This window comes from Dipteris shenzhenensis, chromosome 29, assembly GCF_047967505.1.
Source record: "Dipteris shenzhenensis isolate YYH24624 ecotype China chromosome 29, Dip_SZ_1.0, whole genome shotgun sequence".
Lineage (NCBI taxonomy): Eukaryota > Viridiplantae > Streptophyta > Polypodiopsida > Gleicheniales > Dipteridaceae > Dipteris > Dipteris shenzhenensis.
In genome coordinates, this window is record NC_141624.1 from 24,899,651 (window position 1) to 25,023,973 (window position 124,323).

The 124,323-nt window shown below is 44.2% G+C and overlaps 1 protein-coding gene across 3 annotated transcripts; it reads left to right on the forward strand.

The window, feature by feature from the left end:
• The first annotated feature begins 14,976 nt into the window (after positions 1 to 14,976).
• LOC147882622 (Insulinase (Peptidase family M16) protein) lies at positions 14,977 to 74,961 on the forward strand. 3 transcript variants are annotated; one of them, XM_087400356.1, is made up of 23 exons: positions 14,977 to 15,152; positions 15,338 to 15,749; positions 41,982 to 42,228; positions 42,320 to 42,445; positions 42,530 to 42,667; positions 42,843 to 42,986; positions 43,130 to 43,387; positions 43,663 to 43,800; positions 47,074 to 47,143; positions 47,223 to 47,436; positions 48,299 to 48,404; positions 50,527 to 50,760; positions 51,034 to 51,198; positions 51,306 to 51,455; positions 51,584 to 51,675; positions 51,965 to 52,046; positions 52,290 to 52,373; positions 52,497 to 52,613; positions 52,718 to 52,828; positions 53,204 to 53,284; positions 64,517 to 64,711; positions 74,230 to 74,318; positions 74,356 to 74,961. In XM_087400356.1, exons 2-22 carry the CDS (start codon positions 15,556 to 15,558, stop codon positions 74,296 to 74,298), a joined length of 3,015 nt encoding a protein of 1,004 aa, XP_087256482.1. In that variant the 5' UTR covers positions 14,977 to 15,152; positions 15,338 to 15,555; the 3' UTR covers positions 74,299 to 74,318; positions 74,356 to 74,961. The 3 variants fall into 3 exon arrangements, with proteins under 3 accessions (XP_087256482.1, XP_087256481.1, XP_087256483.1); XM_087400355.1 differs by having other exon boundaries at positions 74,230 to 74,961; XM_087400357.1 differs by having other exon boundaries at positions 51,965 to 52,043; positions 74,230 to 74,961.
• Positions 74,962 to 124,323: the final 49,362 nt, after the last annotated feature.

Consider the following 124,323-nt stretch of genomic DNA (forward strand, 5'->3'; position numbering starts at 1 on the left):
CATTCCACCAGCAGCACGTAAGGTTGCTGCAATTGTGGCACAGAGAACTACGACTAGCAATAGTAGCACGTAAGGCTCCTAACAATGGTGGATAATAATGCAAGCCTGAGCTCAAAACCAAATGTAGTAGGTTTCACGCTCGTTGCCACCATTCCAAGTTTCTACATTCTGTCCTATCTTGCATCTATTACGTGGGCATGGAGTGTGAAGAGAATCTATGAATAGCGACTTACCTTAGGTAGCTCCACTGCTTGAGTCCTCAGTGCCTTGGGTTGCTGCAGCGCGATAAGTATGTCACCAGGGGATCCATTCCCATGAAGGAAGCTAGTTCCTAGCTTGCATTCGAGGTGGCCATTCACATACAGGAGGCAAAGTGGGATATAGAATTGTGAGAGGCAACCATTGATAATTTCCATACTATCTATGGCTCTACCTTCGAGTGGTTTGTTTCCAAAGTGAGGGCTCCCCTAAATCGCATCTTCCTTGTTTCAAGCTCTTGAATACCATGTCAGGGTATCTTTTCCTCGACTTTTGTTCCACTCAACTTTGTATTTAAGTGGGCAATAGTGGACCACATATCCCATTTCATAGAGCGCCAAAGTAGAGTCCATTAATATGACATTACCCTCATGAATGCTCTAGCATAGTCCTTCTAAAGTACATCCAACTGAAGTGGAGTATACCCAAGGTATTGGTACTCTGCAAGAAGTTTAACCTCCCGCTCAAGAGGAGCATTTCAACAAAATACAAACAAAGTTAGTGAGCACTATTGGGATGAGGGAGTGTAAGGCATCATCAAGAAGTGTGAGACTAAGATAATCTAGATTTCAATCTAATCCTTCTCTAACAATTAATAAAGTAGGGACCAAATGGTCTCTTTATTTCTTTTATATCCCTTATTGGTCCACTATGTGAAGTTGGTCCTAATGAAGCATACTAGTGGGTTTACTAGGGTAAGTTAGGAGATTCTCTTAGATCTCCTAGAGTATATTACATATATCTTGGTCCAATATGGATAGGCATAATTCATTTTAGGGGTCTTATCCCATTAAATAGTATTAGAGCCCCTTCACAATATGGTGGTCTCTATGGTAATTCTCTATTGTGGTCCCGACCAAATATTTGTATAGCGAGGGGGAAGGAGATGTACCCCCCAATGTAATCACACTAGGCCATATTTCTTTATAAGGGGATGGGACAAATGGGACACGTAATATATGAATGCTCTTCCTTCGAGATAAATGAAACAAATCAAGTGAACAATCCCCAATAATATACCCCTAGAGATCAAAGGTCCCCAATGTGTGTGTGTGTGTGTGTGTGTGTGAAGACTCAACAAAACCTTCTTTCATAGTCGAATTAAAACAACTTTGGTACTAGATATAAAGGAAAAATTTTCATGACACATTCCAAAAGAAACCAGAGGTGTACAATTTGCAAGAGGTTTGTAAAGTGCATGACTACACAAATATACAAACAAGTATTGCTTTGATAAGTCGTACCAAGCATCATTTTTATTGAAGAGGGGAGTCTGCATTCATGCCACCATCCAACTAAAAAACATGGTGAGAACTTGCTTGAGCTTAGTTGGGAAGACACGTGTCATAAACACCCCTCCCGTTTTATCAGGGTCACAATAAAAAATACTATACAAAATTACGAAAAGAGTAAAGGGGGAAAGAGGGGGCGGGGAAGTTAATGTGATTTTAGAAGGAAATTTGATGTGGAGGGAAATAAATAATGGGAAGGAACAATGAAAAAGAATAATGGATTAGCAATGTATTTGTAACGGGAGAGAGTATGTTAAGAGGAGAAAAAGAAATAAATTATAAGTAAAAAAAGTAAAGTAAAAAATGAATATGACTTTTAAGAAAGAAGAAAGAATTATAAGAAATTCAAAGGAAATTAAAGAAATAATTTTAAGAATTAAAAGAAAGATTTTTATGAAATTTTAAAGAAGTAAGAATTTTAAAGAAAGAATATTTCTTGTAAAGGAATTTTTGAAGGAGAAAAGGGGGGTGAACAATTAAAAATGTAGGGAAAGAATTTTAAGAGTTTTTAAGCAAATACTTTTAAAGAAAGAATTTCAAAGAAAGAAAAAATAAATTTTTAAGGAAAGGACAGGGGGGATTATTTGAAAGGGAAGGGAGGGGTTCAAAAAGGGAATTTTAAGAAATTGGGATTAAGAAAAAAATTAATAATGGCCAAACTAAGGATTACTAACAAATAGTAGGAAAAACATAATTAAAAGGAGGGAAGTATTAAAAAAGGAAAGAAAATAAGAAGAAAAAAGAGGAGAAAGGACTTGTGAGTCCATGGAGACATAGGTTGGACAAAGTGGCATTGAGTTTCAAGGAAAGGATGACCAAGGTACAAGCTGTGCAGGCGGGGTCATCAAAGGACGGTGACTTCAAGGCGCAGGTGAGAGAGAGGGGGCACGAGAGTGGAGACATTGGCCATATCTTGTATAAAGCTAGCCATGACTCCACAATTAAATGTGGCTCTCTTTGAATTGATGTGTTCCACATGAAAATGTTGTCCGTATGACCATAACACACTACACTTTTTGTACTACCCAAAAAAATAATTAAAACAATGAGGTTGCATGGTATAGCGACTGTGGTCATGATTAACTTAAGTAAATCAAAAAGTAAGAACCTTACATATGTAGATCACATCCTCGTGCAAACTCCCACTTGCAACTGATTACTAATCCATCTCCTTCAACTTTATGAAGAGCTTGTTGTAGCCAATTGGGTCTAAGCACGATAGGGTATAGTAAGCGGTGAAGAATCCTCAGCAAAAAGCTTCACATTCACATCCATATGCATAAGCACAAGCTAATAGTCCATCATCCTACTTTGAGAATCTCCCTACCATACTTTGAAATGAAGACTTTACTTAAGCCTTGCCAAACATTGATCCCCAAATAAAATGCATAAGAGCCAAGTTTTTCATCTCAAATTTGTCGCTCAGCATATCCATTACTTTACATTGTTACCTATGATGTTTAAGTCAACTGCAAACAAGAAAAGCAATAAAAACTTGCCTTACCTTCTTAGAATATACAAAACATGCCAGTCTTTATCAGTATAGCCTAGGCAACTATTGCCCTAATATTCATCATGCAAGCAAAGTCAAAACCTACTCTTGTGAAAATTCCTAATGCAACCAACCTAGCTTTATATTTTTCAAGTGAACTACTAGCCTTATACTTAGTCTTCCAAATGCGTTTAGTACCAGCTACCCTTCTATTTGGCAGTCTAGCAACTAGCTCCAAAATGCTATTCTTTATATGGTATCATACTTGGGCTGCATCCATACTTTTCACTTTGGATGTGCTCATGCTTCATCCAAGGTGGATGGCTCCTTCACCGTTCCCATTATCTCAACAATCAAGGCCATGTTGAGTGACAATGAGATCAGATGCCCCCCTATGCTCGTCCATTCTCCTTGATTTGTGCGGTTCATCTACCAAAGATTGTAGAATTTCATGTACTAGATTGTGCTCATCATCAAAGAACCATTGCAACATCTATGATCAATGATAGAGTGGATGGAGCTCCTTCCTTGGTCGTTCTATAAATACCACATCTCACTAAGCCTTTGGATCATCTCACTTAGTCGTTCTACAAATACCACATCTCACTTAGCCTTTGGATCATAGAGCCAATATGACTTTGATCTAGTAACTGTATCTAAGAAAGGTACACGTCTTACTTTTAACATCTAGCTTTGTCATGGATGAATCTAATATACATACATATAACATTCAAAACCAAATGTCATAAAATGATAAACTAAGGGTTTCTACTAGAGTAGGCCTCTTAAGGTGTAACACAATTGAGCATCTTTATGTAGTTTTAATTGAGGGTATAAACTATTGTGTCGGCAGGTTTAACCCAAAATGTATTGGGCAGACCCTTTGCATGCATCAAACCATCTCCATGATACATGGATTATAGCATTCTACAACACCATTTTGTTTAGTTGTGTGAATAGTGGTGAGTTGGCACTTGATAGCTATCAATTTCCATTAATAATTACAAAACTTCTTCACCTTCATTAGTCTCATTTTTCATGAGCTTATGCGTACCAAAACAAAAGAAATAAGCTAAAATCTCCTATTATAATCGTGGATATTTCGCATAAGGTAAGAAGATCCCCCAAATGCAGTAGTAGACTTTTTACCAGAGAGATCACTATACTAGCTCTAGATGATCCTTTGACTGATTTTTGCTCTCCTATGGAGATGCCTTGCAATGTTGCTTACCGATCATTCAAGCCTCACATGCTTCTTGCAATTCAGCGAATGTAGTCAAATGAGCTACCATACCCTTTTATGGATCTCTTTCAATAGTGCATATCTGATGTGTGTTAAAGCCTGTTGGTGGTCTTCTTTGTAGTCATTGTAAGGGCACTCAGCTTGTATAGATCATTGAGTCTTATCCTTTGCCAATTACATCTAGAATTTATTCTTTAAGCATACTCCCTCGATATGTCATCACAACAGTTAATAGTAGGTTTCTCTTCATTTGAGCTACATAGAGCACATTTAATAGCTTCTTTTCTGGACATGTAGTTGCAAAAACAGTGATGGTTCCATACCCTTCAACTGGATGTTTACCATTGTTTCCACCATAGCATTGATGGGTTCTTGTAGAGGCTTCCAAGAACTATACCAACCCCTTTCACTAGTCATGTGTTGGTTGTTTCAATATCCGAAATCCATGAATCATCAACAATTTGAGCTTGAACGCATGAGCATACCTCGTTATGGAAACCCAAAGTTTTAGCTTGGTCTTGGCATTGTTGACTGATTCTTTTCCCTTCGATGAATACTTTAGAAGGCCCTTTAAGATTACTTCTTTCTATAGTCTTTGATAGCAAGCCCCCCGTCTTTATCACAATAATAGCAACTACCATGCCTTTGCCTTTAGTGTTGGCAAAAATTGCACCATCACTACCATTGCGGATCTTCATTCTCATCTTCTCCCTAAGCAATAAAGCACTAAATTCTTAAATAATAGCGGTGGTACTCTAATCTCATTATTTAGTCTTGCAACCAAGCAATCATACTTTTGCTCAAGAATTTGGAGGCACCTCTAGTCTCAATTTCCTTTGTAATCTCCCTAGTAGCGATTTGATTGCTCACATTTTTTATCCTTGTGATAAAGCAATAAACTTCTCAACAAAAGGATGATTCTCTTGGTTTTGAACTATGGTCTAATTTTGCATCTTATATTGTTACCGGACCTACATCACAACCTTGACTACCTCTATCCCACTTAGTAGTGAGCTAAGTCTTTATAATCCATCTCCTAACTATCAACGGTCACAACATGACCCCTTTGACATCTAAGCCAATGTTCCTACCAAAGTCACGTGTACCAATGACTACTCCTTGTAATGGGGGGCTCGCAAGTGTGCATAATACACCAATGGTAGATACTAAGAGGAGGGCATTGAGAGTGCATACTAATAAGGAGACTGATACGGGTCCCCAAACCTCGAGGGCTTCTCTCTACTAGTCCACCTAGCCATGGATTCTCTCTGGAGCCCCCTCTACGTCTCAAGGTCCTCTGTTTCCCCCCAAAACCTCCTTTGTTTTTTGGCTCCCTCTTACAAAATATGAAGAGGGGAGAGGAGAAGAGTGGAGATGAGGAGAGAGGGCACAGCTAGAGAGCACACCACAAATGACTAACTGTACACTAGAATTAGTTGAAAAAATAGAATATATACAAACCCTGTTAGGGTTAGGGTTAGGGGATCTAACCCTTTCCTTTATAGCACTCTATAAGGTTAGTGCTATGCACATATGATCACGTGATGGTGCTATGCACACATGATCACATGATGTTGAGCATGAACTCTCAACACCTTCCCTCAAGATCAACATCATGAAGTAGGCCTTCCCTCAAGATGATGATTCTGGGGAATCGAAGAATGACTGAGCATTACATTCCATCACACCCCTTTAATGGGAATGTCCTTTCTATGTGTCGAACCAAGAGCTAGTTGGTGTTTCTCGAATAGCTCTTTACCGAGTGGTTTGGTAAAGATGTCTGCAACATTCTCTTTGCTATCACAATGCTGCAGTGTGATGTCACCAAGTAACACTCTTTCTCTGATGAAGTGCTCTCTGACATCAATGTGCTTTGTCCTGGAGTGATATACTGGATTTTTGGCCAATGCTTGAGCCGATTGATTATCACAGTATATTGTTGTTGGCTTTGACTCATCAAAGTAATCTGTTTCTGACAATATTCTTATGAGCCATATAGCCTCACATGCACCTGTAGTGAGTGCTCTATATTCTGCTTCAGTCGAAGACAAAGAAACAGTTGGCTGTTTGTTTGACAACCATGATATAGCACCTTGACCAAGGAAAAATGCATATCCCTGTGTCGATCTCCTGGTCTCATGATCTCCGGCATAGTCACTATCACAGTATCCATGCAACCGTGGATGACTTCCTCTGTATTCTATCCCAAACTGTCTTGTACCTCTGATGTATCTCAAGACTCTTTTGGCTGCATTCCAGTGAGACTGTTTTGGATTTGCCATAAACTGTGCTAGTGAGCTTACTGCATAACAAATATCTGGGCGTGTGATTGTCAGATATATAAGAGATCCAATGAGTTGCCTGTAGTATCTGTCATTGACTGTAGGCTTTTCTGAATCTTTAGTAAGTTTCAAACTCTGTTCCATGGGAGTGGCTGCAATCTTGCAATCTGTCATATGAAACTTCTTCAGGAGACTGTCAACATACTTGAGCTGACTCATGAATGTGCTATCTGAATCTTTTCAGAACTCAATTCCAAGACAATAGTGCATAAGTCCAAGATCTTTCATGTCGAACTCTGCAGATAAGTCTTGTTTTAGTTTTCTGATGAAGCTATCCTTGCTTCCTGTCACAATCAGATCATCTACGTACAAAAGTGCAATATTAATGTCGTCCCCTTGAACTTTGTAGTAGAGAGTATGATCTGCATTGGACTTCATGTATCCCAGATCAGCAAAATACTTGTCAATTCTGCTGTACCAACTTCTGGGTGCTTGCTTTAAGCCATAGAGACTTTTCTTGAGATGGCAAACCTTGTTCTCCTTTCCTGGTTCAACATAACCGGCTGGTTGTTGCATGTAGACTTCCTCGTCTAGATAACCATTGAGAAATGCATTCTTGACATCGAGCTGATACACATTCCATTTGCTGAGTGTCGCTAGTGATATGAGGAACCGTATGGAATCCATCTTTGCTACTGGAGCATAAGTCTCATCATAATCTTGGCCATATTGTTGTGCAAATCCTTTTGCAACTAATCTGGCTTTGTATCTCTGAATACTGCCATCTGGATTGTACTTCACTTTGTATACCCATTTGTTGGCTATGGCCTTCTTTCATGGTGGAAGGTCGCATAATTCCCAAGTGTTATTTTTATACAAAGCATCCATTTCTTCATTCATAGCAGTTTGCCATTCGGGCTTGTCTACTACGTCTTCGAAGTACACTGGCTCTTCTGTAGCCATGATGGTAGTCATAAGAACATAGTTGGTGGTTTCTACCTGAATTGCTTTGCCTTTCTGAGCATATGTCAATCTGGCTGGTGGTCTGCTTTCCCTAGTAGACTGTCTGAGCTGCTGTGGCGCTGCTTGGGGTGTTGCTGGCAATTCTTGCTCTTCTTCATCAACGTGTTCTGTAGATGACTGTGAAGTTGATGCTTCTATCTCCTGTGTAGGTGAGGTTTTCCATTCTGATTCCTCATCAAAGATTACATCTCTGGAGATAATTACTTTGCGGTTGATGGGATCATACAATATGTATGCTTTGCTTTCTTCACTGTAGCCAACCATGATGCATTTGCATGACTTTGCATTCAATTTCCTGCGATGATCATCATGTATGTGGGCATATGCTATGCAACCAAATATGCGGAGATGCCCAATGCGTGGCTTGTGTCCAGTGAATGCTTCCTAAGGAGTCATACCTTGTATCGGTTCGGTAGGAAGCCGATTAAGCAAATAGTTAGTTGTAGCTATTGCTTCTGCCCAATACTGATTCGGAAGATGCTTTTCACTAAGCATTGCTCTAGCACTGTCTGCTAAAGTCCCATTCTTCCTTTCAGCTCTTGCATTTTGCTGAGGAGTATCTGCACATGTGAATTGTCTTCAAATGCCGTGATTTTTGCAAAAGTTCATGAATGCTGAAGACATGTATTCACCTCCTCTGGCTGATCTCATGACCTTGATCTTTCTGCTTGTTTGGTTTTCTACCATGGCTTTGAATTCTTGAAATCTGGCAAACACTTCAGATTTCTCTTTCAGAAAGTAGACCCAACAATATCTGCTGTAGTCGTCGATAAAGGTCAAGTAATAAAGTGAACCATTGATGCTGCGGGTCTGGGCATAACCCCATACATCTGTATGAATCAAATCAAGAATACCTCGTGCACGAGAGGTACTTCTGACAAAGTTGGTTCGCTTTTGTTTGCCGAAACAGCATGCTTCGCAAACTTTTCCAAGAAACTGTAGCTTCGGAATCCCAATTGCCATATTCTGATTCCTTAGGTCTAACAAGTACTTGAGGTTGACATGACCATATCTCTTGTGCCATTTTGCAGATAGTGGCATCTGTTGCATTTGAGCTGACATGGCATGCTTATCTGGTACTGTAGCTAGCATCCTGTATAAGCGTCCTTCCTTGACACCTTTTGCTACTAGCTGACCTCTTTTGGATTTGTCTCTGATAGTGCATTCATCACCGTCGAAGATGACTTTGTAGTTGTGTTCCGTCATTTGACCTACTGACAAAAGGTTCTTGCTGAGCTTCAGAACATAGAGCACATCTTTGACTAATCCTTTTGAACCAGTGAAATTGTTCATAGGGATAACACCTGTCCCTTGAACCGGATTCAGTGTATTGTCTGCTGTGTAGATGACATTGTTTTGACCTTCTAATGGCTTCATTTCTGTGAACCATTCCTGATGATTTGTCATATGAGATGATGCACCGCTGTCGATGTACCAAGGATCCTGTTCCACTTGGTCGACTTGATAGCTGAAATCCTCTTTGGGATTGAAATCAGTGTCTAGGTGCATTGTATCAGTCTGATGCAATTCCTCACTTGCAAGAAACATATTGCCATGTTCATTTGCAAAATGACTGTGACTAGAATGTCCACCACGATGATTTCCTCTTCCTCGGGAATTCCCTGCTGGATTGACCGCCTTGGTCATACTGCTTCTTGCGGCAATCGCTTTCATAGTGTCCAATGCAGTAATTGCACTGGATGTTTGACACATTGGTGGATGCATTCCCTCGTCCTTGGAATCTTCCTCGGTTGGAATGATTTCCTCTTTGCTGATTTTGATGTTGCTGAGGATGATGCTGATGCTGATGCTGATTCTGACTTTGATTTTGTTGATGATGACCACTTTTCTGATATGATCTACCTCTGTTTCTGCCTTTGCCTCTACTTCTATCTGAAGCTGTGAATGCCTGATCATTAGAATGACCTTTACGTGCTTGAATGGCCTGAGTCCTGAGTTCTTCACCAAGTAGAATTGACTGAAGTTCTTCCAGTGTTGGAATTTGCCGTTGGATGGCAATACTCTGGACTAGATTCTCATATCCTTCTCCTAGTCCATTCAGGATTACTTGAACCATTTCTGCGGGATTCATAGTCTCTCCTGCTGCTGCAAGTTGATTGTTGTAGTCTTTGATGCGGAGTACATAAGCATGACCGGTTTCACTGCTATTGCGGAAACTCTGGTTGATCTGGTTTCTCAGGGTGAGAATCCTAGATGTGTTCTTGGACTCGTAGAGAGCTGCGAACATATCCCATGCTTCTTTTGATGTCTTAACTGTGTTGAGCTGTCCTAGCATGACATCTTGCACAATCTGCTTGATCAGGTGATAGGCATACTTGTCTTTCTTATCCCATTCTGCTTGAGCTCGGGCAATGGTAGGATCTGCTACTGGTGCGGAAACTGTTTGTGTAGATGTAGATCCTGTTGCTGGTGCTATTACAACAGATGGAGTAGAGCTACTGGTGGCTGGATCAGCCAATGGTCTAGGTATAGATCCATCGACATACTCCCATTTGTCCTGAAGCACAAGAATGGTCTCCATTCGGTATTTCCATGTACCGTAATTGGAGTTGTCTAACTTAGCAGATGCCTCCAGATTGAGGTTGCTAGTCGACATGGTGCAAACAATGTACTCAAAAGTGTGCTAAAAAAACTCTGTATGAATCAACTGCAAATACACTGAAGATGCCAAGTGAAATCTCTGTACCGTCGGTGAAGATAGAACTGCAGTATATAAGATCTGATCTGTGTTACAAGGCTTGTGGCAATGATGCCGGGAATAGCCAAGAGGCTTTACAAGGCTGAAAATGATGTGCACAATGCCGTGAGATAGCTGAATAGGCTTTACAATGGTGGCATGTGTGTGTGAAATCAAGTGCTATCTGCCCACTGAATCAATCTGCAATGCCTCTGAACTCTGAAGTCTGCTCACTGAACTGATGAACGTAGGGTTTCAGGTAATGTAATCATGTGAAATCGGATGTGAGCATATGGATTGACTCCGAGTAGGTACTAGTCGGGAATTTCGGGCATGGCTTAGATTGGCAACTTGGGGAATTCAAAGCGTCCCCTCTATGGCGATCTAGTCTACTCTGATCTAGATCTAAACCAACCGTCGATCGATGAAAGAGCAGCAAATAATTCCTTTTCTTTCGTTCTTTTTAAGTGCTGGGTCAGATGTGTCGATGTAGAGGCAAATGTGCGTGAAGGAAGTGGTTTTGTCGGCGAGGCACAAATGTGAGTGTAACTTGCACCGAAGTGTGCGCGTGATGTGACGAGCGCGTAGAGCACAAAAAAACGAGCGACTTTCCTTTTTGGAGCACCCTCAAATTCTTCCTAGATCAAGAGATACGACTTGATCTAAGTGGAGGGGCAAAAGGAGTGCAAATGGTGCTCAATGATGATGTGTCACTATGAGTCACATGCAGTAATGATGTGGCACTGTGCTTAGCAAGAGGTGTGCCAGTGAAGCTCTGTGCTGAGGTGGCAGGAGTGTGCACATGCAGTGTGTGCACAGTGTGCCTGGCAAGGATCTGTGCCTGCAGGGGTCAGTGCTGAGGTGGCACTGCTGATGTGGCAGAGGTGACGTGGCAGTGATGACATGGCCTGGTGACGTGGCCTGGTGACATGGCCTGATGACGTGGCACAAGTGACGTGTGCTGACGTGGCCTGCTGATGTGGCAAAGTGACGTGGCAGTCGGTGATGACGTGGCCTGATGACATGGATTGCTGACGTGTCAGTGTGGATAGGCTGATGACGTGGCAACCGGTTGCCACGTGTCAGATAAGATTACGTGGCACTTGGAGATGAGGTGCCACGTGTCCAACTGTGGGTCAGCTAGTTAACCCAAGGTGATCTTCACCGGACCGTGGTTCTATCCTATCTGCCACGTGTCGACCAATGGTGCACCGGAATCTATCCAAGATTCTGATGGAATCTTGGAGATTCCGTCGTCTTCTCCGTCGATAGAGGTGGCCGGGCACTAGTCGTTGACGATTCGGAGGCTGTTGGCCGAAAGAGGGATGACGCTTAGGCTAGGCGGTCGATGGAGAGCTGAGCGTTTAGAAGGCGATGGTCGTTGGGCGCTGGAGATAGAGGTCGCTGTAGCCACATGGGGCGGTGACGGGCGTGTTTGCCACACGGGGCGTAGAGCATCCGCCGCGAGCTATAGTGTCGATGAAGTAGTTGTAGCTGCTATAGGGGTCGCCCGGGATCCATAGCGTCTGATGGCTTGTTGAGGGAGGCGACTCGCTGTTTGGAGAGGCTGCCTTCAGAGAGGCTACGTCGAAAATGGCGATGGAGGTAGCCCGTGAGCTCGCGATGAGCCCGATGCTTCAATGGAGGGGCGCTTCGTTGGAGAGGCCGTATGGCTTTAGAGGTTGTTGGCGGTTGAAGACGGTGGAGCAGACCGTGAAGGAGCACGTTGCTCGTTGGAGAGGTTGCGTGCTCTTTGGGTTGCTAGTGATGGCGCTTCTTTGTCATGGGAAAAAGGGCGAGTCGTACTTTTGTAAAGTTGCAGGAAAGTACGCTGTGCAAAAGTACCTCGCAGAAATAGAGGTTGGCGAGGAGCTATTGTGGGGAGCCGCTCACTGCTCTTTTGTTGCAGTCGTTGAGTCGATCGTTGCATGAAGTAACATTGTAGATGACTACACTGCTGCAAAGAGTTCGTGGTGCTTCAAGTAGTTGATGGAGGTCACCGAATCCGGTTGGTGGCTCAAGGAGCACAAGGAGAGCTTGTTTCTCCCTCAAAGGCTCACTAGTACTCAAGGAAAGTAGACCTCTCTTTGTCTTGACAATGGGATTTCTCACAAAGCTCTCTTCCTCACAAGATCTCACAATCACTCAAAAGAGATGAACTCCTCTTCACAAAATACGGACGGAAATTCTCTCCATGGACGGAATTTTCTCTCAACGGAAGTGAAGGGAAGGATCTCACAATCACTCAAGAGAACTCTCAATCTCACAATCTCTCTCACACTCTCAAGAAACTCAATGTCTCAGCGGAAGACAAGGAAGCTCTGATACCATGACAAAATATGAAGAGGGGAGAGGAGAAGAGTGGAGATGAGGAGAGAGGGCACAGCTAGAGAGCACACCACAAATGACTAACTGTACACTAGAATTAGTTGAAAAAATAGAATATATACAAACCCTTTTAGGGTTAGGGTTAGGGGATCTAACCCTTTCCTTTATAGCACTCTATAAGGTTAGTGCTATGCACATATGATCACGTGATGGTGCTATGCACACATGATCACATGATATTGAGCGTGAACTCTCAACACCCTCTAGAATCCTCCCTCCTAGCCCACTGCATGCCATGTGGACTTCTAGATGCCAAGTGTCCTTCTAGGGGACCTTAGTCTTTACCTCTTCTTAGCATCCCTCTCTAATGCTAGGCCTCGCTTGTTCCTAGCCACACTTAATTACATCCATCGTTGTAGTGTCAAGCCCTCTTGGTTTCCTGCCTCACAATAATCGCACCAGTCGACTCTGGGATTATGGCTGACGTAACATTCCCTTCCCCTTAAGAATAGTTTACGTCCTCGAAAACAAAATTGGGAAACCTCCTCTGGAAACTGCTTACCCTTTCCCATGTTGAACTCTCTTTAGATCTATCTTTCCACTTAACCAAACATTCTTTCCATATAGTATGTCGCGTTCTTTTTTCTTGTGTATCTAAAATTCTTTCTGGTTCATGTGGTAAAGATGCGGGTTCAATGAGTTCAACTAGGACTTCATTTCCAATGAGATTATCATCATCTCCTAATTTTCTTTTTAGCCTGCTAACATGAAAAACTGGATGTACTCTACATTCCTCAGGTAAGGCTATTTTGTAAGCAAGTTCTCCAATCCTCTTAAGTATTGTGAATGGTCCACAATACCTAGGAGACAACTTCAGACATTTACCTAGGAAGGCTTGTTCAAACGCAGTCCAATATCTAGGAATTCTATCACTCTCCCTGAGGCTCATCCACCATTTATAGGCTTTATTTCCAAGGGAAAGACTTGCTTCCACGACTTGATTTTCAGGAGGTGTTTTCTTGAGTCGGTAGAAGTCTTGCCACTTTTGCAAGAAAGTATTAATCGAATCTTTATTACGCTCCTTTTCTTCCCCATTGAAAATTGGCGGTTTTAAGTCCTTAAGAATGTTCGATGTTTCTCTAAGTCGAGAGGTAGCCCTCTTAACTTGATTAGGAGGAATCGGTGATTTCTCAGTAATAGATACCGATCGAGAATCAGCTATCTTAGTTATAGCTTCAGCTAGGGTTTTTAATGTTTCACTAATAACCCCTAACTATGTTTCTATATTTTGTGTTCGAGTTTCAAACATTAAATCAGTGAAAGGAGATTTATACTTTTTAACATTATTAAAAACAGCATTACTTCTTTCCGATGCAGAAGACATAAAATCATCAATAAAAGTAAGTTCACAAAAATATACCTCGCATTCTTCTTGGTATAGTAGTCGTTCCAATTCCATCGAACAAATAAGAGGAGAGTTAGGCACATCGTGTTCTCCTTGAATCTGAAAGACTCTACTCTCTTTTTCAAACATAATGGAGTTATTAAGATAACTCCTCTATAAGCTATGCCCAAGACTATATAGCCATTCCCGACCAAGCACTACATCTGTTCGGTCGAGATGCATGATTTGGAAATCCAAGGCATCTTGATAACCGAGCTGCCCTTGGGGCTTGAACTCATGACTTGCCCCCACAGGTTTTCGCCCCTTGGTCTAAATTGGCAATAACAAAAACTTTTTGAGTGGCACTTTCAATTTCAGTACAATGCCAAAAAAAAAAAAACCTTATTGAATGGCCTTTTAACGACTGCCTCGTGGAAGTACTCCCCTACTGAGAGCCATGGGAGGATGTTTGTCAATCCTACCCCCTTTTTTTTTGGCTTGCCCACGAGGAGGCCTAAGTGAAGGCAACACTTAATAGATACCAAAATACATGTTTATTTAATTCATTTTGGCCAGGGACGTTGATTGGTGCATGCCCCTACATTTTTAGCCCCTCTCTCTCTCTCTCTCTCTCTTTGTCTCCCTCATCCCTTTCAATTCACCCTCTCTCTCTCTCTCACACACACATTGCTTTCAATTCATCATCTCCGCCCTCTTTAGCTATTTGGATCTAGGGCAAGCCTTATGAGTGATTTATTATCATTCACCTTGTTTTTGGATAAATGTCAACGGTGCCGCATAGGGGGGTGACCTCTGAGCGGCTCTTGGGGCTTGAACGTAGGCCGGCGCACGCACACAGACGGTGTTCACCAATCCTACGTGTGTGTTAAGGGAATTGCTAAACAACAACAACAACAACTAAAACTTGTTACTACGGTAGCGGTGGGGCGGTGTTGTGAGGAAGAAAGGGGTTTTCGTTTTTGTTGTTGTTGTTGCAGTGTGCAGCACTTGAAGCACATTCCTTGCCACAATTTTTTGGCAATTCAATCTGCATCGAATTCACGCCCTTTTTCCTGTTGCCGCAATCCGCGCTTGAGATTGATCTGCTTCGGCACACAATCACAATCGCGATTGCAATCCGACAAGGAAGAGGTTGGTTCAAGAATCGACGCACAAATTTTCCATCAAGTTCTGTTGCTGCTGCTGCTTTTCCTGCACCTGGTTTCATCATCGGAAGCTCCGCAAAGATTAACCTCTTCATCTCTCGAAGCTCTTCAATCTCATGCGCGTCTTTCATGGCACTCTCCTGTCCCTGATTGGAAGCATTCTCTGTGCAGTGCTGCCATCCCGCTCCGGTTTTCCAGAAACGCGTATTGTTCCACATTCAGTGCTCTAGCCTCCTCTTCGAGTCTGAAGGATTCGGGTTTTGCTCAAAAAAGAAGTTGTGGAGAAAACTTTCGAGTTGCAGCTCTGCTTAGAAGCAAAGAGCCAAGTTGGCGAAACCTAAAGTTTCAACGATTGTAGTACTCCATACGTGCCACGCTGGACTGGAGGTATGGAGCTCTTGCCCCCGCAACCGGCTCAGGGGTTCAAATCCCTCAAGTTGCTCCAGGTGCAGCTTCAAGACCCGCTGCCGCGGGATCCTGTCGGCGTCGATTATGGGGTTTTGCGCAATGGCATCCGGTACTACGTTCGATGTAATCCCAAACCTCGCCTTCGCGCTGCTCTTGCTCTTGGCGTCAGAGTGGGGTAGGTTTTTTTCCAATCTTTTTCGGCTGATATTTTTCACAGTCTTTACATTTTTAGTGGGTAGTTTTCTGACACTCTTCACGTCCAAGTCACGTTCCAATGGCTTGTTTACGGTGAAATGACTGTTTTCTGTCACATTCAAGTCCTTGAAATCCCACGGAGTCTATTCTTTTCTAACAAATGCACTATACGCTTTCACATTTTAATTCCACGATTTGAGGAACTTGTTGAGCCAGTCAATTTGTGCCTAGCACTTTTCAAAGTCCTATCTATAGTCAAATGGAGGGTTTGTGACATCGAAATTTCTCATAACATTAAAAGACTGGAGAACACAAAACATACTTCGCGATGGCATCTACAAAGGAAAGAGTACATTGAAAGCTCAAACTTTACTTAAGGCAAGGCTTTTTTGACAAAGGAAAGATTGCCTTGCCAAAATATGCCATCCATTTATAGGTACTAGGGTGTTTGCTCACCTTCAATCAATCATTTAAACAACATAGCCTATGGAGGAGAAAGGAGATGCTATGTTTTGCTTGCAAGTCTCAGTCAAACAGAACTTTTGTTGACCGTCTGCCAATCTTTTCCATCTTTGCTTTTCCGTGGGCGAATTCTGTTTGCAAGAGGTTCTAAATTCTCAAAGCTTCTAGACTCGGGTGAATCACCAACTCATATTGACACTAACAGACGTGTTTGTTCAATCAAGTGACACCCAATAACTGATTTGCTGCATGCAACAGGCATAGATTTTTGATGTCATATATTTTTATGAGCGGTAAAGCTGGCAGCAAACGGACAGGTATAGAGAAAGGGGAGAAGATAGAAAGTGGAAGAGACAAAGGGGGGATAGCAAGGGCCCGAGAGAGAGAGAGAGAGAGAGAGAGAGAGAGAGAGAGAGAGAGGGTTTACTAACATCTGCAGTGTTGGAATGGTCACCTCCCCATCTGTAAGCCCCCAAATGAGGAGAGCGTGGGGGAGGGAGACCTAGGGCAGAAGATGCCCAGAGAAGAGAAAGGGATGGGGACTGCCACATGGGCAGCACCTCACACAAAGCAAGAAGGGTACCTGGCAAGTCATGGAGCTCCTGATGTACAGGGCAGACACGTGGACCTCAGGGACCTGCAGCAGCCTGATTGCACAGGGATTTCCAGCAAGGACAGATGGCGCAGCAGTATGGAAGGGTACGGTATGCATACGTGGCTGTACGGGGCTGGTGAAGGCCTGGCAGGAGGCAAGGATGCTGCAGCAGGAAGGCGCCTCCATGAAGAAAGATACGGGGCAGATGGCAGAGGCTATGGGCAGGAGTACAGCCTGCAATAGGGTCTCCAGCAGCAGCAAAGGGCAGCCTAGCAGCAGCCCAAAAGGGCCTGGCTAGGGCCCTTATATAGGCTGGGCCCTTGCCTTGATTGGAGGGCCAAAAGCCCTAGAAGTGTGGGCCAAAGGGCCCTAGTTTTGTGAGCCCTTAAAGGGCTGGTTGGGCCAGCCAACCTGGTCGGTCCAGTCGGCCCAGATTGGGACAGACTGGTCGGGTTTCTCAGGAGGCCTTAGGGCCTATATAAGGAGAGGCTCTTGGCCTCATTTCTATCCAACATCCAGCAGAAAGTGGAGCAGACAGGAGTAGCTTGAAGGCATTTCCTTTGGCCTCATCTTGGAGGTAAAGGAGAGTTGAAGGAGTGCTGCAGACTGAGTTCTCTAAGGGCTGGGACCTTGGCTGTCTTCTGGGGCAGCAAGGTGTTGTGATCATCATACCTTCTGGAGCAGCCATTTACAAGCAGGTTGGAGCAGTGGAACAGGGACCTGTGTGCTGCAGACAAAGCTTGGCAGGGGCTGCCCACCTAGGCTGATTCACAGGCAGTAAGGTGGAGAAGAACACACTGGACGGAAAGTCTACAGACGCCCGAGGTGGAGCACGCGGACTCAAGTCTAGAGATAGCCAGTAGATAGGAGAAGGACCTTGTGGTAAGATCAGAGGACCACATCATTGGTGGGACTCTGGATCTATCTATTTTGTATTGTGTCCATAGTTTTGGACGGAAATATATATTTTGGTGGTTTCTCTATCTGGCTGGTTCATTGTCTATTGATGAGTCTGCACATCTATTGAATGCACATAAGTAAAGAAGTTTGTGATTCCACACACCCACACCACACTGTGTGAGCTCCTGGGCATTACTATAAGTCTTCCGCTGCGTGTACCCTCTGTTGGGTATTTTCTAACATGCAGAAGGCCAAAAAACCTATAGAGTCCAAAGTTGAAATCATCACGTGAGCACACCTCCTTGGTGGGAACTACAGTGATATCATATATATTTCTGGGCTGTAAAACTGCCGGAAAAGGGGAGAAGAGAGCAGGGGAAGGGAGTAGAAGGGGCCAGAGAGAGAGAGAGAGAGAGAGTAACATCCATGGGAGGCCTCGCGGGCCTATGGAACAAAGTACAAAGAAAGAGAACTCATACAAGCCTCAGTGGGCTGAAGCAAAGGGCACGGTAGGACCCTTGCTGAGTTCTAATCTATGCTAACAAAGTCATAATCATAGAAATAGTCACCTCCTCTGCATAGTGGGCCAGATCAATCTATAAAGTATCAGGAACAGACTGAAAACAAGTCAGCATCGGCGCTGGGACTCAGAAACAGGATCAGAAACTGAAGTCTGGTACAGTGATGGCTCTTTGGTAGGCTCGAAGATGTCTCGTATCTATCTGTTGAGCTGTCTCGCGCTGCGGTGGGGGACGCGGTCTCCTCACTCTTTGGACTCTCTGGGCTATGTCTAGAGTGACCCTAGACTTTCCGTCCAAAGATCCAAACACCTTGCTGCCCTAGAAGACAGCCAAGGTCCAGCCCTAGATGAACTGTCTGCAGCAACTCCTAGTCTCCTCTGCCTCATGGATGTAGGCCTGAGGGTGTGAGTATACTGCTCCTGCTGCTCCTCTGATGGCTGATCTGTTGGATGATGAATGAGGCCAAGGGCCTCTCCTTTTATAGGCCTAAGGCCTGCTGTAAAAATCGACCAGGGGAGGGGCAAAATAGCCGATTTAGTCAGCCCCTCCTTGGCCGACTTGGTCTGTCAAAACCGCCCCCTTGGGGCCCTTAAAAGCAGGGCTTTTTGTCCTTATTTCTATGCAGGGGCCCAGCCCCTTATGCAGGCCGACTTGGCCAGTCTGACCAGCCCTAACCGCCCGACCTTGTGGTCCAGCTCTCCTGCCCTATATAAGGTCCATTGTGGTCCTCTTTGCAGGCGCCTTTGCCCTGCCATGCTGCGCCATGTGCCAGCTCTTTTCCCGCCTCTTGTGCGTCTTTATGAGGGGCCTGTTCCAGCCCACACATCCATGACATGCTGCGCCTCTGCCAGGCTACTATGTGCTGCCTACATGGCAGCCCTTAAGCCTTTTTCCCTGTGAGGTGCTGCCCATGTGGCAGCCCTCTCTCCACCATGAGTCTTCTGCCCACATGACAGCCAAGATGCTGTCCATGTGGCAGGCCATTCCATCTCCAGTCCTCCCCCCCGATGGACTCCTCATTTGGGGGGCTTACAGATGGGGAGGTGACCATTCCAACACCTCCTCTCACTAATACATCCAGGTCCAATGCCAACACGTCGATGACGATGCTCCAGTAACTCCCTGGTCGTAGTTCTCTGGAACATTTTGATGTTGAAATGTTTTCTTGGCTTTTCATCCAGTGGCTCTTGCTCCACCAGGTTTGGCTCCGCTTCCACACACCATTCTAGTACTCTGGTAGCACCTCTTGGCACCACCACCTTCTTCAGTCACGTTCCCGCCTTCGAACTTGAGCAATCCAGCCGCCACGATCTTCCAGTTGTCCCCCTCATAATGAGTGAACACCCTGGGCACCATGTTTTGAGGGTCTGTCTCAACCCATCCTTCCTTTGGCAAGGTCCGCAACAAATGAATATCTCCAGAATACTTGGACCACGAACTCTCACTGAGCTCTCAAGCAGGTACTCTTGTGGCTTCAGTACACCTTGTCCATCACCTTCCAGCAATCTGTGTCCGAGATTTGAAGAATCTGCACTCGAAGAAGGCCAATTCCTCGCATTACATGAGACAAATGAAGAGCAGAGTCTCTCCACAGCATGCTATAAAGGCTCAAATGAAGAACATCAAGTACATACGAGATCGTCGTACTACCGGTGTGCTTTCTCTGAAAGCAAACCATGCACCTCATCAAGGCACATACCAATAGCCTGCGTAATCCTGTACAGTCCCCTTCTAAAGTATAGCATCCATCTGAACATGAGACCCCATGGCACTCTATGGTGACTCCTTGTCGACCCACATCTCAATGTCAAACATCATCACTGTGGTTTCTAGGTCGGCATATATGACCTCAGTAACACGGAGATATCACCAAGAACAACTCTTCGATTACCACATTTGCTTTGGCTTTTGTGTTACCCTCTGAATTTGAGTCGGACTCCATCTTGTTTTTCTGATCCGCCTTCTTCTTTCTGCAGTCTTCGCAAAATGACCTGGCGTGTCGCAATAGAAGCACTTCTTCTTCTGCTTCCTCTTGGAAGTGTCCTCATTATCAGAGTCGTCTTTCTTGGACTTGCCACCGTTAGGCTTGTCCTTTCCTTTGCTAGCGTAATCCTTTGCCAACAACACCTTGTCATCTTTGTCGTTATTGTAGAGCTTCTCCGTAGCTTCTTCCTGTAGCAATAATGGGCCAAACTTCTCAAAGTCAGAGGTTTGGTCCTTTGTCCTGTTGTCACAGTCGTAACAAAGCTTTTGAAACTCCGAGGAAGCCTCCTCAGTACCATCAAGGCCAAATGGCACGAGTCCAAACCTTTGACCAAGGTTGTAGAGCTGATGCTGAAGAAGCTAGATCCGGGATGTGTTGTCTATCTCGTACATATCCTTTAGAACGATCCACGCCTCTTTTGCCCTATATAAGGGCCTTTGTGGTTCTCTTTGCAGGTGCCTTTGCCCCTCCATGCTGCGCCATGTGCCAGCTCTTTTTTCACCTCCTGTACGCCTTTATGAGGGGCCTGTTCCAGCCCGCACATCCACGACATGCTGCGCCTCTGCCAGGCTACTGTGTGTTGCCCATGTGGCAGCCCCCTCTCCACCATGAGTCTCCTGCCCACATGACTGCCAAGATGCTGTCCATGTGGCAGGCCATTCCATCTCTAGTCCACCCCCCCGATGCACTCCTCATTTGGGGGCTCACAGATGGGGAGGTGACCATTCCAACAGATAGCTAAACTATCAAAATTCGTGGTGATGGCAACCTCGACATCATGCCCAATGGAAAAGGAGAGATGCACTTCTCTCGAGTTCTGTTCGTTCCTTCTCTTGGGTTCAATCTGTTGTCTGTCTATGAGACTTGCCGCCTTGGAACCACAGTATTGTTTGATGATTTTTTTTTTGGAAAATCACATCAGTCATCAAGGAGATCTCTGGCATTTTCGGTTTGGTCACTTGAATGTTGATGCTCTCCGGTGTGCTGCTCGAGAACAAATGGTCCTTGGACTACCGGATGTGGGCAAGAGAGTTGTTACGCTCTAGCCGAGGTAGCATGACCTCGGAAGAATCAGTCGACATTTCCCTTATAGGATCTATCTTTGTAATATATGTGTTTGCGCTTTATGTAAATGATCGGGAGGGATTAATGTCAAGGTCCTAGGTGAGGGCTGATAGCACCGGACTAGATAGATCTGAGACCAGGGGCCTAGTGCAAAGAATGTGCCTAGGGGCAAGGAATTAAATGCATCCCAAGAGAGGGGTGAAATGTTGCATTAGAAAGGCCCTATATGGATGACATGTGGCATCTAGATCTATCTAGGGAATTGGGGTCTGTCAAGGCTTGTGAGAGAATGAAGAATTGGGATTTACGTGATTTCGCAACAGTTCTCTCTCTCATGCTTGAAGTTTGGCAGTTTGGCTGGGTGGACAAGAGAGGTGCTACTCCCGTGATCTGCAGTAGTGGTTAGGATAGAGATTTATGCTAACATTTGGTATCAGAGCGACGGGTTGTGTAGGGGTAAGACCTGGGAGCAGCGCAAATTAACGGGCTGAAGCGTGGTGACGGAGCAGGGGCCGTGGGAAGGCCTGTCGTCAATCGCCTGCCAGCAAGTAGTCTTAGCCTGGATGTTCCGTAGGTGGTGATTCGGCGACGCATGGAGGTGTGGGCTGGTCGACGTGCAGTAATGGGATTCACCTGAAGGGTTGCGTGAGCTCGTGAACGACCTGTGTGCACGTAGTCCAGGGATTGGTGGTTTGGGAGCGCTGGTGGCGAATCACAAGAGGGTGATGACGAGAAGACTGCCGACGAGATCCGTGAGGAACGGCGCTCACGTGGAAGGTTGTGACGTGCTGCGGTGAATCGACGCAGACAGTCCGTAGGTTGGCGTGGGCAGCGCAATCTGGAGGATGCGCGACACCAAATAAGGCTTTTATTCACAGGCAGACAGAGCGTGGAGGTTGCAGGAATTGAAGACTCGAACTGCTTGGAAGAAAAGGGTGTGGCTGTTCGTGGATGACCAGGAAGCTCTCTTCAACCCCCTTAGTTTCATGTTTTTTTCCCCTCCTTGATTTAGTCTGGTGAGGCTACATTGTTTTTGTAGATAGGACCTCGTGAGTAATCAGCCTGTATGAGGCTTTAATGCTGTAGTAAGGACAGATTATGCTTGAGGATATGCCTGTGGGCTTCAGTCAGAGTAAAATGCAGTAGTTTCCCTAGTATAGGGAAAGGCGGGATTGAATATATATGCCTGTGTCAAATACGTAATTAGTGTGCATGTCAGATTGCAGGAGTTCCCTAGTATAGGGAATTGTGTTCGGAGTGTCAGTACCCTGAATTGTGTCAGCTTGTGATTACGGTGTTCTAGGGGTGTTTTAAAAAAAAAAAAAAAAAAAAAAAAAAAAAGCCCCAAACCAAAACACCTGCTGAACTAAATGGAAGCAGAAGAAGGAGCTTCCAGGAGGGACCCTGGTGAATCAGGAGTCCGGCCGACCCAGCAGGGATCGCGCCCAGTAGCTCACACTTTATCTGGCAGGATTGCATTGTTGGAGGATGCCTTGCAACAGTTGTTAGCGCAGCAATTACAAGCCAATGCAGGGCAGTCCGAACTTAGGAGAGTACTACAGAGTATGTCTGCCAGACCTTCTCGAGAGGAGAAGGGAAAGGCTCCAATGGAACCGGAGTCTAGTGTCCATACGGTCGAGCCTAGGAAGGCTAAAGTGCCAAATATTGCAAATTACAGACCGGAAAAGTATTCTGGTCGGATGAACGACCGTAGCTCCGATGTCATTGAGACATGGTTACACAAATGGGACGAGGCGTTCGCCATTTGTGAGATCAGAAATGACATCAAAAAGATCCGCGAGGCCACCCATATATTTAGTGAGGCAGCGGATCGGTGGTGGATTAAACAACAAAAAGACGGGATAGCATCCACTACCTGGGAGGGGTTTAAAAGAGAGTTCAGGAAACACTTCTTACCTCCTGACGAGGCATCCCGAGCTTGGGATCAATATAGGAACCTGCGTCAGAGAAATTTATCAGTGGCAGAATACACTGATAAGTTTCGAGAGAGTGTAATGAAGGTTGACGAACCCCTGCCTTAATCAATCCAAGTGAAAGATTTCATATTTGGATTGAATGACCGAATAAAAATGGAAGTTCGGGCTAAGTACGCGAACACGCTAGATGATGCAATAGCTATAGCCTTGAACTACGAGGATGCCAAGGGCAGCAAGCCAAGTGGGTTTGCACAGGTTGGAACCCAGTATGGGTATCCAAAGAAATCTGGGTTTAAGAAGAAGTGGACTAGTAAAGGGAGTGGTTCGCAGCCGAGTGGTCAAGCCAAGCAGGCGAGACCGGCTGAAACTCCTAAACCAAGTACCACCATTGGAGTGAAGAGAAAAGTAACTCCAATGGCAGCCCGGGCTTGGTCTAAGTCTCCCTTGAACCCGGAACAAAGGGAAAAAGCGAGGAGAGAAGGCTTATGCTTTGGTTGCCTTCAACCTCATCAGTGGAGAGATTGTCCACGTAATAAAGATCGTCGGATGGCGGAGATGGTGATCTCAGAGTGCGACGTGGAGATGCAGGGAAGTCCCAGAGCAGAAGAGATGCAGATTCAGCTAGCGGGATCTTCTCAGAGGTTAGTACCTTGTTTGTTCTGTGTGTCTGTTACTAAGTTAGTGACGAGTGCACCTGATAACATCCTATCTAAGCCCGCAGCAACGGGGTATACAGCCTTCAATGATACGGAGTTAATCAAAATGAAAGGGCAAGTGGCGAATCATGATGTCATTGTGTTGTTTGACTCAGCGTCAACTCACAATGTGATTAACTCCAAGCTCGTGAAGAGGCTGAAATTAAAGACAAGTCCATCTGACTACGCGTATACAGTCAGGATGGCTGATGGAAGTTCAACTGAAGTATGGGACCAAAGGGTTACCCAGTTGGAGCTTCGGATTCAGGACTATGCTGAGAAGCTTGATTTTGAAATAACCAAGCTTGCTCATGCGGATATAGCCCTGGGAATGGCGTGGCATTCTAGGAAGAATCCAGCCATTGATTGGAAAAAGCACGTATATCAATTCAAGATGAATGATGTGCTTTATGTCTTGCGAGGTGAAAGAGATATACCTCAGGGACCGTTGGTTTCCGTGATGGAAATCAGAAAGGCTCAAGTAGAGTCTTTATACCTTTGCACAGCATCGGTAGAGTCGGTGGATGAGTCTTTGGCTAGCACTGATGTTATGCAAAGTGATGAGATGGCCAAGCTGGCTAATCTTATAACAGAGGAGTTCTCTGAATGTTTTAGGGATGAACTACCTTATGGGTTACCTCCAGAACGGAAAGTTCAGCATAAGATTGAACTGATCCCGGGGGCAGAACCTGTAAATAGACCTCCCTATAGAATGAGCTTTACTGAAGAAGCGGAGGTGCGTAGGCAACTGGAAGAATACCTCAAGTTGGGGCAGATTCAACCAAGTTTCTCACCTTTTGCTTCACCAGTGATATTAAAGGGGAAAAAGGATGATACGTTTCGCCTCTGTATAGATTACAGAGCATTGAATAATATCACTGTTAAGCACAGGTATCCGATGGCTCGGATTGATGATTTGCTAGATGCATTACATGGAGCCGTGATTTTCAGCAAGATAGATCTTAAGTGCGGCTATCATCAGATCCGGATTAGAGCCGAGGATGTGCATAAAACCGCTTTTAGAAGCAGGTTTGGTCATTATGAGTTTTTGGTAATGCCCTTCGGACTTACCAATGCTCCAGCGACCTTCGTCATGCTTATGAACGACTTACTACGACCGTATATCGGAAAGTTCGTAGTACATTTTATTGACGACATTTTGATATTCAGTAAAAGTTTTACTGAACATCGTGAACACTTAAGGATAGTGTTCAGTACTTTGAGGAAAGCCAGTCTTTATGTGAATAAAAAGAAAACTATACTGTGTATGGTTAGGCTTGAGTATCTAGGGTTCATAATTACTCCACAGGGGGTAGAAATGGATCCGAAGAAAGTGGCTGCGATACTAACTTGGCCAATCCCTCAGAGTCTGACTGCATTGCGATCATTCTTGGGATTTGTCCAGTTTTATAGAAGGCATATCAAAGGATATTCCGGAATAGTATCGCCATTGACTGATCTGACCTCAGATAAAGTACCTTTTATTTGGGGACAGAATCAACAAGAAAGTTTTAACACCATAAAACAAGCTGTGGTCTTAGGACCGGTGTTAAAGATAGTTGATCCCCAGAAACCGTTGTTCCTAGAAACCGATGCAAGTGGCATTGCGGTAGGAGCAGTCCTCCTTCAAGAGGGAAGGCCAGTAGCCTTTGAAAGCAAGAAGCTTTCTCCCTCTCAAAGGAATTGGCCAACTCATGAATTGGAGTTGTATGCAGTTATCCATGCTTTGAAAACATGGAGGCATTATCTGTATGGTTCAGAGTTTTATGTGGATGTGGATCATGATACTCTGAAACATTTCTGTAAACAGCCTGACTTGAGGGGCCGCCAAGCTAGGTGGGCAGAGCTCATGCAGGAGTTTAATCTAACGATTCGGTACCGAAGAGGAAAAGACAACAAGGTAGCTGATGCGTTGTCTCGCATTAGGCACAACCTGAGTTTCACGGTATTAGAGAGTGCTCTAATGACCGAGATCAGAGAAACTCAGAAGGTGGACGAGTTTGTCTAGAGCTTATGGCCTAAGGCTCATGTGTTAAAACCCGGGGAAAATGAAAAGGATGACCTGGCATCCAGAAAAGGCCAAACTTATGCAAGATATACCATAAGGGATGGTATGCTAGTTAGAAAAGGCAAGGTTGTAGTACCTGGTCAGAATGATCTCAGGCAGAGAGTCATTCGACAATGCCATGATAGCCCGTGTGCGGGACATCCAGGTGTCGAGAAGACATATGATCTCGTGAAGCGAGACTTCTTTTGGCCAAAGATGAAAAAGCATATTCATGAATATGTGACACGGTGTTTCTCGTGTCAGGTAAGTAAGGCCGAGCGGGTGAAGCCACCCGGACTTTTACAGCCCTTGGAAATACCACTAAGTAAGTGGGAGAGCATTTCCATGGATTTTATTGTAGGACTACTTGCAACACAAGGAGGGTATAATTCTATCCTTGTGGTGGTTGATCGTCTAACCAAGATGGCTCACTTCATTCCGACTAGAGAGTCTATTAGTGCCCCGCAAGTAGCGGAGTTGTTTATTAGACATATATTTCGTCTGCATGGATTGCCTAGATCCATAGTGTCAGATAGAGATGTCAGGTTTACCGGTCATTTTTGGACAGCGGTATTTGAGACACTAAGGACTGAGTTGGGAATGAGTAGTGGGGATCATCCTGAGACGGATGGTCAGACGGAGAGAGTCAACCAGACTTTAGAGGATATGCTGAGGGCATATGTGTCATTGAGGCAACATACATGGGACAAGTGGTTGCCATTGTTGGAGTTTGCCTACAATGACTGGAAACATTCATCTACTGGGTTCAGTCCGTTTGAGCTGAACTATGGTTATAGGCCAGCCAATCCAACTATAGTTGGAGTACCTCAGAAAGTGCCTAGTGCCGCGAACTTTGTAGTTCAGATGCGGGAGATGCTAGCACTTGCGAGAGCTAATATCCGCCAGGCTATGGATAGAGCCAAGGTGTATGCGGATGAAAATCGGTCTATAAGAGTATTTGAAGAAGGAGAAAAAGTTTTTCTCAGAATTCCTTCGCACTCGAAGTCGTTGACTTCAGGAGAGTGTGCTAAGTTATCACCTCGATACTGTGGGCCGTGGTTAATTCTAAAGAGAATAGGCAGTGTAGCCTATAAATTAGAATTGCCACAGGGGTGTAAGGTGCACCCGGTTTTTCATGTTTCACGTTTAAAGAAATTTTTACATACTGGTGACTCAGTAATCGAAGGTGTGGTTTTGTTTCAGGAGATAGAGGACATTGCAAGGCGCAAACCAACAAGAATCCTGGACCGAGGAACAATGCAAATACGAAATCGGAAGATACCCACGGTGTTGGTTGCATGGCATGGTCAGCCTCTATCCGAAGCTACCTGGGAGTCCGTATATCAGTTGCGGAGAGTGTTCCCAGACTTTATCATCGAGGACGCTGATGTCTGAAGAGGGAAGGAATGTTACGCTCTAGCCGAGGTAGCATGACCTCGGAAGAATCAATCGACATTTCCCTTATAGGATCTATCTTTGTAATATATGTGTTTGCGCTTTATGTAAATGATCGGGAGGGATTAATGTCAAGGTCCTAGGTGAGGGCTGATAGCACCGGACTAGATAGATCTGAGACCAGGGGCCTAGTGCAAAGAATGTGCCTAGGGGCAAGGAATTAAATGCATCCCAAGAGAGGGGTGATATGTTGCATTAGAAAGGCCCTATATGGATGACATGTGGCATCTAGATCTATCTAGGGAATTGGGGTCTGTCAAGGCTTGTGAGAGAATGAAGAATTGGGATTTACGTGATTTCGCAACAGTTCTCTCTCTCATGCTTGAAGTTTGGCAGTTTGGCTGGGTGGACAAGAGAGCTGCTACTCCCGTGATCTGCAGTAGTGGTTAGGATAGAGATTTATGCTAACAAGAGTGGTAAAAATCCCATTGCTAAAAATAGCTTCATGGACAACGTTTGACACGGTGGCTTGGGAAGCAAGCAGATTAGTCGAAATTCACTTGGAGGCAGCTTGCTGGACCAGAGAGAGGCAAGTCACAGGCTGGGAAAGTGCATTCTCACAAATCACCTTGCTGATTTTTTACTACCAGAGCAGTCCGCCGGCTGTTTGAGAGATGCCAGCGCTGCTAGAAGCTTCAAAACGAATTTGCCTACAACGAGGTTGCCTCCAGAAGAATTTGCCTATTGCGAGGAGCCTCCATAATTGAATTGCCTACTTACTAGGGAGCCTCTAGAAGAATTTGCCTATTGCCAGGAGCCTCTAGAATTAAATCGCCTACAGCTAGGAGCCTCAAAGAATTCGCCTACTACTAGGAGCTGAATTGCCTTCAATTAAGGAGCCACCATATGAATTCGCCTTCAACCAGGAGCAGCCTGATTGACTTGCATGCCTGCCAAGAACCTCCAAATTGATTTGTTTTCTTGCCGTAGCCCTGAAATATGAGGTTACAAAAGGGAACAGACCAAGTGGGTTTGTGCAGGTTGGGACTCAGTATTAGCACCCAAAGAAAACTGGGTTTAAGAAGAAGTGGATTAGCAAAGGGAGTGCCTCACAGCCTAGTGGTCAAGCCAAGTAGGCGAAACCAGTAGAGACTCCTAAATCAAGTACCACCATTGGACTGAAAAGAAAAGTAACACCAATGGCAGCTCGGGCTTGGTCGAAGTCTTCTTTGAACCGAGAGCAAAGGGAAAAAGCAAGGAGAGAAGGCTTGTGTTTTGGATGCCTTCAGCCTCATCAGTGGAAAGATTGTCCACGAAACAAAGATCGTCGAATGGCTGAGATGGTGGTCTTAGAATGCGACGTGGAAATGGAGGGAAGTCCTAGAGCCGAACAGATGCAGATTCAGCTAGCGGGATCTCTGATAATGTCCTGTCAAAGCCCGCAACAACGGGGTATACAGCCTTTAATGATACGGAGTTAATTAAGATGAAAGGGCAAGTAGCTAATCATGATGTCATCGTGTTGTTTGACTCAGCATCAACGCACAATGTAATTAACTCCAAGCTTATAAAGGGGCTGAAACTAAAGACTAGCCTATTTGACTATGCATATACAGTCAGAATGGCAGATGGAAGTTCAACTGAAGTATGGGACCAAAGGGTTACCCAGTTGGAGCTTCGAATTCATGACTATGCTGAGAAGCTTGATTTTGAAATGACAAAGCTCGCTCATGCAGACATAGCCCTGGGTAAGGCTTGGCATTCTAGGAAGAATCCAGCCATAGATTGGAAAAAGCACATTTATCAATTCAAGATGAATGATGTGCTGCATGTCTTACGAGGTGAAAAAGATATACCTCAAGGACCGTTGGTTTCCGTAATGGAAATTCGAAAAGCTCAAGAAGAGTTTTTGTTTCTTTGTATAGCATCGGTAGAGCCGATTGATGATTCTTTGGCTAGCACTGATGTTGCCCAAAATGGAGAGATGGCCAAGGTGGCTGATCAAATAACATAAGAGTTCTCTGATTGTTTTAGGGCTGAGCTACCTTATGGGTTATCTCCAGAGCGGAATGTTCAGCATAAGATTGAACTAATCCCAAGGGCAGAACGTGTAAATAGACCTCCATATAGGTTGAGTTTTACCGAAGAAGCGGAGGTATGAAGACAACTGGAAGAATACCTCAAGTTGGGGCATATTCAACCAAGTTTCTCACCTTTTGCTTCGCCAGTGATATTAAAGAAGAAGAAAGATAATACTTTTCGCCTCCGTATAGATTACAGAGCATTGAATAATATCATTACTAAGCACAGGTATCCGATGGCTTAGATCGATGATTTGCTAGATGCATTACATGGGGCCGTAATTTTTAGTAAGATAGATCTTAAATGTGGCTACCATTAGATCCGTATTAGAGCCGAGGATGTGCATAAAACCGCTTTTAGAAGCAGGTTTGGACATTATGAGTTTTTGGTAATGCCCTTTGGACTTACCAATGCTCCAGCTACATTCGTCATGCTTATGAACGATTTACTACGTCCGTATATCGAAAAGTTTGTAGTACACTTTATTGACGATATTCTAGTATTCAGTAAAAGTATTATTGAGCATCACGAACACTTAAGAATAGTATTCAGTACTTTGAGGAAAGCCAGTCTTTATGTAAATAAAAAGAAAACTATACTGTGTATGATAAGACTTGAATATTTAGGATTTATAATTACTCTTGAGGGGGTAGAAATGGATCCAAAGAAAGTGGCTGCGATACCAACTTGGCCAATCCCTCAGAGTTTGATCGCTTTGCGATCATTATTAGGATTTGTCTAATTTTATCAAAGGCATATCAAAGGATATTTCGAAATAGTATCGCCATTGACTGATCTGACCTTAGATAAAGTACCTTTTATATGGGGACAGAATCAACAGGAAAGTTTTAACACCATAAAACAAGCTGTGGTCTCAGGACTGGTGTTAAAAATAGTTGATTATCAGAAACCGTTTTTCCTTGAAACCGATGCAAGTGGCATTGCAGTAGGAGCAGCTCTCCTCCAAGAGGGAAGGCCAGTAGCCTTTGAAAGCAAGAAGCTTTCTCCCTCTCAACGAAATTTGCCAACTCATGAATTAGAGTTGTATGCTATTGTCCATGCTCTGAAAACATGGAGACATTATTTGTATGGGTCAGAGGTTTATGTTGATGTTGATCATGATACTCTGAAACATTTTTGTAAACAACCTGACCTGAGAGGCCGCCAAGCTAGGTGGGCAGAACTCATGCAGGAGTTTAACTTGACGATTCGGTACCGAAGAGGGAAGGATAATAAAGTTATTGATGAGTTGTCACACATTATGCATAATATGAGTTTCACGGTATTAGAGAGTGCTCTAATGACCGAGATTAGAGAAACTCAGAAGGTGGACGAGTTCGTCCAGAGCCTTTGGCCTAAGGCTCATGTGTTCAAACCCGGGGAAAAGGATGACCTGGCATCCAGAAAAGGCCAAACTTATGCAAGATATGCCATAAGGGATAGTATGCTGAAAAGAAATGGCAAGGTAGTAGTTACCTAATCAGAATGATCTCAGGCAAAGAGTCATTCAACAACGCCATGATAGCCCATGTGCGGGACATCCAGGAGTCGAGAAGACATGATCTCGTGAGACGAGATTTCTTTTGGCCAAAGATGAAAAAGCATATTCATGAATATGTGACATGTTGTTTTTCGTGTCAGGTAAGTAAGGCAGAGCGGGTGAAGCCACCCGGACTTTTACAGCCCTTGGAAATACCACTAGGTAGATGGGAGAGCATTTCCATGGACTTTATTGTAGGTCTGCTTACGACACAAGGTGGATATGATTCTATCCTTGTGGTGGTTGATCGTCTTACCAAGATGGCTCACTTCATTCCAACTAGAGAGTCTGTTAGTGCCCCGCAAGTGGCGGATTTGTTTATTAGACATATATTTTGTTTGCATGGAGTACCCTAATCCATAGTGTCAGATAGGGATGTCAAATTTACCGGTCATTTTTGGATTGCGGTGTTTGAGACACTAAGGACTAAGTTGGGAATGAGTAGTGGGGATCATCCAGAAACGGATGGTCAGACGGAAAGGATCAACCAAATTTTAGAGGATATACTTAGAGCATATGTGTCATTGAGGCAACATACATGGGACAAGTAGTTGCCATTGTTAGAATTTGCCTACAATGATAGAAAACATTCCTCTACAGGGTTCAGTTCGTTTGAGCTGAACTATGGTTATAGACCAGCGAATCGAACTACAGTTGGAGTATCTCAGAAGTGCCTAGTGCTGCGAACTTTGTGGTTCAGATGCGGGAGATGCTAGCACTTGCGAGAGCTAACATCCGCCAAGCTATGGATAGAGCTAAGGTGTATGCAGATGAAAACAGATCCGTTAGAGAATTTAAGGAAGGAGAAAAAGTTTTTCTTAGAATTCCTTCGCACTCTAAGTCTTTGATTGCAGGAGAGTGTGCTAAATTATCACCTCGATATTGTGGGCCATGGTTAATTCAAAAAAGAATAGGCAAGGTAGCCTATAAATTAGAATTGCCACAGGGTTGTAAGGTGCACCTAGTGTTTCATGTTTCTCGTTTAAAGAAATTTTTGCATAGAGGTGACTCACTAATCGAGGGTGTTTACCTCTATCAGAAGCTACCTGGGAATCCGTATACCAGTTACGGAGAGTGTTCCCAGACTTTATCATCGAGGACGCTCATGCCTGAAGAGGGAAGGAATGTTACACTCAAGTTGAGGTAACATGACCTCGGAAGGGTTGGTCGACATTTTCCTTTAAAGGATCAATGTTTGTATTGCTCCAACTTCTTGAGCTGAGCGCATCTTTGGTGGGAGGCTCTTCTAGTACTATCGTATGGTTTTGAAATTATTTTAGTGTGATGCCTTCGTTGTGCTTTGGAGTTGTGTTGTAACGTAGTGCGTACATTGTGATTGGTTGTGCGTGTTCATTGAAATCTGCAACCCTTTTTTGTAAAGCAGCTTCCTTGGAGCTTCTCTTCCACTAGACATAATTGAGCATTCCTATGCTTAAATGCGAGTTCTTGGTAATTTTATGCTCAAAAAAGTTTAGTCACTTCCCTCGGCTATAGTTCCCATTGGTGATAGCTTCGTAGCGAGACACACATCACACAACATGGCTTTGTAGGGGGTAAGGAGGAGCGCAGATACACTGGTGCACCGCACAGAGAGAGACACATGGATTTGAAAAGGGAAGAAGGCAAATTCTTGCTCCAACTCTTGATCAATGCCAGGAGGGAGCACACTTAAAGAGTAGTTTCGTAGATAGCTCAAGCCAAGATCACAAGAGGCTTTTTTGCCTTTCGAGTTCTAGAATTTTGGAGCTCTAGATGGCTTCACAATATCGCTCCAATCATTACCGAAAATTGTGCAAATTTTCACCCCGACAATGCTGCCTCCAACATAGCTTGTAATCCAAATTTGGGGCAGGCCTATTGAATATAATTCAACTTGTTGGAACCATTGACCTTGGATTATGCACTGGATTTAGATGTCTTTTGAGCCAAGAATTGGTTGAGTAGCGGGTTGCTTGTGCCTGCCAATGTTGAGATTCAGTTGGGCTGTGTTTGGATAGGTGCAACAACATTTAGCCTTGCTGTAATTTTACCTATTGAATAAAGAAATAAAGAAATAGTGAATGGGCCGCCAAGGTTTGGGGCCAATCGGGGGTCCGGTTTTTGAACAGGAGCAATCTAGCTCCCCGTTGAGGGTTTTGTGTCCTCTTTGTGTTGCTGAAATAAGTGGCTGAAATAATAGGACTTGTTGGTTAACATTTATTCTTACTGCCCCTATAGTTTATCTGAAGGTTGGATCAACCGAGATCGTGGCCCAAACCGTGCCCCCTGAAAGAGACAATGTTATCATCCACGGATCTCATAATATGCTGGGCAGTACATAGGAAATGCTCCCTTGCCTCCACCTCCTCCATTTGCATAATCTGCAGATCAGCTGCTCTGTAGGTATGCTTGCGGATCTGCAGACATAGAGAGAGAGAGAGAGAGAGAGAGAGAGAGAGAGAGAGAGAGAGAGAGAGATGTATTAACATCTGCGGAAGAGAACGAAAAAAAGAAAGAGAGAAGTTTATTAAAATCTGCAGAGGCCCAAAAAATCCTATGAGTCCAAAGCTGAAATCATCGTAGGAGTACAGCCTACTTGGAGGAACTATATGAAGTATTAGTGAAAACAAGAAAGAGGAATTACTCTGTCAGATTTTGTGCCTTGCCTCAGTCATAACTAGTTTGAGGTTGTGTGGACATGGCTGGGGCCTCACTATGAGTCATGGTGTCGTTGGTACATGTCTTGTTGGCATCCTTGTCTTCTCTTTGTAGTGTGCTCATGGATGTCATGATGCAGCCTGGCACCTAGATGTCCCAATGATGATGCCTTAAGTAGGGTACGAGGTGGGCCAAGAGCCAGCTTATGAGCAGCAGCGTGGCTGCCATGTGGGCAGGAATCAAAGAATAAAGAAAGGTGAGGTACCTGGAAGAGCCATGGTGGCTGCAACAGATGGAGCTCATGGACGGAATAATGGCTATGGATGTTTAGCATGGATATGGCCTAGAAGAGGCAGATCTGGAGCAGCACCAGATGGCGGAGTATACCCAGGAGAAAGGCGAGCCACGTGGCAGAAGCTGTGGGCAGGATCTCGACCTGCAACAGACCTGGAAAGTGGCGCAGCAAAAAGGGGGGAACCAGCAGGCCTGGTTCAGGGCATTGGCTGAGGCTGGTTGGGGCTGGTTGGAGCCAGCCAACCAGGCCTGGAGATGGGCAGACCAGGGGAGCTGTACCCTCCAAAGTTTGGGGCCTGACAGCAGCCCAAAAGGGCCTGGCAGAGGCCCTTATATAGAGCTTGGAAAGGAGCCAACCTGGTTGGTTTTTTACAGACCAGCTGGCTGGTCAGTTCTATAGCAGCCCTTGGGGGCTATAAAAGGAGGGCTTCCAGCCCTCATTACTCATCACTTGCAGCAGCACTTCAGGCAGCAGAAGGAGCAGCAGACCAGCAGTCTATGACCCTACATCCAGGAGGACATAGAGGCTGGAGAGTTGCAGACCTAGCTCAGCAAAGGTGCTGCCCACCTAGGCTGGTTTGGAGACAGCAAGGTGTAAGAGATCTGGACAGAAAGTCTACTTACGCTCAAGGTGGAGCACGCAGGCTTGAGTCTAGAGATAGCCAGCAGATAGGAGGAGTACCTTGTGGTAAGATCAGAGGACCACACCATTGGTATGGGTTATGGCAGCAAGAGAGGCAGGGAAATGGGCTGCCTACAGAGATGACAAAGTGATTGTTCGAGAAAGAGTCGAGAGAGGTGACAAGGGAGAAGGGGAGAAAGGGGAGAAAGAAGAGGGTGAACTATGACGATGCCAGAGCCGGGAGAAGAGTGCACAAAACAAGCTGAGTATGGCTGTATGGAACTGTAATGGCACACTTTGGTCCGACCCAGGTGGCTTCTCGGAGACATACACAGGCAGAGACATCATCTTCTACATTGAGACACATGAGAGCCCAGAGAGAGGGCTGCCCACAGTGACAGGATACACCTGGGAGTCTGCTCATAGGAAAGAAATGAGGAGAGATAGTGGGGTACGAGGCTCTGGCGGTGTAGCTGTCCTTTTCAAAACACACTTGAGGCCACTCATATCTGTGGTACGGAGAGAGGAACATGCACGTCACATGTGGATACGAGTGCAGCCACTAGATGCCCGACCTATCTTCATTGCAGTATGCTATTTCCCTCTGCACACGTCATCATATGTCCATGATGTCACTACAGAGGGGCACAACCCTTATGAGACGATACATGAGGATATCATAGAGTTCTCCAGACAGGGAGGCACCCTCCTTGGGGATCTCAATGCAAGGACAAGGGACAGGCAAGTGGGCCTACTTGACTTCACAAATGAGAGAGATCCCCACATGATGCCAGAGTTAGATGCAGTAGAACTTGGGATTCAAAGACTCTCTGCAGATACTTCGCATGTGACAGCATACGGGCGGCACCTACTTGAGTTAGGAGCTGTCCACGACCTCATCATCTACAATGGCCTTTAGAGATGGCCATCATCTAAGGGATTCACATGCTTCCCACATGGAGGTGGGACTAGCACAGTGGATTACCTACTAGGTCCATTGGCTTTTGTCTCACCCCATTGGCTTTTTTCTCACGGATACATGACCTCACCATAACCCCCCCCCCCCCCCCCCCACTTGGAGCTGACCACTCATATCTGGCCTTCGATGTTCTTGCTACTACACCAGGTGTAGGGAGAGTTTCTTCTGCTACTCGTACCCAGAGCCACTTTGACCGTGCTCTTGATCCAGTGTATGTGTACCACTTAGCCAGAGAGCTTCCGGCCTTATTGGAGGCTGATCTAGACCTCGCCCACACCTCAGCTACCCTTGTCACAATGATACAGGATGCTGCCACCAGATCCTTTCCTACGACAAAATCTTCATGGGTATGAGATGGGAGGATGCCTCAGAACCCCTGGTTTGATGATGAGTGCAGAGAGATGCGAGCCCACCTCACATGGGAGCGAGCCTTGGGTCAGTTGACGCCACACGAGGCACACATGATATTTCAGCGGCTGACCCGCCGCAAGAGACGAGCCTTCCTCACACATAGGATGGATGAGATCATCACATCATTTCACGGAGGAGACCCAACCACTGGGTGGGGATTCCTCGCGGAGGGAAAGCCACCCGTCCCCATCACTGATCCGGGCGTGTGGCACACCTATGCATACTCCTTATATGATGTCCCGAGGTAGACACCACCAGACATGTCCACTATGCCCAGGCCCACTACTTGTCATCTATTCACTACGCAGAATGTGCGGGCTGCACTTCGCCGGCTCCACAATCGGAAAGCACAGGATCACGAAGGCCTTCGGATAGAGCACTTCGCACATGGGCATGAGGTCCTAGCACCGATCCTTGCACATATGTTTAACCTTGTAGTTTGCCACGGCTTTCCACCAGCACGGAGCACCACTACTATCGTACCGATACACAAAGCAGGAGACCCCATGGACATTGAGAACTATCATACCCTCATGATTGGCCACACACTGGCCAAGATCTATGGATTGGTGCTAGAGAGAGAGATCAGCAGTCACACAGAGGCACGGGGGCAACGAGTACTAGGGCAAGCAGGATTTAGGAGGCAACACTCTACTTTGGACCACATATTTACTCTGAGGGCTATCATTGAGGAGGCGAGGTCTAGACATTAGAAAGTCTACACATGCTTCGTAGACTTTCGAAAGGCCTTCGACACCATTCCATGATCCCGCATGATCAAGAGACTACAGGAGATGCAGATCCCAGAGATACTGATTTGGGGTGTGATGAGCTTATATGAGTCACTCAGAGGCAGAGTCCGTGCCCCAGGCGGCCTATCGAAGTGGGTTGAGAGCACCATTGGGGTGAAGCAGGGCTGCCCTCTCTCACCGACTCTTTTTGGACTCTACATTGACAAGATTACATCTTTCATAGATCGCATAGGTGGTGAGGGCTCATCACTAGGGGATCTCCTCATACAGATACTGTTTTATGTTGATGATATAGTCCTCATATCCTCTTTAGCGGAGGGACTACAGAGAGATCTAGAGGCCTTAGAGGTGTTTTGCAAAGAGAGAGATCTGACGGTCAACCTTGGGAAAACTAAGGTTATGATCTTCAACACCTCACGAGCAGTGACTAACTGACTCACTTTCACCTATGGTGGTGAACCAGTGGAGATAGTGCAGTCATACACATATCTGGGAGCAGTCTTCACAGGATCCATCTTCACGATGAAACATGCAGCCCAGGGACGACTCACACGAGGGCGTAGTGCTTTGGCTAGACTAGAGTGGCAGTGTTTCCAGGCGCACTTCTAGGATCCACCAATGAAGGGTTGGCTTTTCGACACACTAGTGCGACCGACTGTCATGTATGCAGCACCTTTCTGGGGGTGCGATCTTTTGAGGACAGATTGGAGGAGCTTCGAGCGGCTACAGGTGACGATGGGATCCTGGATGATCTGATGTAAGCCCTTAGTTCCACATGAGATAGTATAGGCCCCTTAGTTCCACATGAGATAGTATAGGCAAAGTTCGCCATGACACCTCGCCAGGTTGATGCCATCTTTTAGACAGTGACTTTCATCCACAGGGTGTGGGACTTACCCCATTGGAGACTTCCGAGATTGGCACTAGAGTCATCCAAACGACTCGTAGAGAGCGGGGCAGACACACGGTATGCACGCATATCTACATGACTTGCCAGGCATGGTATCCAGATGGATAGGCTTCCCCCCTTTCAGTACAGCATGGATGCACCTCTTGAGTTGATCCCGCGAGATGAGATCAACGGTATTATACGGTTAGACCTCCTCCAGCTTCACACATCCCAGACTTGGGGGGAGGACCAAGAACTCCCTACCAAGACCTAGTTCTATGGCGACCACTTCCTGTGAGTATCAGAGGAGGGATTCATTATCAGACCCTAGTATCTCGAGGATAGAGGAGTATCTCATGCACTGAGGATTGCCATTGGTCAGATGCGGGTTTCATCCCATCAGCTGAGGATTGAGGTAGGGAGAGCAGCAGGTATACCTAGAGAGCAGCGGATCTGCACGCTATGTACGCTGAGGGCGGTTGAGATAGAGGAGCATTTCCTTTGTGTTTGCCCAGCCTAATATGAGATTGGAGGACGCTACCACTGTCTCTACCTAGAGGGGAATGGCTTCGGTCCTTTGTCATGACTGATCCATTTCCATGACCAGCTTTGTATCGGACTCTATCTGATGGAGATGCGGTGACACAGGGAGGCGCTTCTATGACAGATCAGAGAGCACAAGACATAGAGGGTGACGGGCATAGCGGCACGTCACAGACTTCTATACATTTGAGTCAGCCCTCGGACACAATGGAGTGGAGGAAGAGGAGCTAGCCGATATGAGAGCAGTTTGGATGAGCAGCCGGCACAGTACCGCTGAGAGAGGGACACAGAGGCCACATGTGCGATAGAGAGCCCCCAGAGTACACTCTATTGAGGTCCGACCTATCACACCTTTCCTCAGTGGAGACCGACAGAGACGAGGGATCGCTCTAGACATAGCCCAGAGAGTTCAGAGAGCGAGGAGACCGCGCCTCCCACCACAGCTCGAGACAGCTCGACAGACGCAGATACGAGATATTTTCACAGCCCACCAGAGAGCCATCTTGGTTTCGTCCCAGCACTTGGATAGATTGATTGATAAGATATGATTATGATTATGTTTATGATTATGATTATGTTAGCATAGATTAGTACTCAACAAGGGTCCTAGCGTACCCTTTGCTTCAGCCCACTGAGGCTTGTATGAGTTCGCTTTTCTGTGTGCTTTGTCCCATAGGCCCGCGAGGTCTCCCGTGGACGTTAATATATCTTTCTTTCTTTTCTAGATCTATCTCTTTTGTATTGTGTCCATAGCTTTGGACGGAAATATATTATTTTGGTGGTTTCTCTATCTAGTTGGTTCATTGTCTATTGATGACTTTGCACATCTATTCCATGCACATTAAGTTAAGAAGTTTGTGATTCCACACCCCACACCACACTGTGTGAGCTCCTGGGCTATTCTATTAGTCTTCCGCTGTGCGTACCCTTTGTTGGGTCATTTCTAACATGGTAGTAGAGCCCAAGTAGGAGACTTACAGGTGTGGGAGCTTGAAGGCAGGGACCTTGATGAGGAAATCGACTTCCATGACCGGAGGACAGTGCCCTTGCGAGAAGGAGGGTGACCAGGTTCAATCAGGTGCGTTTGGAGTTTTGGTCTACTGAAGGTTGAGTTTGTGCGACTTTGCTGTGTGGTTTAGCAGCAGAGATGTCGACCTCTTCAGTCCTTGCTCTCCCTTCCTCCTCCCCTAGATTTCTTTCTTTCACTATCCCTAACTTTGGAGAGTTTGGGAAACTGGATGGGTCAAATTACTCGATCTGGAAGGTGAAGATTTGGAGTCATTAGTGGCTCGGAAGCTGTGGAAATTGACAACGGGAGTGGAGGCAAAGCTAGTGGACATGGTGGACAGACATGGGAATATACTCTTGGCAGTAGACGAAGAGGTGCTTAAAGCTTGGGAAGACAGAGATGCCCATGCCTTGGCATTGGCATTGAGCAAAGGGACTACGGCGGACTCTGTGCTCCCTCACATTCAGATGGCCGAGACGTTAGTAGAGGCGTGGGTCACTCTGAAGGTTCTGTACGAGACAGATAACACATCCTGGATCTTGCTTCTTCAGCATCAGCTCTACAACCTTGATATGGATGAGAGAGATTCGGCACATGACCACTTGACGAAGGTCAAGGTGGTGAGGGATTAACTGGCATCAGTTGGCCAAAAGGTGGACTCGTGCCATTCGGCCTTGATGGTTCTGAGGAGGCTACCTCTGAGTTTCAAAAGCGTTGTTACGATTGTGACAGCAGGACAGAGGACCAAATCTCTGACTTTTGAGGAGTTGGGTCCATTATTGCTACAGGAAGAAGCTAGGGAGAAGCTCTACAACAACGACAAAGACGACAAGGCGTTGTTGGCGAAGGACTACGCTAGCAAAGGAAAGGGCAAGCCTAACAGTGGCAAGTCCAAGAAAGACGACTTTGATGGCGAGGACACTTCCAAGAGGAAGCAGAAGAAGAAGAAGTGCTTCTATTGTGACACGCCAAGTCATTTTGCGAAGGACTGCAGAAAGAAGAAGGCGGATTAGAAAAACAAAAGGAAGGAGTCTGACTCAGATTCAGAGGGTCATACAAAGGCCAAAGAAAATGTGGTAATCGAAGAGTTGTTCATGGTGACATCTTCGTGTGTTACATGTTGACCTAGAAACCACAGTTAGGATGTCTGACATTGAGATGTGGGTTGACGAGGAGTCAGAGACCTTTGTGAAGGTGATGGACAGCATGGAGTGCCTGGTTTCTTCCAGGTGCGTGGCTGTTGATACTGACATGAGGGTGGATTCCATGGAGTATCTTGGGGTGTCATGTTTAGATGGATGCTGTACTTTAGAAGGGGACAGTACAAGATTACGCAGGCTCTTGGTGTGTGCCTCGATGAGGTGCATGGTTTGCTTTCAAAGTAAGGACACATGGAGTACGACGATCTGGTATGTACTTGATGTCCTTCATTTGAGCCTCTATAGCATGTTGTGGAGAGACTCTGCTCTTCATTTGTCTCAGGTAATGCGAGATTGGAAGGAATTGGCCTTCTTCGAAGGCAGAAGGGGAAGTGTGGGTGCTTCTTCAAATCTCAGACACAGATTGTTGGAAGGTGATGACAAAGTGTAATGAAGCCAGAAGAGTACTTGCTTGAGAGCTCAGCGAGAGTTCATGGTCCAGGTTATCTGGAAACATTCATTTGTTGTAGACCTTGCCAAAGGAAGGACAGGTTGAAACAGACCCTCAGTGCATGGTGCCTAGAAGACTCCAGGTTGTTCACTCATTCTGAGGGGACAACTAAAAGATCGTGACGGCTGGATTGCTCGATTTCGAAGGCGGGAATGTGACTGAAGATGGTGGTGCTACCAGAGATGGACCTGTGTACCAGGATTGTGCGCGGAAGTGGAACCAGACTTGGTGGAGCAGGAGCCAGTGGATGAAAAGTTGGGAAAAGATTTCGACATCAAAGTGTTCCAGAGGACTATGGCCAGGGAGTAACTGGAGCATTGTCATCAACGTGTTGGCATTGGGCTGAGATGTGTCGGTGAGAGGGGGTGTTGGAAAGGTCACCTCCCCATCTGTAAGCCCCTATATGAGGAGAGCATGGGGGGGGGGGTTGAACCTAGGGATTGAGAGACTGACACATGAGCAGCAGCCTGGCTGCCATGTGGGCAGGAATCAAAGAATAAAGAAAAGTGAGGTACTGTCAGTCTGGTCGGCCAGACTGGTCAGTTCTATCAGCAGCCCTTGGGGGCTATAAAAGGAGGGCCTCCAGCCCTCATTACTCATCACTTGCAGCACCACTTCAGGGAGCAGGAGGAGCAGCAGACCAGCAGCCGATGACCCTACATCCAGGAGGACATAGAGGCTGGAGAGTTGCAGACCTAGCTCAGCAAAGGTGCTGCCCACCTAGGCTGGTTTGGAGACAGCAAGGTGTAAGAGATCTGGACAGAAAGTCTACTTACGCTCAAGGTGGAGCACGCAGGCTTGAGTCTAGAGATAGCCAGCAGATAGGAGGAGTACCTTGTGGTAAGATCAGAGGACCGCACCATTGGTGGGACTCTAGATCTATCTCTTTTCTATTGTGTCCATAGCTTTGGACGGAAATATATTATTTTGGTGGTTTCTCTATCTGGCTAGTTCATTGTCTATTGATGAGTCTGCACATCTATTCTATGCACATTAAGTTAAGAAGTTTGTGATTCCACACCTCACACCACACTGTGTGAGCTCCTGGGCTATTCTATCAGTCTTCCGCTGTGCGTACCCTCTGTTGGGTCATTTTTAACATGAGACCCTTGTTATAGTGTTGGATGTGAACTCTGAATCTGATTAAATGCTGCATCTATATGAGGCAACTGTTTAATTGCGAGATCTTTTGGTGTTCTGCAGGTCTGTGTTGGAGGAAGAAGAAGAACGTGGTGTTGCACATATTGTAGAGCACCTTGCATTCAGTGCAACAAAAAGATACACCAATCATGACATTATTAAATTTTTGGAAAGCATTGGGGCAGAATTTGGTGCTTGCCAGAATGCTTCCACATCACCAGATGAGACAATATATGAGCTACTTGTTCCAATTGACAAGCCTGAAATTTTGTCTGAAGCTCTCTCTGTACTTGCAGAGTTCAGTACTGAGGTGTTCAAGTTTCCTCTGTACATAGAGTTAATGCATATTTCCATATCCCTGCTTTTATTTCAGGGTTTTGATATTGAGTCTTCGATTGTAGATTCGTGCTTCAGAGGAAGACCTGGAGAAAGAGAGGGGAGCTGTTCTTGAAGAATACAGGGGTGGGCGGAATGCACTGGGAAGGATGCAAGAGGCACATTGGAACCTTATGATGAAAGGGTCTAGGGTATGCCGTACATCTCTAATTTTTCTTACATTCTTCTTTTATACATGGTGAAATCTGCCTATTGTGAGCCATTTCTTTCCGCAGTATGCAGATCGGCAACCTATTGGCCTAGAGAAGGTAATAAGAACAGTGTCTGCCAAGTGTGTACTAGACTTTTACCATCGATGGTATAGACCTGAGCACATGGCCGTTGTTGCTGTGGGGGATTTTGCCGATACCCAGGTTCGTTTTTTCCAACTATTGTGAGTTGACACATAAACGTCATAATATACGAGATCAATTTGAGAAATTGATGTTATGGTGGTAAATTCCTGACAAAATCAAAAGTTTTACTGAAAACAAAGAAGTCAAGTCATGAATTTCATTTTTTAAAAGAGATTTCTTTCCTTGACCTCAGAGTGTTGTAGATCTCATACGAACACATTTTGAGAGTAAATATGCTGACCTGAATGGCAAAATCCCTGCAAGCATTCCTTGTTATCCTGTTCCAGCTCACGAGGAACCTCGCTTCTCTTGTTTTGGAGAAGCTGAAGCAGGAGGGGTAAGTCTGCATTTGATTTTATCAGACATCACAATATATACATTGCATTTTTTGTAAGGGTTGATTTAGTTGGCAATGAAAATTTTAAATTCAAATCTAGACTTGCATCAGCCTACTCTATGCCTAAGACATTATTATTTCAGTCTGCAGTTGTTGTGAGCTGCAAAATTCCCTCCACAGGTTTCAATACTATTGAGGATTATAGGTTTTCTCTGATTGAGGGGATGTTCCATAATGCTCTGAATCAAAGGTTTTTCAAGATCTCAAGGCAAAGAGATCCTCCCTTTTTTTCATGCTCCTCAGCAGGAGATACTTTAGTGCATCCAGTCAAAGCATACCTCATCTCGGCAAGCTGCAAGGAGAAAGGGACACTTCAAGCTCTTGAAGCTCTTCTTACAGAGGTCAGTTCATAGTGCTTTTTAATGGGGAGTTTGGGTTTGTGAGATACAGTCAAAATATGCAAATGCAAAATGTCACTCAGTATGTTCTTTTTCCTGCCATCCTCTTTTTTAAGAAGGAGAACCAGGAATCTGCGGAAATGTTTTTTAAAAGAGAAACTAATCTGTATGAAAGTATATATTCTAGTCTTATGAAGGTACATAATCTACAACACTCCACCACATTAGGGTCTAGCTGATCTTAATGTTGTGTTTTTTTCCACCCTTGCTTTTGTTAGGTTGCTAGGGTACGGCAACATGGATTCTCAGATCGAGAGATTGCTGTGGTCCGTGCATTCTTGATGGCAGATATTGAGTCTGCCTACTTGGAGAGGGATCAAATGCAATCGACGAGTCTACGAGATGAATACTTGCAAGTACGTGTCTCCATCTTGGCTTGGCCGTATAACTCTTAAGGTTAATGTTGTGTAAGAAGAATTGTTCCTTTTTTTCCTGGATTCCAGAAAGTCCCCTGGTCAGGAAGTGTGTAGGCTGATATTCCTGAGGAACGGTCTTTAACTTTTTCTCCCTTCTCTTCTGAAGAAGCGCTAATGGCGCAGCATGCTGGGCTGTATGATGAGGATGTATCCCTTGATTTGAAGTGCCGTACTTGGCTTCTCTTGAATTTAAGACTAGTTATTCGTGTGCATGCAGGTGTGTGTGCATATGCGCGTGTCTGACTTTCTTTGTACCTTTTCCCAGCAAAAGTTTGTGATTTTGTATGTTTATAAATGCTTGAATAATTTTGTCTTCACCTGTAAAAAGCTTAAATTGAATCTCTGCGAGGAGAGGTTAGCTAGTTGTTCTATATCTAAAAAGGATTTGATGTAAGTCTTTTGGGTTCATTTGTAACCGCAGTCTCCTTATCTTTGTGCAGCATGGAAGTTTCATAAAAACCATAAGTAACCTAGATTCATTGTAGCGTCTTAGACTTCTCTAACTGATGTCTCAAAGTGATTGAGTTATTGTTTCAAGGGCATATCACCAATTGTCCATGAACTTTGGAGAAACCTATTGAGACAGGCTCATGTTCCAATATATATGAGTTGGATTTTGAATGGTTCGTCAGTGGGAGTCATACCAGTCGTAACGTTTTTTAACTCCTTTCAGAGTGTAGAAGGGAAGTGTACTCAATCTTGCTTGAAACATTTGATTTTACTACAGTGTATACTAAGATAGATTTGGAAGAGCTTGAAGTCACGAATAGGAAAGCTTGTTTCACATGCTTTCAATTACAGATATGCAAAAGGTAGATGCAAATCTTTAAGTGTTGAAAAATCACCATTGCATTTTGATTTTCGTTGGATGAAACCTAAAAAGGATCTGAATAAGAAAGGTGCACAAAAGTTGTAGATGCTGAAGATGTCCTTTGTTGGTTCTGGATAATTTGTTCATGACTCTAGGAGATTCTTTATTCCAACAAAGCATGGATATTCAAATGGGCACTAATTGTGTTGCTTTCTTAGCAAACTTCGACCTTTTTACTTATGACTCTCAGTTTATGCAACGATTGATCTCTTGGAGACTAGTCCAATCGTTCCTCATAAACTTAGTCAGGTTAGGAGATTCACCAGATGACTTATTTGTCCTAGACATTCCAATCTTTAAAGACTTGGTCAAGCGTATGATGACTGCGTGTACTGTGTGCTCCAGATAGCTGAGTTAAGGCTGAACATGTCCAAGCTAACCTAAGAACAGAGCAAGATTTGATGTAAGGATAGTGTGACTCTGCCTGTGGGAGTGTTGGCTACAGCATGCAACCTCCATCTCTGTTTTCTAACATATCCACTCTTTCCCAAGAATCATCATCCTTGGACCTATCTCTTCATCAAATCAAGTATTTGTAATAGCTACAGTTTCGAAGATGCAATTCCATTTGATCTAGAATAGTCAATGCGGCCTCTAATGGAACAGAGCTGGTCAAATCTTCCAGTCAGACCAGCTTCCTCTTAAGACCAAGCTGTTCATGGCATGGCTGCCCGGGTGGCAGCCCTGCAGTCCACAGCAGCAGGACAGCAGGTCTGTGGCAGCAATGTAGGTCCACGTGGTAGTACAGCCAGCAGGTACAGGGCAAGACGGGCCTGCACAGCTGTCTGCTGTCTGAAGCAGTACGAACTGGCAGGTTGGCATTGATGTGTGGCAAGTCGGCAGCAGGTCAGCTGACCTCAGCAAGTCAGTGAGGTCTGTGCAAGTTGGCTAGCTCACAGACCAGTCGGTGATGCCAGTCCTAGAACCTCTATAATCCCCTCATTGTGGATCAGCTCCTACAGCAAGCAGTAGCACCCTTCAGTAGCTTCATCATCCAGCCAGGCAGGAGGACCAGCAGCCCTCTTGGGCATCAGACAGGGAAGAAGGAGCAGTCTGGCTATCTCCACTCCATTTGCAGGAAAGGACAGCCCCTTTGCCTACAGAGGTATTCTCAGCCGTTTGGGCAACAGTTGTATTCCGCCTGTGACTAGATGGTAGCTGTTATTGGTGTACATACGTCTTCTCGGAGACCTTTCAGTGGAGACATCCTTGTACGCTTCTCTAGGGATTCTAGGGTTGTGACATGGGGCATAGTTGGATGGCGAGAAATGTAGAAACATGTGTTGTTTCTTGTGACACTGTTTGCTTCCTGTGGTTTCTACCTAGAGATTTAACTCTTCAAGGTGGCAAGGTGTGCCGACTGTGCTTGGGTATTAATGACATTGCAGGGTTTAATTCATTTCCTTTGGTTGCATGCTTATTTTGTTTCAGTATTTGGTTGGGATGTCCTAGTAGCTTGTGTCCATTATGTGTGATACAGTTTATTGTTTTCTACCTTGTGACTGTCACGAGATTGAGACTGCACTACTTGTGTTTTCAGAGGATAGTTTGGGCAGGCTCCTATATTTATCTAGATATTCATCACCTACTAAAAATAATATTTTAATTTCTGTGATCCTCTATTTCTTCCTCGGTAAGTTTGAATGACCTCGATAATGATTCTTGCTGCTTCAGTTACCTTCAGTCTCCTAGATTTATCTAGACATACATCACCTACTAAAAATAATCTTTTAATTTCTGTGATCCTCTATTTCTTCCTCGGTAAGTTTGAATGACCTCAATAACGATTCTTGCTGCTTCAGTCACCTAAGTCTCACCTTTGCCAGTATATCTTCAGAAAGATATGCTCATCCCTGTGAAGTTCAAGGTTCTCTTTTAAGCTGTCAAGGTCAGATAGTGATTGTCCTTCAAGATGAATTTTTGTTCTCATTCACGGAGGTGGACACTATATGATATTTGGAACTCAGTTAAAAACTACTTCACAATCTTTTGTAAATCTCCTTTGTGTTGTAAAGTTTCCTTTTGAATTGGATTTACGGAAGAGTCTGACTGCTGTTAAGCTTTATGTGAAAGATTTTACACCGGTCTCGTTCTTATGTTCATCTGCCTGTAAGGAACTTTCATGCTTTCCTGCCTGTTCTCAACTAATAGAAGCTGCTTCTCTCTCAAAATTTGATCCAAAACATTGTACATAAGTCTCTTTCATATGCACATTCTTCTTTGTCATGATAGATTTCCATGCTTTTCTGCTTATTTTCCACTAATAGAAGGGGAGTCTCTCTCAAATTTTTGTGAAGATTTCATACTAAAACCACAGTGACTTGATTTATTTTGTATTGCAGCATTTTTTGCGTGGTGAGCCTGTGGTTGGGATTGAGTACGAAGCACAGCTTCAAAAGACTCTCCTACCTCGTGAGTGCTTGTTCATTTCAAACTAGAAGTCCAACCTGGGCTGAGTTCAAGTCATTGACATCAACTATATGGTTTGCAGAAATAACAGCGGCAGAAGTTTCAAAGATCGCTGAAAATTATCAAACAACATGTAGTTGTGTAATAAAGACAGTTGAACCCCGAGCACGTGCCACTCTTGAAGACTTGAAAGCAGTAGTGTGCAAAGTTCAAGCTTTGGAAGAAGCTGGTCAAATTTTGCCTTGGGATGAAGAACAGATACCAGAAGAAATTGTGGAGAACAAGCCCTCTCCGGGGTAAGTTTTTCTGACATTTTAAACATGTAAATGTTATGTAACATTGATCATTTGATCTGCTCTACCTCTAGACTTGAGCAGAGGAGGTTACGTAGTAAACTGAGGTATCCTTTTATCTACGCCTAGAGGACCTTGAATGGGGTGGAGAAAGAAGTGCTTTTCTAGAAAGCACAAAATGCATGCAAAATATGTGTTATTTATCTCTGGAATGTTTTATGTTTATGGAGACCATTTACCTTAACTGGAGGTAATATAACAGCTTAAACTATATCTATTGTTGAGTAACTTCATTGTACCTGCCATTGGCAACTGACAGAAAATGTACATAGACAGTGCCTACTATTTTAGGATCAAGGGCTGTCTTTCTATTCAAAAAATACACCATGTAAAAGGGGGCTTACTTCTGAAAACTATGTCAAGCTGAGCACTTTGATTAGGGAGATGCCAGTAGTTAGCGTGATTACTTAATGGGTTCTGGAAGCTGGGAGTAAAAATTGACAGTACCATCTGCATTAAATGTTGAAGCCTATCAGAAGGTGATGCAGTTATTGAGCTAAGGTTGGACAGCTGGACCGGACTTTTTGTAGAACATTTTTAGCTTCACCAGCTCTGTAACGAGAGTTTGTATCAGGCACTTCTCGTTAAAGCATGGCTTGATGAGCTTCTCTAATTGCAGCGCTGTTTTTATCTTGAAAGGTTGTGGGAGGCCCTCTGCATGTTAGTAAACTTGGTGTTTGTTTACCGTCATTAAGATTAGTGTTGTCAGTTCATGTCCGATAAGTTTGGCAGTGTATGGCATCATCAATTTGTTTAGTCTCTATTTGTGAGCATCCTCGCTTCCTGACTGTGAACTTTCTCCCAGGCATGTTGTATCACAAACAGATTTTCCAGAGTTTGCGTCTACAGAGTTGATTCTTAGCAATGGAATGCGAGTATGCTACAAATGTACAGATTTCCTTGATGATCAGGTGGGATGCTTTTCGTGTCTTTATTGTCAAAACCATAAAATTGTACGGAATATGATTATGGTCCCATGGATTGGTCTAAGTTCTCCTCAAGTGTGTGCTTGCTGGCATGAAACAGGATCTTTGGTGTTTAATAGATGCTTGGTTTTCACTTCCCAATGTTATTATGAATTTAAGATGGATAAGATGGTTTCATGACAGTTCTGTCAATGCTTGGCCACCTCGAATTTATAGCCGTAAGACACATACTTCAGAGTAAACTAGAGTAATGATATCATGAGTTTATCATTATGAATCCAGAAGGCACAAGAGTTGTCAAATTGAGGCTGCATTTGTTGGATGGAGCTACCTGTGTGTAGATGTCCTCAATCGAGACGCCTGAAGGCCCTCTATATGGTTGACCTTTGGAGCCTTGGTTGCATCAAAGGGAAGGGAGCCTTCTGGAAGGATTTCCAGCATTTACTTCAGAGGGTCTCCTTTCTTGGTCCATTGAAAGATTTGTCTTTCGAGCTTAAGGGTCCCTTTTTCAACTCCTCAGCGTCTTACGGATATCAATCTTTTCTTTTAGAGAGTATGACAGCATCTGATTCAGATGAACACCTGCTTATCTTTACTTCCATAGATTGTGGATCTCTTGCCTACTTTAGATCTGCCTTTGGCTGTGGCGTCACTCATGTATTACTTGTTTGTTTGCTTTGACGAAATTCTGAACTAGACAGAGCAGTGGTCTTTTTTTAAACTGTGGTTTCCTGGCTTTTCTCTGTCTCTGTGTGTGTGTGTGTGTATTTGTGTTTGAAAGACAGAAATCATAGTGTCTTTGGAGATTCTACTTTTTCCATGTTTCGCTATTTCCGGATCTCGCTTCGGCAATCCCTTTATGATTGCATGTCAGTTTGTTAGATAGATTACTCTGTTTACTTGTCTTACAATGAAATCTTCTGATATTGTAATTGCATGTCTCCTCTTTGGGGACTTCTTTTTGTAATATAAACATACGTGGATCACACCCAAAAAAAAAGTGTGTATGTATGTGTGTGGTGTGTCTGCTGTTGGTGGAAAGGTCACCTCGCCATCTGTAAGACCCAAATGAGGAGAGCGTGGGGGAGGGAGACCTAGGGCAACATGTGCCCAGCAAAGAAGACTGCCATGTGGACAGCAAAGAGAGGAGTGTACCTGACAAGGAAGGCACCTCCAGGTGGGCAGATCTGAGACAGCAAGGTCTAGAGATTGTCCACAGCAGGAGAGGGCAGGATTGCACAATAACTATAGCAAGTGTAAAGGGGCCCTGAAGGGGCTCAAACAAGTCCTTTAAGGGGGCTTAGAAAGGGGCTGGGCAGTGGGAATGAAGGACCTGTTCAAGGCCTGCCCTCTGCCAACAAAAAGGGGCTAAAGCCAGCTTAAGGGATGGAAAAATTAGAGCAGAGGGATTCAAGGGAAGAGGCTTAGACGGCAGAGAAAACTGTTGGATGCTGTCTCATGTGTTTGTTATCAGTGCAGCTAAATTTTTAATAAGAAGGTTGTACAGCTTGATAGCTTGGATGATTTTGTTGATGGAGGTTAGGGTGGGTTCACACCATGTGCCCGGACATGGAGGAAGAAAATGGAGATGAGGATGGCTGCCGAGAGAGGTGGTTCACACCATCCGGTGGTCATGATATAATTAAAGGCTGCCACATTATTACACTAAAAGTGGCCAGGAATCTTGTAGGTCTCTATGGTAGAGGTTCAACCCCCAACCAGTGCATTTCCGGCCCTTTTCTTTTCTTTGGCCAAGGAGTTGGGCGGCCTACTGCAGGCGGACACTATTTCTTTTCAGGTTGGGGCCCATCTCAACTATTAGTCCAAGTAGGACTAGGAACCTGTTCTCCACTCTTTCTCCATGTCCGGGCGCATGGTATGAACCCTGCCTTAGATTGAGAAGTAGGCTTGTACAATGTTATAATGACTTATCAGCGAAAGTATACAAACTCCTTTGGTTGTAAATTATCAGTTGATTATATTTTTCATTAAAACCTCCAATTCTTTTAGGACATTGGCAGGCTTGCCTCAAAACCTTGACTTCTTTCACATTTTCCATGGTCCAGTATTGTCCGTGATTGCTCTGAAATGTCTGTCTTTGATGCAGGTTCTTTTCAGTGGGTATTCTTATGGAGGCCTATCGGAAGTTTCCGAAAATGATTTCCTTTCTTGTTCAATGGGCTCCACAATTGCTGGGGAAATAGGTGTTTTTGGGCATAAACCATCAGTACTTTTAGAGATGCTTGCTGGAAAAAGGGCAGAGGTTGGAATGAAAGTGGGAGCATACATGCGCACATTTTCAGGAGACTGTTCTCCTTCAGACCTTGAAACTGCCCTTCAGGTTGTTTTCAGTATTTTTGATTTGCATTGATGTTGCTTTGAAAATTTATAATAGTATTTTTTTTTTGAAAAATTTATAATAAAATAAGAATATTCTCTCTGTGGAAAAATTTAAGACATTGCTAATGTGTTTCAAAGAGTGAGAAAAGATTATGTTTCAACAGCTGGAATTTGCAGTAAGATAAACTTAAAAAGAGTGTGAAGATCAAATGTATGCTTTTTATTGGACGTTGGGTAGTTCACTGAGATCGGAAAATCTATATCAAATCTGCAGCTTGTGTACCAGTTGTTTGTAACTAGTGTCATACCAGGGGATGAAGAAGTCAAATTGGTAATGCAAATGACAAAAGAGGCAATACTGGCACAAGATAGGGATCCATTCACAGCCTTTGCAAACCGTGTTCGTGAGTTGAATTATGGAAACTCATACTATTTTAAGGTATTTCTTCTTTCTTGCACAAGGAACTGTGAAACTCAATTAGTTACTTATCTTAGTTTAATACCGTGAATCTTCATACTCACGTCTGCACGATGATTGATTTGCAGCCCATAACAGTGAGGGAGCTCAAGAAAATTGATCCAAAGAAGGCTTGTCAGTATTTTGACAAATGCTTTAAGGATCCCTCTACCTTTACAGTAGCTATTGTGGGAAATGTTGACCCTCAAACAGCTGTACCTTTGATCCTTCAGTATCTGGTATTGGAATGCTGTTGCAGAAAATCTGTTGATATTTCTGCATTCAGCAATATGTGGTTATAGCAGAAGGCATGAATGCTCAGGTATAGTAATCACTTATTCCATGCTTGCCTTCTGGTTTGAACCAGGGAGGAATACAAAAGCCAGAAGAGCCAGTAATGCATTTCCAAAGGGATGAGCTGAAAGGTCTCCCTTTCACTTTTCCAGCAGGTGTAGTAAGGTGCGTTTGACAGAGTTTGATTTAAAAGTAGCAGAAGTTTGTTTTTGGGAAGGGAATTAGCAGTTCAGGAAAGTGGAAAAGAGTTAATATTTTTTCCTTTTTTTGGGGGGGGAGGGGGGAGGGCACACACTTCTGCAACCCCTTTTCTGCCACAGTTGTAGTCCTTATTTGCACGAGTCATAGATTGAGTTCTAAAGTCAGTTTTTGAGAGCACAGGGAGTTTCCCCTGGTGGCTTTTGTGTATCCTATATTCTTGAACTCAAATATGGTTGGATCTCATATATTGCAGGGAGGAGGTTCGGAGACGTATGATTGAGGCACAGTGTTCAGTTCAAATCACGTTTCCAGTTGAATTGAAGGGCCAAAATGTGGTAGAATTTTCTAAGAATTTCTTGAGTCCATCTCTCTTTTATCTTGCATATTCCAGGAATTGAAGATCTCTAATGTGGTAAAATTTATGAGAATTTGAGTTCATATATCTTTTCTCTTGCTTATCTATGGTGAATAGGAGGACCATGGATAGACATGCCTTCCAACTTTAATTTTGAGCGTCATAGAATTATGACTTTTATGTATATTGCTTTGACATTAAATGTATTTTTCATGGCCTAAAGATGGAAGAGGTTCACTTCACGGGGTTCATTTGTAAGCTTCTGGAGACAAGAATAATGCAAGTCCTTCGCTTTAAGCATGGTCAGGTCTGTATGTTTTATTCTTTGGACTTCACATTTGAAGTCGAACATGGTTGTCTTGATCTCTGCCAATGTCTATGAACAATACTTACTTTTGAGTACTTAAGTAAGCCTTTAAGCCTGGTGCAGGTGTACTCTGCTGCTGTTACGGTTTTTTTAGGTGGAAATAAACCCTCAAGGTTTGGAAATGTACGTGGCGATATTGCCATTAGTTTTTCATGTGACCCAGAAAGCTCATGGAAGTTGGTGAGCTCTTAACATTGAACACATGTTTTGAATCCAATGTCTTCGTGGGCCATCTAAAATCTGTGGGCCACACGAGTTGCTATCTGATGCTATGTACTTTGTAGGTTGACTTTGCCCTTGATGAGGTAACAGCTTTACAAGAGAAAGGACCTTTAGATGAAGATGTTGCAACGATTTTAGAGCTGGAACAAAGGACGTTTGAAAACGGTCAGCAGGTATTATTTGAGGAGGCTGTGGGAGATCTATTTCTTAATAGTAAGACTTTTTTTGGGGGTTGGGGCTAGATAAAAGAAGAGCAAGTGACTAAAAGAACTGTTCGCAGAGATTGTTGCAGTAACTTTAAAATCATCTTCCTTCAAAATTCTGGATGCTGATGATGTGGAGATCATAACATGTAGTCCATACTATGCAAGCTGAAGTTTATTGTCTTGACCTTTGATTTTCTGAGTGGACACACATGAAATCGAGACCATGGTTGTTTTGGTTGTGTGTAAGATGCGAATAACGTAGGCTTTTCATGGATATGCAAATTCTCTAGTGCCATCTTGATACTGTATGACTATATGGCAGCCTTTTCTTCTATGGTACAGGAAAACAGCTATTGGCTGGATCGCCTACTTCGTGCATATCAGTCTCGTGTCTACACAGGCGACTTGAAAGCATCATTTCAGGTAACATTTTATGGATTCATGGTAACAGGAGGGTGTATCTCACAAAATTGTTTGTAAATGAATCAAGCCTTAATGTTCTATTGTGAAATTCTCTTGCACCATAAAGGCCTTTTGCACATTGGAATTAGGACAGACTGGAGTTCGATAGGTTTAAGTTTGTTTTCTTTTCCTTGATTAAGAGATGGAATTAGTTGCAAAAACTACGAGTTGCAGTCCCTTTCTGTTGATTCTTGTTAAATGCGAAATGTGATAAGAGTACTTAAGGAGACAAACAACAGGCGGCATTTTTTCCAAAAGGAGAGAGGAGGGGGGGGACTACAGATCATAATTTCGATAAAAGCACTAGAGAAAATGCCTTACTCAAACCTTTTAGGACGTTTGCTGGAAGTTATTAAATGCAAGTGGCACGAATCTTGAACCATGATAGAGACAGTTTGGTTTTTTGACATTATGGTTTCAAGGCCTTCATATTGTCAATGACAACAAATCTGAGTTTTTTTAAACATCTTACTGATGCTCTTCATTTGTTTGCCTCCTGTAATGTTAGGTCTGATTTATAAGAGTGTTGCAAGTATAGGAATCACCCTCATTCACACGCATGCGCGCACGTGTCTATATGCATGCACACATGCACAGATGGACAGATGGGAGAGGGGCTTTGTTACAGAGGATTCAATTTTTAATCTGTTACCATATGGAGTTATATATGAATAATGATGAAACATATATAAATTATGAATATTGGACTTGAGTAAAATTTTTTAATTAAAAAAAAAACCTTTGTAAGACTAGAATAAGTCCAATCATACAAATTTAGATTTTTTGTTGTTCTAAAGACAAAAAATCTACACAGAAAATAAAAGGGAAAAAGAAAGAGAATAAAAAAGCGGAAAACAAAATCTTTTATGAAAAACAAAAGGAAGACATACTTAGCAAGCAAAGCAACACTTATGTCGTCATCAGTGCCCAAGCATAAGCATCTATATTGGGTTTCTAAAGACCCGCGTAGGATTGGAGAATCTTATCCTTGGTGAACACATATATTGGACTATACAGGATTGCTTTAAACAGTAGTGCTTAAAATGAGTTGGAACTTAGAAGGAACTTCTATTTGAGAAACTAGGAGAAAGGGTGACAAGTTAGTGAATGGAGATAAGAATGTCTGAGGTAGAAATAACGAAAGAAAGAAAATTTATTAAAGTCTTCGGAAGACCGATGGGTCTATGAGACTGTGAAAATCCTGATACAACAAGCTGTGGTAGTGGAGCTACTAAACGAGCATCCATACCAATGTAAAATGCACAAATGTAGAATGGCAGTACTAAGTTCTAAGTACAACATAGTCATGTCGATGGTTGACTATATATCAATCTCATCATCATCATCAATATCATCATCATCATCGGCAGCAGCAAGATATCAGGATGGATGAGGCAGTGGAGGCATGAAGTCGGTAATAGAGTGCTGTCGGCCACTCAGAGGTGCGGTCCTGGCACATCTCCTGGTCGTAGCTCTGCGTTTGACCAGGGCTACTGTGACCCCCGTCGGTCGGGCTCCGACTCTAAACAAGGAAGGGATGTCTCCAAGTGTGATCTGTGTGTCGGGTCACAGGCTCCGGGTCACGGTCATGTTGAGGCCTCGTCTCGTGGGGGTCCATGTGATCTAGCTGCAAGAACTCCATGATAGAGCTCTGAGAGGGATCAACCGAGGAAGAAGTCTGCTCCTGTCTCCGTGCTCGGAGTATCCTCTCGCAGTGTCTAAGTGCCTCATGAATGAAACCTGTCAAACACCGCTGCTCTGGGTAGGAGAGGAAACGGGCCACAATCCCATAACTATCCTTGAAGAGGCAGTGGAAACGCCCTCGGATCTCATAGTATACAGGACACCTGAAGATGAAATGCTCCTCTGTCTCAACCTCCTGCATGTCGCACAGTGTGCATATGCGCCTCTCCCTGGGTAGTCGCTTTTCTCTGCCACTCTCGATGCGAATTCTGTGTGAAGAGACCCGGAACTGCCCAAGAGAGATCCTTAGCGAGTGGGGTAGGTAAATCTGTGTGTATCCTTGTGGGTCAATGAAACCCTCCGCTGTGATATGTAAGAAGTGATCTCTGTAGAAGCTAAGCTTCATTGGGAGTTCACTTGGTCCCAACTAGGTCCGAAATGTGTGTAGCTGTAGTAGATCCTCACGGATAACCTGGTTGACCTCGTGTGATAGGAGGGGAGAAAATGGAGCATCCATTTTGTACTGGAAGGGAGGTAATCTATCCATGTGGAGTCCCAGTCGCTCAAACCATCTCTCTGTACGTGCATACCAGCACCGTTGGTCCCCTCTTGCTGCAAGTGCCATAGAAGAGGATAGAGCTATCCATGGTAGCTTGCTATGCCCTGAGGTGTAATCCCCATATTCCCTAACTGGTTACAGATACGTGATGACTTGAATGTGAGTGAAAGGGAGAGAGCAAAGTGTGAGAGCAGGAGCAGGAGAGAGAGCTGAAAACGATAGTTGCAATAGATGAGTGTAATACAACTGAAGAGAGTGATAGGTTTTGTCTAAGTGACAAAACTTTATCCTTCACTAACCGTAGTTAGTGAACTAACTGTGGTTAGGGAAAAAAACCTCTAAGTGAGGGAAAAGTGCCCCTAACCTACTTATTACATTACATTGGTCACTGCTAAATTATAACAATAATTCTAACACCCCCCTGCAGTGCCAATGTCATGTACAAGGAAATGATCAATCACCAAAAGGAGATAAGTTTAGGGCACTGCGAAATGCCTCAAACTTTTCACGTGGAAGTGCTTTGGTGAAAATGTCTGCAACATTGTCATGTGTTGACACATAGATCATACTGATCTCTCCTGCATGCAACTTCTCTCTGACGTAGTGATAGTGAACCTCAATGTGCTTCGTGCGAGCATGAAACACATGATTCTTTTCCACTGCAATAGTACTCTGACTATCAGTGAGAATTGGAGAAGGACCCTCCAATGAAAGATGAAGATCAGCAAATAAACGACGCAGCCAAATGCATTCAACTGTCGCTGTGAAAGCTGCCCTGTACTCAGCTTCACATGAAGAGGTAGCCACTGTAGATTGTTTCTTGCTCAACCAAGAAATACAAGCTTTGCCCAAAAAGAAACAATTGTCACTTGTGGACTGCCTAGTGTCATAGTCTCCAGCCCAATCTGAGTCACTGTAGGCATGCATCTGCAAGTCACCCCCCCTGGGAAACATCAAGCCAAAAGACTTGGTACCTTGCAAATAACGGAAGATGCGATTTACAGCCTGCCAATGCATAGTCTTAGGGCTGTGCATATATCTGCTCACATGAGAAACTACAAACTGAATATCAGGTCGTGTATTGCAGAGATAAATGAGGCATCCAACAGCATCTAGAGCAGCCAACTGAGAGTCTGAAATGCAAGACAAGAAGGCATAGTCGTGCTCCACAAAGTTGGCTGTAGCTTGCTCATTGTCAGATGCATGAGGAGCTGAATCTGAAACAGCCATACCGGAGCTGTTTTTCTTTTCTTTTGCAAGCCTTTTCTTGCATTCTCCAATGTAGTGACCTGGCTTTTTGCAGTAATGACATATTCCCTTCTTCTTGGGCTTACCTGCATCACCCTTAGCCTTTTGAGAAGGCTGTCCTGAACCACTGCTGATTTGCTGATGTCTTTGCCTGTCCCTTTACTTTAGGCTTGAATTTTGAAAGCATGGCATGTTCACTTGCTCGTGAAGCCATGTTTTTCCTGGTCTGCTCTTCCTGCAATAGAAGTCCTATCAACTCGTGAAAATTGAGAGGATTTGCACCCCCCCTCAACGACAAATTCAGCGAGGTATGAAAGCTGAGATATGACTCAGGAAGAGAATTCAGAGTAGTGGTAATCATCTTTTAATCAGGAATGATCTCATCAATATTCAGCAATTGCTCTCGTAAATCCTATAGCTTTGTGAGGTGCAGTGACATGGAGTCACCCTCTTCCATATGTGTATGAGAGAATTCTCTTTTCAAAAAAGACACCTTGGGCATCATTTCGAGCTGCATACATGCTCTCCAAAATATCCCATGCTGCCTTTGAGGTCTTACACGATCGGATATGCGGAATGATGAATCTTTTCACTGAAAGAGAAATACATGACAAAGCTAAAGCATCACGTGAATCCCATCTCTTCTGCTCTGGAGTGGTAGGTATAACTGCACCAATAACTTGTGCTGCAGCTATACCCTGTGCACGACCTCTGCCTCCTCCTTGCTGGGGAGGGGTATTAGCTGCCACATTTGTTGGCCGGATCTCATCCCCATTTACATAGTCCCACAAATTACGGGAAATCAGAATATTGCGTACCATAAAACTCCAGCTTATCCTCTTGTGAGAGACCACTGAATTGGAAATCATTTTGATTTTGCTGGGCCATGTCTGAGAAAGAAAATACAGCAAATGCAAATCTGAATTCCCTTGCTGGGATTGGAGTGCACAATTCCCAAAAAATACAGCCAAACACTGGCTAAAAAATGCAATCAAATCTCTGTAATGTCTCTGTCAAAAATCTGCCAGAGCATCCAATCTCTCCCAAAACCTGCCAAAAGTGCTTCAAAACACTCACAAAAAGGAACTGTGAACTGAAACTTGCAAAATTGCTCTCCCAACACAAAAGCCCGAATTTGTGGCTTGAAATTGCAACCAGAAAGGGGCAAATGGTCTAAAAGCCCCAAATGTTGCACAAATTGCTCTCTGCCTGCAAAAGCCCCAAATTTCATTGCAAAATTGCAATGTAGTTGCAAAAGCCCCAAATTTCTTCAAGGAAATTGCATCCAAAAGAGGGCAAATTAACTGAAAGTCCCAAATTTGCAATTTGTCTGCCAAAGCTCCAAATGTGCTCCCAAAAATACAGCCAAACAATGGTTGTATGCACAAGAGCCTGACAAAACTCTTTCCAATATCCTCCTGCAAAGAAAACCCTGCAAAAATGCAACTTTCCAAGCCCACCTACAAAGTGACCTTCAAACTGTATGGAACTTTCGGTCCGGTCGAATGCAACTGTACGGAACTGTACAGTGCATCCTGTACGGTCAAAATCCGTGCACGTGTACAGATGTACGGAATCTGTACGGACAACTCAGCACAAGTGTACGAGGTGTACGGACAGAACTTGGCGAGGCTGTACGGCGAAATCGTACGGAAACGTACGGATCTGACTGGCAGTTTGTACGGACGACGAGCTGATGGCACGGGCTTGTACGCACGGATGGGCTACAGGTTGTACGGCGCATGTGTACGGAATGTACAGGCAGAGTGTGCGCCTTTGTACGGAATGTACGGAAGCTGCACGGGCTGACGCAATGGTACAGGGATTTGTAGGGGCTGTAAGGTGACGTACGGACGAAACTGTACGGCGATCTCAGACGGAGCTGTACGGCTGTACGGACGGAGCTGTACAGACTGATGCGCAGCTTGCCTGTGAAGATGCACGTACGGGATGGACTCTTCCAAGCTTGGAATGAAGAGTGACTAGCGAGTAGACTGAAGGAGCTTAGCAAGTGCAGGTGATCGACTTGCCCTGATACCAAATGTGAGTGAAAGGGAGAGAGCAATGTGTGAGAGCAGGAGTAGGAGAGAGAGAGCTGAAAACGATAGTTGCAATAGATGAGTGTAATACAACTAAAGAGAAAGAAAGAAAGAAAGTTTATTAAAGTCTCCGGAAGACGGATGGGTCTATGAGACTGTGAAAATCCTGATACAACAAGCTGTGGTAGTGGAGCTACTAAACGAGCGTCCATACCAATGCAAAATGCAAAATGCCAAAAATGCAGAATGGCAGTACTAAGTCCTAAGTACAACATAGTGATGTTGGTGGTCGACTATATATCAATCTCAGCATCATCATCAATATCATCATCATACCCAGCAACAGCAAGATATCAGGATGGATGAGGCAGTGGAGGCATGAAGTCGGCAATAGAGCGCTGTCGGCCACTCAGAGGTGTGGTCCTGGCACGTCTCTTGGTCGTAGTTCTACGTCTAACCAGGGCTACTGTGACCCCCGTCGGTCGGGCTCCAACTCTAAACAAGGAGGGGATGTCTCCAAGTGTGATCTGTGTGTCGACCCTCTGTCTAAGCTGTCGGGTCACGGGTTCCAGGTCACGGTCATGTCGAGGCCTCGTCTCGTTGGGGTCCATGTGATCTAGCTAAAAGAACTCCATGATAGAGCTCTGAGAGGGATCAACCGAGGAAGAAGTCTGCTCCTGTCTCTGTGCTCGGAGTATCCTCTCGCGGTGTCTAAGTGCCTCATGAATGAAACCTACCAAACACCGCTGGTCTGGGTAGGAGAGGAAATGGGCTAAAATCCCATAACTATCTCTGAAGAGGCAGTGGAAATGTTCTCCGATCTCATAGTACAGAGGACACTTGAAGATGAAATGCTCCTGTCTCAACCTCCTGTATGTCACATAGTGTGCATATGCGCCGCTCTCTGGGTAGTTGCTCTGCTCTGCCGCTCTCGATGCGAAGTCTGTGTGAAGAGACCCGGAACTGCCCAAGAGAGATCCTCATCGAGTGGGGTAGGTGAATCTGTGTGTATCCTGGTGAGTCAATGAAACCCTCCGCTGTGATATGTAAGAAGTGATCTTTGTAGAAGCTAAGCTTCATTGGGAGTTCACTCGGTTCCAACCAGGTCCGAAAAGTGTGTAGCTGTAGTAGATCCTCACGGATAACCTGGTTGACCTCGTGTGATAAGAGGGGAGAGAACGGAGCATCCATGCTATACTGGAAGGGAGGTAGTCTATCCATGTGGAGTCCCAGTCGCTCAACCACCTCTCTGTACGTGCATACCAGCACCTCTGATCTCCTCCTGCTGCAAGTGCCATAGAAGAGGATAAAGCTATCCATGGTAGCTTGCTACGCCCCGAGGTATAATCCCCATATTCCCTAACTCGGTACAGATATGTGATGACCTGAAATGCAGCATCTAGTTGTAAAGGGGGTGACCCAAACTCAGCCTGAATGATCTGGTGAGGAACGGATGACTTACCACAAATTATCCGTGATAGCATGAGAACCTGTAGCCGCTCCACATGGGCCCACTCTGTATCCGACAAATCTGGCCCCCAACAAGGACTGCCGTACATCCCCGCTGGGCGAGCCAAGGAGTCAAAAAGCAACCCCTTGGTGCGTGGATCCTGAAAGTGTGAGCAGAAGCACTGCCTCTCTAGCCTGGCCAATGAGGCATACCCTCTACTCAAGCGTGCCTGCATCGTGGGCCTCATAGCGAAGCTCGGTCCGGAGAAGATAACCGCAATGATGAAACTATGTCAACAGATGACCCCGCAAATGTGAATTGCTCCTGACGCATGATGGCTCGAGATGTATTGAAGATCATGACCTTGGTTTTACCCAGGTTGACCTTCAAATCATGAGACTCACAAAAGGACTGTAGTGCATCTAGGTGTCTCTGAAGCCCCTTTGCTGAGGAAGACAAGAGAGCCACGTCATGTGCATAGAGCAAAATCTGGATCAGCGTGCCTGCAAGAGAGCAACCTACACCCCCCTGTGTCTGCATCACTGTCTCAAGCTCGTCAATGTAGAGGCCAAACAAGGTAGGCGACAAAGGACACCCTTGTTTGACCCCGATGGTACTCATGATCTCGTCTGTCCGCCCGGATCCTACCCGAACTCTGCCAGAAACTCTCTCGTAAAGTGCCATGACAGCCCAAATGATCTCCTGGTCATAACCCAAGTCCTGTAGGCGCCGTATGAGGCGGGCTCTCGGGACTGTGTCAAATGCCTTGCGAAAATCCACAAAGCGACAATAAACCCTCTGCTTCCGTGATCTCGCCTCCTCGATGATACATCTGAGCGTCAGAATATGGTCCATGGTTCCATGATCACGCTGGAATCCGGCCTGTCCTGCTGCTCTAAGTCCTCGACACTCTGCAAGTCTGCTAACCTCGGAGTCAAGTACTGATGCATAAATCTTGGACATGACATGTCCAATCATAACGGTCCTGTAGTTCTCCGGGCTCATGGGATCCCCTGCCTTGTGGATGGGTGAGATAGTGTTAATGGTCCAAGTGTGTGGAAATCTCAAACAAACCGCTTCATTAAAAGGCTTTGCTAAGATCGGGGCTAGGAGGTTAATCCCATATGCAATGAACTCCCTCATGATCCTTCGCTCGGCCATTATGAAGTTTCATTACAGCATCCTTTACCCCTCCTCTAGTGAAGAGGGTGCAGGATGCAGGAGAGTGATAGGTTTTGTCTAAGTGACAAAACCTTATCCTTCACTAACCGTAGTTAGTGAACTAACTGTGGTTAGGGGGAAAAACCTCTAAGTGAGGGAAAAGTGCCTCTAATCTACTTATTACATTACATTGGTCACTGCTAAATTATAACAATAATTCTAACATTGAAATGCAGCATCTAGCTGTTAAGGGGGTGACCCAAACTCAGCCTGAATGATTTGGTGAGGAACAGATGGCTTACCACGAATCATCTGTGATAACACGAGAACTTGTAGCCGATCCACACGGGCCCACTTTGTATTCGATAAGTCTGGCCTCCAACAAGGGCTGCCATGCATCCCGGCTGGGCAAACCAAGGAGTCAAAAAGCAACCCCTTGGTGCGTGGATCCTGAAAGTGCGAGCGGAAGCATTGCCTCTCTAGTCTGGCCAGTGAAGCATACCCTCTGCTCAAGCGTGCCTGCATCGCGGGTCTCATAGTGAAGCTGGGTCCGGAGAAGATAACCCCAAGATAAGTGCATGATGAAACTACCTCAACAGGTGACCCTCAAATGTGAACTGCTCCTGACACATGATGGCTCGAGATGTATTGAAGATCATGACCTTGGTTTTACGCAGGTTGACCTTGAAATCATGAGACTCACAAAAGGACTGTAGTGCGTCTAGGTGTCTTTGGAGCCCCTCTGCTGAGGAAGACAAGAGAGCCACGTCATCTGCGTAGAGCAATATATGGATGAGTGTGCCCGCAAGAGAGCAACCTACACCCCCTTGTGTCTGCATCACTGTCTCAAGCTCGTCAATGTAGAGGCCAAACAAGGTAGGCGACAAAGGACACCCTCGTTTGATCCCGATGATGCTCATGATCTCGTCTGTCCACCCAGATCCGAACTCTGCCTGAAACTCTCTTGTAAAGTGCCATGACAGCCCAAATGATCTCCTGGTCATAACCCAAGTCCTATAGGCGCCGTATGAGGCGGGCTCTCGGAACCGTGCCAAATGCCTTGCGGAAATCCACAAAGCAACAATAAACCCTTTTCTTCTGTGACCTCGCCTCCTCTATGATACATCTGAGCGTGAGAATGTGGTCCATGGTTCCATGATCACGCGGAATTCTCGCCTGTCCTGCTGCTCTAAGTCCTCGACACTGTGCAAGTCTACTAATCTCGGAGTCAAGTACTGAGAACTTGTCAAAGAAGAAAGCTCTCAGTCTATCATTGACTAGGAAGCCTTGAACTTGACGTACATCGGAGATAGTTTGAAGGAGGTGCTGAAGTGGAGTCTTCACGATGGGTGCATGCTAAAAAAGGAGTGAACATACAGCGAGGTGTTCTCTTTGGAAGGGCTAAGCATCTAATTGTGTGTCCAGATATCATTGATTATTCCAGTCTTCTGTTGGAGTAGCATGATTAACCAAGCATGTACATGTGTGACACAACCATAGCCAGGTCTTATGCATTTTACAGTGGTATCAGGGAAAAGCTAGAAGCAAGATTCCCTCAGGTACAGAGCTAAGCAGAAGCAAGGCATTTTGGTGGGAATTTTTCTTGATTCCTTTCCTCTCTTATACCTTTTTCATGAATATTTGAAATTGCAATGTGGTAATGAAGACATCTTTGTTACCAGTCTACGTAAAGAGCAGGCTGCTGTCTACGGAAGAGACCTCCAATCAAAAGCCAGCCAGTTAGCCTAGCCAATGACTATCATTGAAGGCCAGATTTGGATCTCAATCAGGTCTAAATTGGGGCTTACTCACTGGGAGCCAAGTGATTGCAGATCAGGGACCAAGGAGCCATTTACTGCTCGTCCATGGTAACAGGAAATAAATCATCTGTTGCATGTATAGATATCCCAAACAACCCCCCCCCTCCCTTTCCCCCGCATAAAAAAACAAAAAAACCACCACCACCCACCCCCAAGCCTGCGCGTCCCGATCTTTCTGCTGCTCTCGGCTGTGGACCTTAGTCCCCTGTTGTTTCTGCTCACATCCCTAAGCAGAAGCCAGATGCCAGGGAAGTTCATATGCATCCTTGCGAATAGGAAAGCCGTTTAGTGGAATTAAACCTTTGTGTACATGGCACATTTTTCTAAAAAATCCATTGTTTTATAGACTTGTGTAAATTGATGAGGTCAATGTTCAGTCTTGAGGCTTTGGAGTTTTGACAGTGGTCGTCTATTCTAGAATACTTTTAGTGCAATAGGATGCCATTGGACTCTTTTACATTGATAATAGACTTTTTCACATGTATCTTGAATGGCTTATATTGTAGTTGACTTAGCTGTGTCAGTGCTCCCCTTCATTCCCTTCTCCTTCGAACCTTTAAACCCACCAAAAAGAAAGAAGTAATATTTGTAAAAACGACACCTTACAAATGTATATAAGAATGACACCTTATAAGTGTATATGACAAAATGAACCAATGGTGGTATTGATTTTTTCCCCCCCTCTTCAAAAAGATTTTGTTTGAAGCTTTCTATGAATTGATCTTGTACTATTCAATGTGCAATCTCGTTTGTTACTATTCTGGTAAACAGATTAGGTGTTGGCCCTAATGTGTTGATCGTGATGCACACAGTCTGCATGTGGGTGTGCACACTAAAATTGTTCACCTGCTCACACACACAGGTGTACCTGAATAGAGACATCTTTAATTGGTCCTATTTGGTGGGGGATGCTTTTATGGTAGGGTACTCGTGTTTATGTACTAATGGGCATGAATCCCATGATACATTTTGTAAGAATCTATTGTTTGTCCTTTTGTTGGACTCAAAGTTAGATTAAGGTGACTATAGAATGTGGCACAGAGAGTTAGAAGCACAAAGTATGATACATTTGACATTTTGATTTAATTTGTGTGTTTTTGTGGACTCAATACTACTGCAAAAACTTTTTATTTTACACCATGATGTGGAATGTCTGTAACGCTTGTTCTTGCTGTGTGGCAGTAAAACATTGTGAATGAGAGTTGGAAAATGGATTGATAATGGATTTTACAGGTGCAAGATGAATGGCGCGACTCAGTTCGATCTATTTTAATAGCCTCTACTATGCAAGAGGCACTACAAAGGATCTTACCTTTACCTTGTAAGAATCAGCACACTGCAGTCGTTTTGATGCCACAGCTTCCTCAGCTGCAAAGGTTTCTGGCCTTTGTTCTTGCTGCAGACAAGAAACTGGGTGCAGAGGGCAAGGTAATGTTAACTTTGCTTTTTCTGAATGTGCTTACATTGTACTGTATCTTGTTTTGGGTGAAGTTATTGTTAGAAATGACCCAACAGAGGGTATGCACAGCGGAAGACTGATAGTATTGCCCAGGAGGTCACACAGTGTGGTGTGGGGTGTGGAATCACAAACTTCTTAAATTTATGTGCAAGCCAGTAAATAGACAATGCTTAGAGACAAATATAGAAGCAACTCTTTATATTTCCGTCCATCCTCAAAGTAGGACAGGATACAATACCAAAAGGTTCTCCTACTAGATGTCAAGCACTTCTAGATCTCTGAGCCCGTGTGCTCCACCTCAAGCAAATGTAGACTCTCTGTCTACAGCGATCCTCTCCTCCTTGCTGTCTGGAAACCAGCCTAGGTGGGCTGCCACTCAAGCTCAGTCTGCAGCTCCTTTAGGGTCTCCTTCACCTTCTGTAGATAGGCCCAAGGATAGCCTTCTTGCTGCTCCTGTCTGCTGTCAGAGGGCTGCTCCAGATGATGTTGATCACAACACCTTGCTGCCCTAGAAGACAGCCAAGGTCCAGCCTCCAGGGAACTCAGTCTGCAGCACACCTTCCACTCTCCTTCACCCGTAGTGTGAGGCCCAAGGGAGTGGCTTCTGGCTGCTCCTGTCTGCTCCTTTCCTGCTGAACTGTTGGATGATGAAATGAGGCCTGAAGCCTCTCCTTTTATAGGGCACAAGGCCCCCTTGAACCAACCGACCAGCCAGCCCTCAATGGGCCGACTGGCTGGTCTGCTAGATTGGCTGGCCAACTGACCTGGTTGGCTCAGCCCAACCAGCCCTACAAGGGCCCTCTTGCTGGCCCATCTGTACCCGCCTGGCCACATGGCACTGCTTCACTGGCCCAGGCCATATGCGCCCTATTGCGGGCCTTCCTGCAGGCTCCAGCCTGCCCTGTTTGCAGCGCCATGGTTGTGCCTCTCTGCTGTAGCATCCTTGCCCTAGAAGACAGCCAAGGTCCAGCCTCCAGAGAACTCAATCTGCAGCACACCTTCCACTCTCCTTCACCCCTAGTGTGTGAGGCCCAAGGGAGTGGCTTCTGGCTGCTCCTGTTTGCTCCTTTCCTGCTGAACTGTTGGATGATGAAATGAGGCCTGAGGCCTCTCCTTTTATAGGCACAAGGCCCCCTTGAACCAACCGACCAGCCAGCCCTAAATGGGGCGACTAGCTGGTCTGCTAGGTTGGCTGGCCAACTGACCTGGTTGGCTCAGCCCAGCCAGCCCTACAAGGGCCCTCTTGCTGGCCCATCTGTACCCGCCTGGCCACGTGGCACTGCGTCACTGGCCCAGGCCATATGTGCCCTATTGCGGGCCTTCCTGCAGGCTCCAGCCTGCCCTGTTTGCAGCGCCATGGTTGTGCCTCTCTGCTGCAGCATCCTTGCCCTAGAAGACAGCCAAGGTCCAGCCTCCAGGGAACTCAGTCTGCAGCACACCTTCCACTCTCCTTCACCCCTAGTGTGTGAGGCCCAAGGGAGTGGCTTCTGGCTGCTCCTGTCTGCTCCTTTCCTGCTGAAGTGTTGGATGATGAAATGAGGCCCGAGGCCTCTCCTTTTACGACCAGCCAGCCCTAAATGGGGCGACTGGCTGGTTTGCTAGGTTTGCTGGCCAACTGACCTGGTTGGCTCAGCCCAACCAGCCCTACAAGGGCCCTCTTGCTGGCCCATCTGTACCCACCTGGCCACGTGGCACTGCGCCACTGGCCCAAGCCATATGCGCCCTATTGCGGGCCTTCCTGCAGGCTCCAGCCTGCCCTGTTTGCAGTGCCATGGTTGTGCCTCTCTGCTGCAGCATCCTTGCCTCTGGCCAGGCCTATACCAGTCCCGTATGCATCCCGTACCTTCTCCGTACTGAAGCGCCGTCTATCGTGGCTGGAATTCCTCGTGTCTGCCCGGTACATCAGGAGCTCCACGACTTGCCAGGTACCCTTCTTGCTAGCCCATTGGCCATGTCTGGATAGCTGCCCACATGGCAGCCTGTGTGCTGCCCATGTGGCAGACTTTACCTTTTGCTGTGTGCTGCCCACATGGCAGCTCATGTGCTGCCCATGTGGCAGCCCCAATATTCCCTTGTCTACCTCCCCCATGTTCTCCTCATATGGGGGCTTACAGATGGGGAGGTGACCATTCCAACAGTTATTGAAAGATGCAGATTTTTTTTTGGGGTGGGGGTGTGGCGCTTGGGGGGAGGGGCTTCCCTACACATATTGATTATGATAGAATTTCCCTTCACATGATATTTGCTAGGAAAACAGAAAATAAAGTTTTGTAAGCAACAGAAGCTCTTGTTGATTGCCTATCTTTAGATTTCAATGTCTCTCTTAGAAGTTTAATGAATGGAGGATTTTCATGCGCTATGTTATGATTAAAAGACTACATTGCATCTCTGCTCATTGACGGTAGCGTAACTTTCTCATTATGGTCAATAGCATCATCCAAATGTTGCTTCTCTTCTAGAAAGAGTGCTCTCTTGGTGTGTACATGCTCGGCAACAACAGTTAGCCAAGCCGATTGATGAGGACTCTACTCATTGTCTACTATGATCTCTTTCTTGGCTTGAACAATTCTCACTAAATGCATTTGTAACCAATTCTTGAAAGCGACAAATCTATCTTCCTAAAGTCAGCTGAAGGCAATGGTATATCATCGATTACATTTCTGAAATAATTCTGAAATGAAATAATTCTGAAATGAAATAATTCTTCACAAACGTAATATTATCTATCGTTGTGGCCTGGATGTACATTCTTCTTTTGAGACAACACAGGTTATCATTAATTATAACCAATGTCTTGTAAGACTATCAACCTAATTTACATTCTATTACGTCGTCATGCATTGTTCATGGATGTTTATGGGCTAGTTTGTAATGCTAACCTTAGAAGATCCAATAGTGTTGGAAATCAGCGATGCAAGCTAACTACATGAAATGATAGCATGCAACACGTAACAACTCGGAATCGACACGTTAACCGGTACAACAGTATTCAAAGCTTTCTCTGATATCTTGAAATAACTTAACATGGCTTGCAACCCATAATTGAGCCTGTAGAGACGACTAGCTCGACACCTTCTATAGCTAATGAAGTCACACGACTAGAGGATCTTCTGCTCATGCCTATAGGCCGTGGCGCAGGTAACATAGATGACAAAACGACTTCTACAAGGGACCCTATTGACACACTAGACTAAGACAAAGAGAACCGCCATAGCTGTCTCCTAGGATTACCTTCCAACAATTGCCCTTGCGGCCGAAATGGGGAGGGTAGAGCTACATTATCCTGTCTACAAAAGATCACAGTAAAAATGGTGTCCACGAAAGGCTAGAAATAAAGCTTGCTACTAGGAGAGAGTTGTCTACAAAAGACCAAACGACATATCGTTCTACTCAACTCCCTTACAAAAGGCCATTCACTGTGGCTTCCTACAAAAGGACCAGCTCATAGTAACACCCTAAGTGTCCACAAAGGACCAAGAAATTTCAAAACGTATAATCTGCATCGGTGAAGCCTTCTATCTCCACCAGGGCTGCGCCTTCTTCCTTGTCTTCAACTGCGTGTGCCTTCTCTTTACCTTTCATTGGCTTCATCGCTTCATCACGTTGTTCGGTGTAGCATTGTGCCTCCAAATGGCCTCATACAAACTTCGAATAGTGTCTCGAGAGTTTGAAGTTCTGTGCTGTTATCGAGGTGGTGGAAATATTCCGGTCCCATAGCCCTTGCCAAATAGCCAATAGCTTTTTCATCTTTTGCCTCCCATGCTGGGATCTTGTTTGCATCATGTGAGCGCTCCTTTGGACTTGTTTTCAGTTCCTGAAACAACTCCCCAGAGTCCTTTCTGCATGAACAGTAAGCGAGTCGCAATTTGCCACGTTGGAAAGTTTCTACCATTGAACATGACCACGATCCCTCGAGATTTCTCCTTAGGCAATGTATCCATCTCCAAACCTCAAGGGATTCAGCTGTACTTGGAAACAAGCCTCTGCTAGCACTTCGAGCGATGTCCCGACTCTTCTGAACCTTCTACTTTTGCACTTCGTGAGACTTAAGGGCACCTTGTAACTCGGGTTCTTCAACATGCACATCGTCTACACCTTCAAAGCATCGACTACCTTCAAGCTAGCTCTGATACCATGTTGGAAATCAGAGATGCAAGCTAACGACATGAAATGATAGCATGCAACACGCAACCACTCCACACATTAACCAGTACAACAGTATTCACAGCTTTCTCTGATATCTTGAAATAACTTAACACGGCTTGCAACCCAAAATTGAGCGTTAGGAACGACCAGCTCGACACCTTCTATAGCTAAGGAAGTCACGCGACTAGAAGATCTTTTGCTCATGCCTACTGGCCATGTGGCAGGTTAGATAGATGAGAAAACGACTTCTACAAGGGGCTCTATTGACACACTAGACTAACACAAAGAGAACCGCCATAGCTGTCTCCTCAGGTGTACTAACCTCGTTGGAGCTCACAAGAGAAGGGCGACATCTTAGAGAGAGATACACACACACTAGGCCTGCGCAGGCTGACAAAAAGAAGCAAGAGAGACTTGTTCATCCGTGTTCATAGGAGCTGGAATCTTTGAGAGCTGCCAACCGACTCGACCACGACCACTTCATGAAGATCTAGTGCCACATAGTAAACCATGCAGTAGTGAGCCAATCATATACTCTTTGATTGCATGGTCCAATCAAACAACTCGTCTTACGCCACCCAGCCAATCACGTGCAACATAGTAATGTTAGGGCAATGGATGCCTCCCCATGAGGGTTACCTTCCAACAAATAGGTGCTGGAGCAGCGTGCATATCAACAAATACACCTCCATACTTTGATGCAGATGGCACCTACACAAGACAATTAGGCCCAAATAAGGCTCATGGAACATGAACAATATCATATTATAGAAATGCATGGTTTTCAATGATTCATACCATTACACCACTAGATGAACCAGACAGAGTGGTGAATGTCGTCGCCGCTGTAGTCTCATTCTACTTGAGGACGTGTCTTGCATTGCAGAGCATCTAACCTATAGAGAATTTACCAATGTATTCAACAACATATTTCTCATCTCTTTCCCCATTGTTCGTGTAACTGTAACAAAAATCTTTACTTCAGCTCTGATGCGGCAACTTTAGTTACCTTGTGCTCATTGTCCATAAATTTTTACGTAGTCCTATTGGCACGTTTCCTAGATTTATGTCCCGACAAAAGTGGATTAGTAGAATTTGTCATTGGATTTGCCTGGTAACAGGATTTTCTGACTAGGTTAGTGTGGATAAGTGGAGTTTTTGGTTAAGAGTGCCTTATTTATATATAGGTTTACTTTTTCATCTACAGTTTTAATTTTTTAGATAAACACTTAAATAATTTAATATATAGATTTAGAGTTATGAATATATATATAAATGTATGTATGTATTATATATATATATATATATAGCAATCTAGTGAAAACACTACTAGTACATAAGCAACTTTTACATCCTCCCTAGAAATGATTTACCATACATAAAGAATATTGTCCATACATTATTGTCTCTGCATGTGGGGTCGAAAGATAAAATTTTTCCTCCTCTTCTCATTGCCTGAACCCAATCTTGTAATTAGATCCAATACACTTGCCATTTTTTAATTAGAGTGAGCCACAAAAACTTGGTAAGATCTGTGCTGAGACGTAGAAGTGACTCCTCTGCATACACGTATTAGCAGCAGGTAGAACTAAAGAGATGTAGATGGCTGTACCATCCATTTTGTATTTGAAGACCCCACTTTTTGGGGTCTTATTTTAATTTTTGTTACATATTATCAGCAAACCTTTCTGCCCTATGTGCAATTGGGAGCTTAAAGTTTTGTATTCAGTATTTGACTCAATCCCTCTTTTGTGGTTTGTAGCCTGTAGCCTGTATTACAGTGATATGAATGTAGATAACTCTTTACCAGCATCACATTTTTGAAAATGGTATGTGTTTGTTGCTTCTTGGAGGGGCTAGTAGGGGTTTTAGCATTTGGGCGAGTATGTTTGGGAGTATGGTATTTTGACCTATGAAATACCACAATTTTGCAAAAGTTTGGCAGGAGAGCATGTTGCCAATGTGCCTTCCAAGACTAGTTTAACTAGTCAAAATGGAAAGAAATACTTGGTAAAGAAAATCAATCAGCCAATGTTATAATTTTGACGTCTGCCAAAGATAACAAGATTTGCAATCTTGTCAAACTCTTCACAAACTACAGAACTGGGGAGGGGATTGTCAGCATTATGCGATAAATTATTTGATGAATTTGAAAATGTTTTAGCCATCAGAACTCAACCTTATTTGCCCTCTCTGAGCTTCACTTTGTACCCCTTTATCTTATGCCTAGGCCTGCTGCCCCTGCTTCCTTGCCCTTTTGTGGTATATCATCATTCATGAATGATCCTTTCTTGTTCTTGCAGACACTGTCAAACCTGCCTCAATGTAGACATTTTAAAATCCCCACATGACGGCTTTCACAACAGCTTGGTCTTTGTGTGAAAGACCAGATTCTTGGCTGTAGCAATTTAATGCTGACTGTTATATGTGATGGGGTAAGATGCTTGCATGGTGGAGTTGCTGAGAGAGCAACCTTTGATGTATATTGCTTGGCCAAAAGCAGCATCCAAAAAGATTGTGGTGTTTTAAATATTTTCGTGCATTTTCTTTTGTTGGTCTGACCATTTAGAAACTTGTGAAATGCACTAGAGGCACAGTGCATTTCACAGGGCACAAGAAAAGTTTCAAGTTAAGATATGCTACAAAAGGGTAAGGAAACCTACGTGAAAAGGAGACATCACATTAAAGGGATCCTCGTAGAGGGAGAAGATCCTTCACATTAAGGGTTGGGGTGAAACCGACCTTCAATAAATCAAAGGGCAGTAAAACTAACAAGTAACCAGCCAAGACTGTTACAATAACAATTCAACAAATATACAACTATCAGATTGGGAGCCAGAGTGCCCTTGCACCAAGACAGAGACGCGGATTGGCCCCAAATCTTGGCGCCCCTTTTGGCATTTCTTTAATTAAGTGAGAGACCCAGAATTCCAGGTTACATAAAGGATACATTCCTTCTTACATCTGGGGCATTCCGCATCCCATTGGGCATCCACATACCCCCTTACTGTTCACTGCTCTCACCACTCCTGACAGTAGGTCTTCATCCCTAATCCAAGAAGCTTGCACACAGCTCGGAACTGTCACTAGTAACCACACTTGGCCACACAGTTTCCCATATCTATCACCAGTGCCCAATTAGCCATCCATCTCTTCAATGCAGAGAAAGGAAGTATACGTAAGCTTTCTCAACTATCCAAGCTGCCACTACCTAGAGTCTCTCACTCTATAGGCAGCAAATATCCTGATACTTCAACTTGTTTCCCATAAGAGAACTGGCATCACAACACAGCAAACACTATGGCAGTCACACCCGTACCATCCCTCTATGGGTTCTAGGGATACTTTCCATCTCACGCATGGATTCCCGTGTACCCATGATGTGCCATTAGCCTAGCAACCACTGCCTACATGTGATCTATCTCCTAGAGAAACCAAAAACATATTTCTCCCAAACACTGGCCCTGCTAGGCCTCGCTCTCACACCCCAGTGACAACAGGCATCTACATCAGTGCTAACACCTGCATAAGAACCTGGAGTTGTTGCTAGCAGCCCAAGCGTGGTCACACAACTCCCCAAACTGCCACAGGTGTCTACTGCCTCAGTGAGATACCTAAGCAATGGGTGAGAGCATCACTGGCCTGCCCACAAACTTCAGAAGCATGAATTTGAACTGCAAAAATCCAGAGTGGACCTCTCTGCCGACTAGACCTCTCCAAACATAGTTCAAAGACCAATGCAATCACTGTTAAGCATGAGTGAACTTGTAACCAGCCCAGAGCTCAAACCAAGCTCATCCACGAGCTAATGCAACCCAGTCAGTCTCAATGATGCATTATCATGCCTGTACTTCAGCATAACCTGACCGTACAATAGCGAAGTCCAAGAGAGAAAGAAACGATGGAATATAACCAGCCCCTTCCAGAGCAATTCATGGCCTGTGAACTTGGGCTTGTGAGCAGCTAAGACCTCTATCAATGGAGCTAACAACCTGGGAGACTCCTTAGCCATTGTACAAACAACCCACAACTCCTTCACTACTGCCGTACAAACAGCCCAAGACCTCAACTCTCAGCAGCCTTGGAGACCGTGACTAGTCCACTTACCAACCTATATACGTATTCTTGCCCACGACCTGCTCACAGCTCCGTAAGTACATCGTACGGCTGTTCCGCACATAGTCGTACGGTACAACCACGAAGATGTCCTGCTCTAGCCAAAGATTGTGTTCAGACCGTACAGCCCGTGAAGCTGTACCACCAGCTCGCCACTTTTTCACGAAGGATCCTGTGCCTCTCCTTTCTCTACTGCCTTGTCAACATTACCAGCTCCAAGACCTTTCAATGATCCAAGGCATGAGGAAATGCCACTTGGCATCCCCCCCTTCGATTGCCCCTTGCCCCCCGCTCCCCCTCAATTGCCCCTTGTCCCCTCTAGTGGGACCTTTTTAAGACCCAACCAATAACCTCTAAGGTTCTTTGACCCCTCTTGGGCCTAAACCTCTCATTTCCCCCCAAGGCATAATTCCCTAGGGGAAAAACTTGCACATCCACACCCCGTGGACTTGCCCCTTAGTTTTCTAGGGTCCTGCCCTACAACAAGTATAAACTCACGCCCTTGTGACACGGGGCCTGGAGAGAGACAGTTTCACTGTTCAAGTGGCGAGTCTCCATTCACCTTTCAAGTAGTAGGTATTCTTCATTCATTGGCACATACTGATCAGTATATTAAAAGGAAAATGGACAACACCATGGTATCCATTGGAGAGGAGATCTATGAATGCAAGGAGGAAGTTGAATTGGACCTCAAACGGTAAATATTTATATAACTAACAGCTCAGAATAAATAAGAAAATAGGCTAATCCTGAAGTCCAAATAAAATTTATGTTGGAGTTTTAATATTTGAACCCGAGTTATTGTTATATATCTTTGTTTTTTGTTTATGGATGTGAGAGCTGGCATGCTGCATTCCATGTTTCTTTACAGTTGCTTCAACACCTAAGGGATTGCATTCAATGTTTTTAATGCACTTTCCTCCTGCATCTGTTACCCATTCTTCACTTTATGATTAAAGCTGTTTAGATTATTAAAAAAATAAGGTTTGGAGATGTGGACAGGGTCTTCCTTTGGAGCATTGTGTGATCGATGGCAGCTATGGTCAAATTCTCTCTCTTCTTCTTTTGTGTGTGTGTGTGTGTACTTGGTGGAGGTGGGGGAGTGGGGGAGAGAGAGAGAGGGAGCACAAAGGGAATTTTGGTTGCAGGTTTCCTGCTGCCTGCATGAGTTAAAATTTTTTCTTTAAAAGAAAAAGAATATTAAAGATTTTTGTGCCATGTACAGGTGGTTTTAGTGGCTGCAGGAGCACTTGTTCTTGGTGCTGTTCTATGGAGATATACACGGAAATCGTGAATCAAAAATTGAAGTAACTTGTAGCAAGGAAGCAAAGCCAAAACACATGTTCTAAAGCAAGCCAAAAAAAGTGTCCACAAAGATTTTGATTGTTTCACATTTATTTTCTGCCATTGATGGTACACTATCTTCTCAACCTTCTTGTGTATCATTTCTATAGAGATTCCAGCTATGGTGAAGAGATGCTTTGGCTGGCAAATTATCCTGAAGTAGTGTAGAAGAGTGCCCCACCTTTCACCGCGGACTAGTAGAATATGAATCTTTTACCTCAATTGAAGTGGGATTGTACAAGCTGAATTTTTACATGCTTTCAAATGTAGAAACCTTTTGGAGGCATATTGTACAAGGCCTTCATTTTAGGCCTTGTTCATAATAAGGCATCAATCAAGGCAAGTGTCCTCTTCGATTCATGTAAAGCCATTTTGTACCACTGGCTCCTTAGTAGCGGTTGAGCTGTTTAACTTAAAAACATGCATTCTACAACTATACACCAGCGGCATTAAGGTAATCGGGCTTGGAGAGGTTTCTCTCGTTGTAAAGGAGCATTTGGAGCTCATTTTCAGTGTTCTTGAATGAGCTGTGATTTGAGTAGAAACAGCTTGAAAGCTATCATGCGTCTTGCAATAAGGGGAATTTTCAATATTACATGTATTAAGATCTTCTGCGGCGTAAAGTCTCTCTTTCCCTACTTATTCCATGAGACTATAATGGCTAATTTTTTGGCTTAACATGTCATCCTAAGCATGATGTAGAAGAGCATTGTGGTTTCTATAGGATGAAGATTCACATTATAGAATTTAATTATTATAAAACCCTATGGTTCAGGTTCTGGCAAGTATTCATGTTCCAAGTAGTCCTTAATAGGGTCAATTTTTTCATTCCTTATTTTTAAAGACGCCCTACTTTACACAATTAAGATTTTTCTCATTTCCTCTGTGTTAACCTAGATTTCCACTATTTCTTTTCATTACTTGAGACTTGCCATTTTGACTATTTCTTTTAACTTCCACTAATCATTAATTTAGTTTCCAGTATTGTTGACTTCAGTGTCCCAAACTTTTTACGTAATAGAGGACCAAATGCCTTGCAAGTTCCAAGACAAAATATTGCAGAGGCAATATATTTAGATCAGCTTTCCTAACCTTGAGGTTTCTTGTATATGCGCTTGAGACTGAAGGAAAATTGGTGTTGGAAGTTTCTACATATATTTTGATTTTCGAAGTTAACCTACTTCAGTTGTGAATATGTATGTCTACTATGAGAAGGCTGTATTTCAACTATGCTTTTACATCTTCCTTCCTTTGAGAACATACTTCCTCTTGAAAGGTCTCCTCTCAACTAAAATGGGATCTCAAATGAAGTTGGATTATTCTACAAGATCTCTATTTTTCCTAATCATGAGTGAATTTCTCCTTGTCCAAGTATGCCACACATGCACATGCGCAAGCGTACGCACGCACACTTTCTTTCCTTTAATTACCTTGCCCTCTTATCCCCCCCCCCCCCTCTCTCTCTCTCTCTCTCTCTCTCAATCACCTCATGCTCTTTCTTCTTCTTTTCCCTCTCTCTTCTTCTCTCTCTCTAGTATCACCCAAATTTCTCTTGTTCTCCCTTCATTTTTTGCTAATTTCTCTTAAAATTTTCCCTTTTTCCTATTCTCTCTCAAATTTCTTTATTTTTCCTAATTATTCAATTAGTTTTCCTCTCCCTAATCTAATCCCATTCTAAACTAGTCCCTTAACTACACCCCCTACCAACCTAGCTACCTCTGAGGTGGTGCCTGTTGGAGCACCCATGCATCTCGACTTTTCCACAATTGGGCTTTTGATTCTTCCCCAATGCCAATTACGTTGTCTTTATTTCTCATTATATACCTTCCACCATTTTGCCCTAAATGGCTTTCAATTCACCAACATCTTCGACCAATTAATCACAAGGCTTGCCCAAGATCAAACAAGGTGAAGAAATGGATGCCCAACCATGAAAATAATATTCGATGGCTATGATCATTTTCATGAGCCTTAAAGTAGTTAAAATTAAGGCCCTTGAAAAGTATCATACCCATTAGAGACACGTAAGTAGGATAGAAAAAGCTCCATTCTTATTTTTTATCAATCATGCATGATTCAACCATGCAAAGTGGGTAGATCAAGGCCCTTGAAAAATCTCATATCCATCTTCGACAACAGGTAAGGTAGAATTAGCTGAATGCATATTTTCTAATATCATGTGAAGAAAATATGCATACCCAGCCATCCAAATGACGTTTGATGTGGATATGATAATTTCCATTGGAGATACACACAAAGGATAGAATTACCCTGATGCATATTATTTTACACTCGTATATATTTTATCTCCCCTTACTAAAAATGCAGTTAATATTATTTTACACTCGTATATATTTTATCTCCCCTTACTAAAAATGCAGTTAATCTCAAGTTTATTTACACACGACTTTTGAATAAAATATGAAGTATGTGCATGCATGTGCATGTGCACATGCGCATGCATCTTGCACATGCACGTGTGTGTACACATGCATACATGCACAATGAGCATGTGGGTCCTGATGTGGACTCGTGTGTGTGCGTGCATGCATGCATGCATGGGGATCAACTGGATCCATTGGCATCTCTGTATCCACATCCTTATCTCTGAAAGTTGGTTTACTTCAAGAAGCAACTTGGACCACATACCACCATCTTGGATCAGAGCGATCCAGTTGAAAGGCCACTTGTGTTCAAGATTAAGATGCCATTATTCATATTGATTTACACGTAAGTATGAACATATGCATGTTGAAACAAAGACATACGTACATGTTCACATTGTTCGGGAATAACAAAAGTAAAACTTTCTGTGGTCCAGAGTTTAGTGCAATTCATGGCAACAAAACCACTATTGTCTTTCTTGAATGTAGCATTGGGACCGTTGTGGATAGTTCTAAACCATTTTACACCAATAATAAAAATACCAAATAGTCTAAATCCAACTTCAGTCGAGGAGATGTTTGAAGGAGCTAAAACGTAGAGAAACGAGTAGTGAGGGGGGAGGGGAGGAAGGAAGAGGGGTACTTAGGTAGAGAGTTAGGTTATTAGGCGGTGTAGTTAAGGGACAAGTTAAGAATATGGTTAAATTAGGGAGAGGAGAACTAAGTGAATAATTAGAAAAAATGAAGAAATTTGAGAGTAAATAGGAAAAAGGAGAAAAAAAGGGGGGCAAATTAAGAGAAATTAGGGAAAATGAAGGGAGAACAAGAGAAATTTGGGTGATATTAGAGAGAGAAATGAAGAGAGGGGGAAAAGAAGAAGAAAGAGGATGAGGTGGTTGAGAGAGAGAGAGAGAGAGAGAGAGAGGGTGGAAAAAGAAAGGGAGAGATTACACACACACACACACACACAGAGGGGATACATGGAGAGGATAAATGAAGAGAGGGATAAAAATAGTGGAAGTGAAACATCACGGGCATCAGATCCATAGCTAGTTGGTGTAGGTTAACATTGTTGCTCTCCCTTCTCTAAGGAGAAAAACATAATGTTATTCGGGGCTAAAAGACTCTTCTTACCCTTCTTACTCAACATTCCTTTTAATTATCTTCCTTCCTCTTGGTTTGTTGGGCTTCCTCGATTGTCGTGCCATTGCCTTGCCTCCCACGGCCAATGTCTTAAGTTTCGTGCCCCCCCTCTCTTGCCTAAACCATGACGTCGTCGTCCTTTGATGACCTCGCTTGCACAACTTGTACCTCTGGCCATCCTTGGCTTCCTCAAACTCCGTGTCACGTCGTCCCACCCATGTCTCCATGGACTCACAAGTCCTTTCTTCTCCTTTTTCTTCTTATTTTATTTCCCTTTTTAATACTTTCCTCCTTTTATTTATGCTTTTCCTACTATTTATTAGTAATCCTTAGTTTGGTCATTGTTAATTTTTTTAATTAATCCCGATTTTTGAAATTTTAATTTTTTAAACCCCTCAACCTTTCTTGGGTTTCTTTACAAAGTATTTATATTATCCTTTCCCTTTTAAATACCCCCCCGGCCCCCCCCCCCTTCCCTCCTCTCTTTTCCTCAAAAAAATATTTCTTTAACTGTCTTTCTTCTTTCTTTGAAATTCTTTCCTTAAAACCTCTTAAAATTCTTTCCTCTAATTTTTAATTGTTTAGTCCCCCCCTTTAAAAAAAAAAATCATTTTAAAAGAAATTCTTCTTTAAATTTGTTCTTTAAAATTTTTACTTCTTTGAAATTCTCAAAATTTATTCTTTAAAATTCTTACTTCTTTAAAATTCTTACAATTCTTTCTTTTAATTCTTAAATTCCTGTCTTAATTTCCTTTGAATTTCTTAAAATTCTTTCTTCTTTCTTAAAAGTCATACTCCTTTTACTTTTTTCACTTATAATATATTTCTTTTTCTCCTCTTCACATACTCTCTCCCGTTACAAATACACCTCTAATCTATTATTCTTTATCATTGTTCTTCCTTTACTCTTTTCAAAAAAATTATATAATTTTTCCCTAACCTAAAATTGTCTTGCACTCTCCTCTTCTTAATCTTTATAGCTTTATAAGTGTGTAGTGTAGTTAAGCGGTAATTTTTATTGTAACCCCAATAACAGGTGAGGGGTGTTTATAACAATTGTCTTCCCAACTAAGCTCAAGCTGGCTCTCACCATGTTTTTCTGTTAAATGGTGGTAGGTATGCAAACTCCCCTCTTCAATAAAAATGATCCTTGCTATGACTTATCAGAGCAATACTTATTTGTATAGTCATGCATTATACAATCCTTTTGCTAATTGTACACCTCTAGTTTCTTTTGTAATGTTTCACGAAATTTTTTCATTTATATCCAGTACCAAAATTGTTATCATTTCACTACGAAATGAGATTTTGTCAAGTCTTCACACACAGTCATGTTTTCCCTAACTTTGGAGAGTTGCACATAGTACATTTAAGTCATTACAGCTCTTTTGCCCTTTGACTCTCGCTTGAGCTATACTGTCTCTCCCACTAACCATTCCATTTTCACTCCTTCAAAATCTCTTCTAGCCCAAAATGTTTTTCAACTTCTAGCCCACGTCCTCCCTTTCCCACTCTCCCTTCTTCCCTAGCATTACTATCATTCAACCCTCATTCTAATGTCCTTTGCTTTTATTCTTAAACCCTTACTTAAACTTCTCCCTCCCTTCTTCTCTCTCAATCCTTAAATTGGACTTATAGATACTTCTTTCCCTTTCAAGTAGATAGTGAGTCATCACACTAGGTGATGATCTACTAGTGTGTTGTATCCTACTGGGGCAAAGGCACACACACACAAAATTCTAAGCAGGCCTTCTAGAGTTGTTTAACTACAAGTAGACTTGAACGGCTGTGAGCCAAAACCAGTATGGAGCTCAACGGAGCACTAAACAACCGCCAACAAGGGTGGAGCGGTGCGATAACTGAACGAGACGATAGGGAGTGGTTCATGAAGAGCGAAAGGTAGTGCAGTGGGTAGTAGTTACATGGCTATGTTTGATGGAGTAGCAATAGTATGGTACCAACGAGTAAGCAACCAAGATGGAGCTACGGCAAGGTAGGGGGTTTAAATAGTTAGGCAATCTTGGGCTAGTCGGGAGCTCGATAGTCGAGGAGACGTTTGAAGAAGTTAAAACATAGAGAAACAAGTAGTCAAATGTTGGTTATGTCCCCCTAGCAAAGAAAAAATTGAAATTTGTTATCGTGTTGCCATGATGGAAAATTAACCTAAGATTAAATGCTCCACAAAATTAAGCTAGCAAAAAATTAAGGATTGATTGGCAAAGCTAGGGAGGTGTAGTAAAACCCTACCTTCCTTTCTTATTCCCTCCTTGCTCCTATCTTTCCCCTCTCTTTGTTCTTCCTCTCTCCTTTCCCTCAGTCAGACCAATTGCCTCCCCCTCTCTCCATCTCCATATGTTCACCTCCACCTTCTCTCCTGTGGTTACCTCCCCCTACTTTCCCTTGAATTGGATTTGGTGTGTTATCTATAGTGTAGATAACATTCTTCGGTCCTTCTAATGGTTTCATCTCTATGAACCATTCCTGATGCTTTCTCATCATGCCCGATGATGCACCCGCTATCTATGTACCAAGGATCTTGATTAGTATGGTCAACTTGATAGTTGCATTACAATCAATGTCAATGTATAATGTGTCAGTATTTTGCATATCCTCACTTGCAAGATACACTGTGTTAGGCTCATGGGCAGAATAATTGCAACTTGAATGTCCATCATGATAATTTTCTCTTCCACAAAATTCCCTCTATTGCTACTAGATTGACCTCCTTGGTCATACTACTTCTTGCAACAGTCTCTTCCATAGTAAAAGTGTATGATACAAGTGCCAAAATCTATGCATGAGTGATGAGCATAGATCATGAAAAAACAAGTGATTTTCCATTTTGAATCACCCTCAAATTCTTCCTAGAACAAGATATATCTCTTGGTCAAGGTAGAGGGGAAAAAGGTGATGAAATGGATGTGTGGTAGGTGGATTCACATGCAAAATAAAGAAAAGTGTGCCTAGAAAAGGGTGTTCATGTGGAGCACTATGTGATGTGGTAACTGTGTGCACATGGAAGGTGCCAAGTGTGCCTTTGAAGAGATTACTCTGCCTGCCAAGGGTACCTATGTGCCATGTGGCAGTGTTGAGGTGGGAAGTGATGTGGCCTTAATGATAGGGATGATGACTTGGCACTTTGATGGCAAGGAAGCTGACTAGGATGCTGATGGCAATCGGGCTAATGTGGCAGCAGTCGACCTAATGTGGCGTTATTGACTAGTTGACATGGCAAAGAGTTGGTAATGATGATGTGGCATATCAAGAGTAATCTGGTAGTTGGAAGAGCTACTAACATGGTAGATAGGTGCCACATGTTTGAAAGATAAGGTGATGTGGCACTATAGATGAGATGGACACGTAGCAAAATTAACCAACCATGCTGTTTATGGCTATGTTCTGATGAGATTAGGTCACTGCTTTTTGGCATGGTCGCTGTGCATGGGCATTGCATAGTTGATAAGTCCACAGTAGAGCATGGCATTGTGGCTGCTAGTTGTCTCTGAAATTGAGTTAATTATGGCTAGCATAAGCTTAGAGAAGTTTCTTTGAAGGCTGTGTGAAGAGGTGCCATAGTGGGTGCTATGGTCATTGTACACTATTGATGAGATCATTTTGATGAAGGTTGACATCTATAGCTTGTTGTCGATTGGCATAGAGCCATGTTGCATCTGTGTAGCCTACGATTGTTGAGGTTGTAGGCCTTTCTTGTTGAATCCTTGTGTGTTGGCTATACAGTCATGCTGTCTGGCCTCGATGTTAGCTTTAGCAGTCACTTGGTGATCTTTGTAAAGCTGCCATTGAAGTTATTGATGATGTCTTATGACAAACCCATTGCCTTGAGCATCAAGGAGCCTTCCATAGAGACTTGAAGGCTTCAAGTCACAAACTAGTAATTATAGTAGCAAAAACAAAAACTAAATAGAGAATGGTTGATGAAGTCGTTGGGAATTTAGTTAATGAAGTTGCTTTTAGGAGCTGCTAGGTCAATCTAGCTTGTAGGAGTAGAAGTTCTCGGAGACTCTCTCTCTTCCTATGGAGAAGGATAGAGATGTCTCCATCTCAAGAATAACTCAAGATAGAAACTTGAATGTAGATAGCACAAAATGTGTGTGGAGAGTAGCGAAGTGAAGGAATAATCTCTCTTAGGAATCCTCAACATGCATCTCCAACATGCAACTCCTACATGCATGTTCTACATGCAAGTTCTACATATGATTCCTACATGTAGCTTGTACATGCAACTCCTACATGCACATGTTCTACATGCAAGTCCTACATGTAATTTCTACATGCAACATGCACCTCCTACATGCAACTTCTAGATGCAAGTTTTACATGTAGAGAGAGAATGTCTTACAATTCCTACATGCAAAGAGAAAAGCTCTCCAACTTGTAGAAATACCCCATAATGGAATGAAGCCCACACTCTTTGGGGCATTGTGTTGAGTTTTACTTTGGTATTCCAAGCAATTGTCTCTAAGTGTCCATGCTTCCTTGCACTACACATCCAAAAGCATGTCCTAACCTTGCAACTCCTCCTCCCCTCTCCTTTAACCTTGCAACCCCTCCTCTCCCACTCCTCCTCCCTTCTCCTCCCCCCTTCTCCTCCCTTCTCCTCCCCCTCCTCCCTTCTCCTCCCTTACTCCTCCCTTCTCCTCTCTCCCCTTCCTGCCCATGCTCTTACACCTTCTCTCTCTCCCACTCCTATGCTCCCCCTAAACCCTTTGTTGGCTCTTTCCTATGGCTTTCGTAGGGAGAGCTGGGTATTCTCAGTATGCAGGATTCCGAGGCTTTTTGTCACCTACAGATATATTGGGGTTGTCGTTTGCAGTATACGTGTAGCTTAGGACCTCTAGTCATGTTCCGATGAGGGATGTAGGCTTAAGTGTGGTAAGCAAACATAGTGCATGCATGTGTAAAAGGAACGTGTATCATCATGGTTGAGGTAATGAAGGATTTCGCCTTCATTGAGGGTTGTAGGATTTAGGAGGAGTTTAAGGGTTAGGAGGAGGTTCTAGGGTTTAGAAGAGGTCTCCCCTCGCCCCCTCCCCTCTCCCCTCCCCTCCCCTGCACCGCCCCTCCACCCCCGTCCCCTCTTCCCTCTCCTCTCCCCCTGCCACCCTCACAAACCCCCCTGCGTTCCCCACACTATAAAAAAAAAAATTAACCCAACCTAAAACTAACTTTAGTTAGGTTAGTTGGTTAGTTACTTAGGTTAGTTGGGTTAGTTAACTACCATTATCCGTTAGGTTAAACTAACTCTTAAGTTAGTAACTAACTGTAGTTAGTCAAACCTCCCAGTTAAAATAACTGGGAGGATATAGGTTAGTTAACCTCACTAGATTGACTTGGTTCCCACCCTTCAGTTGGACCTAAAGTCCATTCACACCACCCTTAGGACCCCCCTCCCCAAAAAAAAAAACAACTTTTACCCCTTCTTTAACCCCTACTAACTCATCCACTTGGAACCCAAACTGAACCCTGTTTGAACCCAAATTTCACACACGAAAACATCATGCTACGGGGTATTTTTCCAACCCATTGCACACCATTTCAGCATCCCTAGCACTTGCTCATTCACGCCCCTGTGTGGGCCTTGTTCCACATGTATTCGCTCATATCCTCACGCCGTGACCTCCGATTAACAATCCGTCTGCATCGACACAGTTCCCTACATACGTAGGACAATATTAGGCACATTATTAATACGATGGTCCCTACACACACTAACACCACTCTAACCCTCCCAACAACAATACATCCACACTCGCACTTGTGGCAGAGACACCCTTGGCAAATCTCGCCCAATCTGCATGCAGCTATGTTTCGACCAATGCCTTTAACTCCAACGCTCACCACATCGATGTATAACTCCACTGCAACAATTGCCCCCGCCAATCCTCTACCCTGAATCCCCCCTTGAGATTCAACCACTCCCTTTAACTCTTCCACGACCCAACAGGGCTGGACACCATCATGAAAATGATGGGGATATCGACCTCGATGCAGAGGCTGACAACGTGTAACTACGTGGGAACCAGCTAACTCTACTTGTAAGCCCCCCATATGAGGAGAAGGCATTTGAGTAGCTCGGTTATCTGGTAGATCCTGGTTTGGACACCGAATGGGGGCCATGTGTGGCCTGATGGCTAGACGGCTTCAGATAGAGTTGGCACACTGCCAACTAGGCTACATGCAAGTGTGGGAAGGCATCCCATGACTGCTGACAGCACTGAGGCTACACGGAGCATTTCTTGGGGCAGCCCACTCTCAGGTTGCGAGGCCCGTTTGGAGTCCCAGATGATCTCGGATGGCTCTAAACAGAGACCATAGGTTAGTTGCTCTATTCTGCGCCACGGTTCTAACATGTGGTCGGTGGCCTATTTCGGGACTGACCTCCAGTCGACCGTTTGGGGCAGACTGGGTCCGTCTCCCAATTGGGTCTAATTGACTACAACTAGTGGCTATATAAGAGCAAGCCCGTGAAGCCCATATTATCATTGGCTACAGCAACCCTGATTCCTTAGCATCCAGCCTCCATCCTCTACTGTTTCTAGCACACCATCGAAGCTTCTCACACAGGAGCACACAACTGGGAAGCAGTGCCATCTATTGTATCAGTTTTACAATAATCAAATTTTTGATTCTCCATACTATCTGCTTTTCTCTCTTGCATACGAGATCCTGTTATCTGTTGAGCATAGACGTTGTGTTATTTTCTTACATGGTATCAGAGCTTGGGCTCTAGTAAGAAGATTTGGTAGTGTGTTTTTGTTTGCAAGCACATTGTGAGTGATGGCCCAGCCCACAAGACTGCGAATCCCACCATTCAGCAAAAGCGAAAAGTTGGATGGCTCTAACTATCCACTCTGGAAGTTCAAGATGAAGACCATCCTAAGCGCATACGAGCTTTGGGATACTGCTACTAGGGTGGACATGAAGCCAGTTCCCGAATCCAGCCAATGCAGCACAACAGATAGTACCAACTACAGATGAGATTTTTGCGTGGATAAGAAAAAATGCAGATGCACTGTGTTCTATTGTCTGCAGTGTAAGTGATTCTGTCATGGCGTTAATTCAACATGTCACCACAGCAGAGGAGGCATGGACGGTCTTGAAAAATCAGTATGAGACCACGAATCAGACGTGGATTTAGAATCTAGAGACTCAACTCGTGAACGAGAAATTGTCTGAGTCTGAAATGGCAGAGAAGTTCATCACCAGGGGGAAAATTTGTGCGATCAGATGACTGCAATTGGCATCACCATCACCAATGAGAATCTAGCACGAAGGTGCATACGGATTCTCCCACCAATGTACGACGGTCTTGTTACGGTGCTGAATACGCAGAACAGAAATCCACCCCTCAACTTTGAGGATTTCAGTGCAATGCTTCTAGAGGATGCTTCTAGAGGACGAAATGCATCAAAAGATGAGGACTGGAGAAGATTCATCTTTCTGGGCTGGATCAAAGAAAGGTAAGGGTAAGGACTCTAGTAACCCATCTTCTTCTAATGATAAAAAGAGAAAGAAGAAGATCAAGTGCTTCTATTGCAACAAGGCAGGGCACAAGCACAATGAAAGCCGGAAGAAGATTGTAGATGAGAAGAATGGAGTAAAGAAAGAGTCCAACAACAGTGTGTAGGCAGTGTCAATAGAGCTGTTCGTAGCAATTGAGGAGATTTGCACGGAGGCAGTTCATGTACCCACGGATGAACCTTGGATTCTTGATAGTGGTGCAGCGCACCACATGACCAGTCAGAAGGATTGGTATACCTCTCTACATCCGATAGGGAATGACATCCTAGTAGCAGTCGGCAATGATGCAAAATGTCTAGCAAAAGGAAAAGGTATGATTGCTCTCAAGTCAGATGGAGTTGTAAAATAGTTGTCCAATGTTCTTTATGTGCCAGATATCAAGAGGAACTTGTTGTTTGTTTCTGCGATCACGGATCGGGACCTCAAAGTTCAATTTGATAAGAATGGTGCACAGATTTTGGATCTTCAAGGGAAGGTCATTGGTAAAGGTACACGATGCAACAACATCTACGAACTCTCAGCTTTCAGTGCTCGAGCTGATGTGAGCAACACTAAGCTATGGCATGATAGGTAGGTCATCTAAACCTTAGTTCTTTAAAGGAGATGCATAAAAGTGGAATGATTGCAGACCTACCAGAAATTACAGATCCGCCCGATGTATGTGAAGCTTGCATGATGGGCAAGCAGCATCGGCAGCCCTTTCCTAAAGAGGCCAACAAGGCAAAGGCTCCTCTAGAGCTCATTCACATGGACCTTTGTGGAAAGATGGAGACGGAAGCTTTGGGTGGTTCCTACTACTTCATGACACTGATCGATGACTACAGTAGAAGGATATGGATGTACTTCCTGGAGACTAAAGATGAGGCTTTTAGTAAGTTCAAAGATGGAGACAGAAGCTTTGGGTGGTTCCTACTACTTTATGACACTGATCGATGACTACAGTAGAAGGATATGGATGTACTTCCTGGAGACTAAAGATGGAGACGGAACCTTTGTGGAAAGATGGAGACGGAAGCTTTGGGTGGTTCCTACTACTTCATGACACTGATCGATGACTACAGTAGAAGGATATGGATGTACTTCCTGGAGACTAAAGATGAGGCTTTTAGTAAGTTCAAAGAATGGCATGTAACGGTCAAGAAAGAAACGGGGAGGAAGGTGAAGAAGTTGAGATCAGACAGAGGTGGTGAGTTCACATCAAGTGAATTCGAAAGTTCCTGCAAAAGTCACAGGATCAAGAGGCAGAAACCCCCGCCACATACACCACAGGCAAATGGAGTAGTAGAGCGCAAGATGCACATCATCTACGAAATGGGTAGGAGTATGATGAAAGGGAAAGATTTGCCAAAGACTTTTTGGGCTGAAGCATGTAACACGGCAATTCACATTCTGAATCGTAGCTACATGAAGGCTGTGAATGGGATGACTCCACTGCAGGCCTTTTATAGTAAGAAACCTTCAGCTACACATTTCAGAGTTTTTGGATGTGACTGTTTTGTGCATGTCCCTGATGCTAACAGGACCAAATGGGAACCAAAGAGCCGAAAATGTATTTTCTTGGGCTACAGTGAAGAGGCAAAGGGTTACCGTCTCTATAACCCTGTTACCAAGAAGGTAGTAGTAAGTCACGATGTGGTCTTCTCAGAATAGCCGCATCAATTAGAGGAGGATGCTTCCTTCCTAGACAACTAGGACCAGGATATCCATCCAGTATAACCACCAATAGTAGACCGAACTCCTCCAACGATGCTTGGGAGGATTCAAGATAAAGAAAAGGAAGAAGAGCCTGCAAAACCACAATAGCAACAGCCATTCCCGAAGTGGGTAAAGCAGCTTTTGGATGGCAAAGAACCTCCAACCATTGAGGAGGAACCATTTGAACACTGCCAGTCCAAGAGATTAGAGGAGCAAAGAAGGGCGCATGAACACTTGGTCAACTACGCTTTGATGACAGAGGTGATCCATGCTGAAGAACCCAAGTGTCTTGAAGAAGCACAGGGTGATGATAGGTGGATGGAGGCTATGCAGTCAGAGTATGGCTCCATAATGAAGAACAACACTTGGGACCTTGTGGATCAACCACCAAAACACAAGGTAATCAGCTCCAAGTGGGTGTACAAGACCAAGTACAAGTCCGATGGCATTTGGATAAGTACAAGGCTCGGCTCATGGCAAAAGGATTCACACAAGTACATGGTTTTGATTATCAGGATACCTTTGCTCCCATAGCTCGACTAACCACAATTCGCAGTGTTTTGGCTTTAGCAGCACAGGGAAGTTGGCCCATGTTTCAGATGGATGTAAAATCCGCCTTTCTGAATGGCGATCTCAAGGAGGAGGTATACATGGAACAACCACCAGGTTTTGTGATACCCAATTCAGAAGGTAAAGTCTGTAAATTAAAGAAGGCACTTTACGAGGTAAAATAGGCCCCATGAGCGTGGTACCAGCGGATTGATGCCTACTTTCTGCAAAACAGGTTCAGGAGGAGCCCATCTGATGCAAATTTGTATATCTACAGAGAAGGAGGCAGGTGTATGATTGTGGTCCTTTATGTGGACGACATTGTCATCACAGGGAACCATGAATAGAAGATCTCGCAGACAAAGCAGTTGCTAGGAAGAGAGTTTGGAATGACAGACCTCAGATTGATGCATTTCTGTTTGGGGATTGAAGAGCCAAAACAGATCTTCATTTCATAGCTAAAGTATGCTGGAGAGATACTGAAGGCATTTGGCATGGCTGAATGCAAGACAGTTGGCACCCTTATGGAGGTTGACGTGAAGATCTCAAACGAGGATTCATCACCATTGGTGGACGAAGCAAAGTACAGAAGGCTTGTGGGCAGTTTGATTTACTTGTGCAACACGCAGTCAAACATCAGCTTTGTGACTGGCATACTAAGCAGGTTTTCCAATAAGCCCCAGGAGAACCATTGGAGGGCAGGGATGCAGGTGCTAAAATACATCACTTGATTATGGCATCACCTATACCAAGGGGAACACCTTGACCGGATTCTGTGACTCGGATTGGGCAAGACACGTGGACAACAGGAGATCAGTGTCAAGTTATTGTTTCTCACTTGGATCTGGAGTTGTGTCATGGGTCAGCAAGAAGCAACCCACAGTTGCTCTTTCTTCTACCGAGGCTGAGTACAAATCAGCATGTTTTTCTTCTTATGAGGCAGTGTGGTTGAGGAGGATTTTAGGGGACATGTGTGCAAGTGCAGAACAAGCCTACACAGTTATCATGTGACAATCAGAGTTGCATGGCAATTGCAAAGAACCCTATGTTCCACGCTTGCACAAAACACATTGAGATTCAATATCACTTTGTACACGAGCTCATCATGGATGGAGAGGTCGACTTGGTGTACTGTCCGACTACAGAGAATGCTGCGGACATCTTCACGAAGGCTCTTGGAAGAGACTTGCTGGAGAGGCATCTTCATCGACTTGGCATTGGGCCAAAAAAGTAAGTTCACTTGCGGGTGGACATTGAGGGGGGGTGTTAGATATCAATGCTCCACTCTCATGTAATTACGCAAGAACCAGCTAACTCTACTTGTAAGCCCCCCATATGAGGAGAAGGCATTTGAGTAGCTCGATTATCCGATAGGTCTTGGTTTGGACACTAGATGGGAGCCATGTGTGCTTGATGGCTGGAAGGGATTCAGATAGAGTTGGCACACTACCAACTAGGCTACATGCAAGTGTGGGAAGGCATCCCATGACTGCTGACCGCACTGAGGGTAGACGAAGCATTTCTCGGGGCAGCCCACTCTCGAGTTACGGGGCCCATTTGGAGTCCCAAATGATCCCGCATGGCTCTGGGCCGAACGGAGACTGTAGGTTAGTTGCTCTATTCTGCACCACGGTTCTAACATGTGGTCGGTGGCCTACTTCAGGATCGACCTTCAGTCGATTGTTTTGGGCGGACTGGGTTGATCTCCCAATTGGTCTAACCGACTACAACTGGTGGCTATATAAGAGCAAGCTTGTGAAGCCCATATTCATCATTGGCTACAGCAACCCTGATTCCTTAACATCCAGCCTCTGTCCTCTATTGTTTCTAGCATGCCATTGAAGCTCCTCACACAGGAGCGCACGGCTGGGAGGCAGTGCCATCTATTGTATCAGTTTTATAATAATCAAAATTTTGATTCTCCATACTATCTGCTTTTCTCTCTTGCATACGAGATCCTATTATCTGTTGACCACAGACGTTGTATTTATTTTCTTACAGAGGAGAGGGGGGTGGGCGGACGGGCAGGGGGTGAGAGGGGAGGGGGTGAGGGGTGAGAGGAGAGGGGGGCATGGCGGCGAGCGGGGGTGAGAGAGGGGGCAAGGGGGAGAGGGTGGGGGGTGAGAGGAGAGGTGGGCAAGGGTGAGAGGAAAGGGGACGAGGGGTGAGAGGAGGGGTGGCATTGTGGGGGGAGTGGCAGGTGGGGCACGGTGAGGGGTGGGGTGGCGGGCGGGGTTGGGTGGCGAGTCGAGCAGTAGGTGGTGAGGGGAGAGGGAGAGCAAAGAGGGAGAGGGGGGTGGGAGTTAGAGAGAGAGGGAGAGGGGGGAAAAAAAGGATAGAGAGAGAAGAGAGAGAGAGAGAAAGGGGGGTGGGGGGGAGAGAGAGAGAGAGAGAGAGAGAGAGAGAGAGAGAGAGAGAGAGAGAGAGAGAGAGAGAGAGAGAGTGAGTGAGAGAGAGAAAAAAGAAAGAGAGAGAGAGAGTGAGAGAGAGAAAGAGAGAGAGAGAGAGAGAGAGAGAGAGAGAGAGAGAGAGAGAGAGAGAAGGGGAGGGAAAGAGAGAGAGAGAGAGAGAGAGAGAGAGAGAGAGAGGGGGGGGGGGGGGAGGTAAAGAGAGAGAAAGAGAGGGAAACAAAGAGAGAAGGGGAGGTAAAGAGAGAGAACGAAAGAGAGAGAGGGGGGGGAAAGGGGGTGGTGGAGAGGAGGGGGAGGGGGAAGAGGGGGAGAGAGGGAGGGGATGTGGTGGGAGATGGAGGGGTGGGTGTGGGGTGGCGGGGGGGAAGGGTGGGGGAGGTGGGAGAGAGGGGGCGGTGGGGGAAAGGGGGTGGTGGAGCTGGAGGGGGGAGGGGAGTGGGGAGGGGGTGGTGGAGATGGAGGGGGAGGGGGGAGGGGGAAGGGGGTGGTGGAGATGGAGGGGGGAGGAGGGGGGGAAAGGGGGTGGTGGAGATGGAGGGGGGAGGGGTGGGGAGATGGAGGGGGAGGGGGGAGGGGGAGGGGGGAGGGGGGGTGGGAGGGGGGGGGGTGGTGGAGGGAGGGGAGGGGGTGGGGTGGGGGGGGGTGGGGAGGGTGGGGTGGAGTGGAGGGGGAGGGGGGAGAGGGGGAGGTGGAGGTGAAAATTGGAGGGGGAAAGAAAAAGAGAAGAAAAAAAAACTTGATGGACGAAATCCAAAGGAGGAAGAGGTGGTCACTTGAACGCTCTCCTTTCTCGATGTAATGGGATTGTTGAAGAATAATGGACACTGGGTGGATGGCTAGGTAATCACTACGAGATGGGCTCGAAGTCACTTACGATGTGAGGATGGGAGTAAGGTGGTTGATCAATGGAGAGGGAAGAGTGTCTTGCGTAGGGCTCGGAATGAAGAGGAGGATGGAGGCACAATGTGAAAGATGAAGAATGAGGGGGTGGAGTGGGTTTTTATGGGAAATGAGTTTAGGTTTAGGGTTAAACCCTAAACTCTTCTCGAGCCATAACTTGTTATGGATAGCATTGTGTTGAGCTCTACTTTGGTATTCTAAGCAATTCTTTCAAGTGTCTATGCTTCCTTGCACTCCACATCTAAAAGCATGTCCTAACCTTGCAACTCCTCCCCTTTCCTCCAACCTTGCAACCCATCCTCTCCCTCTCCTCTTGCCTTCTCCTTCTCCTCCTCCTCCTCCCTCCTACTCCTCCCTCCTCCCTTCTCCTCCTCCTCCTCCTCCTCCTCCTCCTCCTCCTCCTCCCTCCTCTTCCTCCTCCCTTCTTCTCTCTCTCCTTTCCCTCCATGCTCTTATATCTTCTTCCTCTCCCACTCTTATGCTCCCCCTAAATCCTTAGTTCCTCAACCCTTAACCTCCATGATCTATGAGGGAGACGAGTTCTCCACCATGTACTCCACCCTGAACCTTGGATCCTCCTTCTAACCCTTGAACCTCTTCTAAGCTCTGGAACCTCTCTCCAAACCTTGGAACCTCCTTCTAAACCTTGACCTCCCTCTAACCCTTAAACTCCTCCTAAACCCTTCAAATCTTAATGAAGGAGAAAGCCTTCATTACCCCAACCATGATAATACATGTTCCTTTCACACATGCATGCACTATGTTTGCTTACCACAATTAAGGCTACGTCTCTCATCGGAATATGACTCGAGGTCCGAGGCAGGTTCTTGTGGGACTATTATTGCCATGCCACTCAATGAATTTGAAGATTGCCTTGTGGCTTTGGGGGGGTCAATGGAAGGCATAGTAGCTATGTGGCAAGTTCTGGGTACCCAAATATATGCATTGCCTTCATAGTAGCCTTGAGCTTCTAATAATTTCTTAGGGATCCACCTTGGGTGATGCCTTTGCTTCTTGGGCCTCATTGCATGTCTCCTTCTTTGGGGTTTCCTTTATTTAGTCGCTTGCACCAAATTTCACATGGGAAGTAAGGGGGAAGCAAAGCTGCATGATGAAGTTCTCTTGCTAGATGTTGGAGAGCATTGTCTTGGGGAGTAGCTTTGGGGAGCCAGTGGTGTCCTTTCTCCTCACTTGGAGGGTGGGACCATCAATGTGGTGGGTATAATGATTGATGGCATCCTTGTCTTTCTTATGAGTGCATTGGTAGTAGTGACATCCTTAAAGGATGAAGGCACCATCATGGTACTAGCTTTTCCACCTGGTGTAATAACTGTGGTGAGGGTAGATGGTGAAGCATGTACCTTGCTGATCTCTAGATTGCTTGCCAACCTAGGTGGGTACTTTGTTGGACTTGTAGATTAGGGAGAACTTTGACTCTGAGACTCCCAAACCAATTGAGATCATAGAGGTGTGACCACCGCTTGTCAAGGACACTGTTTGTTCACCAGTAAATTTGACAATTGATGACCCAACACCAGGTCCTGACAAGGATTAGCTCTTCATCCATGGCATCACATAGCATCTACTTGTTGCAACATTATGGTCATTTACTGAGATTGGTACTTCCACATATTCCATGGCCGGTGTTCTTTGACCATTTAACACTTGTAAAATGATAGGGGTGGGCTCACAAAAAATTAGAGTTGGTTGCATACCTCTTGGGAAATCAGGTTTTGACTTTCCCCAAGGTCCACAATGGCTTCAGTGGAGCAAATTGTCTCCTTGCATAGCTAAAAGTCCACTAGAAAGCTAGTAGGGGCAATAGTCAAGATCTTCAACAGCATCTAGCCCTTCTACTACTACCTTGCAAATTGATATGAGAGCTTGCCAAGCCAAAAAAAAACAACCAGTGCCATGATAACATTTAAGTTTACTCCCGTTAAGGAAGCCATCCATTTCAACTCCATCAAGGGTCTCAATGTGGCATGACCGTTCACAACCTGATATGCACTGATTCTATAGTATTTAAGCTTTCCTCATGCTATACAATAGTGCAAGGTCACCTCCCTTAAGGTCATTGTTTTTTAGGTTTCTGTCAAACCACCTTTTTCGACAAAGTTTTTTTACTTTGATGTAGTACACCGCTCTTAGCCTCGTTTTGTCAAGCTTCTCAAGCTTTATATGCCTCTCAGGATGGCCTCTTCTCATGGTCTATCTTTGACTGCCTGTGTTAGGCTTGGAACTATAAATTCCATGGGTATTACTGATTCTACCCCAAATGCAAGGCTAAAGGTTATGCAGTTGGTTGCAACTTTGTAGCTATGAGATATGCGCATAGTACTATGGTGATTTTGTGCTCCCAGTCATTCTAGTTGGCCTCTACCTATAGGACATTGTTAAGCACAGAGGTTTATTAGAGCTCTCAGCTTGGCCATTCGCTCTGGGATAGTATGGGCTAGATTTTATGTGAACAATTAGGAACTCACTCATTAGAATATGACTTGTTAATTGGGTTCCACAGTCACTCACGATTTTGAGTGGGAGACCAAAGAGTGATATAACATTCTCATATTGGCATCGCTAGTGTGTTGGCTTTCCTAGGAGCCTTGGATTCTACCCACTTTGTGAAGTAATTGGTAGCTACAATAATAGATTAGGCTGGTGTCCCTTTTGCTCTGCTAGACCGATAGGTCCTATGAAATCAATGCACCACTTCTCAAAAGGTTGGTCGGTGAGAACCCCTATAAGAGGCATATAGTCTTGCTTATGAGGTATGGACATTTGCTAGCAAGGGTTGTAGTGCTTGGCAAATTTGGTGGTGTCTACAAAGAGAGTGGAACACCATAGACTTAGCACTTTACGAGCCATGAGCTCCCCTATGAAGTGTCCTCTTACAATGCCCGAAGGGTTTTCTTTCAACACCTCTACAAATTTATCCTCACAGACATAGTAGAAAGTTTTTCCATCCTTACCGATTTGGTATAGTTGTTTGGTTATTAATTGCGATGGTGTTGCATCTTTGATGAGTTTTCAAGCCCTGTCCTTATTAAGAGCCCTATTCTATGGAAACCCATTGACCAAGAAATGACCAACCTCTTGAGCCCATTTCTATATTAGTTCTATAAAGAATAACGGAGCATTTGGGAGATCATCGTCCACCCCAGTTGCGGGTTCTCCATGAGAGTGCTCTCAACGGAAGCAAGAATGGAAGAAGGAGAGAGAGAGACAGAGAGCCACACAGGTTTTGGTGGGTGCAGAACCACCCTAATCTTCTTTTTTCATTCATTTATATATGTGTTTGAGTATTGTACATAACTGGGGTTAAGGCACAGTGACCTTTGACCCCACAACCTCCCACTTAAAGGACAATGTGCCTTTATTAAGGGAGAACAACCAGTGAGCATACTATCCAATGCCCATCAATACATGACAATACTCAAACCGCTGACTAGGTAGACTCTTCGTCAGCATATCTGCAGGGTTATCATCTGTATGAACCTTGACAAGCTCTATGCGCTTGTCCTCAAGTACCTCTCTGATGAAATGGTACCTGACCTCAATGTGTTTGGTCTTTGCATGAAAGACCGGATTCTGTGCTAGCTGAATAGCACTCATGGAATCACTATGCAATGTCGGTACACCTGTATGAATCCCCAAATCTCCCACTAGCCGATCAAGCCATATAGCCTCCTTGCAACCCTCTGTGGCTGAAACATACTCAGCCTCTGTGGTAGACAAAGCAACGCACTTCTGTGCGCGAGACATCCACGACACTGCACCACCTGCAAAGGTGAACACATAACCAGAAGTGGATCTCCTACTATCCACATGCCCTGCATAGTCTGAATCTGTGTACCCAAGTACACGCATGTCTCCTTTACCAAAGCAAATGCACATCTCCTTGGTACCCTTCATGTACCTCATGATGCACTTAACTGCCTCCCAATGCCTCTTTCCTGGATTAGCCATATATCGGCTAACAACTCCCACTGCAAATGCAATGTCTGGTCTAGTAGCTATCATAGCATACATAATACTCCCAACTGCTGATGCATAAGGAACCTTGGCCATCATGGCCCTTTCCTCATCTCATTTGGGACTATCTGTGTGACTCAGTTTCACATATGGAGGCAATGGAGTACTCACTGCCTTCCCCCCCTCCATATTGAAACGCTGCAATACTTTTGTAACATACTCTTTTTGTGAAAGCCAAAGGAGTTTCCTACTCCGATCACGCGTGATGCGCATACCAAGAATATGACCTACAAATCCCAAATCCTTCATATCAAAGGCCTCATGCAACTTGGCCTTTAATGCATCTAGCTCATAAGTATTCTTGCTAGCCAATAGCATATCATCCACATATAGTGCCAAGATTATCAGGCTACTATCCTTAGCCCTTTTAGTGTAGAGGCAGTGATCGATTTCACTCCTTCTAAAACCCTGGGACCGAATGAAAGCATCAAACTTCTGATACCATTCTCTAGGTGCTTGCTTAAGACCATAGAGACTCTTCTTTAGCTTGCAAACTAAATGCTCTTTGCCCTTTTCTTCAAAGCCTTCCAGCTGCACCATGTAAATTTCCTCATGCAAATCCCCATGCAAGAAAGCTGTCTTGACATCCATTTGCATAAGCTCCATATCCTCTACTGCCACTAGTCCAAGGATGCATCTAAGTGTGGTCATCTTCACAACCGGAGAGAATATCTCATCAAAGTCCACACCCTTCTCTTGCTTGAACCCTTTAGCAACCAAACGGGCCTTGTACCTAGGCACATCATCACCTGTGACCTTCATTTTGTAGACCCATTTACATGGCAATGCTTTCTTTCCATGTGGCAAAGAAACCAAGTCCCAAGTCTTATTCTTCATAACTGAACTCATCTCTGATTGCATAGCATACACCCACTTGCGTTGATCCTCACACATCATAGCCTCTCTGTAGCAAGAAGGCTCCCCGCAATCAATAAGCATCACATAGTCTACCCCTGGAGCAAACCTATCAGGCGGTCTAGACACTCTAGATGATCTTCTCAAGGGCATTTCAGCTTGCTGTCCCACTTGCATATCAGCCACATTTGGCTCATCATTTCCACTAATAGATGATCCATCATCTACCCTTGATTGTATACCTGTGGGAGTACTTGGTGGTACCATTTCTTGCACATTTGGTGCATGGACAGCTTGATGTCTATCAACATATGCAGGTGGATTCACATCCTAGAAAGTGATTCTCCTCATTTCCACATCCCTCATGGGTGCCTTATGCATCTTCTTCTCATTGAAGACCACATCATGGCTGCGTATGATCTTCTTTGCTTCTGGATCCCAGAGACGATAGCCCATCTCTCCACTTTCACCATAACCTAGAAAGATGCATTTCCTAGACTTAGGATCTAGCTTCTTTCGAAGCTCTTTTGGCACATGTGCATATGCCTCACACCCAAATATATGCAAATGAGAGTAAGAGGGCTTCTTGCCACTCCATGCCTCTTCAGGAATACCACCATCCAAACTCTTACTAGGTGATCTATTGATCACATGCACTGCAGTCTTCATTGCCTCAGCCCAAAAACCACTAGAAAGACTTGCATTGGAAAGCATGCATTGCAACCTTTCTTGAATGGTATGGTTCATCTTTTCTGCAACTGGATTTTGCTCTGTAGTACGAGGGGATGTAAGCTCCCTCTTAATCCCACGAGTATCACAAAAATGCTGAAAGTCATGAGAGAGATACTCTCCACCATTGTCAGTCCGCATTTAAGCGTTCTACCTGACTGATTCTCAACCAAGGCCAGCCATTTCTGAAATACCTGGAATACATCACTCTTCCGAGCTATAGCATAAGCCCACACTTTCCTAGTTGCATCATCAATGAATGTCACATAGTATTCAGCCCCGCCTAATGATCGTGTAGGCATGGGACCACATACGTCTGAATGCACCAAATCAAGCATTTCAAACTCTTTCTTTCCCCTTCTTTTATGGGCTGATTTAGTCTGCTTCCCATAGAGATAGTGCTCACAAAATTCAAAATCAGAGAAACTCAAATGCGGTACATAACCCAAACGGCATAAGAGTTTCATTCCATTCTGGCTCATGTGCCCCAACCTGCAATGCCACAAAGAAGTGCTTGGCTGCTTGGTTATTGCAACAACATGATCAAATACCCCTGATACATGTAAGGGATACAAAGTCCCACACTTGGCACCCCTAGCCAAAAGCATAGAGCCCTTTTGAATTTTCCAACTTTGAAAGCCGAAAGTGGTGTGAAAACCAGCATCATCTAGCTAACCCACTGAAATAAGACTCTTGGTCAGCTTAGGCACGTGTCTCACATGTTTCAAAACAAATGCAGACCCATTTGCAAAAGAAAACTTTATGTCACCTGCTCCCACTATGTCACATGCATAGTCATTTCCAAGATGCACACAACCTGTCTTTCCACTATCATAAGTGGAGAACCATTCCCTATGGGGAGTAACATGGAATGAAGCACCAGAATCCAAAATCCAATCCTGGGAATATGCATCATCTGAAGTGGTAAGCAACTCTGCAGATAAACTAGACATGAAGAGAACATCATTGTCACTATCATGTGTGACTGCATTGATCTCCTCGATCTTCACTTTTCCTTTGTCCTCCCTTGGACTCTCTTCCTTTTGATTTGCACCCCAATTTGCATTCTTTTTCTTATCCTTTTGCTCTCTTTTCAGCTTGTAGCAATCCTTTTTCATATGGCCCTTCTTGCCACAATGGTAACACTCAATGTTCCGTGCCTTGGATTTGCTACGAGACTTCCCTCTTTCTTGGGACTTCCCCCTGAACTGTGATCTGCCCCTTTGCACATTTAAGGCTGCATCCTGCTTGTTGCCATCCATAGACTTCCGTCTAATCTCCTCGGCCAACAAGCTACCCACAACATCATCAAATTTCAGTACTCCACCAGATGCAGAGTTACTGATAGCTGTACGGAAGGTATCCCATGAGGATGGCAATGAACATAAGAGAAATATTGCCTTAGTCTCCGCATCAAAATTCATTTTCTGAGCCTGAAGCTGGCTGAAAATAATATTGAATTCATTCAAGTGAGAAGCAATGGAGACCCCTTCCTTCATCTGCAGCTCAAACAACCTCTTCATGAGGTAAACTTTATTAGAGGCAGTTTCCTTTTCATAAGTGGCACACAGTTTCTTCCACAAATCTTCCGTAGTCTGCTCATTTATTACTACTGTGAAATAAACTGACTCTGCAAGATGAAGTCTAATAGTAGATTTTGCTAATGCATCCAACTCATTCCAATCATCCTCAGACATATTTGCAGGCTTAGCTTCAATCCCTGCCAAGGGTTTAATCTGCTTCTTTTGAATAAGCACATCCCTTATCTATTCTTTCCACAAAGAAAAGTTTGTCCCATCAAACTTTTTAATGCTGAAAAACTCCTTTTCAGGCATGGAAGAGGATGCCATGATGCAAATAAAGCAAAATCCCAAATGCTAGTGCCTGCAAGAGAGAATCACACCAAATACCAGGTGCACCCAAATGTGTATGCCACAATAGACTGAAATATCACCAAAGCTCAAAGCATCAAAAGATGCATCTGACTCATGTGCATATATTATGCATCCATATGAGCAAATCTAGCCCAAAAGAAAATGCCAATAAGTGCCAAATGACTCAAGCATAAACATCGTCCACTGGCATATGCATCAATAATATCTCATCCAAGATAGCATAGCACTATCAGTGCATCACCTGCAATGTGTCAAAGCTGTCCCTCAGCTTAAAATAGCATCCATGTGCAAGGCGTCCATAAAAAAATAGCATCCCACAAGGCAATTTGGGCCTATCAGTGCATCCAACAAGGACCGCAATGCATCCAAATGGCCTATAAATCATCCACTGCAACCCAATGCATACCACGAATGAGCGCACACTGCTCAAACTGCAACCAGAGTGATCTGCATAAGGTATGCTCAAGAAATCATAGTCCCACGGTAATGAGCGCTACTGAAAATAGAACCTGAGATGCTTCAAAACATGGGCGCCATTGCATAATCGGACTCAGCAAGAAAATCTGCAAATATCTCTCTTCTGCCAGAACTCCAAAATCCCAACCGATGAATGAGAAATGGGAGTCAACACTTATCCACTGCCATGTGGCATAAATCTAAGGTTTCAAAACCTTAGAATGAAAAAATGCATAACAGAGAGACGAAATCGAATACACAGAGATTTATAACTCTGAAAATCCTCTACCGAATCACGCAAGAACTGATAGGTAGGGGTTTTTGGGCGTCCGGAACGCAATGGGACAGACGGTTTTGGAAACCGTGGTCTCAATCACTGGGTCCAACACACAGACTGAAAAACGTTTTTGGAAACAGAGCTATCTGTAAACTCCACCGGAGTGCGAATGATGAGCAACATAGAAGTTTTAGAACCTCCTGAGTCCACCGGAACTGACAGATCTGCAAATGGTTGCTCCAAACTTGAGTTCCAACACCCGGGCAAAAAACGCAGGAATTGACACAGTGAGTCAGAAATCCACTGAAATGATCTCAGATTCAAGAATGAAGGTGTTTCCAAGCTCCTGAAGTAATGTGGACACCAAAAGCAAGCAATAGTTGCCTCCACAAGTCAATACGGAGTCTCTGTCATCGAACGGAACAGGGAAAAGCTCAAAAAACGACTTTTTCTTTGAAAGCTCTTAACAGGCTCTCAAAACCACTTCGTAAAGCCAAAGTGACTTTTCCAAATGTTCCTCCAAGGTCTCTGCACACTCGGATGCAAGTAAAGTCACCCACAAAGCTTCCCACAGAGCTTCTCCTTCCTCCCACAGAGCTGCTGAGCTTTCGGCATTCACGCACGCTCAGCTAGATCACTCGGGCTCTGATACCAGTTGAGAGTGCTCTCAACAGAAGCAAGAATGGAAGAAGGAGAGAGAGAGACAGAGAGCCACACAGGTTTTGGTGGGTGCAGAACCACCCTAATCTTCTTTTTCATTCATTTATATATGTGTTTGAGTATTGTACATAACTGGGGTTAAGGCACAGTGACCTTTAACCCCACACTCCAAATGGGATCTAAGACATATGATCCACCATGAAATGGGTGAATCCCTTGCAAATTGCCCATTCGATCATGCAAGGTTTGCTAGCTAGGTAAAGAGTGCTTGGTGCTCCACAAAGAACACAAACTTGTTTGCCAACAAGTGGAGACAAAATTTATTCACAGCATAGAACATTGCAAGGCCTTCCCTCTTTGTAGTCATGTAGTTCATCTCTGCATCATTTAGTTGTGACTTGCAAAGTATATAGGTTACTCTAGGTTATCTTGGTCGTGCCAACACACACCTTATTGAAAACTTTGAAACATCTATATGCTCATGGAATATTACATTCCAATCTGGTACTCATGAGATAGGGGCGGAAGCTAGGACAAGTTTGAGAGTCTCATAGGAGGTTGGCAAGCCTTCGTCTAGTTGAATAGGATCAACACTTGCACAAGGGGTGCATGATCTCAGCATGGCTATAAATGGATTTATGATAGTAGCATGTATGCTTGTCGGTAAATCATTGCACACCCTTTACATTGGTAGGGGATGGTATCTCCAAGATGAGCTTGATTTTGTTGTAATCTAGAGACATACCATTCTTAGATACAACATGGCCTAATGTTACCCCATGTTTAACCCAAAATTGGCACTTGAGAGGCTTGAGAGAAATCCCATAGAGGCGACACCTCTCAAAAATAAGTTTGAGATATTTAAGGTGGTCATCCCATGTAGACAGAGGTCATCCAAAAACATGTGGGATTCATAGGGTAGGACCTTTACCTCACCAGTCTAATGTCATCAATCAGTGGGATAGTATGTTGCATGACCTCGAGGGGGGCATGCCCTTCATGTCGGTATACTTCCAAGTGAAGCAATATTTGTATTCTTGTAGGAGGGTAATCCTTGTCACAGACTGCGAGGTCATCACCTATATAGACCGATTTAGGATCTTCATCTTGTGAAGCAAGGTTTACTTCCCTAGCTTTAGCTAGATTATCATAACCATGTTGGTTTCCCTCCTCAATAGTCCTCTTGGCTTGTCAAGAAGTAGCTTGTGGTCTTGGGCCGTGTAGACTTTAAAGTGCTTGGGGACCTGGCATAGGTCAGTCTCTTCTTCTTCTTTGTCCTCCAAGCCTTTCAGTTTGGGTTGCTTTTAGCACTTGGGCCTTCATGTGGGGATTGAGCTTCTAGAGGGACCTTTGCCTTTAGGGATCCTAAGGGAGCCTTTATCATGTCTAACTTGGCTACCCAATTGGAAGAGAATTTGTGATGCACCATGACTCGACATATCTAAGCCAATGGAGATCTCGGCTTTGACCTTCCTTATTCCCTTCCATCTTCAAGTGCCCTCAAAACATTAATCATATTTAGGGGGATTATAGACCCAAGAACCTTAGGATCATATGCTCCATGTGTCTTTGTGTCTTCTTGACCACGTCTATGGTCGCAAGGGTATGCATCTAATTTTGGGAGAACTCGGGCTCTAGCAATGGAGCATACTAGTGTCTGTCCCCCTGATCCTCTCCCTCATATCCTCTAGTCATGGACCAATCCTACCATGTGCATGAAGGACCTTACTAGTATAATGCTATAACCATTTGGTTGTCCATGGAAATCCATAATGATGAACCATACATGGTAGGTGAACCATAATAATGATGAACCATACATGGTAGGTGAATCCCAATGTCTTAATCTTCATGTTCCTCAAGACTCCCACAGGTTGGGTAGTCGCTCCATCTGCCAGCTTGACCTATAATCTTGGACCATTCCTACTTGACCCAGCATTATTTGACCCATCCCTACTTAACCCAACATTATTTGGTACTCGTAATCTTGGACCATCCCTACTTGACCCAGCATTATTTGGTACTCGTAATCTTGGACCATCCCTACTTGACCTAGCATTATTTGGTGACTATTCTCACCCCCGCACCTCCATCCAAGATTGCTGTGCCACCCTTGTTTTAGAGGTGATTGGGAGTACAACATTGGTGTCATCACTTTCAAAGTACTTTCCTAACTTATTGACTGGTATCTTGAGAAGATTTGGCTCCTCTGTAGGGGCTTCTACTACTATGGTGGGCATCTCCTTATGGGATAACCATCTTTCCATTCATTCAGTTAGAGAGATTCCTCCAAAGGATGGGATTTCCTCTTAGTAGGGTTGCAATAGTCATTTTAACTTTTGTGGACAAGAATGTGGTTATGCTGGCCACATCTTGAGTTTGGGTAATAGACTCCTGGCCTACTGATTATGGCTCCTTGAAGCCACAGAAGGACCTAGGGTTTTCTTCTAGAGCTTGATTGCACGTGGGGTCCTCTTTGAACATTTTGTGCCTTAGGAGAGAACGTCCTGCCAATGAGCTTCCTGATCCTTCCTCATCCACCTTTTCCAAGATGGGAGAGGCTTTAGGGGCACTATTAAGGGCTTGGTAGCTCAAATGTATTTTGTTTGTGCCCTTGCTGGACTTGAGCTATTACTCAAATTTATCTTGATAGTCTCATACCATATGTTGTGCCTCAGCAAGGCACTGTTTTTCAATAGCAAGGTTGGGGTATTCTTTTTGACCCATAGGGGTTGGGTTTCACTTGTAATCCTAGAGCCCCTCTTGCATTATCCTTGCCCTGCTTATGGAGTTCCTTGCTTAGGGCTTTGGCCAGGGATCTAGTGAAAACATTTAAGGTTACAAAGAAACTTGGCCTCTCTTGATACAAAACAAATTACTACTAGTCTTAGGATCTATGTCTTTTGTTGGGGTCCTTCACATTGGGAAATACTTGTAGAGGTGGTCCACCCAGTAGCCTAAACATATGGAGCCTTCATGTTAGTGGGAGTTGTTGCACAGGGGTTCATCATTCTTGTAGGGGCAGTCCCTCGAAAAGTGAGTTCCTTAGCCTTAAAGCAAGCCACTGGTTGATTGGATGGCATCTTGTAGGGTCACTCACATGCTCATTGTGGTCCTTGAGATGTATGGCATTGCATAGCTAATATGCATGTTAAGGTATTCATATCACAGTCTCTTTCAATGGTGGCAAGTGCTGTTTGGTACACTGAGATGTATAGTTTGTCCTGCATGATGTAATCACTTATCTGGCAGCTAGACTAGTATGGGGACTCTTGTATTGCAAGGAGTCAATTGCCAAAGGGGCATAATACAGTTCCTCCCACTCATTGGGTGGCTTCTCAATGATCAGTTAGTTCATAAGGGTGATCTGAGATGATGGAGGTTGAGGACCTAAGATAGGTGGAGGTAATGGTAATTTTTGAGCCCTATATTGCCCTTAGTTGGTAGAGGGGGCTCCTTGAATGGCCAACTGTCCTTGATTGAACTGATTTGGTGGTGTGGGCAAGGTCAAGGGCTACCTCTATAGGTACATTGGCTGGGGGATGACCTTAGGATAGTAGCACTGAAATGTCTCATGGTTTTCCCATCTAGTGCAATGGGCTTAGTAAAGCATCAGCCTAGCCCCTAAGGCATAGCCCTAAGGCGAGGGCACTCATTTGTTGTATGGTTGCCCGTGCAAAGACCACACCACATGTTATCTCTTTTAGGGAATAGGTGAGGATTTCTTGGGCCTTCCCTTGTCAATACCCCCTTGAGTTGTTGGGCCACCCGATTCAAAAGGTAAGTGGCCACCTCATCTATATTTGTTCCCTTGGTGAGTGGGATTGCCTTCTTGACTTCCCCCTCACTAAAAATTTTACTAGTGTGGGGGACACATTGGATGAAGCCACCTGTGACTTTTCTACTTAGGCTGTGTCTTTCATGTTGTCATCTAAGGGCACAACACTCTTGCTACACAACTCAAACGGCTTGGGATTCGGGGTGAAAAGATGGTCACGAAGCTTTGCATCCCATAGTTCAATGAGGAAGCATGGTTGTAATTGCTCATCACTCATCCTCTTGTGAGGCTTGCAAAGTGAGAGTTCAAACATTTGGTTCTCATAAAATATTCCTATAAGGACTCGTTGTCCTTCTACTTTACCTCATATAGTTGGTTAATGGGGCTCCACCTAGGACCTCTCGGAGTAAACCCCACAATAAATTGTTTTTTGAGCATTTTCAAGTTAATTTTCTCTTTAGAACTATTGGCTCTTTCCCATGGCTTTTGTAGGAAGAGTAGGGGTTCCGAGGATTTTTGTCACCTACAGATATATTGGTGTTGTTATTTGTAGTATAAGTGTAGCTTAGGACCTCAAGTCGTATTCCAGTCAGAGACATAGGCTTAAGTGTGGGAAGAAAACAAAGTGCATGCATGTGTGAAAGGAACGTGCATCATCATGGTTGGGGTAATGAAGGCTTTCACCTTCATTGGGGGTTGAAGGGTTTACAAGGAGTTTAAGGGTTAGAGGGAGGTTCAAGGTTTTAGAAGGGGGTTCCAAGGTTCAAAGAGAGGTTCCAGAGTTTAGAAGAGGTTCAAGCATTAGAAGGAAGATCCAAGGTTTAGGGTAGAGTACATGGTGGAGAACTCGTCTCCCTCGTAGATCATGGAGGTTAAGGGTTGAGGAACTAAGGGTTTAGGGGGAGCATGGGAGTGGGAGAGGAAGAAGGTGTAAGAGCATGGGGGGAAAGGAGAGAGAGGAGAAGGGAGGAGGAGGGAGGAGGAGAAAGGAGGAGGAGGAAGGAGGAGGAAGGAGGAGGAGGGGGGATGATGATGATGATGATGATGAGGAGGAGGAGGAGGAGGAGGAGGAGGAGGAGAAAGGAGGAGGAGGAGGGGGGAGGAGGAGAGGGAGAGAATGGATTGCAAGGTTGGAGGAGAGGGGAGGAGGAGTTGCAAGGTTAGGACATGCTTTTGGACGTGGAGTGCAAGGAAGCATGGACACTTGGAGACAATTGCTTGGAATACCTAAGTAGAACTCAACACAATGCCCCAAAGAGTATGGGCTTCATTCCATTATGGGGTATTCATACAAGTTGGAGAGCTTCTCTCTCTGCATGTAGGAATTGTAAGACATTCTCTCTCTACATGTAGAACTTGCATATAGAAATTGCATGTAGGAGTTGCATGTAGGAGGTGCATGTTGCATGTAGGAGTTGCATGCAGAACTTGCATGTTGCATGTAGGAGTTGCATATTGCATGTAGAACTCGCATGTTGCATGTAGGAGTTGCATGTAGAACTTGCATGTTGCATGTAGGAGTTGCATGTAGAACTCTCATGTTGCATGTCGGAATTACATGTTGCATGTAGGAGTTGCATATAGAACTTGCATGTAGAACATGCAAGTTGGATTCCTAAGAGGGATTATTCCTAGCCTTATGTAAGTACAAGTAGAGCTTTGCTGCTACTCTACACAAACATTCTATGCTACCTAAGTCCATGTTGGCATAGAGACAACATCCTCCCAGATCCATTTTATTACCCCCATCCTCAAGTTATGGCTTATTTTGATTTTGAAGTTGGGATACCATGCGTGTAGCCCAGTGTGGCTGTTGAGCTTATGGCTTGCCAGTCGCTTCTGTTGTAATGCTTTTGCACCATTGAATTGCTAGTTTGTAGTCAGGAAGCTTATCTCTACTTGAGGGAGGTAGATGGCTGTGAAATTTGGAGGGGATCTCATTGTTGCTGAGGGTGCGGACTTTGTCTTGGGAAGAGGTTTGGCGGGGGTCTCATTGTTGAGGCTGGCAATTCTTGCTATCTTGCATTCATGTAGGATGCGATTGCACCACCCGGATCATTGAACTTGTAGATCAGTTTGTATGCAAGTGTGATATTTGTGCATTTAGGAGATGGCTATGATGTTTGGCGGGGGTCTCATTTTGCTGAGGCTGCAGACTCTTTTGCCAATTCATCTTGAGTTTTGGCATAGCTTCTTGTCCTGCTTGTGAATTCATTGCATGCTTTGAGAGTATGAAATGAAATTGTGTGATATTATTATTGATGCAATCTATTATGCACCTATGCAAAATCGTGTGAGTGCATAGTGTTGACAATTGAAGACTTGGGGTTTCCAAATTTTCATTATTATCGAGGATGGCTTGCGTGTTGATGTAGTATCGCTTCAATCAGCTCCCGTTTATAGTTGTGTTGAATCGAACTCCATCTAATGTTTCTAGTAGCACAGCTCTGATGGGATTTGTTTTTCTTACTCGATAGGATCCTTGACCTAGATACTTGAGTTTTCCCTTGTGTACTTTGGCATTGTATAACAAGACTAAGTCACCTCCCTTGATGTCTTTGGATTTAAGATTTCTATCAAACCATGCCATATTTTGGATTTGTTCAATAAGGTCCACATACTTTAGGGTGGGCACCTTCCCTTATAGGTATCGTGTGTACTGCCACTTCTGGTGAAATTCCTTTCATTTCCTTGTATGACCATGCGAGGCAGTCTCAATATTCCATTACGAGCGCTTTGAGCTTGGTTTCAATCTTCCTGTATAAGATGTTTCCCAATGAAAACCAATTTTTCTTCCTCCCCTTCAAGGGTGAGGTTTATGGTTAGAGTTTTTACTGGTCCCTCATAGATTGGAGTCTCTCCAATGCTATCAGTTCCTTGAACTTTAGATTCTCTTAGTGGTCTTTGCATTGCTATGGGGACACTACCACTTGTGTAGTTCTTGAAGTACTTCGGCACTTCTCGAAGATCAGCCTCTGATGGTGTTGAACTAGCCTAACATGTCTTTTGCTAGTTTGTCATAAACCATGGTGCCATATTTTGGATTTATTCGATAAGGTCCACATACCTTAGGGTGGGCACCTTCCCTTATAGGTATCGTGTGTACTGCCACTTCTGGTGAAATTCCTTTCATTTCCTTGTATGACTGTGCAAGGCAATCTCAATATTCCATTACGAGTGCTTTGAGCTTGGTTTCATCTTCCTGTATAAGGTGTTTCCCAATGAAAACCAATTTTTCTTCCTCCCCTTCAAGGATGAGGTTTATTGTTAGAGTTTTTGCTGGTCCCTCATAGATTGGAGTCTCTCCAATGCTATCGGTTTCTTGTACTTTAGACTCTCTTAGTGGTCTTTGCATTGCTATGGGGACACTACCTCTTATGTAGTTCTTGAAGTACTTTGCCACTTCTCGAAGATCAGTCTCTGATGGTGTTGAACTAGCCTGACATGTCTTATGGATATTAGGTGGCATAGTATCATTAACCAATTTTTGAGGCTCTTCAGGACTTTATTTTTTGGAAGTCTCTTGATCGAGCTTCATCCACACATGTGGCTTATACTTTTGAAACTTCTTACATTAGGAATTGTGGGGTAACTTTTCCACTAGCAAGGTATTCCCAAGTAAGAGTTCATTTGCTCTGCATACTCCTTCAAGGTCATCAGGGGACCATTCAAAAGGAGGTGGCTTAGATTTTGAGGGAGCTGGCTTGGCAAGATACAATTTGATGATCCTAGTTTGGACTTGTTCAAATTCATTGAAGTGTTCAGCCTTGGCTTTGTGGCGGTGATATCCTCCTTCAACTTTCTTGCAAAATCTTCTGCTATTATTCAACTTTGGAGTTTAACCTTTGGGAAGCTCAACCACCATTAGGGCATGTAGAATGGCTAAGTCATTGTCAAAGACTTGATCTTCAAATTGAGCATTCTCAGCCTCAATTTCAAGGTCCCAAGGAAAATCAGAGTCCTTATTGGTATGGGTACCTTCTTCAGGTTCATTATTCCACTCAAGGTTAGCCATAAAGAATAGCACCTCTAGATCGATTGGTTTCTCATGTGTGAGTAGAGGATCTACCTACATGACCTTAGCATCTATATGGGAGAAGATGGGGTCTAATGAATGACCATTGCTTTGTGTTTTGCTTGCTATGGCATGCTATTGCAAGGGAGCTGACTTGCTTGAGATTGTCGTTGAAGAGGTTTCATCCAACGCTCTAGGCACAATTGGTTTTATTGCTCCTATCCCCACATTGACACTGACTGTGGTGCCATGATTTTGGACTATCATTCTATCAGTTCCCCAATCATGGAGGACTTATGATTTATGCAACCAAGTGTCCCCAGCAAGATTTGATAGGATTTCTTGGGGAGATCCAAGATTGTGAATTGAAGGGAAAAGCGGACTCCTGCGACTTTTGTTGACAACCTTTTCACTATTACCAAGGGTTTTGCCCATGAATCATCGGCAAGGCATACGTTGAAATTAGCCTTTTGCATTGGTGGGCGATCCCATTTATCATAGAGCTCCTTAGATAGAACATTTACACTTGCTCCACCATCCACTATGGCTTGGACTTCATCATATGCCTTGTGTATCAAAGGCACAGTGATGTTGCGTATGTCATCTCTCTCAACCATCCACACAAGGATATCTTCTATGTCTTCCATAGGGGGAGGGGCATTTGCGACTTCAATCTAGCCTTTGAAACTCTCCCAGAGACTGGGACAATTCTGTAACAGGATTCCAATGGGAATTGACATAGGGCAACTTAGGATGCTAGAGAGTGCGGCTCCTTCAACTTGGCATGGTGGTACATTATGTTGTGGGTTATGTTGTTGGAATAGAGGCTTGACTACAATATCCATATTCGGTGGGACCAAGTCACGGATTGGATCTTGTGCTTGCTTCTCAACCTCAAATTGAGCTTTTTCCTTTTGTACCCATTGTTGAAGTGCCTAAAATCGAGCCTTCTCCACTTCTGCATTTGGGTATGGAGCTTCTTTTATTTGAGGCTCGGAAGTTGATCTGGATGAGCTTGACTGCTCATTGCTTGGCAAAGGTAGAGGCACTTGTGCTTTCTTTTGAAGAAGTCATCTCGATTGAATTGGAAGCATACATTTTCTTGCCATCGATAAGTCTAACGTGGCAGTTGAGACATGTGAAGCTTTTGTTCGATGGCTTGCATCATTTCTTCTTTTAGCTTCAAGGTCATGGCCTCTAGGTGATCTTCATTAGACGTTTTGGTAGTGGACTTGGATTTTCCCTTTTTAGAGCACTTATCTCATGCACTGGTTCTTCCATCATCACTACTGGTGTCAGAGTCGGTCATGCCATCCTCGATGTGAATGGCTACCACATGAGCAGCACTGAATGTTTTGTAATTGCTAATCTTTTAGATTTTCTTCCTTAGGTCTGCAATGAACCAGGCTATGAGGTAGTTAGCATCGGGGTGTGGGACACATTTGGCAATTAAATGTTTCATCTTGCCCAGGTACGTGCGTACATCTTCTCGACGACCTTGTTCGAGCTTGCTTAGTTGGAGAAAGGGATCATCTTGTAGTCTCTCCATTTGAAAGTGCCTCTTGGATTCAGTTTGCAACAGGTCCCAAGTGGCTCTTTCTTCCTCTAGGAGGTCTAGGTACCATTCTGAGGCTTCATCAGTTAATGCCATGGGGAACTAGGCAACCTTGGTTTTGCTGGATTGATCTCCACCTGCTCGGCATGCAGCATCAAAGTGCTAGAGGAATCAGGATGGATCGCCCCTAACATCATATTTAGGAAGTTCGAGTTTGCCCAGGGGGCGCCTGCCTTGACTGTTATTATTTTTGCTAAAATTATTGCAATTGTTAAAGAAATTATTCCCCTATGCATCGAGTTCAAGATTCCCATCATTGCTGATGATGCCCGACCATGTTGTGTCATGGAGGAGTCAAAGGGATTTCTTGAATTTCGAGGGGGAATTAGGATAGAGGCTTGAACAGATGAAATGGGTGTCTCTGCCACAAGTGTGGGTGTTGATATAGTTGTGTTATGGGGGCTAGAGATGTGTTCGTGTTGTAGGGACCATCATGTTAATAATGTGCCTAGGATTGTCCCACGTATGTAGGAAATGTGTCGGTGCAGACGAATCGTTAATGAGAGGTCATGACAAAATTTTATGAGCGAATTAGTGTAAAAAGGGGCCCACACGAGGGTGCAAATTAACAAGTGCTAGGGATGCTGAAATGGTGTGAAATGGGCTCGAAAAATGCCTCATAGCGTGGTGTTTCTATGTGTAAAACTGTGGTTCAAATGGAGTCGAGTTTGGCCGCCAAACAGACAAGTTATGATTTGTTGAGGTAGGGGTAAAATGTGGTCTTTTTTGGTGTGTGTGTGTGGGGGGGGTCCGTGGCCTTAAGGTTAGTGTGAATGGACTTTAGTGGGGTAACTGAACTAGGGCTAGTTAGTCTAACTGGTTGGTTATCCTAACTATCCAGTTAGTCTAATTGCTAGCTAGACTAACTAGGTTAGTTTAGTTAGCCTAACTAGATAGTTAGTTTGACTGATAGTTAGTTCACCTAACTTAACTATAGTTTACCTAAGTAGCTAACCTACAGTTACACTAACCTGGGGATAGTAACATTAACCTAACCTAACCAAATTCTAACCTAACCTAATCAACTAACCTAACTAGGTTAGTGTTAGGGTTAGGTTAATATTAGGGTTTTTTTTTTAAAGGGGGGGGAGAGGGGAGGGGCATTGCGTGGCGGCCGCCGGGAGGTGTTTGTGAGGGGGGGCTATCATGGCCGAGGGGGAGAGGGTGGAGAGTGGTGGTGAGAGGGGAGGTAAGGAGGGGATGTGAGGAGGGGAGGAGAGGGTTGGAGGGAGGAGAGGAGAGGCGCGGGGTACACAGGCGGGTGGCGCGGGAGTTGGAGGAGGAGGCGTCACTGAAGAGGGCACGGATGCATGGCCGACGGGGAGCGTAGGGTAGCGCCGCCACATGGTGGGCGTCATCGTCGATGGTGGTTTTGCCTAGGGTGGGCCACCGCTGGCAGGCACCTTGCAAGAGCAGGGGCTAGAAGGGAGGGGAGGAGATAGAGGGGGGTGGAAGGGAGGGGGGGAGATAGAGGGGTGTGGAAGGGAGGGGGGAGAGATAAAGGGGGGTGGGGGGGGGGGGGGAATGCAGGGGGGGGGATGGAGAGGGGGTGGTGGTGGTGGAAACTTGACGGATGGGAAACTTTGATGGAAATTCAAAGGGAGGAGGAGATGGTCACCTACAATGCTATGCAAGTCTTTCTTAATGTAACAGGATTGTTGAGGGTGGATGGACGGTGGGGTAGATGGCTAGATTATTGATGCGAGAAGGGCCCAAAATAACTCACTGTGTGAGAATGGGAGCAGGGTGGTGGTCGGAGAGGGAGGAGGGTCTTGCGTAGGGCTTGGAATGGGGAAGAGGATGGAGGCTAGATATGAAAGAAGAAGAATGAGGGGGGGGAGTGGGTTTTTTTAGCAATGGGTGTAGGGTTTGGGTCAACCCTAAACTCTTCCTGGGCCATAACTTTTCATGGGGTTAGCTCAGATTTCTCTTCTGTATAAAGGTGAAATGTTCAAAATTGCAAGCTCTATGCATTCGTGTCCATTACCTAGCTTGATTTGTTCTTCAAGTGGTCGATTTCTAATTAATAAAGAAAATTTCTTAAGGAAGAAACCCAAGGTTGATGCTTGGGGTTGATATGTTTGGCTAGAGTTGGAATTTTTTTTTTACTCTCCTTGCCTTTGAGTATTATGTTTGTGAAAGTTCATAGTAGTTCATTTTTTACACACACTTGCATATGTTTACTCGTTACTCGAGACGCTAGTCTCCTCGACAACAGTGCCAAATGTTGGCTCTTTCCCATGATTTTTGTAGGAAGAGCAGGGTATTCTTAGTATGCAGGGTTCTGAGGCTTTTTGTCACCTACAGATATATCGGTGTTGTCGTTTGTAGTATAAGTATAGCTTCGGACCTCAGGTCATATTCTAATGAGAGACATAGGCTTAAATGTGGTAAGCAAACATAGTGCATGCATGTGTGAAAGGAACATGGATCATCATGGTTGGGGTAATGAAGGCTTTTGCCTTCATTAGGGGTTGAAGGGTTTAGGAGGAGTTTAAGGGTTAGAGGGAGGTTTAGGTTTTAGAAGGGGATTCCAAGGTTCAGAGAGAGGAGGTTCCAAAGTTTAGAAGAGGTTCAAGGGTTAGAAGGAGGATCCAAGGTTCAGGGTAGAGTACATGGTGGCTTGTCTCCCTCGTAGATCATGGAGGTTAAGGGTTGAGGAACTAAGGGTTTAGGGGGAGCATAGGAGTGGGAGAGGAAGAAGATGTAAGAGCATGGGGGGAAAGGAGAGAGAGGAGAAGGGAGGAGGAGGAGGAGGAGGAGGAGGGAGGAGGAGACAGGAGGAGGAGGAGGAGGAGGAAGAAGGAGGAGGAGGAGAAGGGAGGAGGAAAAGGGAGGAGGAGGAGAGGGAGGGAGAGAGAGAGGAGGAAAAGGGAGGAGGAGAGGGAGAGGATGGATTGCAAGGTTAGAGGAGAGGGGAGGAGGAGTTGCAAGGTTAGGACATGCTTTTGGATGTGGAGTGCAAGGAAGCATGGACACTTGGAGACAATTGCTTGGAATACCAAAGTAAGACCTAACACAATGCCCCAAAGAGAGTGGGCTTCATTCCATTATGGGGTATTTATATAAGTTGGAGAGCTTCTCTCTCTACATGTAGGAATTATAAGATGTTCTCTCTCTACATGTAGAACTTGCATATAGAAGTTGCATGTAGAAGTTGCAAGTTGCATGTTGCATGTAGGAGTGGCATGTAGAACTCGCATGTTGCATGTAGGAGTTGCACGTTGCATGTAGGAGTTGCAAAAGAACTCACATGTTGCATGTAGGAGTTGCATCTTGCATGTAGGAGTTGCATGTGTAGAACATGTAAGTTGGATTCCTAAGAGGGATTATTCCTAGCCTTATGCAAGCATAAGCAGAGCTTTGTCGCTACTCTACACACACATTCTATGCTACCTAAGTCTAGGTTGGCACAGAGACAACAAGCACTTAGAGCCCTATACCACTGGCCTACGTTACCATTGAGGCTCAGCCCAAATGAGTTGACCTTATCCACGTCACTTATGTCCGCAAAGGTTTCGCAAATTTGCTTGAACCTCTCCACATGGGACAATGGCTCTCCCTCTCCTAGGAATTTAGTAATAAGCTTGGAGATGGCAACTAGTCTTCTCCTTAAAGAGCTGGTACCCTTCCCAACAAAGGTGGCATGGCCCCCCTTCCTAGTACTTGCACTAGGATCCTCATAGCCTTGTTAATGAATACTAATTGTGGTACAGAAGAGTTGCTGGTGGGGCCGACATGGAGCCATAGTTAGGTGGCACTAAGAGTGAACTATAAAAGGTTATTGGCCGTGTAGGCATTGCATTAGTGGGTCCTAGCCCACTAGGTCTTGGAACTGGCACTCATGGTGGGGGTTGGCCATACTGGCTACACCGGTGAGGGCCTAGGCATAGGCACACTCACATTGGATACCGGTCAATAGGTTGTAGCTGAGGGATAGGGAGTGCTTTTTGGTGCACCCACCCAAGCTGGGTATAAAGGGGGGTGACAAGCCATTGTTCATGGGAGTATGTTCCCCCCGAAGTCCATCTATTCATTTCATTGTGTCTCAGGTTCCAATGGCTAGAAGCTAGGTATCTTGGGCTCAAAGGCTCCAATGAAGGATGGCTCTCCCTCATAGAACTGCCCCCATAGGATTCACCGTTGAAGTGAAAATGAGGATACTCTGTGTGCTTCCCAATGTAGATGTTGTTGGAGGTTCCTACGACTCCTCAGGCACTCTAGTTTGCCTTACAAAGGCATTTACCGGATTAGGGTAAGACAAAACAAACCTCCCCATAAAGTTGGATAGCGATTCCCTAATCCATGAGGCTGTGGCTGATGGTGTGGGAGATTGAGCTTTGACTAAGCTAGAGTGAGGAGCCATGGAGGCCCCGAGAATTGGGTTTTCACATGCTTCTATGTTGAAGCTCATTGCCTCCTCTGAGCTCGAGGTGTCACAATGTGCAGGGCCATGTACTAAGTATGAACATTCTTTGTAAGCATACCTCCGCTTCTTTGGAAGCTCTCATATTGTGCTAGTGCATCTTGGGGCACCTTCCATGACATCCTCGCATACTACAATAAACTGATTTTCTTTAGCCGATTCTGATGTTTGGAGAGATCCAATGATACCTTGAAGTTCACAAAGCTAGCCGTGAGCATCTACTTCTCTAGCAGAGGAAGGTATCTAAGAAACCTGCAGTGCCATTTAATCTATCCTATAAATCTCTGAAGCTACTTTATGTTTTTGGGTGGCATGTTGTATGGCTGACACTTTGTTGGGATCTATCTCCATTCCCTCGTGTGAGATAATATGCCCTAGGAGAATTTCTCCACTCACAAAAAATGCACATTTGAGCTGAGACTATCCACTCTACACTTTGCAAAACATAAACCCAAATGTTGCAGATGTTCCATTCTTTTCGCAAAACTGAAAAATCATCAAGGAAGAATTTCATAAAAGATGTAAGATACTCAGCAAATACCTCCCTAGATGTACTTTTGAAAGGTTGGCTAAGCATTCTGAAGACCAAAGGTCACGACATTAGAAGCAAATACTCCCCACTTAGTGACAAATGCTATTTTTTTCTTATCTTCATGTGCCATTCTTATTTGGTTGTAGCCACTGAAACCATCAAGAAAACTATAGATTTCATGACCTGCTATAGCTTTCATGACCTGCTATAGATTTCATGACCTGCTATAGCATGTAGCAAAGAGTCACAAAATGGTAGAGGGAAAGGGTCAGTAATGGTGGCAGCATTCAGCTTTATGTAGTCCACACATATTCTGAGCTTTCCATTATTTTTGGGCACAATGACAATAGGTGAAAGCCATGTAACATGGGTGAGAGGATATATAAAACCAACTCTCAACAACTTATCAATCTCTTCTTTGACTTGCTTTGCATATTTGGGATTCATTCTATATCTTCCTTGCACTAGTAGGATAGCATCTTGCTTTAAATTGATCATGTGTTGACAGAAACTTAGGGTCTACTCCCTTCATATCATTATAATGCCAAGCAAATATGTCTTTATACTCTATCAATAAGTCTTTTAGTGACATTTTGAAAGGTGGAGGAAGACCTATACTTACCAAAACTATCAGGGTCTTAGAGGTTCATCTCTTCCAAGTCATCCTATCGGAGTCTAGCACTCTTTTGCATATGATCCTCAAATTGAGTTTTAGCTTCTAGGATGGCTCGTGTAGCTGATTTCTTACTATTCTCTTGTAGGGCATCATTTGTGTCTGCATGATTATCATTTGTCATTTTGTGGTTGGTAGAATTTGCCTTTGACTGCTTTCCGACAGTGTTCTATTCTGCAATGGCCGGTTGTAGGTCGAGCTGTTGTATTTGTTGATTTGAGCATGTATACCGATCAATGATTTTGATTACATCAATTTCAAATATGGGGAAAACAGTAGGATTTGTCCTAAGGAGAATCTCCTCCTCATCTTCCTCAAATTCTGCTATGATCATGTTGATGCCCTCTGCTTGTAGTGGCTGAACTTGTCTTTGGGAAACTTCTCTTTGAAGAGAGATTGATCTTAAACTTCTTTTTGCCTTTCCTGATGGTTATTCTTTCTGATCCCCAGTCTTGTTTCACTTTAGCAGCTCTCGGCCACCATGGCCTACCCAATAACATGGAATAGGCACAATCTCTTTCCTCCATTCTGAGTACCACAAATGTGACCATAAAGTATAGTCCCATTATGCTAATTTCTTGTCCTCTTAGTATGCCAAGTGGTTGTATTCTTCTTTGATCAGCCATTCTGACCTGAAATGGGGCTGGTGCAAGTTCATTGCAACAAAATTTCTTAAATAGATCCTCAGAGAGGATGTTCACACCCCTAATCCTCCATCTACCAATACTTCTGGTATCCTTTGTCTTTTATAATCACATCTATGGGTGGGACTTGGTAATCCACATCTTCGATGGATGTGTAAATGTCTGGTGTTTCATCTTCATCTTCACTCTGTGGATGATCTTTTGTTTGAGAAATGTCCTTCAAATGCAAACTCTAACATAATTGGTTCTTGAATGCTGGAACACGATTCTGAAGTTGATTCAATGTGATCTGAACTTTGGAGTCCAATAGCTCTTTAAAGAAGAGTGTAGGGTCTCCATGTTCATATTTTGCCTTTTGCCACATTTGACTTCTATTCTTTAATGTGTTGTCTGCAATTGGAATAGCTTTGACCGAGGCACCTTTGTTTTCTACTCTACTGAGTCCAATTGTTCCGACCAAGAAATAGATTTTTTCTTTGGGAATATATTTCGGGTTGGAAGAAGCTTGTCTTGTTGTGTGTGTATATGGAACCCTATTAGGTTGTTGAATGCTACTTTGCCTGCAGTGTATGATCTATATTTTGATGTCGGATGGTTTCAGTTGGGAGACTGTCGGACTGTCTCAAGTTGTCTGAGGTCGATCGTAACCTTACCCTTGTTTTGGAGCTATGATGTTCTTGCATCTGTTGTTGCATTACTCTCGAGTACTTGCTGTAGAGCTTTATTTTGGACCTATGCTTGATTGGGCCAGTTCATTGGATTTTCCATCTCTCTTGGTGCATCTCCCTGTATGTTCCTTTAATTTCATTGATTTTTTTGATTGTAATCCTCATTGTTGATAGGAGCCAAGTACACCATATGAACACCTAGTGGTGGCTGTGAGAGTGCTCTCAACGAAAGTAAGAACGAAGGAGGGAGAGAGAGAAATAGAGGGCCACACAAGTTTTGGTGGGTGCAGAACCACCCTAATCTTCTTTTTCATTCATTTATATATGTGTTTGAGTATTGTACATAACCGGGGTAAAGGCACAGTGACCTTTAACCCCCACAACCTCCCACTTAAAGGACAATGTGCCTGTAAGGGAGAACAACTAGTGAGCATACTATCCAATGCCCATCAATACACAATAATACTCAAACTGCTGACTAGATAGACTCTTCGTCAGCATATCTACATGATTATCATCTGTATGAACCTTGACAAGCTCTATGTGCTTGTCCTCAAGTACCTCCCTGATGAAATGGTACCTGACCTCAATGTGTTTGGTCTTTGCATGAAAGACCGGATTCCGTGCTAGCTGAATAGCACTCATGGAATCACTATGCAATGTCGGTACACGTGTATGAATCCCCAAATCTCCCAGTAGCCGATCAAGCCATATAGCCTCCTTGCAACCCTCTGTGACTGCAACATACTCAGCCTCTATGGTAGACAAAGCAACGAATTTCTATGCGTGAGACATCCACGACACTGCACCACCTGCAAAGGTGAACACATAACTAGAAGTGGATCTCCTACTATCCACATGCCCTGCATAGTTTGAATCTGTGTACCCAAGTACATGCATGTCTCCTCTACCAAAGCAGATGCACATCTCCTTGGTACCCTTCATGTACCTCATGATGCACTTAACTGCCTCCCAATGCCTCTTTCCTAGATTAGCCATATACCGGCTAACAACTCCCACTACAAATGCAATGTCTGCTCTAGTAGCTATCATAGCATACATAAGACTCCCAACTGCTGATGCATAAGGAACCTTGGCCATCATTGCCCTTTCCTCATCTGATTTGGGACTATCTGTATGACTCAGTTTCACATATGGAGGCAATGGAGTACCCACTGCCTTCCCCCCCTCCATATTGAAACGCTGCAATACTTTTGTAACATACTCTTTTTGTGAAAACCAAAGGAGTTTCCTACTCCGATCACGTGTGATGCGCATACCAAGAATATGACCTGCAAATCCCAAATCCTTCATATCAAAGGCCTCATGCAACTTGGCCTTTAATGCATCTAGCTCATAAGTATTCTTGCTAGCCAATAGCATATCATCCACATATAGTGCCAAGATTATCAGGCTATTATCCTTAGCCCTTTTAGTGTAGAGGCAGTGATCAATTTCACTCCTTCTAAAACCCTAGGACCAAATGAAAGCATTAAACTTCTGATACCATTCTCTAGGTGCTTGCTTAAGACCATAGAGACTTTTCTTCAGCTTGCAAACTAAATGCTCTTTGCCCTTTTCTTCAAAGCCTTCCGACTGCACCATGTAAATTTCCTCATGCAAATCCCCATGCAAGAAAGCTGTCTTGACATCCATCTGCATAAGCTCCATATCCTTGGATGCCACTAGTCCAAGCATGCATCTAAGTGTGGTCATCTTCACAACTGGAGAAAATATCTCATCAAAGTCCACACCCTTGTCTTGCTTGAACCCTTTAGTGACCAAACGGGCCTTGTACCTAGGCACATCATCACTTGTGACCTTCATTTTGTAGACCCATTTACATGGCAATGCTTTCTTTCCATGTGGCAAAGAAACCAAGTCCCAAGTCTTATTCTTCATAAGTGAACTCATCTCTGATTGCATATAGCATACTCCCACTTGCGTTGATCCTCATGCATCATAGCCTCTCTGTAGCAAGAAGGCTCCCCGCAATCAGTAAGCAGCACATAGTCTACCCCTAGAACAAACCTATCAGGCAGTCTAGACACTCTGGATGATCTTCTCAAGGGCATTTCAACTTGCTGTCCCACCTACATATCAGCCACATTTGGCTCATCATTTCCACCAATAGATGATCCATTATCTACCCTTGATTGTATACCTATGGGAGTACTTGGTGGTACCATTTCTTGCACATTTGGTGCATGGACAACTTGCTGTCTATCAACATATGCAGGTGGATTCACATCCTAGAAAGTGATTCTCCTCATTTCCACATCCCTCATGGGTGACTTATGCATCTTCTTCTCATTGAAGACTACGTCATGGCTGCGTATGATCTTCTTTGCTTCTGGATCCCAGAGACGATAGCCCATCTCTCCACTTTTACCATAACCTAGAAAGATGCATTTCCTAGACTTAGGATCTAGCTTCTTTCGAAGCTCTTTTGGCACATGTGCATATGCCTCACACCCAAATATATGCAAATGAGAGTAAGAGGGCTTCTTGCCACTCCATGCCTCTTCAGGAATACCACCATCCAAACTCTTACTAGGTGATCTATTGATCACATGCACTGCAGTCTTCATTGCCTCAGCCCAACAACCACCAGAAAGACTTGCATTGGAAAGCATGCATTGCAACCTTTCTTGAATGTTACGGTTCATCTTTTCTACAACTGGATTTTTCTCGGGAGTACGAGGGGATGTGAGCTCCCTCTTAATCCCACGTGTATCACAGAAATGCTGAAAGTCATGAGAGAGATACTCTCCTCCATTGTCAGTCCGTAGGCATTTAAGCATTCTACCTGACTGATTCTCAATCAAGGCCAGCCATTTCCAAAATACCTGGAACACATCACTCTTCCAAGCTATAGCATAATCCCACACTTTCCTAGTTGCATCATCAATGAATGTCACATAGTATTCAGCCCCGCCTAATGTTCGTGTAGGTATGGGACCGCATACGTCTGAATGCACCAAATCAAGCTTTTTAAACTCTTTCTTTACCCTTCTTTTATGGGCTGATTTAGTCTGCTTCCCATAGAGACAATGCTCACAAAATTCAAAATTAGAGAAACTCAAATGCGGTACATAACCCAAACGGCATAAGAGTTTCATTCCATTCTGGCTCATGTGCCCCAACCTGCAATGCCACAAAGAAGTGCTTGGCTGCTCACTTATTGCAACAACATGATCAAGTACCCCTGATACATGTAAGGGATAAAAATTCCCACACTTGGCACCCCTGGCCAAAAGCATAGAGCCCTTTTGAATTTTCCAACTCTGAAAGCCAAAAGTGGTGTGAAAACCAACATCATCTAGTTGACCCACTGAAATAAGACTCTTGGTCAGCTTAGGCACATGTCTCACATGTTTCAAAATAATGCAGACCCATTTGCAAAAGAAAACTTTATGTCACCTACTCCCACTATGTCACATGCATAGTCATTTCCAAGATGCACACAACCTGTCTTTCCACTGTCATAAGTGGAGAACCATTCCCTATGGGGAGTAACATGGAATGAAGCACCAGAATCCAAAATCCAATCCTGGGAATATGCATCATCTGAAGTGGTAAGCAACTCTGTAGATAAACTAGATATGAAGAGAACGTCATTGTCACTATCATGTGTGACTGCATTGATCTCCTCGATCTTCACTTTTCCTTTGTCCTCCCTTGGACTCTCTTCCTTTTGATTTGCACCCCAATTTGCATTCTTTTTCTTATCCTTTTGCTCTCTTTTCATCTTGTAGCAATCCTTTTTCATATGGCCCTTCTTGCCACAGTGGTAACACTCAATGTTCCATGCCTTGGATTTGCTACGAGACTTCCCTCTTTCTTGGGACTTCCCCCTGAACTGTGATCTGCCCCTTTGCACATTTAAGGCTGCATCCTGCTTGTTGCCGTCCATAGACTTTTGTCTAATCTCCTCGGCCAACAAGCTACCCACAACATCATTGAATTTCAGTACTCTACCAAGTGTAGAGTTAGTGATAGCTATACAGAAGGTATCCTATGAGGATGGCAATGAACATAAGAGAAATATTGCCTTAGTCTCTGCATCAAAATTCATCTTATGAGCTTGAAGTTGGCTGAAAATAATATTGAATTCATTTAAGTGAGAAGCAATGGAGACCCCTTCCTTCATTTGCAGCTCAAACAACCTCTTCAATAGGTAAACTTTATTAGAGGCAGTTTCCTTTTCATAAGTGGCACACAGTTTCTTCCACAAATCTTCCGTAGTCTGCTCATTTGCTAATGTGAAATAAACCGACTCTACAAGATGAAGTCTAATAGTAGATTTTGCTAATGCATCCAACTCATTCCAATCATCCTCAGACATATTTGTAGGCTTAGCTTCAATCCCTGCCAAGGGTTTAATCTGCTTCTTTTGAATAAGCACATCCCTTATTTGTTCTTTCCACAAAGAAAAGTTTGTCCCATCAAACTTTTTAATGCTAAAAAACTCCTTTTCAAACATGGAAGAGGATGCCATGATGCAAATGAAGCAAAAATCCCAAATGCTAGTGCCTACAAGAGAGAATCACACCAAATACCAGGTGCACCCAAATGTGTATGCCACAATAGAGTGAAATATCACCAAAACTCATGTCTCAAAGCATCTGACTCATGTGCATATACTATGCACCCATATGAGCAAATCTAGCCCAAAAGAAAATGCCAACTGTAATGGCAATCCAAAATGCCAATAAGTGCCAAATGACTCAAGCATAAACACCGTCCACTAGCATATGCATTAATAATATCTCATCCAAGAGAGCATAGCACTATCAATGCATCACCTGCAATGTGTCAAAGCTGTCCCTCAGCATAAAATAGCATCCATGTGCAAGGCGTCCATAAAAAAATAGCATCCCACAAGGCAATTTGGGCCTATCAGTGCATCCAACAAGGACCGCAATGCATCCAAATGGCCTATAAATCATCCACTGCAACCCAATGCATACCACGAATGAGCGCACACTGCTCAAACTGCAACCAGAGTGATCTGCATAAGGTATGCTCAAGAAATCATAGTCCCACGGTAATGAGCGCTACTGAAAATAGAACCTGAGATGCTTCAAAACATGGGCGCCATTGCATAATCGGACTCAGCAAGAAAATCTGCAAATATCTCTCTTCTGCCAGAACTCCAAAATCCCAACCGATGAATGAGAAATGGGAGTCAACACTTATCCACTGCCATGTGGCATAAATCTAAGGTTTCAAAACCTTAGAATGAAAAATGCATAACAGAGAGACGAAATCGAATACACAGAGATCTATAACTCTGAAAATTCTCCATCGAATCACGTAAGAACTGATAAGTAGGGGTTTTTGGGCATCCGGAATGTAATGGGACAGACGGTTTTAGAAACCATGGTCTCAATCACTAGGTCCAACACACGGATTGAAAAACGTTTTTGGAAACAGAGCTATTTGTAAACTCCACCGAAGTGCAAATGATGAGCAATATAGAAGTTTTAGGACCTCCTGAGTCCACCGGAACTGACAGATTTGCAGCCAATTTTGCTGATTGGGTTTTCTTGGTGCTGCATTGTGGAATCTTTGTTGTTCTTGCCTGCCTACTACTGCAATTGCTCTTTAAAGCTTCCAATTGCTCTTTAATCATTTGCTCTAACTTAGAGAGCTTGTCTGTCTTCTTCTTGGCTTTTGATTTCTTTCCGTTATTGTTCTGTTTTTTCTTTTTCCTTGAGTGCTCTTCTTCTTCATTCCCTTCATCTGATGTATCATCTTCTGTATCATCACTATCCTCATTTTCTGCATCAGTGTCTGTCTCTGTTTTAGAGTCTGTATCAGAGTTGGAATGCCTTTTCTTCTTTTGTTTTTTAGACCTTGACTTTGTGCCTAGTCTTCTTTCTACTCTTTGTATTGAATCAGCCATGTTGTTGAAGTCACTTGCTCCTCTAACCTGGTCTCTGCTAGCTACTACTATCCTCAACTCCTTGTTTAGTCCTTTACAAAAATAATCTCCCAACTGCTCATCATCAGTGGATTGTTGATTGGATGTCAGTATTCTATATAGATTTTTGAACATTTGAGCATAGTATTCAACTAAGAGATGCTTTTGCTTCATATTCCGAAGCTTCTTGAGTATGTCTTTTGGAGTTTTTTCTTTATAAAAACGGCTTAAAATTGCAATTTTCAATGCATCATAAATTGCAAAACTGAGCTACACCATATTGCATAAGCCAAATCATTGCCTTACTATTAAAAGTTCCTACAAACTCCTCTTTCTTCGTGATGTTTAGAAGTTGTCTGAATTTGCTTAGAGCCCACCTTGTTTCAAATTGTTTGACATGACTGTCTGGATCTTGCCATTTCCTGTTTGTGAATTTGGCTGACTTTACCAAAGGATTCCGCATTCTTGGCTGGCCTTGTAGTTGTCTTTGAGCTTGAGCTTGTAATTTTTTCTTTGGAGGTGGAGGCAATGGATTGAAGTCGAGTTTTCTTTGAGCCTGAACAAATAGGAGTGCTGCAAAATTTGTTGCAATACTCTTTTGAGTAATTCTTCAATAGAGTGATTGCACCATCGATTTGCTAAGCTCAATTTGAACCTCACTTATTTCTATGCTTATGCACAAAATTATTATGAGATCTTGCTCCATTGGGTGTATAGTCAGGGTCATTGAAAATGTCGTCTTAATCTTCTGTTTATGTGCCCGCTTCCAATCTAGCATGGTTTCTTGTAAAATAGATGTAGCCAATTTGGCGAGGTGACGTTGTCTCCTTAAAGTTATCAGACATGGACCAAGATACTTGTCGCCATGTAAAAAAGGAACGGAGAACTACGGTCACTGGCTATTGTTGGGTTGCTTGTAGTAGTGCAGTTCAATGAGGAATCTGCTTGCAATTTGCTAGGGCTTGTCACCTTGAATATTTGATAGTGTTGTTGCTATCGATATATTTGTGGTTGGATTGTTGTTGTTGATGAACCTCAGAAGAGCATTTGATGCCATTGCACAGTCCGACAACTGTTCGATGGTAATCTGATGAGACTGCTTGCTAGCTCGTTTGGTTGATGTAGTGACTGAAGACTTTGAAAGCAATGTCACTGGTCGAACCGTGTATTGTACTTTGCTTGCCAAATAGTTGTTTGCTGGTGGTGTTTGTTGATGAGGGACGTTATCAAGTTGTTGCAAGCTTGTATGGTTGAGATTACAATTCGCTTCCTACTAAATGCTCAATCTGAGACACAGCTTCGTAGATACCTCACTCGCAGTAGGTCTACTTGAGAAAGCAGACCACCAACTAGATTACATATGCTCAAAAAGGGAAAGCAATTTAGATTGAAACCACCAATTATGCTCTTATGATTACCATCATGGCTACAGATGAGCCGTTGTACTTTGAGGATGCAATTGACAAGCCAGAATGACAAATTGCTATGAATGAAGAAATGGATGCTTTGTACAAAAACAACACTTGGGATTTATGTGATCTTCTAGCAGGAAAGAAGGCCATTGCAAACAAATGGGTTTACAAAATGAAGTACAATCCAGATGGAAGCATTGAAAAATACAAAGACAGACTAGTTGCAAAAGGTTTTGCACAATAATATGGTCAAGATTATGATGAGACTTATGCTCCAATAGCAAAGGTGGATTCAATAAGAATTTTGATATCACTAGTGACACTCAATAGATGGAATCTGTACCAACAGGGTATGTTTAACTTGAGAAAGAGCATCAAATTTGCAATCTCAAGAAATGTCTCTATGGCTTGAAGCAAGCACCCAGAAGCTGGTACAACATAATTGATAAGTATTGCTTATTTGGGATTCATCAAGTCCAATGTAGATCATACTCTCTACTATAAAGGTTAATGCAAAGACATTACTGCTGTGCTTTTGTATGTAGATGACTTGATTGTGATAGGAAACAATGAGAACTTTATTAGCAAGCTGATACAAGAGTTATTTGCAAAGTTTGATAGGCAAGATCTTGGACTTATGCATTATTGTCATGGAATTGAGTTTTGGAGAGACTTGGACAACACCTTCATGAGCTAGCAGAAATATGTGGATAGTCTCCTAAAGAAATTTCATATTGCAGATTACAAGATTG

Bases quoted from the DNA above. Each gene is read 5' to 3' on its own strand.
- LOC147882622 (XM_087400355.1), top strand. From the start codon at position 15,556: ATGGAGCTCTTGCCCCCGCAACCGGCTCAGGGGTTCAAATCCCTCAAG. The intron at 42,446-42,529 runs GTATGCCGTACA...TTCTTTCCGCAG, and splicing joins TTATGATGAAAGGGTCTAGG to TATGCAGATCGGCAACCTAT. The intron at 42,987-43,129 runs GTAAGTCTGCAT...TTATTATTTCAG, and splicing joins GAGAAGCTGAAGCAGGAGGG to TCTGCAGTTGTTGTGAGCTG.